General features: G+C 36.7%; 8 protein-coding genes across 14 annotated transcripts; 2 read left to right on the top strand and 6 right to left on the bottom strand.

The window, feature by feature from the left end:
- Window positions 1-4,637: 4,637 nt before the first annotated feature.
- Window positions 4,638-34,280, bottom strand: LOC306884719 (dynactin subunit 1-like; the record flags this gene model as incomplete). Of its 2 annotated transcripts, XM_079440853.1 has the most annotated exons (28): window positions 4,638-4,775; window positions 4,859-4,948; window positions 5,030-5,103; window positions 5,184-5,370; window positions 5,462-5,574; window positions 6,165-6,176; window positions 6,290-6,459; window positions 6,581-6,723; window positions 6,805-6,930; window positions 7,014-7,145; window positions 7,986-8,147; window positions 8,246-8,458; window positions 8,534-8,602; window positions 8,943-9,111; window positions 9,266-9,426; window positions 9,509-9,661; window positions 10,671-10,784; window positions 10,908-11,099; window positions 11,181-11,285; window positions 12,388-12,547; window positions 12,642-12,720; window positions 13,578-13,782; window positions 13,864-14,061; window positions 15,123-15,319; window positions 22,046-22,142; window positions 22,243-22,491; window positions 33,610-33,744; window positions 34,017-34,280. In XM_079440853.1, the coding sequence occupies 27 exons, from the start codon at window positions 33,739-33,741 to the stop codon at window positions 4,638-4,640; spliced, it is 3,840 nt and encodes a 1,279-aa protein (XP_079296979.1). The 2 variants fall into 2 exon arrangements, with proteins under 2 accessions (XP_079296979.1, XP_079296980.1); XM_079440854.1 differs by lacking the exons at window positions 22,046-22,142; window positions 22,243-22,491; window positions 33,610-33,744; window positions 34,017-34,280 and adding exons at window positions 15,411-15,431; window positions 16,836-16,865 and having other exon boundaries at window positions 15,123-15,296.
- On the bottom strand, window positions 30,443-31,311 carry LOC306883816 (N-acetyltransferase family 8 member 3; the record flags this gene model as incomplete). Its single annotated transcript, XM_079439306.1, has 2 exons — window positions 31,291-31,311; window positions 30,443-31,130 (listed from the first exon to the last, which is right to left on the bottom strand). Exon 2 carries the CDS (start codon window positions 31,115-31,117, stop codon window positions 30,443-30,445), a length of 675 nt encoding a protein of 224 aa, XP_079295432.1. The 5' UTR covers window positions 31,118-31,130; window positions 31,291-31,311.
- Window positions 34,281-36,064: 1,784 nt separating the features above from the next.
- On the bottom strand, window positions 36,065-42,234 carry slc39a8 (solute carrier family 39 member 8). The gene is made up of 8 exons (XM_079440036.1): window positions 41,757-42,234; window positions 40,281-40,455; window positions 39,401-39,570; window positions 39,095-39,217; window positions 38,831-39,007; window positions 38,031-38,235; window positions 37,763-37,947; window positions 36,065-36,919 (listed from the first exon to the last, which is right to left on the bottom strand). The coding sequence occupies exons 1-8, from the start codon at window positions 41,904-41,906 to the stop codon at window positions 36,770-36,772; spliced, it is 1,335 nt and encodes a 444-aa protein (XP_079296162.1). The 5' UTR covers window positions 41,907-42,234; the 3' UTR covers window positions 36,065-36,769.
- A 297-nt stretch (window positions 42,235-42,531) lies between these two features.
- manba (mannosidase, beta A, lysosomal) lies at window positions 42,532-49,910 on the bottom strand. Its single transcript, XM_079440009.1, has 17 exons — window positions 49,530-49,910; window positions 49,351-49,445; window positions 49,107-49,212; window positions 48,808-48,981; window positions 48,491-48,614; window positions 48,184-48,353; window positions 47,786-47,890; window positions 47,556-47,707; window positions 47,323-47,440; window positions 47,159-47,245; window positions 46,179-46,346; window positions 45,885-46,103; window positions 45,000-45,164; window positions 44,655-44,799; window positions 44,361-44,506; window positions 43,071-43,331; window positions 42,532-42,879 (listed from the first exon to the last, which is right to left on the bottom strand). Exons 1-17 carry the CDS (start codon window positions 49,746-49,748, stop codon window positions 42,649-42,651), a joined length of 2,685 nt encoding a protein of 894 aa, XP_079296135.1. The 5' UTR covers window positions 49,749-49,910; the 3' UTR covers window positions 42,532-42,648.
- A 682-nt stretch (window positions 49,911-50,592) lies between these two features.
- LOC306884583 (ubiquitin-conjugating enzyme E2 D2-like) lies at window positions 50,593-55,675 on the bottom strand. Of its 2 annotated transcripts, none has more exons than XM_079440565.1 (8): window positions 55,541-55,675; window positions 55,299-55,400; window positions 54,247-54,310; window positions 54,124-54,155; window positions 53,561-53,638; window positions 53,365-53,470; window positions 53,068-53,161; window positions 50,593-51,516 (listed from the first exon to the last, which is right to left on the bottom strand). In XM_079440565.1, the coding sequence occupies exons 2-8, from the start codon at window positions 55,320-55,322 to the stop codon at window positions 51,471-51,473; spliced, it is 444 nt and encodes a 147-aa protein (XP_079296691.1). In that variant the 5' UTR covers window positions 55,323-55,400; window positions 55,541-55,675; the 3' UTR covers window positions 50,593-51,470. The 2 variants fall into 2 exon arrangements, with proteins under 2 accessions (XP_079296691.1, XP_079296690.1); XM_079440564.1 differs by having other exon boundaries at window positions 55,509-55,609.
- Window positions 55,676-56,303: 628 nt separating this feature from the next.
- Window positions 56,304-64,756, bottom strand: LOC306884466 (RING finger protein 145-like). Of its 2 annotated transcripts, none has more exons than XM_079440343.1 (11): window positions 64,571-64,756; window positions 63,864-64,193; window positions 63,667-63,775; window positions 63,474-63,562; window positions 62,189-62,430; window positions 61,932-62,101; window positions 61,714-61,854; window positions 61,455-61,637; window positions 59,557-59,704; window positions 59,123-59,479; window positions 56,304-58,053 (listed from the first exon to the last, which is right to left on the bottom strand). In XM_079440343.1, the coding sequence occupies exons 2-11, from the start codon at window positions 64,030-64,032 to the stop codon at window positions 57,616-57,618; spliced, it is 2,046 nt and encodes a 681-aa protein (XP_079296469.1). In that variant the 5' UTR covers window positions 64,033-64,193; window positions 64,571-64,756; the 3' UTR covers window positions 56,304-57,615. The 2 variants fall into 2 exon arrangements, with proteins under 2 accessions (XP_079296469.1, XP_079296470.1); XM_079440344.1 differs by having other exon boundaries at window positions 56,489-58,053; window positions 64,540-64,749.
- An 8,947-nt stretch (window positions 64,757-73,703) lies between these two features.
- LOC306884562 (suppressor of fused homolog) lies at window positions 73,704-84,771 on the top strand. Of its 4 annotated transcripts, none has more exons than XM_079440523.1 (13): window positions 73,704-74,063; window positions 74,303-74,437; window positions 74,653-74,789; window positions 75,574-75,716; window positions 75,975-76,060; window positions 76,410-76,482; window positions 78,052-78,208; window positions 78,339-78,441; window positions 81,195-81,233; window positions 81,631-81,765; window positions 82,897-83,035; window positions 83,119-83,187; window positions 83,290-84,771. In XM_079440523.1, the coding sequence occupies exons 1-13, from the start codon at window positions 73,912-73,914 to the stop codon at window positions 83,377-83,379; spliced, it is 1,458 nt and encodes a 485-aa protein (XP_079296649.1). In that variant the 5' UTR covers window positions 73,704-73,911; the 3' UTR covers window positions 83,380-84,771. The 4 variants fall into 4 exon arrangements, with proteins under 4 accessions (XP_079296649.1, XP_079296651.1, XP_079296650.1 ...); XM_079440524.1 differs by having other exon boundaries at window positions 73,735-74,063; window positions 78,055-78,208; window positions 83,290-84,292; XM_079440525.1 differs by lacking the exon at window positions 81,195-81,233 and having other exon boundaries at window positions 73,720-74,063; window positions 83,290-84,363.
- A 194-nt stretch (window positions 84,772-84,965) lies between these two features.
- On the top strand, window positions 84,966-103,238 carry LOC306884561 (E3 ubiquitin-protein ligase TRIM8-like). The gene is made up of 6 exons (XM_079440522.1): window positions 84,966-87,356; window positions 96,341-96,436; window positions 99,030-99,263; window positions 99,850-99,881; window positions 99,977-100,092; window positions 101,188-103,238. The coding sequence occupies exons 1-6, from the start codon at window positions 86,763-86,765 to the stop codon at window positions 101,814-101,816; spliced, it is 1,701 nt and encodes a 566-aa protein (XP_079296648.1). The 5' UTR covers window positions 84,966-86,762; the 3' UTR covers window positions 101,817-103,238.
- The last annotated feature ends 1,050 nt before the right edge of the window (window positions 103,239-104,288 follow it).

Raw genomic sequence — 104,288 nt, 5'->3', positions numbered from 1 at the left:
ACTGAAATTTAAGTTATTGAATAATTGAAAATCTTGCTTGAAAGCCGTGGTCACCATTCACTATCATTATGTGGAATAGAGCAGCTTGGCTGTTCTACTAAATATCTTTTGTCTTCCATGGAGCAATTGAAATCATGTGGATTTAAGAAGATATGAGGGTGACTGAATGATGACAAAAATCACTTCTGGTTGAAATCTTTTAAATCTCTAAACAAGTTACAACATGTTAAAGTTCACTACATTACAGTAATTCATATTTTACACATTACAGCTAAAAGGTATACCATACATGTTTATCATATGTAACATATTTCATGTCCCACTTGGTGTCAATTCAAAACCTGTTGGTAAGTGTTATGAATATCAATTAAGTTTTATAATGTATAATGAGTATTATAATGGTATATTTTGATTAAATTTTAGCTGTTTGCTTTGTGTCGAAAACTGATTGCCATCTGTAATCAGTTTTCGGCAGACGATTAATTTTCGGCCCGCCACCGGGTCGAGTGCCATGCGCAGTAGCGGTGACATGTCAAGTGGCATATGCCCGTGGCACGGAAAGATTTTACTCTTGTTGATGAAAGTGAATGGTGACCACAGTTGTCAATTAAGATTTCTAGTCAAGATTTTGAATTATTCATTGACATAAACTTCTGTCCATCCATTCCTCACACAAAGCTATCATGATTTTTCAGGCAAACTCGAGTTTTATGGACTATTTTCATTTTTGACAAGTTTTGTAAAACACAATTAACACAGGAGATTCGCACTCAGTTGATCAATGCACGGATATAAATACAGCTGACATACCTCTATTCATTTGACGATTAATCAGCATCCCTCCACCACCCCTTCTCCACTCAAGAGGTATCACTCTCACCACACTATGGGGGTAGCCTACTTCTGAGCCCGGAGCAGACAGCACGCCAACTACGCATTACTATACTCGCCAAATACTCATTACCTTACTCGTGCTAAATATATCTAAGTGTGAACTCATGAAATGGACATTAGGGGGCTTTCACACTTGTACTTATGGTGCGCACCCGGGTTCATTTGACATCAGAGTTTGGTTAATTTGGATAATGTGAACGCTGTTTTCTAAAATCGGGTGAGCACCCGCGAACCGACCCCGAGTCCTGGGGGTTTACTGGGGTAAACAGCTGCCACTCTGACGACACGAACTTACAGTGGTTCAGACCCCCCTCCCCTCCCCTCTCTGGTTCGGACCAGGCAATCGAACAAAGTGTGAAAGCACTCTGAAAAACAACAATCAAACAAAAATCTTCTCAAAATGTATTTTGTGTTCCACAAAAAAAGAGAAAGTTATACATGTTTGGTGAGGGATGAGTAAACAATGACAGAATTTTGAATTAAGACATTTTTGGGTGAACTATTACAAAGCTGTAACATGCTAACAATTAAAATTAACCTTTATTAGTTCAATTTAAATTTTCTCAGAGCCGAGTTAAGATCCCAGATACTGTTTCCACAGTGTCTGTATTCACAGAGTTGGTTTCCTCCTGTATGTTTTTCCTTGCACAGCAGGGAAAGGCCTTCAAAATGTCACCCATTCCATTTGTAAGGAAGATTGAGAGGAATGGGTCCACCAGTGGGCCAAGATAGAGAAGAAGATCAGATACAAGTCCCAAGTAGTATACATAGGAGCTTAAAGCCAATGCTTTGAGCAGAGTATTTAGGATAAAGGGAAGGTAAAGCATACTGTAATTACACAACATGACCGCCTGCATACCCAGAATCTTGTTTCTGTTAGTCACAGGTGCTGGCCGTCTTGTACACCATAAGGCTCTAAAAGAATCCAAAAAGAAAAACCCCAGGAATGGTAGTGGGAGAAGAAGAGCTATGGAGAATAAGACGACGTATCCTTGGTACGCCAGGAAAAGTATTGCAAATGGAGCTGCCCACACAGCCAATGAAATCATGCTCGACTGCTTGAGTTTCATGCAGAAGGCATTATATTGTGGACAGGTTACCAACAGATATCGCTCCTGAGCAAGACAGACCATAAACACGATGTTGGATATGATCCCAAAGTAGAATATCAGGGAGGATATGTCTGTACTCAGCATACTGGTTTTCTGAGCGCCCTCCACAGATGCCTTCGGCCGCCCGAGGATGTTGAAGATATCGGATGCGAGAAGGCTTATTAGGTAGACGGGGGCAGCCTTGCCATTTTTTGCTTGCATGCCCATGAGGTAGATAGAAAAGCCGATGCCAGGAAGCCCAACAGCAAAAGTGATCCATCTGATGATCTCTTCGATGTGGTCTAGACTGATGGTGCCATTGTTCTGAGGATCCAATACTGTGGTGTTATCCATATGTTGCAGAATCATACTGGTAGTTTCTAGTTCTTGCCCAAATTATGATTAATATATAAAAGCTGATGCATTTGGTTATATGCCATGTCAAGAAGTATATGTTCTTCAGTTCCAGTAAGCAATGCGGAAAGCTATGTGGCTCTTTACTGTGGTAAACAGATCGGTATATTTTAGCTATCACCATTTTTATGGCTCTTCTGCAAACTGTTCCTGTAAGCCCTTTCATTGCTGGTTAGTCAATGCAAATATTTCTTATATATTCACATTAATTTTATCTATGCAGGCTCTTTCTAGAAGCAGTTTGGCCCAATGAGGAGTGTAAAGTTACACATGAAAAATAAATATATTTAAATAAAAATATTGAAATTCAAACAATGCAAAATGTTCTGATATAATTTATTTCATTGACATATAAGATGTCAACACATTCAACAATACTCTAAGCAACAGTATGCATTTTATACAGTTTAATAACAGGTTAATAACTTAGACAATAGTAACAAAGCAAACCATTGCTAATTTAAGACCACTTGAATACTGACAATTTCTTGAAGCAAATATTCAACAGTTAATAAATATTGTTATATGATGTCTTCTCTATTTTTGCCCACAGCAGCATTCACCTGATGTTATCCTGCCCTAGCTTGGCACTAAATCTGATCATTCATTCAAATTTGTATTGTATTTTCTTTACAAAAGCACAATGGCATGGCACATTCAAGCATCACAGTCAAGCACACAGAGCTTTTACATCTTTGACTGTTATTATATTTGAAATGTGAATGAGAGCATATTATCTTTCCTGTCTGATACTTGAGTAACTGTTATGAGTATATGAAGAGGGTTGTGCCAAGGAATCACTGATAAAGTAGCATCTGATCTGTAATAAAGAGAAAAACGTAGCAGTCTTACATTGAATCATTTAACGTGTGCTTGTTCACAGTACATAAATAGAGCCCCAAAATTGGGTTTTTGTTTACCTTTGGCCTCCTGATTTAAAAGGTTCTGTAAACACTGCATGTATAAAATGACAAATCATAGGTTTGAAACACTTGATAATTGAGGTGCATTCACATTAGCAACATTTCAGTGAAATTTTGTAAGCCACAGCTCACACAGAAGTCACTTTCAAACTAAGCAGCTGGCTTTTGTTTAATGCAGCCAATCCACATGGCCAACTTGAATCTGTTACGAAATCTGCATGGGGAATTCTTTCGCTCTCACGCAAAATTTCCAGTCGGGTGGATTCCCAGTAGAAATTATGGGATTTTGCCCTATTGAAATTCGACGAACAACCACAAATGAGAATGCACATTTGACTGGTCAACTAGATTTTTATGTTTTATGAAGATAATGTAAGCAATGCTTGTGCATGCAGGACATGATGCCACAATGCTAGTGTGCTTCAGGTAGTTGCTAGAGCAATGCTATAAGATTTTCAATTGTTCTTAGCATGTTGCGATGCAATTGCTATGTGGTTGCTAGAGTTTTCGGGTGGATGTTTACTGTTTACTGATGTTGACTCGGGTCTCTACCTCCATTTTATTGGCATTTTTCCTGTTTTATCGCCCGTCAGTTGAAAATTTTAAAGGGAAAGGTCCCACAAAATTTAAATTTCTGTCATTAATTACTCACCCTCATGTCAGTCCAAACCTGTAAGACCTTCATTTATCTTTGGAACACAAATTGAGATCATTATTTGAATATTTCCGCTACTTTCCTCTCTACGGAGGGTCAGAAAGCTCTTGGATTTCATCAGAAATTCTGTAATTCGTGTTCTGAAGATGAACAGAGGTCTTACGGGTTTTGGACTGACATGAGGGTAAGTAATGACAGAATTGTCATTTTTGGGTCAACTATCGCTTTAAGTGAAATCACTTAGGAAGCAGCACTAATTAAACACACACACAATTTGAACTGTAATTCTTTTAGCTAAATACTTGTAAACATGGATCAATGGAAATCCAAATCAAGAAGAGAAAGAAAGGGATTAAATGGATACAGATATAAAGCGGCAGGGATCATGCTGCATCATCCATTTCATGCCATGTTAATAAAGTCTAATTGTTAAAAAGTCATCAGCATGTCTCATGTTTGAAATCTGTCGACTTTATGTATCATTTTACAGATTTGGTGTGGTAGATATAATCAAAGCTTTCCAGATGCTTGACTTGATTTATTGTGGGGTTTTTTTTTTTGTTATTGGTTTGTGGCCCTAGATAGATTCTCCATTATATCTGTTGTTTCGATTTCTGTTTTGAAGACTGAATGTGAGTAAGTTTGTTTTTTGGGGCTATTTTAAGTCTGGAGAAGGCGATGAACTCTCTGTAACTGTGTTTTTGAAAGCACCAGACGATGCACTTGTTCCTGCCCTCGGGCGCAAGGCATCATCACACGACCAACTAACACAGCATCTCCTTTCTTCTCCTCTTTTGCCTTAGAACAGAAGAAGAAAGAATGAGGGATTTATTTAGACCCAAAAAATGTGGAAAAATGTGCATTTTGTGTATTTGTCTTACTTTCACAAAGGAAGTGCATGGAAAAGTGGCGAAATCAGACGAGACTTGAGCACCAGGCCTGTGAGTCACTACATGTTCAGCAACCTCGTCCTTCAAAGAAATAGGTTGCTTAAATAAGTGCAGGAGACATTTTAATGATGACTTTATGATTTTGAAGCATTTTTGGTTTACCTTAAGCCTATCGAGTGTATCATTGAGTGACTGCAGTCTTGCTGTTTGCTCTAGGAGCTGCGCACTGGGACTCACTGTTCATGAAAACACAAAGACTATAAAATAATTACTTTATAAAAACAGAAATCAGTTTTTAAGTGCAATTATGACAGACCTGGAGATTTCCCTGTGATGTCCACCACTTTCACATTGGCACTCATCTGAAGGAGAGTATCCAGTAGTTGGTCTGTTTTGCGGTAGAGAGCGCTAGACAACACCTCAGGCCTGCAGCCCGCTCGCCAGCCCAGCTTTGGCACGTTCAGAGGAGGAAGAGATGCCAGCTGAGCACGCATTGTTTCTGCCTGCGGTCCACACAAACACACACAAAAACAAAAGTGAGAATAAATCTTAAGAGCCTGCATTGGGGAAAGCTTGTGAAGCAGTAGCAGAGACCTTTAGTCTGTTGTTCTCGTTCTTCAGCTGCTTTATGCTGAGTCGCTGAGCTTCAATCTGCTGAGTCAGCAGTGGAGAATCTATCACTTGCACTCCTGCAGCCGCACACACGCCTTTAACATACACACAACAAATTACATGTTAACAAATACAGGGACAATTCATGTGCTTTTCTAATATATTTATATATCTAATATATATATATATATATAAACAGTTCAAAAGTTTGTTGTCAGTAATTTCTTTTTAAATAGAAATTAATACTTTTATTTAGCAGTAAAGCCATGTATATAAAAAAATCCAAATGCAATAATTGAGATTACAAATATTACAATAATTTACAAAGTATATATGTAAGTGATAATACACTTCTAGTTGTCTGTACATTATCATACTTATTAGATGGCTACATATTATATTAGATGAGAAGAGTCCAGAAAGAGTTTTGTGGCAGACATGAAAAAGCATGTAAGCTGTGAGGAAGGAAAATACACTGTTGAATACTACTTAAATATATTAAAGAGAGGAATGTCATGATTGACCAATCATAATCAAGTATTCTGTGCAATAAATGACACTATGTTATGGTCATGTATTGCATGGCTCTTGATTGCAGTACATGCAACTTGTGAAAGGGCAATATAAGCAAGAATAACTTTCATGCACACATGCAGCTCACGGAGAGACATGACAACAAATTTACCTTTTTGTTCTTCTAAAAGGAATACAAACAATGGAAGACATATTAGACCATTTAAAATAAAAGACTTAAGAAAGACATTTTAGCTTAGTGTTTAAGTTAAACTGTTTCCCTTATCTGTCTCTTACCAGCACTGATGCCACAAGTCACAATGGAGGCGATGCCAGAGCCTTGACTTCCTCTCAGGCCCTCCATGGTCATCTTTGATTGGCTGTTGATTCTCTGCTTAAGCTCTACTTTCTCTGCCTCTAGTTGGTCTATGTCAGCCTGGAGAGCATCCATGGTCTCTTCAAACTCCCTACAGATTATAATGCCCATATTAAAAGCATTTGTTACAGTATAATGTCCCCATTACTATACTGGGACATTAAGACCCACATTAGGGGTTATGTGCAACAACCCTCTTTGTCATCTCTTACTTTTCCTTCTTTTTCAGGAGCAAAACGGTCTCATCTAGGACAGTCTGGATCTTCTCCACTCGCTCATCCGCATCTTTAGCCGCACTGTCCAGCTTTTTCTCCAATAAACTGAGACGCACATTGGCCTCGCTCAGTTCCTCTCCCTAGAAACAAGTCCATTTTCACATTATTTCAAGCTTTTTTATCTTACGCCTCTTGGCATGTCTGAGTTTGAGCTCTTCTACCTTTATTTTAAGGGATTTCTTAAGCTCTTTGATGACAGTTTCTCTGTCTTCAAGTTTGAGACCGAGTCCTTCAGCATCAGTGATTTCTGCCCTTAGTGCCGCTGCTCGGACTTCCACAGGAGATATCTACAACAGTACATGCATATTGAGACACAAGTGCAAAGATTCATAGCCATAGTGTTAGACAGGCAGATTGAGCTCAGACTTACTCCATTCTGTGGTCTTTCAGAGTCATATTCTCCCTCCTGCATAGCAGTAGCCATCTTGTTCATTGTTGCAATGACCACACTGCATGACTGGCGCAGACACTCCTGGGCGTTTATGCCCTGTGACCCATAGATCTGAAAAAAAACAAAAAACAGATAACATTACATCCCCATTCGTTATTATATTATTTGAATAAAACATTAATTTAAAAATAATATATTTTTTATAAAACTGTTTTTTATACAAAACAGAATGAGAGACAACAATGAGAATTGCTTAAATGTATGTATTATGGTTATGTGTTTAATAATTAAGTACTTAATTAATAACGGTCAAGAAAATAAAGAAAATTTTAATGGTACTTAAGATGTAATATAAATATAATTACCTAAATGTTCACAACTCTGGGGTCAGCATATATATTATCAAATGCAGCAGTAAAGGCATTTATAATGTTGTACATTCTATTCATAAAAAAATCCTAAAAAATAAAACTTAGCAGTTTCCAAAAATATTAAGCAGCACAGTTGTTTCTTGATGTTACTTGAGCAGCAAATCAGCATATTAGAATTATTTCTAAAGGATCATGTGACACTGAAGACTGGAGTAATGATGCTGAAAATTCAGCTTTTGGAAGAACCTTTTTTTGTCTAAATGCTTCCACAAAGAACGTTTAACATCTGAAGAACCTTTCTGTTTCACAAAAGGTTCTTTGTGGTGAAAGAAGGTTCTTCAGATTATGAAAAGGTAAGAAAGAGATGGTTCTTTAAAGAACCTTTGACTGAACGGATCTTTGTGGAACCAAAAATGGTTCTTCTATGGCATCGCTGTGAAGAACCTTTTAATAAGCACCTTTGTTTTTAAGAGTGTAAAAATGCTGTCTTGGTGAACATAAAAGTTTTGTATGTTATTTTTATTTATTTTTTGTGGTGACTCAGACTTGTTTCCACAAGATTAACTGAAATACTGTATACCTGTTCAGCTGCTTTAAAGGCCATGTCTTCCAGTTTTACGGCTGGCAGTCCCTCATGTTCGCTGAGAGGGGCGATGAGCTGAGCGGCTGCCGCTGCCACTTCCTGAAGCACTGCATTCACCCAGGCCAGCTGCCTTCTGCTCTCAGCCAGGGTCTCACACACCTACACACACATAAACCCCAGCAACGGAAGGTTTAGATATCAAAGAAACATAAACAATTGAATGTATACATAATATGAACACGAGGGGTGCACTTCACCTGTGGTCCAAAGCTGAGGGCAGCTGGGATGCCCGGTGCATCTGTGCCTGGCATGCGACGACGGATCTTCTTGCAGAACTGTCTTATGTCACTACAGGAAGTGTCCAGATCCTTCAGCAGCACACAAAATGCTTCCTCGTCCTGCCCTGTCTGTATGAAGGCCCTCAGACGCCCCACCTCTACTGCCATACAGTCCAGAGCGCTCTGGGTAAACTAAACAGACACATGAAGATGTGTTAAATGTATGTGTACCGATCCAGGTTCCTCTCTTTTTGTTGAGTGGCTTACTTTGATGTGGTCTGCTAGCTGCATGGTACAGTCCTCTGGCTGTTCAGTGAGATGAATACTGTAAAGGTGCTACAACAAAGAGAAATGCATGTCAATAAATAGCTCTATTTTCATATTCTGAGGAAACAACCAGTGCTTGAAAGACAAATAGTAGTTCACCACTAGGTAAGTTTAGGTTTCAAGCTTTGGTCTGTAAATGCGGCATCAGAGATGCTTTGCTGCAGTCATGATACCGAGTGAACATCTTTTTTTCTGTCAGATGGGTATGAGAATGTCAGCTTATTAACTTGTGACCAATCACAATGTCACATGTGAATAATATAGCAATAGCAATGACAGTGTCAGTAGTTTTTATTAAGGAGATGCAAGCAATGCAAGTGCTACAAAATGACATATTGCGCTATGATACCTGATAGTATTTAATAGCTTTGGTAAGAGGTTCCACATTGACTGTTTCATCTAGCAGGTCTTTGTATAAGAGGTCTATGAGGAAATCCAGGGATCGCTCATGAACGCTCATCTCAGAGTACAGAGAACCCACACGCTTGTACACGTCCACACTGCACTGACTCAGAGCACTGCACAAGACAGATAAAGAGAGGCACATGCCTTTTGAGGTGCTCAGGAAATATGTCAACAGAAAATAATGCCATTCATTAATATATTTCATGAGGTCTTTAATGCTCTTGAGGATGTTAGAAAGTGTGTAAGTGTAAGTTTAGGCAAACTGACTGTTCATATTTGTGCAGTGTTGCCTGTAGCAGTGTGAGAGAATAGATGAGTCCAGCAGCAAAGCTCAGCTGCTCTCCGACGGCTCCTCTCATTCCAGCCTTCTGAGAGCACGTCTCCGTCAACTCAAACTTCTCCTGAGCCTGCTTACTGATCAGCTCTGCCTGCAGCATACATGCACAAACACATTCAACCAAAACTCACAAAAAGCACATAGATTGCAACATGTATATTCAGAAAGTTCACCTTGCAGATGAGTCGTGGGATGAGCAGTAGAGCCAGGATACAGTCATGGTCTCCTCCGTGTTTCAGGAAGGAGTCAGGCATGAAGGAAATCAGCAGTGACACCTGTCTGTTAGCCTGAGCTACCTCCATTTTACGCAGCTCCATTTCTATGGCCTAGAATTACAAACAGACATACATTATGAGAGACACAAACATCTGCAGTGTTTCCTACATTTTTTATTTTACCAGCAGGGGGCATCTATCCTCTAACAACACAAACAATAACTAGTACTTAATACACATAGGTATAGTGTACAAAAAAGTTTAGGGTAGGAAAGAAGGTTTAATGCTTTCGGTCAAAAAAACTGTAAAAACAGTAAAAAATTTGATACGATTATTTTCTATTGTAATATAATTTACAATGTAATTTATTCCTGTGATGGCAAAGCTGAATTTTAAGCAGCCATTACTCCAGTCTTCAGAAATTATTCAAAATCTAGAATAATTATTCTAATGAAAAAAAAACAACAACATCTATTTAGTAAAACAAATGTTTAATAAATATATTAAGTAGAAATCTTTGTTTTCAAAAAATGTTTTTACTGTCACTTTAACATCAATTTAACACATCTGTGCTATTAATGTGCTATTATTAGTATTAATAAACTATTTAAAAAAATCTTACAAGCCCCAAACTTTTGAACAGTAATATACACTCAACATTTGAAGTGGATCAAAACCTTTCATCAAAGTTATCCTAAAACCTAAAACCAAAATGCATTCAACTTTTTTGACCCACTTCAAATGTTGACTACTGTATTTTATTGCTACTCAGTTAAACAATGTCATATGAATAACAAGTCAGCTGTTAACCTCTGGCTTATTTTGAGTTCAACATAATATCCTGCAGTTCAGTGAAGAAATTAATCATCTGACAATTTAGTTCATAATTCAAAAACCAATGACTCAAATGTTCAGTTCAGACTGTTTAACTGATTCATTAAAAAACTAACAAAAAACAAATCATGAATCTGTTCAAGCAAACTCTTTATTAAAAAAATTACTGGACTAAATAAAAAGAAGCATTTTTTTAATAAAGAGGTTGTTTGAACATTTTATTACCTGGATGTTTTAGTAAGAATAGCAGTGCAGGAAATGCTGAATTAGTGTTCATTGGATTCACCTTGGCGTAAGCTTTTGTTTCTGCAAATTTGATCTTGAAATCGAAGATCTCTGCAGGTTGTTGCTGCTGCTCGGTGCTGGCTTCCTGTTGGCTCATCAGCTCCCTGTTCACCTCCTGCTCCACACACACACACACACACACACACACACACAAACTATGTGATGTACGTGTCCCATTTGATTTGTGAGGTCTGCATTTTAAGCTGTATTAATGTGTTGTGGTTTGTATGTTCAGCACCTGCAGGTGTGCGGTGAGCTCTCTGTATTTCTGAATGGTCTGCTGGTAGTCTGCCACCGTTTCTTGTGCCGCCTCCACCCGCTTCTCCGCCTCCCTGATGCTGGCAGCACTCAGATCCAACTGCTCTCTCAACTCCAGCTCTGTCTCTCTGGCATTCTCCTGCAGCTCATCATTCATCTCATTGATGGCTTCCTACATCAGCACATGCACACAAACCTCAGTATACGGTTACATCATGGCATACACTTCTACACAAACTCTTCAAACACTCACCAGATCTATGACAGTTTCTCGGAGCTCCCGTACTTTCTCCTCCAGGTCCAGATTACGCTCCGTCAACATCTCCACCATCTCCTCCGCGCCGAGAGCAGCATCCACCTAACAAACGAGCACACACATATTAGAGTGATCATCACCACATCTATGACTAGGGGTTCACTGATCTTGACAAAATCACTTTTGCAACTTTAATAAGAAGAAATATATATTTAATTTACACAGTGAAGAATATGCTGTGTTTATATATGTGATTATACAATTCTTATTTATTTTTTGTGATGACACTGGTGACAAGAATGATGAAATTTCAATGGCATCAATTTCAGTTTTGATGATATAAAGACCATATTTAAAGCAAAAATAACAATATTGTGATATATATTGTTACAGTGAAATAAAATTACTCATATCGTGAGACAATTTATCTTACTGCACTGACAAATAGCATCAAAAAGTATACCATGATAATATTCTGTTTTATTAGACATGAAACAATGACAATAATTTTATATTGACATTTTTTAATATAATATAGCCTTGTGGGCAGCGTGTCTATATATAGTGCCGTTGCGCTACGGGCGTCCCGAGTTCAAATCCCGGCTTGAGGACCTTTCCCAAATCCCACCCCCTCTCTCTCTCCCACTTCGCTACACTGTCCTATACTACTAAAAGTCAAAAAATTCCAAAAATAAATCTTTAAAAATTTAAATGTAAAACGTTTCTTTTGAATATTTTTCCTATGAAACTGCAATGGAAAAAACATAGCATTCATTGAAATTTTTTGAAAAGTACCATAGTATTCAGTGCCATAGTATTCCTTATGGTATTGTCATGCTCTTTTGGACATGGCACCATGGTACATAAATATGATATTCACTCAGTACCATGGTTCAATGATATACCATATATTACCACCACTGTACCATGATTTCACCTCAGTACTTTTTTGCAAGGGTACTTAAATTTTACTAGATTGTCCAGCGTTGCAAAAGGACTTTTCTCTTGAAAAATATTATTACATTTATTTTATTTTGTAGATAATAATTGTAATAAAAATATATTATATTGTTATAAATATTATAATATATTATTATTTTAATATGTAACATTATAATATTTATATAAATGAATTATATCTCTTGAACTCACAGAGATATAATAAACTCTCATATCTTTCAGTTTTAATAGTGGCACGACTCACTTGCTCTTTGAGCTCATCAATCGTTTTCTCAGCCATCTTCGTTTCCTCCTGAAGTTTCTCTTTGTGGCATCTCAGCGCATCCAGCTCAAAATTCTTCTTTTCCATTAGTTTCTGTTGCTTTGCATGCTCTTGTTTCTCTGATGCAGACAAGTCACGCATCCTAATGCACAGAGCAGTTGATATTACGATCTTCACAGAGCACAACCAAAATCAAACAACACTGATGTAAACCATGGGACTCATTACACACTCACCTCACCAAAGCCTCCTTCAGTCGAGCATTCTGCTCCTCTAACTGCTTCACATGGTAACTAGACGCTGCTCCATCTGATCCTGCAGACCAGTTTTTATAGGTTAATAAGCACATATTGTGGTCATCAATGAATACTAACAATGGTTAACTAACAAAAACTAATGGTTTTTCCTTCTGGACCATCAGTGAGTGTTTAAACTTTCTGTAATAGTTGCATATGAGTCCCTCAGTTGTCCTCAGTGTGAAAAGATGGATCTCAAAATCATACAGTCATTGTTGGAAAGGGTTCAAATACACAAAAATTCTGGAAAACCAAAGAATTTGTGGGACCTGAAGGATTTTCCTGAAGAACAGCAGGCAGTTTAACTGTTCAGGACAAACAAGGGACTCATGAACAACTATCACTAAACAAAAAAAAACAAAAAACACACAGCTGTGCATCATTCATATAACAACACAGTATTAAGAATCAAGTGTATGTAAACTTTTGAACGGGGTCATTTTTATAAATTGAACTATTATTTTCTCTTGTGGACTACATGTAAACATCTTTTATGTGAAATATCTTATTCAGGTCAGTACTAAATAAACAATAACATGCATTTTGTATGATCCCTCTTATTTTAGTAAAATAATTAATTTTGCAGATTCTGAAAGGTGTATGTAAAGTTTTGACTTCAACTGTATATGTACTGTGAAATTTTGGTAATTTAATATATCAATTCCTCAAGGACTCATTCAATTGATCAAAAGTGGCAGTAAAGACATGTTACAAATCATTTCAAATAAATGCTGTTCTTTTGAACTTCCTGTTCATCAAAGAATCCTGAAAAAATTACACTTGACGACTGGAGACAAGGCTGCTGAATGTTTAGCTTTGCCATCACACCTGTCCCCAGACTTCTAAACCGTAGTGTATGTTTAGGTGTGTTTGTACCCTTTTCCTCTATCTCATGTTTGAGTATCTCCAAATCCATGGTCAGCTCCTCCACTCTCTCTTTTAGAGCGTCAGCCTCCAGTTGCATTGACTCGGCCCGCTCTTCAGCCATTTCCTTATCCAGTGTGGCCATCTCAATGGCATCTGCTGTATCTGCCATCTCTTCCATGTAGTGCTCTTTAGCTTCAAGAGCTTCAAGAGCTTCCTACATAACATGATATCAGCCACTTTCATTATCCACACTCTGACACTTATCATGATATATTCCTGTGCAGTAACTTGATACCTTCCTGGCCTCCTTAAGTTGTTTCTGCAGCTCATTTTGTTGTTCCTGCATCTTACTCTTCCACTCCTGCAGCTGCTCCAGCTGAATCTTGTGCTTCTCAAGCTCCTTCAGCTTTGCCTTGTCTTCTGTCCTCTTCATCTTCAGCGTCTCCAGCTTCTCCTCCAGGTCCTTCACCTGGGCACGCAGTGACTCCTCTTCCTGCAAGAGAATGAATGAATGCATGCAGGTGGAAATTGTTCCACAACTCTGTGACAGCTGTTTTTTTTTTGTTGTTGTTTTTTTTACAATTTTATATAAATAAATTTTCACAATATAAAAATGTAAATGGTTTATGATTATTTTACTCATTGTTTAGATCACGGTTTTAAAAATATTGATCATTTTGAACAACTTAATAATTCACATTTTTATGACTGATTTCAATATTTTTTAGGATTGAATGTCTGGATCAAGTGTAAATAATACAATTTTTGTTAATAAAAATCCACCCCTGGGACATTCACTACTGTTCAAAAGTTTGGGGTCAGTAGGTATGTTTTTCTTTTCTTTTTTTTAATAGAAACTAATACTTTTATTTAGTAAGGATGCATTAAACTGATCAGAAGTTGCAGTAAAGGCATTTATTTAATAAAATGTTTAAAATAAATGTTCTTTTAAACTTTCTATTCAACAAAGAATCCTTCAAAAACTAAATTTAAATCAATATATATATTACAAAGTAATATAACTGTCTTCATTAATAACAAGAAATGTTTCTTAAGGCAGTAAATCAGCATATTAGAATGATTTCCGAAGTATCATGCAATCCGGAGTAATGGCTGCTGAAAATTCAGCTTTGTCATCAAGGGAATAAATTACATTTTAAATAATAAAATGTTTTCAAATAAAAATTAGTGTTTTAAATTGAGATTATACCTCACAATGTAACTTTTTCTGTATTTTTGATCAAATAAATGCAAACTTGGTTAATATAAGAATTATTTCAAAAACATAAAAAATCTTACACAGCCCAAACTTTTGAACAGTACTTTAAATGCACCCAAAGTTTAATTTTTTTTTATTAAAAAATACCCATTTATAATCAGTAAACAGATCAGGCCTTTGGCTGAGTTTTTCATAACATCTGTGACCTTGACAACTAAAAACATCTGTGACCTTGACAACTAAAAATGATGCAAAAGTGAATACTTTGACACATTCTAGTTTAAAAATAAACACAGAACGAAAGTAGTGGTTATATTTGTGTCTGTATGTGTGACCTTGGTGGGTCCCGGGATGGGAGGAGCCCCGGGTGAGGGCAGTGTTCCCACAGGTGAAGGTATAACTGGAGCAGCCAGTGGTGTTTGGGCAGGTGTGCTGGGTTCACTGCTGCTCATCTCTCCAGCAGAAGCTGATCCTGAGCCCACCTTCACCCCCACTCCAGCCCGCGTTTGCTGAAAGACACATGCAGAAATCACTGAAAAACTCTCCAATGAATCACATCAACTACAAGCTTTAATTTAGCAAACACAAGCACACACAAATGTGACCTGCAGGACTGAGCTCACCTTGGGCCTTCTGGTGGTGGTCTGAGGAGAAGAGAAACGTATACAGATATATGACCACCACAGGTCAGTAGACAGATGAAGAATAGAGAATCAAGGAAAAACAAGAGAACACACATATATAGTAAAGATTAGTTATAGTAAAAAGGCACATGCATTAAAAGAGAACTGAAGAATCTGCGTGAGCCTCAATAAACGACTTGCACAATTTTTTTCCATCACATGATGATAAGCTCTGCTTGTGTCTTTAATATCAAAAACGTTCTTTTAGCACATAAAGAATCAAACACTAACCCTCTCTATGGCACTATCTGTCTGCCCGCAAAGCAGAGTGCCTGGCACCAACCGGGTCAAACAAGTACACTCGTTTACATACAGGCATGCACACATACACGCACAGACGGTCAGCACATGTTTGTACTGTTGTAGAGTTCATGTTATTGTTATAAACCTCTTGTATATACATTTTATGGTAAACACAACACTCATAATATAATTTTTTTTTAAACTGTATTAAACACTACTATACAAAAGATTTGGGTCAGTAAGATTTAAAAGAAGTTTTTTTGCTCACTAAGGCTGCATTTACTTTATGATAAATACAGTAAAAACAGCAATATTCTGAAATATTTTTTACAATTGTAAATAACTATTTTCTATTTTAATATATTTGAAAATGTTATTTATTCCTGAGATGCAAAGCTGAATTTTCAGCATCATTACGCCAGTCTTCAGTGTCACATTCTAATACGCTGATTTGCATCTCAAGAATTGTTTATTTTCAATGTTTCAAAACGTGATTTATTTCAGGATTCTTTGCTGAATAGAAAGTTCAAATAAATAGTTTAAATAAATTTTTTTGTAGCTTTTCTGTCACTTTCAGTAAATTCAATGCACTTTTGCTGAATTAAAGTTATAAATAAATAAATAAATTTCTTTCAAAAAAATCTTACTGACCCCATTTTTTAATATAATGTATATACATACAGTGCCCCTAAAAGTCAAACTTATAAATACTTATAATTTTAAACAATATGTCTATTGTTTTATTATTTGAAATCAGAACAAACTTCTTTTTATGAATTATTTTACTTGTAAGGTATGTTTTTGCTTCATTCATTTAACATAAATACCAGATTTTGATATTTTGTATTAAAACATTTTTACGTTAAATACTTTTTGTGGCTACTGTACATTATCAGATCATTTTAGTTATAGTCACCTAATAACAGAACAAAATAATCACTCAGACAACTGAATTAAAACAAATCTTTTAGCAATTGATAAAACACTAACAATAGGAAACATCCTATCACATGTGCAACAATCAAACAGAAAATCATCTCCAAAATCACACAAACACCCTAGTTAGACAATAAACCACTGAGCATTTTGCATGCCACAGAAGTAGTAAACAATCTTTTGTACCTTACGAGTCGTAGGTGCCTGTCTCATCATATTGACGATTGAAGAGGAAACACACAAACAGGTGCACACACACACAAACACACACAGACCAGGTGCAGAAAAAGAGCAGGAAGAAGGATTGAGTCACATTAACAGCAGATCGAGATGAGAGCAGGCCAAGCCCACAGCAAAGCCACAAACACACTCATACAACAGTTGGCAAGTGCTAGCCAGACACACACACACACACACACACACACAGCGACGGTGTGCAGGTCGTCTCTGCTGCAGCTGAAATGACTCTCCTCTCCTGCACTGCAGTGATTAAATCCTTTCTCTTCAACCGGAACTGAACCGAGCCCCTTTCAAAACACTTCTCTGATTATAACACTGTCCTTGAGGCTCTGCTAAACAGTAGTCGCGTCTCTCTGTCTGCATCCATCTCTGCTCTCTCCACTCGTAAGCTCTCAGTGCCTCTCTGCTGTGCCAACGGCTGCCTAGCAAGCACATTACATCACTACACATCCACCCCTCCCTCCAGACGAGAGAGAGAGACAGGCTGGAACAAACGGAAAGAGGGAGAGAGGGAGGGACTGATGGAAGTCTGGCCTGTATCCTAGCAACACTCCATTAGCATCTCTATGGGCTCTCCAGTCAGGAACATGTCTGTGAATGCAGGCAGACCATGTTTTAGCAACTTATAGTTTAAACGTAGACACAACTTTAACACATATAGATATGTACACCCAAAAATGTTGTTACTTAATGTTAGGTACATTACGTACTGGGACCTTGTTGTAAAGTGTTACCCTTAGTTCTTTATAAATCATTTTAAGATCCGAAATGTGTTTCTGTATGTTTTAAATGCATTACTGCGGTTTGTAAGAGCAGGCGCATCGACATTTTGAGGATCCATTACCAAACAGAGTGGGGAGGGATGGAGACAGATTGATATATCACATTACAGCTCTGCAAGAGAGAAAAGTGATGTGTAGTAGAAAACAGAGAGAGGGATGAACAAACGTGAAAAATAATCCTGGACCTTCACTGTTTTCTCTCTGCATTCTATACTAGTCTTCATTTGTCATATATGAACCGCCTGCATTTATCAGGGCTTATTATTTGTGACTTAGTACTGAATAGAACTAACACCTAATATTACATATCTCATATAATCAAGCTTGTTGCAAAGTTTTGAATGTGTTTTACCACAGAAACCTTTTTTTTACTGTTTACATATATATATATATATAAAACCTAAAAATAACATTTAAAAATATATTTAAAAAAATTTGCATTAGATGCTATTCATATTAAACAGATGGGCTACAATGCTATTTATATTTGTATTATATATTATACACTCTCAGAAAAAGAAGAAGAAAAACTTTCACTGCTACAAAAGCTTACCCTGGGCAGTATACCTATTAAGAAGGTACATTTTGGACTTTTTAAAATTTATATACAATTTGTGCACATTTTTGTGTTGTTTTCTTTATAATTTTTGATTCCTACTAGAACTGGACAATAATTCAATATCAATAAACTATATACCGCTATTTAATTAATTTTATCAATAATTGTGACATGATTTTTAAACACATTTCTGATATTTCAATATACATAACCAGTAATCAGGGTCTCCCATACACTGATTTATTTGTTGACTTCGTTGAAAAAACATGAGCATGTTGCGATGAGATTTTTCTTTTTAACTGACATAAAGTAGTGTTCATGAATGCAGCGCTGTTTTGTGTGCAGCCATTACCGGGGAAACCACTGTTTCTGCCGCTACAAAAGCGCCTACTGCTGGCAGAGAATGAATTTGCATTTTGAATAAGCCCATCTCCAGCAACATGTTTTTGTTCACTCTTTTTTCAGTTTTCTGCAGCATATCGATATCGGAATTATGTCGTATTGACTGAGATTAAGAAATATAGCCTGTCGTGATATAAATTTTGTCCATATCGTCCAGTCCTAATTCCTATTTATAGTTTTTCACAGATCCACCATGGTTTAATCCATGGGATAAGATTAAGTAACTTTGGTGGATTATTAAAATTGGCAAAAAGCAGCCTGTAGAAGCTTAACACTTACTGTGACTTTAGCTTTAAGCAATAAAGTAAACATAAACCCCACATTGACCAACTGTTGTTTCTATTACCAAATTCATGCTGAGTTTATTTATGTAGAATCAAGGTTTAAGACAGTTAAACACAGGTCCTCTTCTCCATTAATGTCCATTTATACTTTCAACTTCAGGGCAAAGCACCGAACAATTCATACTGACAGCCTGAACTCCTAAAAAGCACTGACATTTAGAAGAAAACGCTGGGACGCACACACACGGCTTTCAAGTCCAATATTTCAGTGGTGATCTAATGATAAGACCAATAATGCCAAGCCAGGCTGCAGTACAAGGTTTGTCTCAGAGGGAAGGAAACGCTTAGTCTTTCATCAAACAGTCTTATATCATAGTCAAACACAATGCTTATTTACAATATACAAATGTACAGTATTTTGTCTTTCAAATTTACCATAATTTAATAATTTATTGATGTAAAAATAGTGCATAACCTTTCATAATTCTTTCACATTTTACATCATAACATTTAGTTGCTTTCAAAATCCTAAAACTTTCTTTAGGTGTAAACTACATTTTAAATCTTAGATTGTCTATGTGGTCTCTCGCCTTTTTTATAATAATTGTATATCGATATATAATAGTGTGAATATTGGTTCTGAAATGTATATGAGAATAAACAAATATAAATATGTAGTGATTTTGTGTCAATCTTTACCTACAATTTATGAAATAAATGACTATGATGCACGTGGAGCCCTCACATAAAGAAAGAAATGTGCATTAACGCTCTTAAGAATATATTAAATAATGCAAATTAATTAAAATCACACTGACCACAACTCATTTTTTTAAACTATTTTCAAGGATTCTGCAATCTCGGTAACAAAGTCATGATGAATACCTAACCTGAACACACCAAAAGCACTACATACTGTAAAATATAAGTAAAAATATAAATATAAATCAAATCTCTTTCATTCACACGTTCACTAGCTCTGTCTCACACACATAAACACATCATACTCAGCATGCTAATTCATAATATCCATTTAAAAGCAGTCATCAAAATTAATCAAAGAACACTGCCATCCAGCTAGCAAAGCACTAGCACACATGAATAAATGTACATAAAATTAACAGAAACAATATAGAAACACTCCTGATGAACACACACACAAACGGGTAATGTGCTGTTTGTGTGATGCCATGCAGCAGAGCTGTTCAATATTGCCATTGCTATGGAAACAGAGGTTAGAGAAACATGCAGCACCTTTTTGGGTTTGGTTCCTCGCTGCAGAGTCAGACGCAGGAGGAAGAGGTGACAGATTAAAGTTTGATCAGTCAGTGTGTTTGTAATGAGCATGAATGTCTCTCACATACAAACATGCCAAGACTCCCACATAAACAGTACAATAATCTTTTTGCGTTCATGAATGTTTGCATTAGTGAGCGTAGACTTAGTACTCCTTGTGAAAAATAAGTACACTTTAGCATATTTTTAAAAAGAGTACTTATATACTAAAGTGCAAACTGAATGTAATATTTTCAGACCCCTAATAGTACGTTATTTACAATAAATGAAAATGTATTATAATTATAGTAGATGCAACTTAAAAGTGCTTTTTGAGCCATTTAAGTAGGATTTAAGTACAGCTTTGTGTGCAATTATTGCATTATTATTATTACAGTTGAATGTACTGACAAGCACTTATGGTAAACTAAAATATACTTTAATATTGTTTCTACTGAAACTTGTATGACATGTATTAAAATATATTTGCAATTACACATTTGTAATGATGAAGTTGCAATCAATTTAAAATGTATAATCTTTAAAAGTAATATCAAATAACACACTACAGTTGTGCTTAGTGTTTTAGCATGTTAGTCGACACATCAAAATAAGTTTTTCTTTAAAGCATGACAAAAGATTATTGATTATAAAACAATATTGTATTATCTGCAAGTACAGTTTTTAAAAAATATACTTTTAAGATTTGAAGTGCACTACAAGTGCACGCTCAATAAAATCATGCACACTTCTTTTTCACAAGAGACAAGAGAGAAAGACTATGTGTGTTCATGCACTATAGTATGTATTTTTTGGTTGAGAGGATTTACAAAGTGCAAAGACATGCTGGTTAAATTCATGTACGAGGTGAAATTAGAGGGGAATCAGAAACATGGTTCACTTTTACAGACACAGATACAGTATGAGCGATATGGCATAGCCAAAGAGTGTTACTATATCACTCTCTGCTGGAAAGGAGAGGTAATACACAATACTTTTAATGTAAAGTAGCCTCACACATACCCACAGTCCATTCTCAGACTGTCAAATGCATATTACACACAAATATGGGATAAGCTCTAATCTGATTGGCTGGCACTACACTACTTTTCAAAGAGCCAACACATGGTCTCAAGGAAGAAGGGTCCAGACTCCAGTGCATTAAAACTTGTTCCAATGCCCTGCAAATTTAAGTGATAGCAATGAACATTCAAGGATAATAATTGGATACGCCAAAGTTTTCTAGAATACTGACATCATTTTTTTACCATAGAAATTCAAAGTTTCTTTTGAGCCATTCACTAGCAAGTAAACTACATATTCATTAGAAGAAATGAGTATTATGCTTTGGTCTAAATAATAGTACGTATTTATTCAGAAATTCTAATTACACACATTTCTAATAAATTCTCTGCTGTTTTTGGTACAGCCAGTGACAGAACAGACTATTATTGTATGTATCAACAATTTCAGATAAACTCGTCAGATAAACTGGCATTTTAAAAATCAAACTACGGCTGTTGGCTTTTTTAAGATGGGTCAGACCGACCTTTCCTGCCTGAGTGGGTGGTTCTTGGCCAGAATAAGTTGCAAAAGTCTTGCTAAGCGAGACTAAACACCTTTTCAAAAAGGCACTGGGGTTTGTATAGGAGGAAAGTTATGAATATACACACAGTCTCACAGAAACACTGTGCACAAGTACCAATGTAAGAATATATTCGTTATGTTGAAATCCTTTTCCTCACTCACCACTTTGTTTGACTTTGGACCTTCAATTATCTCTGAGAAAATAAAAGATAAAATGAGATCATTACAATTTCATGTGGAAAAATATGGCTGCAAGCAGATATGTGCCAGTAACTGTTTGCCTACCCCGCTTCAGCATTTTGGAGGTGGCAGCTTCAGGTGTGTCCGGAGATGTCGTGTCAGCCCCATCTTCCACTAACTGGATCTGCAAGAGGGTCACAGCAGTTTCTAAGAAGTCAACAAAATAACATTTTCATGTTTTCACCTGTCAGTGTTTATATACACACAAGCACATATGGGAGTACCTGTGATTGGCGTACAAATATCCCATGGTTCTCCTGACAGGTGAAATATCGTTTACCCTGCACAGTCCCATCATTCTTGCCTTTAGGTTCCTCTAGAATGACTCCCACCCATTTTCCAGAGGCAAAGAGGGTGTTTCCAATATATGCCACGGTGCCTCGATGACCTTTACCGATGACCTCAACCAGAGAACCCTTAACAGGCCGCCCACCTCCATCTGAACTCATCCTGCTGCTGCCGCTGCTGGTGGTCTGGGGACAAGAGACAAAAACCCTTAGAAGACAAAAAGAGCTTTTGATTTTATCAAGAAAATGGTAGATTGATGAAATGTTCTTGGCTCAATGTGTAGTGGCCCTAAAATGGAAACGTTAGTCACACATTCAATAGAAGTGCATCAATGTCATTGCATTAGATACAAAATATTGAATCTTGCAGCTTTAATTAGAGAAAGCCAGTACAAGCACACTTTTTAAGAAAAATGTTCAACAAAAGAATCACTAATGATAATTAATGTTTTGCATCGCTCCGCTCGCGTCCGGTGTAGACATGGTGTAATAAAAGCAGTCCACTTGTTTCATTTCAGAATGAACGAATTGGTTGAAGGAATGATTCAAAGCCAAAAGAGTGAATCAACTTGCGTTAAGAGTCACTGAAAAATCCCTACAACTAATACACAGACAGACAGTCGCAAACACAACGCTCAAACAGATAAGTGGAGTGATACAAACAGTCAGTTGTCCCTTCAAACCCCCCCTCCTCGTTACTGTTGCTATGTCCGACAAGCCATGGCACCCATACACCACACATAATTTTCTCAGTGAAACATACATCGCGGAGCAAAGAGGGAACTGACAGACAAGACAGAGCAGGTTACATTTTGGAATGTAACAAAGTCTCAGCTTTCAAATTTTGTGATTTTTTAAGAAATTAAAACAATAAATGCCATTTTGTGGCTCCTTAATGTGTTGTGACAGATCGCTGTACCACCTCAAGCCCGAAAACACACGATTTTCGGCTGTCCTGAAAAAGATTAGTATCTTGAAACAATCGTGGTTATTTCTGTGATCGTGGCTCGTAATCGGTAGTCCTATGTCGTACAGTGAGAGAGGTTCAAGCACGGCCGTTTTCACAGACTTACGACCAAAGACAGCCTATGATAATTTTCTGAGAGTTCACAGTGTGTTTGCTGCTACGACCCACGTTTCCTGACTAGCGACATGGCGCTAAAACTTAAAACTGCTTACCAAGTTTATTAGATCTATGTCACACAGTGTGGTTTGCAGAGATCTTATAGGATTGTTAAAATCGTGCAGTGTGTCTCAGGCTTCAGTTCAAGCGGCACGTGAACCGATAATCTCTTACTCTCCTAGTTATAGCATGAAATAAACATGAATGAACATCAGAAAGTATCTTGTTTCAAACATGGAAAGACGTCAATTCACACCATTTTTTCAAATTCAAGTCCACAGACGTTCATCTACTCTCCTGTGTGGTTTGTTTGTTGGACAAAAATGGCAGATTTGGCATTATGAATGGTCAAATTGCCTGTCAATAACACTCCCTGCGAAAGGTCAACTGTCCCAATGATGTTGCACTGTATCTCAGCACTTTTGCAACGCTGCTCAGTCAGTCAGATTCGGACCAACTGTATAATTTTTCAAATGCAATGACATTAAGACATATTGTGGGATAAAGTTAAAACACTGTGACTAGACAATCTGGGGGAGTTAAAGCCAGTTGCAGGCTCCTCATTAGGTCGCTGAACAAGTCTATCATGCCCTCCAGATTATATGTTTAAGAGGAAAATTGAGGGTTATTTAGGAGCACTCAGACCAGAGCTCAGGGCTGAAAAAGTTTGTGACGCAGCCTTATTCTTTACTGCAGAAGACATCACTGTTACCTGCAGTCACAGTGTGCAAGAACTTACACAAACAGACTCGCACACACCAGCTGATCCTGAGAGACCTGCTCCATTTCACTTCCATTTAGTAATTTAAATTCTCTCTAATCACTCAGAGGCTGGGGTCCAAAATGAGTTTTATTTCTGAAACTACTGTATACTAAAAATAAGTACTGGTCACATAAAGATAACAAGATAAGGCACAATATTTGCAGTGTTATTTAATATTCTTGCTGACTCTAATGTAAACTCTGAATGCTCTGAAGATTTAGGAACATTATTAGGTTACAATGCAACAATAGAAAGAGAACACAAGTGATAGATGTGACCTCTCCTGCAACTCGAAAACAGAGAGCTGTGCTGGCAGCAGCTCACTGAAATGTGACATGTTCATTCATTACACAGATTTAATAGAGTTACTGGCTAATTTTAAAATTAGCTGAAGGATACGTCATGTTCACATGCAGGACACAGGCGTTACTGAAAACTGACTTGTGACTCAGCAGAATTAAGTCACTAACTGTATCAGTAAGGGAGGAAAACTTCTTGACTTCTGTTTTTATACTGAACTATTATACTGAATCTTCTAACCCTCATACAATACCTCACCTTTTTGTCTTTTTATATTATCATTAAGACATATCTGTTATGATTATTAATGTGCTAGCTACTCCCCATGTTCTAAATGTATTCTGGTTTTATTATCCTTGTGGGGATGCATCACTATTCACTAACAGTCCATTTAAACTGGATTTTTATGTTCATAGTAGTGCTGTCTAATGTTTCATACAGGAAAAGGACATAAGATTTATATCTACAGATCTAGCTAGAAAGTTATTACTACATTTAAAAGGGTTTGAAATAAGATTAATGTTGAGCTAAAGGCTTTGATTCAGTTTGTTAATATTAGCATTTTGGCTGTACTCAAGTTAAAAGGGAAAGTCCACCAAAATGAACATTTTGTCATCATTTACTCACTGTCATGTTGTTCCAAATCTGTATGGCTTTTGAATGCAGAACACAAAACAAAATATTTTGAAGAATGTTGGTAGCCAAACAGAATTAGTTCCCATTGACTTCCATTTTTGTCCAAAGAAAGTCGCACAGGTTTGGAAAGACATGAGGGTGAGTAAACGATGAGATCGTTTCCATTTCATGATGGACTACCCTTTGACAGAATCAAATTTAATATGATTTTACAAAACACTTTTAGTCCAAGATAACATGATATGTCATGTTACTGTATGCAGTGCAGATAATCAAATAAAGGGAAAAAGTTAAATTAATTGAATAATGAACACGTATCACATTAATCTGTTGTTTTGTGGGGGGGGTTTTTTGTGTTACTCAGCAACTGTGTCAAAAATTGCATTGCTCCATTACTGGCCTGCAGTAAAACCTGCCTCAAACACACACTGCAATTGATTGTAGGAGTTTGTACACAAGCAAATGCATTTTAGCCAAAAGCTGAGCCTTACAAATACCAGAAGACTGAATGAGCCCATGCATCTGACACATGCTACAACACCTGCACAGCATCATAATCAATTGCACACTAATTATACTTTAATACAAGTAAAAACATGCATGTATTCACATGTACAGTGGCAGACGGAAACAGAAAGTGTGTCTGCCATATGTCACTCACCCTGCTGTAAGTGTATCGTTTCATTTGAGACATGCTGCTCCTGCGTCGCCGTTGACAACGGTTCCTTGCCTTGCTTCAGCAACCAGCAAAGGCTTTTCAACCCCCCAACCCACTGTCTCTCTATCTCTCTGTCTGTCTTTCTTTATCTCCACCTAACTCTCATCACTCAAGCCTTTGTCCATACGATGAGCATCAGAGATGTGCGTTTTGGTCCAGCTCCAGCTGAGGCACAGACTGAACCCCAGAGGGGACACAGGAAGAGACACCAGAGGAGGTCCTACTGGATGTCTGAGCTCAGATGAACCCACTAACATGTGAATTGTCAGAAGGATCCCAGCATTAGATTGAGTTGGAGTGAGATATGTGTAAGTCTGTCTGACTGATCTTTGTTGGTAGGTGAGTGTGTGAGAGAAGAGCAACTGCGCTAATGTCTGCGCTGCCTTCTGCAGGAGAGCAAAAGAGGCAGAACTGGGTCCTAAAGCCCTCCTTCACAGAATAATCAGCAAAAGAATATTAACATGTAAATGTACTGAGTGATTAAAAGAACAAATAGAGAATCATTTCTCCCAGTCTTCTCACATACACATACTGTACAGGCCTAGAGGATGATCAAATTATAATAAACAATGCAGCTCAGTATTTTTATTAACTAAAGCTGAAATAGAAATTAATTAAATCTAAATAAGAAAATCGGGGGGAAAAAAAGACAAAAAAACATTTAAAGATTGACAAAAACGAAAATTCTATAAAAACAAAGTATATAAAAATAACAGCTCATTTAAAATAATAAATACTAAAATAGTACATAATAAATAAATGCAGCTATAGCTAAATAGTAGCCAAAAGCAAATTAAAAAGACCATCAGCCCATAGTTACAAACTTTATAAATGTATTTATTTACATATATTGATTGCCACTTTATATTCTTGATCATTGACCATTTCAGACATGAAATAAATTGTTTTTTTTTACTAAACCACGGAAACAGGTGACTGTGTTTAATTATTTGTTTAAACATTTTGATTACATATATTAAATAATTATTATCAAATTCTATTAAATTATTGCTATATACAGTAGCTCTGAAATACTTAATGGCAAAACTGTGATGGAAAAATGGCAACATATATTCTTGCATAATGACACTACAACAGGCAGATATTTTTACATTATAGAATAATTGAAACTCAAATAAATTATAAACTCAAATATGTATGTCTGTTTATTCATGTGGTAAGTAACAATGTAAAACCCGGGATAACATACTTTATTATTGCAAAATAAACTCCTTCAGGGTGATACAAGTGAGTCCTGATTACACTGTTGGGATTTGTGATAACGCCCAGCTGACAGTTCATTATCTTTTACATATTATTCACTGGATTACTAAAGGCCATGTACGGCTATGATCACTGGCTTTAACAGCTCTTTTAACTGTGGTACCCTGGGCCAGGATGTTGTTGTTGAAAAACAACATTCACACACAAATGTTCACATGCTTAGCATATAAGATGATGTTTAAGGCAGCAGGTCTCTTTAAGACCGGCTCTCTATTCAGCCTCTCTGTTTCTCTCCAGGCCTATTTGAATGTGACGCAGCTTCCAATATAAAGCCGAACACAGAGAGTGAGTTCAGTGAGGAGAAGTGCATGCACACAGCCTCGACAGACTGACAATCAAACACACATACACGCTGACAGTATTAACACTCTTTATAAACAACAACTGCACTGAATCCCCGGGGGCTTATTTCTGTAAGCAAATGCTGATGTTTGCAACACATTCCCTGTTCACTGTTAAACAGTTAGAAAGGACAGGTGCACAGCTGAAAACATTGTGCTCACAAAAACCAGTATGCAACTGTGGGTCAATCTGAGCAGACATTCAGACAATGCACAAATAAATCACACAATGACAGCTGCTCTCCTCTGACCACTCTATAAAACAGTGGCTCTCAGCTGTATCAGTGATACACAGTGTTACAGTCTATCAGGCAAGGAATCAACACGGCTTGTTGGGGGTTTTGGTGGGGAATGATGTTTAAATGCTAGGAAATGCAGAAAATACTATACAGGGACAGAGAGGATTTACAAAACATCAATATGTGACCCTGGACCACAAAACCTGTCTTAAGTTGCATGGGTATATTTGTAGCAATAGCCAAAAATACATTGTATGGGTCAAAATGATAGATTATTCTTTTAGGATATTAAGTAAAAATCATGTTCCATGAAGATATTTTGTAAATTACCTACCATAAATATATCAAAACTTCGTTTTTGATTAGTAATATGCATTGCTAAGGACTTAATTTGGACAACTTTTAAGGGGATTTTCTCAATATTTTGATTTTTTTTGCACCCTCAGATTCCAGATTTTCAAACAGTTGTATCTCGACCAAATATTGTCTGATCCTAACAAACCATACATCAATGGAAAGCTTATTTATTAAACATGATGTATATATTTCAAAAATTGACACTTAAGACTGGTTTTGTGGTCCAGGGTCACATATAAGGAAGAGAACATGCTTCAGTGGGGGGGGGGGGGGGGGGTCAGCTGACACAAGGGAGTGTCCACTCATAAACTACTTTAATTATCAGTGAGACTTTCCATAATACGTTTTACAAGAATGTGTCCTAGTACATAAATGTAATGTTTTCACATGGCTGTACATTGTACTATATATTTTGAACAAAACTGTCCCCAGACTGAATTTAAACTGATAAAACCTGATAAAAAGATTAATGAATAAAACAAAACTATATAACATAAATATAACATACATAACTATAATAAAACTTAACTATAAAATAACTACAATAAAACTTGCTGTTTTAATGTACAACAGTTGTAATAATCCATATATACAAATATTGTAGTTATATATAAATATATATATATGTATGGATTTCAACTGTTGTACAATAAAACAGCAAGTGTATAACACTACAATTATACCTAACTATAATGTAACTATAATACAGTTTTATTATAGTTATGATATAACTTATTATAAATGAGCAATTTATTATAAAACTTGCTGTTTTATTGTAAAACAGTTGTAATCCATAAATGTGTGTGTGTATAAACAATATACAGTAATATATATATATATATATATATATATACACATAGAGTATTGGTGTCAGTCATTAGGATATTAAGATATTAAATAAAATAGTCTGTTTAATGTCTACTCTGAGCATTAATGAATTAAAGAATTCAACTATACTATATTAACTATATAATATAAACTAAATTAATAAATTAAACTTGTATACAAGAGGAATGAAAGCAGTGTGATTGTGCACATTTGCTTATTTCCTGTGCAGTGATCAACTGATGATGCACCTGCCAGCCTCCTCCCCCCACATGAATCAACAAATAAATAAATAAATATTGCAGAATGATACAGTCTTCACTGTAATTTAGGTAAATGCTGTAGTAGTGAATAGTAAAAACAATTAATTGAGGAGGAGCGCATCCACAGCAGCCCATCGATCAGCCACCGCCTATTTATACTACAGCAGCTACACCCCTCAACTGAGAATGATTAGTAAACACACCGAAAAAAACATCGAGGATGTGAGGCCATTGAACGGTTCTTTCATGCTCTTTATTTCAAGCCATGCATTCGAACTTACCGTGATGTTCTGATGCTGAGCGTGTTGTGTGTGTTCCCGGACAATGTGGATGTGACAGCTACTTCCTGAGGAGCGCGACGTCCCACACTCACTGGAAACAAAGGGAGGGGGGTTACCTGGACAAGGGTGGTCTACAAAATAGTGTCTGAAACGCTTTCAAACTATAAAAACCTCGGTGAGAGGTTGCTTGACCAAATTGATGACATATCTAAATAGCGACGGTTTAAAATCCTGAGCAGCCTGCCAAGTAACGTGGTTGTAATTAAAGCTATAGGGCTTCCATTTATTTATTTTATCTTATATTGTCTAAATTAAATGTAAATTAAAATTTAGTCACCCGCATTAAATAAATATTGATTAAAAATTGATAAAAGCATCACAATAATCCACAAGACTGGACTCCATCAATTATATAGCCTAAAAATAAAAATTGCGAGTTTGCATATGAAAGCAATATTATTCATAGTTGTGATGTTTTCAGATATTTTCAGCTAATTTTCACTTTTGGGTGAACTATTAATATTTGTAGTTAGTTTCATCTAAATTATTTTGAGACAAAATAATGGTTTGAAGTGTTGATTAACTTAAATTTCAATGAATTAAAGCGATAGTTCACCTTCAGTTGCTGAGCTTTGACTTTGCATAGTTTTTTTTTTTCTTTACCATAATATGGAGGTCAAGCAGCAACTTAAGGTGAACTATCGCTTTAAAGACAAAACCATTTTTCTTATAAATTGAGTAACAGGGTTAAATGTGTTAGATAATTAATCATACATATATAATCTTATTATATAATAAGATTATATATGTATTATATATACACATATAATCAATTTGCGCCTCTTATGCTTAGAATATACGTTTTTTAAAGCGATATCAAAATACACTATATTATCTATCTTTGTGAAAGAATGATGTTTATTTAATATAAAATTAAACATTTTTGGCTATTTTTATTTCCATGGGGATCTTGACAGATATGAACACACTTTTTATAATCTTTTTTTTTAGCATGACATGACACAACTGTTTCTGTGTGCATATTTAAACACCATGAAATTGATCAGCCTGGCAGGAAGTGATGGCCACACAAACTCCTCCTCCTTTTCAAACCCGATGCTGTCATACAGCTTATGAGCATCAGTTTGGACCATAGAGGTGAAAAGCACCACTCTTTTCACATTCTGTCTGACAACAAATTCCAAAGCAGTTTTACAAAGAGCTTTCGCAAGGCCACGACCCCGAAACTCCTTTTTCACAGAGATCCTTTTTAGTTCCCAAGCACCTGGCTCCTCCACACAGGGCAAAATGCCCACCGTCCCGACAATAGACCCTTTCAGTTCTGCAACCCAAAAGCAGCTCCTGCTTCCAGGCTGCATGTATGAGTTCCTGATGTCCAGCAGATCCTCTCTGAGCCCAAGTTGAATACCCTGCTCAAAAATATACTGCACTGCCATCAGAATAGCCAGCATTACCCCTCCGACACACAAAATACAGGTCAGGATTGAGCCGGAGAGGATATAAGTGAGAAGACAGAATCCACACAGCATAGCCTGAATCCATGGTTGCTTCAAGGCCAGAAGATCCACAGTCCCAACATGCTCTCTGAAACCCCTGGAGTATATTGTTCGCACAGCAGAGTAATCTGCATCCCGATACTCACGGATCTGATACCCCAACATCAAGGCTTTAGGACTGAGATTCAAGTGGGATTGTAAGAAAAGCAGAAGACAAGATATATATTACAATAAAGAAAGTGCCTTTTTAGTCTGAGAACATTTTAGAAAGATAATAGCTCCATGCACCTAAATGCATTAATTGCATTATGTCAAATAGATTGTTTTTTAAAGCTTACCGTAACGTAGTCTTCACCTGCTTGAACTGTTATTCACAGCCCAGACCTATCACACAGAGACATAAAAGTCACCAAACTTGCTTTAATACTGTTATAGGTGGAAAACATCTGTGCACAACGTTGTCCAGAAATGCAATTATTAGTTATTACATAAGATAATTAAATATATGAGCTACATCATTAGATGCTTTTTCAGTTCAGAGGACCGAGTGTGAAACTTCCCATAGGAAATCACATGATCTTCAGACCACCGATGTTGCTCACTGAGCTAATCAAACCTGAACACAAATCAAGTCAGGATGATAAATCTAACTCAGAAAAGCTGTTCTATGCATTAATAATATTTATAATCAAAACATGAAAACAGTTCATTTATAAAAGTTTATTGATTTAGGTTATTACAACAAATTATATTTGGTTTTATCAGAACAAACAACTTTATCCAGATGCTTTGAGTTATTAACATTCAGTCACAGAACAATCACATTTTTCATTCTTTCATAAATTAAATACACAGAATAGAAAAAAGTCAACTACATAGTAAAATTAGAGATGATGATATTGTTATTTCATTAATAAGATTAAACTATTAATATTGATTAGTAATTTTCACATTCTCGCTGCCATTGTGATCAACATCAACGCAACGGAGATGGAAATGTAACATATTCATACTGCAAGCAGTTCCTGCTGAGCACCATCTGACAATTTCAAAGCATTTACATCTCATACCTCTCATCAACCAAATACAAATACTTGACTTACAGGAAATTACTGTTTTTCAGATTTACTGGGTCATAGAAGTAGACAGGCCATAAACAAATAAATAGAAATGATCTTAACCAACATAATCTCAAGGACTAGAGACTCCAAGAACATGTCCCTTCAATGCTTCTGCTTCAGTGGTGAGATGAATATTCTGACAGGACAAGATCTGGACACCTTTTATTCGAGGTTTTTAAATGGATAATTTATCCAAAAATTCATATGCTGTCATCATTTACTCACATCAAGTATTTCCAAATCCATACAACATTGGTTAAGCTCCAAAACCAAATAAAGACATTTCTAATGAAACCAGAGAGGGTACGGTCTCTCAGTTGAAAGTCCAGGAAACCAAAACTTCCAAAAAGGTCATAAAGGCATCAGAAAACTAATCCACATTAATCAATTATTTTCATCTTTTGAAGAGTTTTGATCAATTATATGATTAAGTTTTTTTCACATGTTGTATAAACACATGCATCAAGCACATTGCATATGGTAAACATGAAAGCTTGTTCATCTGTCACACGCTAAAATAAACATCACTGGTACTTGCATTTCACACATTTGAGAACATCCATGTTTACCATATGTGATGTGCTCTATGTATGTGTGTTGATCATTATTTAGATGAAAATAAAAATAAATAAAATAAAATAAATTAAATTTGTTCAACTTTTTGACCTTTTGGATTTTCTAGGTTTTTGATACCTGAACTGTCAATGGAGGGACAGAAACCTCTTAGCTTTCATTAAAAATATCTTCATTTGTGTGCTGACGATAAACAAAAGTGATACAGATTTGGAATGACATGTAATTGATGACTGAATTTTCATTTATGGGTGAACAATCCCAAATCAGATTTTTTTTCCTTATAAAAGAAAAGTTCATTTTTTCCCGTGGTTGATGATTTAAAGAAGATAGATAGATAGTGGTGTGCTTCATTAGTGATCTGAACCAATGTGTAAAAGAAAAAACAAAGCCTTGGCGGTCTTGCTGAAGTGGGAGACCTCAATCTCAGTTGCGATGTTGTTTGAGGATGAGCTGGTACTCTATCAATGTGAAATTAGTCAGCTTGGCAATCGCATCTGGAGCACTGAATTCGCTGACCTTCTGGTAGCCCATGTGCTCATAGAGCTTCTGTGCATCTGTCTGGACCACCGACGTGTGAAGCAGTACTCCTCGAAAACCACGCTCACGAGCGAAGTCAGCCACCGTGCGGCAGAGCGCTTTGGCAATGCCTTGTCCACGGTGAGTCTTTTTAACCGACATCCGCTTCAGTTCCAGGAAGTTCTGGTCTTTCTCGGCAGGCAAACACGCTACTGTACCCACAACACGACCCTGGCTCTCAGCCACCCAGAAGCAGGCGCTAGGTGGATCCAGGTAGGTCTGCTGAATGTGGCTGAGATCTTGCTCAAGGCAGGTCTGGATGTACTTGGTGAACATATAACTCACACTCTGCCTGCCTGCGGCCAAAAGCAGCGTGACTGCTAGTACAGGTAATAGGATGGACATTGAGCTGGTCAGCAAAGCACAAAACACACATCCCAGAAACATCTGCGCTAGGGGCTGTTTGAGTACGTGCATGCAGGATGATGGGATGTGTTCGCTCATCCCAAGAGTAAAAACCTCCTTTACTTCTTCATGATCTTCCTCCCGGTAGCGACGAATCTGCACCTCAGCCATGACCTTCAAATCAAGCATGACATTAGAAATAATGACACTGTAAGCTAAAGACTAGGTTTATCAAATCCTATTAACTTACAGCAGTCTTGTCTTTATTATGTCTCGTAAGTGAACAAAATTCCAGACCTAGATATCGATTTAACGTGCATTTACATGAATAACAGATTTTGCATTTACTCTGCATAACAAAACATTAGATAAACAGTACTATCTCACTTTGCCAGCCTTAGTGTTTGTATCAAAGACACCGAATTATAAGTGGCACAGAAACTCACAGCAAATGTCTCGATTACCCGCACGCCTTGTTCTTGATAAGACTCCCAGATTCCCAGGTTACTGACCTTTACTCGATGACTGCTGGCAGCCAGTGAGGAAATACCGTGTATAAGGCATTTGTGTTCACGGAAGTGTTTCGAGCTTTATTTACAATGGCACTTCCAAGAAATATTAACTGTAACAATATGCATTTACATTTATGCGAATTGAAATAGGCTGTTCCCCTGCATTTTCGTTAAATTTAAAACAAATAATATAGGTTTATCTCACCTGTACTGTAAATGATCCTACTAAAATTAATGCTTTAACATCACTTTGTTCCGATGTTTCTTCTTCTCTTTCAAATGGACAGTTGGAGGGGAAGCACTATCGCCATCCACTGGAGAGGAGGACAAGTACGATGCACTTGGCGGACAAGGGTATGACATTTTTATTTTCTTCTCTTTTCTTTCTTTCTTTTTGATTAAGTATTAAGATATTGGCTTATGTGAAACGTATGAAAACTGTGTTTACAGGGAACTGTGCCATTTTTAAACACTCATTTATAAAAATCACAAGGTTTTGAGTTAAAGTCCAATTTCATTAATATGTGTTTAAGAGTCAGTGTTCAGTCAGTGTGATAGCTATAGCACAATTTAGGCATTATTTGTTTCGTTTTAATATGATCAACAGCTGCTAATAAAATTGATGATCAAAACACGTTCTTAAATTAGTCAGACAGTCACAACAAGGGGTATCATTTAATAAAAATTTAAATTCAGATTTTTATAAACTGGCAGTGTAATGAAAATAAAGAATATGGTCAAACCTCAAATCCTCTCTCTCTCTCTCGCTCTCGCTCTCTCTCTCTCTCTCTCTCTCTCTCTCTCTCTCTCTCTCTCTATATATATATATATATATATATATATATCGACAGTAGCTGAACATATGAACACCAGCGCCATCGACTGGACAGAAACAAATATAGGAGATAGAAGGTGATAATAATACCCTGCTTCTCTAGCAGAAACTAACAATGACTGTCATTATCACCCTTGGACATAAACAGACACAGAGAAAGCAAGGAAATTGTATTTCTAGAGTACATTTACAAAATCCAAATAATAAAAAAATAGGTCTCCAGATTAGATTAAAAAAGATAAAATATTTATTGAAAGCCTCCTATCACCACAGAAATGATTGATTTTCTTAGTCTTACTTCAGCACACATTATAAATGATTCAAACTTTAACTGCTGGCCAGTTTTCCTGCTCTCCCCTTGACTCAGGATCACCACTATTTTCAGTGACGCTGCACTTGAAACCATTTCCAAAGGTGTACTGACACATGATGAGAACAGTTTAATCAGACTATCCCTGCAATGATTTCAGTTCATACAGCAGCACAAATACATTGTCATAAATTGCATCACCACATGTACCATGTTCCGCTGCTACTAGATAACTACAAACAACTTCCTGATTGTCCTGGTTGCCCTTACAACACTTTTCATGTTTGTTACAATTGTGTGTGTTATAAATCTTTAATTGTTTTATGACTCTTATCAGGAGATCAGTGTGTAGAGAAAAACAAAACTGAAGTATCCTGGTATATAATGATGCTATGGGTGTTTGGTGAACTGCACATTGCGATGAATTGTAGGAATACTGAGTGAATTTCAACGTTATATACTGATTCATAATGTACAGTATGTGTTTTTATGCATGTAATGACATTATAAATTAATGATTATTGATTAATGCAAAATTTTAACACTATACTTTGTTATATTGGATTTAAATTAATTACTTATTTAAAAAAAAAAGTTAACACTGCTATTGACAGGAAAATGGGAAATGTCACATTCCTGAAGCAAAATATATTCAATTTAAATATAGAATATAACACTTTAAGTGATATATAGAATAGCATGTATGAAAAAACAAAACCTTATACAGCTCTACAGCAAACGATTATTTAAATATTATCTGCAAAATATATACTTTGTGTAAAAGTTAAAATCTCAACATTTTCTGCCCAATGTTAGAATTTGGGAGGAACAGAATTTAGTTCAATTCATATTTATTTGTATAACTTTTCATAAGTATAATTAAAAAGCAGTTTTACATAAAATAATGGCATATATAGCTAGTGAGCTAAAGGTGACAGTGGGACAAAAGCCATCAAGAAAAAACAAACTAGAGAGATGAATCTTTAAATAAATACTTTTTTTTCCCTCAAACAATGTACAGTTTTGTTTTTTAATTACTTTTTAAAATACATTTTGTATTCTGACTCAATGGAAAGGAATGAAAGGTTTAAATCCTAATGAAACCAGCTGTAGAAAAGACACACAAAAGCACACAGCAATTATCTTCACTTTCATTTCCTTTGGTTAGAGACTGTGTGAACATGATACGGTCTCACTCAAAAGGTGCTTCAGCATTGACATTTGGATGACAAAGCTGCTCAGAGACTCAGTGCTAGGCTGCCATTGCCACTGAGGAATTCCTCCTCACACAGCGCTGTATTGTTGCCTGTTCACATCGGACACTAACACTCACATCAGTACAACAACAAAATCTCATTAAACAATATAATAAAAATCATGTACTCCAGGACCATATGATTGTGTTATGTTTTACCCAATAGCAAATAGAGTACAAGTCTAACATACTGTACAAACAGAAAAACCAACAATGTCTCAAGTTTTTGGGTTCTGGCAATGAAAACAATTGTTCCTTGTTTCTCACGTTCATTCGCCTCTTTCTTTCTACCCCAGATTGATATCTCCAGCAAATAGGGTAATAAGCAAAATTATAGTGAATCCGGTGAGCAGCCCAGCATTTTGGATCAGGAAGAACACAACCCTTCCTCGATAACCTTTGGCATGTGTAGCCACGATACTGTTCATCTCTGGGAACTGGAAAAACAGCAAACATTGGAATTAGAAATTTAAGGAAAGCTTTTACACAACCCAATGGAATACCTGATTCTGATTGGTCAGTCATGACATTTTTGGGAAATTTTTACTGTTGTCCATGACAATGGTAAATTTTTACTTTTTCTAGTATCACAGCTCAGACTTTGCTCATTCTTGTTTCTTACAAACGCAACTGGTGGCTTCTTGCATCTGAGTTAGTAGTGCTTATAGTGAAAATGAGCCAAGTTGTGACAAATTGGGTTCTCCCTCAAATCTTCAACTAGTTGTACTATGTACACACAAACTATAATAATTTAAAATATGTATATAATTGCTTTATAATGCATTAAAAACAATAGGACATAATGAAATTATCTTTGACTTCATTAACATTTAACTGTTAATTATAATAAGAACAACAACAATTATAATAAACACTTAATTTAACACATTATTTTAATTATCGTTGTGATGTGTGTAAACGTGGTAAATTAGCTAAGCTATCAGGCTAATAAGGTATTGATAAGCTAATCGAAACAGATTTTAATGGCTTTTAAAATGTAGTTCAAACATATCAGAACATGTTGCAATTTTGTTGGAATTGTGGTTAGGCATGAAAGAGAGTAAGATCTTTAAACACCAGCTGTTTTGTTTATTGTTGTTGACTTTTATTTTCTTAGTGGAATCTTTAAGGTATAATAAAAGCTATACATTAATTTAAACTGAAATCAATATTTCATGGCCATGTTTTATGCCAAGCTGTAAGTGGGAGGGATAATGTACATTCAGGCAGTCATTATTGCAATTCATTTTAAGATTTACCACAATAAGATGATGTCTTACCATGTCTGCAAGGGAGATATAGAGGAACATTCCACCAGCAATGGCAAAGATAGCATTTGGAGCAAAACTACTGCCCAGCAGGATCCCCAATGCAAGACCGAGATAACAGCACATCGCTGACAGCAAATTAAAACACGCAGCCTGACCAACACTCATGCCCGAGTTCAACAGAATCACAAAATCACCTACAGAGAGACAGAAAGAAATCTGACTGTGTGTAAAAAATGACATGAACTTTTGAGGATAGGTCTCTATGTCTGTTTTTTACCCAGCTCATGAGGGAACTCTTCACAGAAGATGGCAATAGAGGTGCTGAAGCCGGTGATTAGAGACAGTGTGAAGGACGCTCCGATGGCCAGGCCGTCGATGAAGTTATGCACAGCGTCACTGACAGTGATCATCCACGCCACAGTCTTTATATTAGACAGTCTCTCCCCTTTCAGCCAGCGACAAGTTAATAACACACATGCATTCTGCACAAATTTAACAGAAAACAGACATTGTTAAATCTGTCCTATTGTAATAAAAGGAAATAAATTACATACAAATGTTAAATAAATTCCCATTGTGAGATAAAGTCAAAAGATATAGCTAAAGCTGCAATTATGACATACAAAGTCACTATCACAGGAAATATAGTGTCACAATTGTGGTTTTTAAAGTTATATTCTGACGTATATGCTATTATAAGAAGTAACAGACTTGTGTAGTCTAGTACGTTTACAAAAAAAAAAAACAGTAGTGGGACACAATTGCTTTAACTGTGTGGACAGCCTAATAGTTTAAATATTATTAGATGGTGAATGAACATTTCTGAGAGAACTGAAGGAGACAAAGTAAACAAACAGCAGTTGAGCACATAACCACGTGCAAGATCAATAATGCGCTTCTGTAAATCATTCATGCTTTCACTACATCAGGAAATCATGCACATTCCTGGAGGATCTGGTAAATAAACATCTCTGGGGACTAAAAGGGAAATATCAGTGTAGCATTAATGATTGATAATCCTGCATGTTTATTTTTGTCTGGTTATGTATAGAAATGCATATGAATTCTGTGTGTTACCTGTTCAATGGCTGGACTCTCACTCGGGTGGTTGGACTTTTCATTGATAGAGTTCATTTCATGATTGGTGTTGTTTGCGATGATCTCACCACTGATGTTGTTTATGACAACGTCATTGCTAAAGGTGGTGATGGGGACATCAGCTGACTGCAGGGGAGGGAAATGACTGTGTCCCAGCTGCAGTGGAGGTGAACCATAGAGTTAGGCCGGAAAACAGCTCAATCTGTTCTAGTGAATAAGGTCCAAACACTTGCAAGCTCTTACCTCTGTATCTGCTTTCAGTACCATCTTTAAAACTCGTTCAGTGAAGAACAAAATGTAAAATCCACCAAAGATCCCAACTATGTTTAGCACATAGTTATCATCTTTAGGATCTAAGCCAAGGGCCTGTTTCATTTGGCAAAAAAGACAAGAATTAGGACTGCATACATGAAGATTGAGTAATCGACTGTTTTTGGCCAATCTGATAACGTTTTCCCCCCAAGAGCTACATATTTTTCCATCTAAACCTTTGTAAGCCATTTTATCTCTCAAATATCATCTCATAACCTCACTGTAACTCATTCTTACCTCTGGGATAAGTTGCAGTACAGCATTTGAAAACAGTGTCCCAATGGCCAATCCAATGAAATACGTAATGACTTTTGGAAAATATGTTTTTTTAGTCAAAGGCACCAGAAATAACCCCAACAGAGCAGCCAAGTTTATCACGGTCACGGCCAGGAAACCATAACCCCAAACTACAGGAAGGACGAAACAGATTTACACATATTCAGGCATATCATAATTATTTCCATCAATTCAAGAAGTGAGAAAAACTAGTTTCAGTTTATCACAATTCAGTGCAGTTCTACTTCACTGCATCCCAACACAGAAACCTAATGCAGGAAGTGTATTAGGTTTCGGTACTGGGATGCAGTGAAGTAAAATACTATCTCTTGTACAGTCTGTTAGTGAGGACATCATTACCATATGAAATGGGATCAAACAAAGGCTGTTTTTTTCTGAATATGAAATGAGAAACTGATGCTGGACAGTTCAAATACTTCAACAAAATGAGTGAATCAACAATGTGCTGATGGGTCATGGAAAATCCACTTATCAGCTGAAGTGATTGCTCTCTATATAAGAATCGGTGTGTAATGTGTGGAGAGATAATATTTACTTTTAACCATTATGATTCATAAGCAAAAATGGCAAAACCATGATTACACAAAAGTGTGTATTTCTAGGTTGAGTTTCACTACAGTGCACTATAAATACACTGTACACCCAAAATAAATACTAAATCAATCTGTAACTCCCTGATAAAATAAGATAAGGTCTCCAGAGGTTTTATTGTAATCTCTGGCTATTTACTCATTACTCAAAATATATTTTCCTGGCTCCATACAGCACATTTGATTGTCCCTTCTACCAAGGTGAAGGCATTTGTGGTAATCATACTCACCTTTGTGATCAGGTAACAATGAAGAATCATTATGGTTTGAGGGGGAGGTGTAAGGGCAGGCAGGCAGCAGGACCTGATTGAGAATAGCTGGACACATCATCTCCAGATCATTGAGACTGACGGCAGAAGCATTGCTAAGTCCAAAGGCTGACAACAGCTCTGACAATGAAGAACACTTCCAAAAAAAAAAGGAAACATTTGCATTATCAAGTATTAGAATGTGGCACTGATTTTTGAGACATGGGACAAAACATGTCTAATTTTAAATGTCTCCTATTACTGGTAAGCAACACCAGTTAAACAAAATTATTATTGAATATAATGTTTGATATGCAAAATATGGTTTGGTGACAATTCCATATATAGAAATCAGTTGAAACTATATGGAGTTTCAGTTCATTTATTTAATGAGGTTTTCAAACTTTACAGGAACCCCCGGTTTTCATTAAAAAAAAATAATAATAATAAAAAAAACATTTTAACTTTATTTTTAAGAAACCATATAACAGTTAATTATGTAGCCAGAGTTAAACATTACCTATATATTTTCTATTTTCATTATTTTATTTATATATCTATTCTAATTTAAATTTGACCACTTTCAAGTAGTAGTTTCAACTAAATATTTTGAATTTTAAAAATCAGATTTTCGGTTTCCAAACCAATAACAATACATAATGCACAAATACATGGAAATACACATTTTGTTTTGTACATGTATTAAGTAAAGCAAAATGCATCGATGCATTAAACTATGCTGATCGCCAAAGGTAGCCTACAGATCGAAATGGCAAATTCTAAAAAAAATAAAAACAGAAAGAAGGGGTGATTAAAATAAAATAAATAAGTCCTATAATCCTTATGACTCAAGATGTAACTGAAAACAGGTTCCCACATTCTGTCAAATTAAGATATGCTGCTATAAATATTATTTTTTTCCAAACAGGTAGAGGTTAGCCAAGCAGAAAAGAGAGGCCTCGTGCTCTCCATCCACAAAGGCAAAATAACTCCATATTGAAAAGGTCAACTATACTGGGTGGTGATGGCGCAGTGGATAAGACACATGCCTTTGGTGTGAGAGACCCGGGTTCGAATCCACTGTGAGACACCAATGTGTCCCTGAGCAAGACACTTAACCCCTAGTTGCTCCAGAGGCGTGCGACCTCTGACATATATAGCAATTGTAAGTCGCTTTGGATAAAAGCGTCAGCTAAATGAATAAATGTAAATGTAAATGTCATCTATTCGGGCTGAGGCTCTCTAACAAATTCGACCACGCAGCCTCAAAGGATTCATTCTAAATATTTAGGCTATTTTCACTTGTGTTGCTTGTTTGTTCTAATAGATAAAGCGTTGTTTGCCAAAAAAACCCGTAAAATTTCCACTTGCATTTTTATATTGTAATGGGAAAAAATCCAGACAGAAAGAGTGAGAGGAAAGGGTCTGAGTGTCTGAGACGGGGCGCATCTTCATTACCTCGGTGTTCTTCAGCGGATTGGTGTCAGCATCGACCGACGGCGCGCGGCGGCTGGTAATGAGGCGCAGAAAGTTCTCCAGGTTTCCCGTGGACAGCGAACCGCTTTCACCGTAGAAGCGCAAAACATTTTGAATAAAACTTTCCTCCATGGTTATATCCTTCTCGATATGAATAGCTTTACCGAACAACTATCCGAGAACAAGTCTAGACGAATGGAAACCACATGCGCACATTCGAAATAATAACAGAAGCCGCAGATTAATAAATAAAAAACCCAATCTTTTCATTTCCTTTTCAGAAATGATTTGAAATCTCCCGGAGGTGGGAGGAACAGCTATTTGTCCACTTTACTAATCAGTCGCAATCAGTGATGTGGAATACACCGACGCGCCTTCATTCCTCAGCAGAGATCGCGCGAGGAAACTGCTGCTGGACCGAGGGACATGCTGCTGCCCAAACACTGCTATACCAGCCATCACTCCCTGTGTCAATGAAGCCTTTGTTTGCGCTTTTCCAGACATTCTTGCAACGTGTTCAGGTCTGAGGAACTTTCAAGTTATCTCTTTGTAGGGCCATTGAAAAGAACAGAATCCCAATATTTACACATTTCTCAATATTTTTTACCAACATTGCTGACCAACCATGACTTGTGTTTTTCAAAAATAGTCACATTATTAAGTAATAATAAAAATATAAAAAGATTAAATATGTTATTGTAAAAAAAATATTTCAATTGATTCATTATTTGACAACAATGGAGTACAAAAGTAGCCTAATAATTCACAGGGTCGCCCTGGGGACACAGTGCCCCATAATCTTTTATTAATTTGCTTTGTACAGTTGGTTTTAAAGAAGCTGTCAGTCAGACAACTTGACAAGCATATCATAAAATTAATAGACATCCCTGAGAGACGTGATATGAAGATTTGCTGTGATTTCTTCAGCAGTGGTGGATCTCCATGCTCCAAAAATAACTGTGGCCCTTTTGGACAGCATCAGGAAGCCATTGGCATCAAAGTGACCAGGAATACTGTCAACATCCAGCCAAACATACACAGCAGGAAAGGAGCAGTGCAGAGTCACAAAAAAGTTCTGCACAATTCCAGTGTCCTTTATAGTAAACTGCAATAAACAAATAAAATAAACCTGTCAGTCAGTTGAGGGATTCGATTTATTAAGGACAAGCTCTTTGCGTTCAGTAACATCTCTGTTTGTAAAGAAACACATTTTAGGGATGTAGTAGGCCTCAACGAGTGAATTATCTAAGGTGCGTGGGTGTGTTTGTAACTGGTGTGAGAATGTATGGTTCTTACAGTGATGTTGGGTTTCTGCAAACCCTCTGCATATCGTGGAGAGCTGAGGAAGATGTGATTGTGAGGGCTGATCATTTGACCATCCGGACTACTGAGATGAAAAGCAACTATGCATGAGTGCCGTGTGCAGTTCCCACATTGCGTCAGCAGAGCAGATATAGAGTGCTGAAACACAAGGGTGCTTCCTCCTGCTTTTATTGTAGTCACATTGGACTCTAAAGAACACACAGCGTTAAAGCTGCTCCAGCTGTGTAATTTCACCTGCGAACATGAGTATAATATGACAACTTCTGGTCAAAATTCATAAATAAACTAATGCAAGTAAACAGAAAATGAAAATGTTTACGCTATAGCACCAGAAAGTCTTGTGGTACTAGAAGAGGTCTGTCCAAAACAAAGAATGAGGAACTAGAATGAGGTCTAGTTTAGAGATATAGTATGAATGTTTTATTAAACTAGTAGTTTGCCCAGAAATTGAAATTTATGAAAATTGAAATTGAAAATTTACTCACTCTCAGACCATTCAAGATGTAGATTAGTTTGTTTTGGAGATTTGGAGAAATTTAGCATTACTTGGTCACCAGTGGATCCTCTGCAGTCCAAACAGCTGATGAAAACATCAATTAACATCTTGTGAAGCAAAAAGCTGCGTTTGCAATAAAATCCATCAAGGTGTTTTGACTTTTAAGTATTGCTTCTGGCCACAATACAAGTCCATAATAAAACTTCCTCCAGTGAAAAGTCTATCCACTGTTCCCCTCTCACATCAAAATCCACCAACATATTTGTTTAGAACTGTTTTTGTCTGTTTTTAATTGTAAGCAGTGCTTAAATTGCGCATATTTCTCTTGTAATTCAGACATGGCATAGAGGAACTGTATTTGAAGTTAAAACATCCTAATCATGGATTTTTTTTATTACAAACAAGCAAAGCAGCTTTTCACTTCACAAGACATTAATTGATGGACTGGAGTTTTGTGGAGTATTGTGATATTTTCATCAGCTTTTTGAACCCATTCACTGCACATGAAATCCACTGGTGAGCAAATGATGTAATGCTAAATTTCTCCAAATCTGATGAAGAAACAAACTCATCTAAATCTTGGATGGACTGAGGGGGAGTACATTTTCCAAAAATTTGGAACAACTATTTATTTAATTTACTCTCTTAAAACATTGATTTGCATTACTAAATTAAAATGTCATACAATTTGAACATTTTTGAACAGTCTCTGATCATGATATAATCAATAAAACAACAGTCAATGTTACAAAAAACCCCAATCTTACCTTAGCTTTGACCGTGTGCTTCTCAGAGTGGTTGTCAGAGACAGCATAGATCAGCAGGTCTCCCTTATCCTCAATGCCCGCTGAGAGTATAGGAGCATAAAAATCTGTAGCCCAGTAGTTTAGCATTTTCCATTTACCACCAAACTCTGAATGTACAAGAGATTTTCCAGTCAACAAGCATACTTTGGCTTTGCATGTTCACGTGCACATAAATGACTAATTACTTTCAGAAAGAAAGAATGCTTTCTTCTATATGGTGATGAAGAGTGGTAGTCATGTACATGATTCATTTACCTACAGAGGACCAGGAGGGCCCCTGCCAAATGTCATTAAGCTGCCAGTAAAGAGTGCCCATCGTATGACCTTTGCCCTCAACAATGTCACTGCGGCTGCGGCGGTAGAATTCTGTTTGGATCTTCACACACTGTGCCTGCATCACCTGTTCAAACCAAAGCATGTCATCCAAAAGTGTGGAGTTGGTAAGATTGGATGCAATTATTTGATCAAAAATAGTCAAAACAGTAATATTGTGAAATATTATTACTATTTAAAATAGCTTTACATCTATTTTAATATATTTTAAAATTGAATTTCTTTCTGTGATGTTACAGCTTAAAGGTAATATGTGTGCGTGTTCACCTGAGTGATGTAAATAGTGTCTCTGTATCTCTGCACCAGGTCTGTGTTGTTAGGCAGAATGTAATGTAGTTCTGCTTGCTTTAGCATCTGCTGATTTCCATCTTCATGATGCTGACGATGAGCTGAGAAATTGCTGCTGAAATCCCAGTCTGAAGACACTGAAACCTGGTTGAAGTTGAAAAACAAGAGTGTTTTATGGTGTTACATTCCCCTTTAAATAAGAACCATTCTTAAATGTACTAAATGTGCACTTGTAGTGTACTTCAAATCTATATTATATTTATATAAAAAAATGTGCTTGCGGATAGTCAAATATTAATGAAATAAAAGACCATTGTGTGTACTTAAAGGGATAGTAAACAATCGGTCTGTGCAAGAAACTGAACAGTATTTATATCATTTTTTTTTTACCTCTGATCCACCACAATGTCCAACTGTCCTCAGCGCGTTCACAACAGCCGACGTGTGATGCGTCAACGTGCTCTGGCATAGTAGACGCATGTGTGGAAGCGATCTGTCACGCGTATACGTCACTCATTGTTTAGATCGCTTCCGTGCATAAGCTTAGGACAGTTGGACATTGCAGTGGATCTGAAGTAAAAAAGAATTATATAAATACTGCTCAGTTTCTTGCACAGACTGACTGTTTTGTGTCTTAAGATCTTAAAGTATCGTCACGGGCCGCAGGGTTTAATTTGGTTTTGTCTGTGTATGTTTTTTTTGACTCTCAAAGCCGTAGGTCCCATTGACTGCCATTATATGACTGACAGACTGCAACGGTTTGAGTACAGTTTCATTGGGATCAGAACATAAACTGGTACTAGGTGTTCTACACTGCGACTGTTAACCCTCCAAAAGCAGACAGATTTGTATTAAGTCTAGTACCTTACTAAGTGTGGACAATGAAGGCCAGGACTGAAAGCCATACTCAGAAGCAAAGCGAGTGCGAGGGAAAGCAGTCCAGTCCCAGCAATCCTTGTAATAGCTGTAGAAGTGGGTGTCTCCATAGTGGGGGTCATAGGGGTCCTCAGCCACCCAGCCTTCCTTCTCAGACTCAACCCCATTGGTTGGGCTGGATACCAGAAAAGGACGGGTGCTGTCCTCCTGAATTAAAGCACAGCATCCTTTGGTATGGCTTAAGATGGTACTTTAATGTTATTGTGTGTATCTCAGTCTCACCTGCAGTACGATGTCTCTGATGTTCTCAACATACAGATTGACATAGTCCTTCACGTACAGTGGTCGCGCAGGAACAGATATGTTGAACCAGTCAGTTGCTATGGCAGCTTCATTCTCATTGTTCCCACTCCAGATGACCACAGAGGGGTGAGATTTCAACCGTCGGACCTGAAAAAAAATGTCCATATAATTGTAACTAATAACCGGTGGGTCAATGATGCTCATTTTCTTTCTCCTGGATGTGTCATTTATTCAAAAGATACATTAAAAATGCAATTCACACATACGATGGCTTGAATACACCTTCTAATTTTTGAATTAAAATTCATTTTGAATTATTTTGGGGGGCATAAATGTTGCTTTCTATTAAAACCACTTCTCTTAATAACAGTTAAAAAACATTCGAGTTATTCGTGTTATTAGTATTAATTATATTATCATCGTAATTAATTTTTTTGATTAGCTTTTATTTTGTTTTCTTATGGAGTTTTGTCATTTCTATTAGTTTTTTTATTTCTCTATTACTTGTTATTATGGACTTATTTTTTGTTGCCAAGCAACATTTCTAATTATCTTAATTGATTTATTTTTTAATATAATATATTTATACATAATATAATATTTTGTATACAATATATGTTTCCATTTTATTTCAATTAACAACAATTTTTAATAGTGATAATACATGATATTTGTACTAAAATACTGTAATAAAGTATCTTCTTTTGTTTTTAACAAAAAATAAACTCATACTGGTTTGGAATGACACGAGTGTGAGTAAATGATGACAATTTTCATTTTTTGGTGAACTATTGTTTTAAAATAATGATTAAGGAATGTACACTCACTGTATCCAAGATATATGGAAAAAACATGTGTGTTCTATTAAAATATACAAACAATATGTAAACAATATTAACCTTTTTATATGTCATTTATTTGAGTTGAACATGACATATGAGAGTACAATGCATGCAAACCTGCTGAGTGACCTCTTCCCTCACGGTCTGTATAAAATCCTTTTCTGTAGGGTACAATGCACAGGCAAACATGAAGTCCTGCCAAATCTGACATAAGAGCAAACAATTAATCAAATCCGTTATCAAGCATGTCATAGATGGAGGATGTCATATAATAAGCTTACCATGATTCCATACATATCACACAGGCTGTAGAAGATGTCTTGCTCATACACTCCACCACCCCACACTCTTAAAGCATTCATATTGGCCTTCTGTGCAGACCGGAGCAGGATTGTGATCCTGTAATGCAATGCAGAAACACAACAAGATGACTAAAGTTTCAAAGTGATTTCACATTAAGCCGAATTCAGTCTGGCCATTGAACTAGGCTGTTTTAGGCTGTAAATCTACTCACATGTCAGTGGTCACCTGATCCTGAAAGGCATGAACAGGAATCCAGTTTGACCCCTTCAGGAAAACTGGTTTCCCATTGATCCGGAAGTAGAAGCTGAGGCCAGGGGAGGAGGGTATAGGCTCCTGGACCAACTCCACTGTGCGGAAAGCAACCTGAAACAGAAAACCACAACACAAGAGTGAAATGATGCAGATTGAGAAAAAAATTAAATAAACAGAGAGAGACATTACCAGTCGGTCTGCATTAAATGTCTCTCCACCCTCCAAGTTGACATCTATAGTCAGGCAATATAGAAACTGCTCTCCATGTCCAAACGGCCACCACAAACTGACAGTCTTAAAGTGAACACATTAGTTGTCACATAAAAAATATTTTCATTATTTGAAATAAAATAAACATTAAATGAAATAAAATATTTTTATAACAAAATTATTAAAACTATAATAAAAATTTAAATGAAAACAGAAAATATAAAAAAAAACAAATTTGAAATATTAATTAAAAACTATAATAGTATGCCTAATCTCAATGATACTAAAATAACAGTGATACATGTGATATTTCCTCTGAAATGTATGTTAAAATGACATGGGGTGGTCATAAAGAAACAAACTAGACCTGATCTCACCTGATTGAGCTGTAAGACAAAGGACTTTTTACTCTGCCCAGGTGTAAGAGACAGCTGAAATTCTGCCTCTGACTGCAGTAATGGTATGGACAGATGGACAAGACCCTTAGATGCAACAAAAACGTCAAAGAACAATTCCACTTCAACATTCCAGCTTGAATGTTCAGAGTCTGGATACAGAGAAAGACAGAAAAAACATGGACAAGAATACAGAAGAAAGAGGGTTTTGCATATTACGTTGATTTGTTTTGCTATTATATTGATGTCTAAAACCCCTTCTCCTTCATATGCAAATGTGTGTGTGTACCATATTTTGGATTTGTGGTATAACTGAGAACCCTTGAAGTGTTGAAGACTTCCAGGCGAACTCCCTTCCAGATACCCAGAGTGGGGAAAGATGGTCCCCAGTCCCAGCTAAATGAGCTTTGAGCCTGAAAACACCAAGTGACCAAAAACTCAATTAGGAAACCAAGAAAAATAAAGTTTCTTGTATATTATTTCATTAATTAATTACATATTGGATACACAATTATTTAACCCCAGTTTTCAACAACAACAAAAAAAGAGGTATCGCCATATACTCTAATAAACTTTTTGGGTTTGCGAGTGTGACATTGTTTGTACCTTTCTGATAAAGTTAACATGACACTCTCCTTTCTGTACAGGAGGAGGGCAGTCAGGTGGTACCCTGTATTCAGTGTGGGCATGACTCCTCTGAGACGCATATGTCACAGCTGACATAATCCACACCTGGAGAACATTCTCTTCATCCTTCAGTAATCCAGTGACTTCAAAATCCTCAAAAAAAATGAAGTACAAATATTCAAGGACTACTGTTGTTGTTATTATTATTATGCTAGAGTCTGTAAACATACATATAAAGCACAATTCAATAAAACTGTACGAAACAGTTATTCATTTACATATCTGCGGAACATGTTGTCTGTCTTTCCGATGTTGACTCCATTGAGAGAAATTGTAGAGACTGTGTCCACTCCTTCAAACACTAGGACGGCTTTCCCTTTTCCTCTGCAAAGAGTACATTGTATTCATTCTGTGGCACGGTCTAAATATCACTATTGTTATCATAGCATAAATCATATCCTTGTCATTCTAGCTCTAGATCAGAGGGTAGGTTTAGTTGGACTTTGAGGGTTGCTGACTCACCTAACATGAGTAGGTACTGAGAAGGATGTAGTGTAAGTCCAGTTGTCAAGTGAAATCCATCTGTAGGCCAGGTCGTTAAACCTATAATATGGATCCTGTGACACAGAATAAAGGTTTGAGGAACAAAAATTTCACAGTGTTTGGACTGTTAATACTGACTTCAGAAAATGTGTTTATACCGAAATAAATCCCTGACGCTGCAGAGCCGTATGAACACAGCCTGGCACCTCTGCACTGAGAGAAACAGATGAGTTTGAGTTCATCAGCTGCCATTTCCCGTTCAGAGAGATAACATCAACTCCAAGACTGGGACTCTTCCCTTCAGACGCGAGTGCGCGGTCAAGAAAAGGGACCTCTAACAGGTAAAAGCACGCAAAAGACCATACCACACGATTCATGTTTACTGATCATGGCAGACTTGATACTACCAAAGTCATTTCTGTATTATATAGTTGAATCACGGGACGTGAAGCCATAAACACACACCGCCCTGAAGTTTTCTGCTGCACTTCCCGGTTGAAATCAAAAGCACAAGGGATCAGCTGCTCTCTCACGTGGAAGCAAAAACATCCGGTGGCGTTTAAGATAAAGGTATGGTTGTCAAAAATAATTTATATTATTTGTATTTGAATATAATGATAGAATTTTGACAATGTTTGAAAATTAAATGCAATTAAATATTGTAGCGAAAACAATTCGAGAAATAGCTATTTCTAGAAATGAAATTATGAGGGCTTTTATTATGCCTGCACTGCTACCTTATGTGGTGGGATATTGATCTGTCCTCGTGACTAGAATCTTTTGAATTAACTCATTAAAACATTAATTAACTGATTTGTTAAGTTATTTTATATAAGTGGCTTTTTGTGTATCTGAACGCAGGAAGGCATTCACGCGCTTTAAAAGGATATAGTTCACCCCAAATTTGGTCATTATTTTTAGTCATCCTCATGTCGTTTCAAACATGCATGTCTTTCTTTTGTTGAACATATAAGTTATTTTGAAGAATGCTGGTAATCAAACAGTTGATGGTCGCCATTTATATCCATAGTATTTCTTTCCCTACTATGTTAGTCAATGGGGACCAACAGCTGTTTGGTTCTTCAAAATTCCTCAAAAACTTCAATATCTTCTTTAACATAAGAAACTCATATAGTTTAGGGATGACATGAGGGTAAGTAAATGATGACAACATTTTCATTTTCGGGTGAACTAATTTTTTAAAACAAGAAATGCAGGAATGAGAAAATGAGAACACTTTTAATTAGAAAACATTTTATGTCTTAATTATCACTTCATCATTACAGAAATCTTAACTGTTTTGTGTGTTACAATACCATTTTTTTCCAAGATAAATATTAATTTGCCCTGACCAAACCTTATTGAGCACACTAATAATTAGATGATTAATTCCAAATGATTCATGGTCTTAAATGGTCATTTCAAGTGAAAAACCATAACCAGTTTCCATATTCAATACATCAAAAAGTCTAATCTATGTTTATTTGAATACAGACAGTTAAATTCAAATAGAAAAACACAAACACATAGAATGAGTTACACATCTTTATTGAAAGGAAAAAGTAGCGGGATTTTAAATAAGATATTTAAGCCAATCGATTAAGTTGTTTCTCAGTGTCACGGCTGTGAAAATTTTGGGCCAAGAGCTGATCAAAATGTTGCAAATCTTTACAATCAAACAGTATATAGGAATCAGTCCCAATCTCCCACTGATGTACAACATCTGACCTTTTCTCCTGCGTTTGCATGCATTCCAGGAGTAAGGCCCCAAAAAAGCAGAACAACCTAAAGACATTCTCTCTCCGAGCAGCTCAGAGGGAACACACTCTGGTCAAACAGGCATGACGTGTTGTGGAGTGAGAGGAGTTGATTGGTAAAGATCAAAGACAGGCAGAGCTGAGAGTGGGAGGAACATCCGTCAGACTGGCGTGGTCCATTTCAAGACTTTGTAGTGTGGAAAGGCCAGGAGCAGGCCTGCATTCCTGTTTGAGCCGAAAACTGGGATTGTGCCTCCATAAGAGACAGATGGAGAAATATGGTCTTGCAACAGTGTCCAAAACATGAGAGAACAAACAGTGTATAAATGTGTCCAGCCAACATCACATGGCATATTTCTGAGTCCATTCCCGCGCTATTCTGTTGTATCTGCAAAGAGGACAGAAAAACAATAGACATTTGAAATCAAGTGACCCTTCGTGCAGCTCAGTTTCGAACCTTTCTGATGATTCCAGTTACTGTGTAATTTCTCCTTTATTAATAATGTACTTCAGTTTATGAAGTTCATAAACATTTTTACTTGATTTAAGGCAAGACACCCCAGATGAATAGGAAAACAACGAATACACATCACCATAGTTGATTGATTAAGAATTGCAAAAAAAAAAAAAAACCTGTATTACAGGTTTTCTGAAATTTTACTAAATATGCACTTATTTTTTAACTAAATATGCACTTATTTTTTAACTAAATACGCACTTATTTACACACATTTCCTGAACAGAAATCTAAACATTGGATAAAACCAGGTAAATCAGAAAATACTGTTAGCAGCCAGAAAAAAAGAAAGAAAAATAACTACTGTATAAAATCAGGGGAATAGTATATGACAAAACCCCTCTTTAGAATCCCTGAATAGGAATAAAACTGCCTTTTCGACAAATCTACAGATGCAAATAAAGTACGATAAAATAAACACTTAAAAGTGTAGGTTTCTTTCCACTAGTCTAAACACATTATGAAAAGCCAAATAACTCAAAATCTTAAAGGAAAAATGTTTTGCCTGTAGTATCTTGCCTTAATGTAGGCTATAATATATTTTTCTACTAGCATCCTTCTCATGCAGTGCTACAACTAGCTCACACAAACCAAAAATACTCAAACAATACAAACATTTTTCACTTACTTAAAAAAAAAAATATATCATGCTGCTGTAAGACTTTATGGCTGGCCATGCTTACTGCGAGGTTTAATGCAGGACTAAATAAACCCCATCAAATCACAAGACACTGCTGCATTTGAGAAAGATAAAAGCATATCTGACTATTCACTTGAAAAGGTTCTGTGCTTTTTCTCAGTCGTTTCAGAAGAGACATGACAGCATGTATTAGTGATGCACACCTGCTGTGGCCACACGCTCATGCTGCACCACACCGGAAGCAACAGTTTGCCGTGCTTCACTCTCTCTACAGTACCTCTAATGTTCACAATGCAGAGTTGACTTTCACCTACAGCATGGCATATTTCTCTGTCCATTCCTTTGCCATTCTATTATACCTGATAGAGCATGACATAAGGTGTCCTTATTTATTACATATTTTATTTTTTACAACAGATATTTATATCTGTGATGAACTGCTGCAATTTTGTGCTGACTGCATTCAAATAAGCTTTTTGGATCAGGCTTACAATGTAAATGTAACTGGCTTCTCTAGCAAAAAAAAATAAATAATTATATATATATATATATATATATATATATAATGATTTTATGGTCTTGCAAAAATTGTATAAGAGATTTTAAAAATTGTAGTAAGTTCAGCTGAAACATAAGTAGAAGATAACACAATACAATAAAGAAAAATATTTTAAAATAATGTTAAAAATAGCAAACAATGTATAATTTAAAGATAACATCTGTACCAGATGTTGCGCACGCGTGTAAGAGAATATAATAATTGTGCTTCAGTCTGTACTTACTTCTCTGTGTCTGTTTTATAGATTCGGGCAATCTCTGGCACAAGAGGGTCATCTGGATTGGGGTCACATAAGAGTGAGCAGATGGACAGGAGAACTACAGAGATGTAGACACATACACCACGTCATTGACATATAACACAGGGAATTCAATTATACAAAATATCATGTTGCTTGTCCAATCAAATTAGTGGACTGGAGCTAGCTTATGTATTTATTATAGGCCTAATGTGTTTCCAGTGTTAGGACTAATTGTTTCTAACCATTTTCTAATTAAGAAACACCTATTATAGAGTGTACCTTTAGAAATGGTAAGTGCAGGAGACCACTGGGACCTGAGGATATCCAGACAGATGCTGCCATTACTGTTTATGTTGGGATGGTAGATTCTTGTAGTAAATGCAACCTAACATAAGGAACACAAATGTTATACACACCTACAGTTAAACAGGTGTTTGTTTGGTTTTTATTTTTGTGTTGTTTTTGAAGTTCTTACCTTTGGTGGTTTAAAGGGGTAATCTGTTGGGAAGTGTATGGTTAGGAAAAAAACACCACCCTGATATGGACTTTCATTCTGTTTTTTAATAAAAAAAAAAGGGAAAAATATTGTTAGTACATTTACACTACTGTTTGGGGTCAGTTTTTCATTTTAAAAAGTGATAGTAAAGACATTAATAATGTTAGAAAATGTTTCCATTTCAAATAAATGCTGTTTTCTAAACATTTTATTCATCAGAGAATCCTTAAAAAATGGTTTCCACAAAAAAATATTAAGCAGCATATCTGTTTTCAACACTAATAATAAGAATGATTGACATATAAAAATGATTTTTGAAGGATGAAGTAATGGCTGCTGAAAAGTCAGCTTCACCATCACAGGAATAAATTACATTTAAAATATTTTAAAACACAAAACAGTTGTTTTAAATAGTAATAATTTCAAAATATTGCTGTTTTTGATCAAATAATTTGCTAGCATAAAACACTTTTCCCAAAAAACACAGTTTGTACATTTTATGTCAGCACTATACTTCTGCAGAAGTGTTTTATTGTACTCACCGGCCCCATGATTGTTGCCTGCCAGTGGAACACTGCAGGAGAGATTGCATGTACAGCATCACTTTACAGTAAATACATCCAGCTGTAAACACCACACAATACATGTAAAGTCTGTGATCTCACCATCATCCCCCACTGGACCTGCTGAACACTGTGCAGGAGGATCACGTGCCAAATCATTCAATTCCTACAGGGAAGAGTCAGAATGAGTTTCGTGAAACACAAGCATGCAGAACTACTGAAAAGACACAGAATCTCCATAACGAAGGGTCAATAATGAAGCTTTGGTCTTTGATCACTATGGTGACAGCAAGATGAAACCAGCAGATTGAATGTGTAGCAGCACAGTGTATTTATAGTTCCAGAGGGGTCATGAGGGAACACAACCAGAAGCCCAAAGGCATGTCCGTCTGCGCTCCCTACTTTAGGAGCACTACGTTTATTTTTATTTCAACATGTCTGTTGAGTGGGAAGGACTGGGGGTATTTCATGACAGGGGGGTAGAAAACTGCCATCAATCTAGAGCCATTGCACAACTACAGACAGGCAGGAGCTTCACAACACACTGACAAGTTTACTTCATAATATGGATACAAAACTATTTAGGACCCCAAATTGAAACTTGCAGTCCCTAAAGGTCACCTAAAAGAGGAAAAGTACAAAGGGACCTCGACGTCAAAACGTTTAAGAATTATCACATTTATAAAAATAATTAACTAAAAGACTATTTTAGTTTTTGTTTCATTTCATTTCTTAAGACGAACTATGGTAAGAATTTACTGCCCACACGACGAAGCAAAGTGCCAATACTACAGTAATCATTTTAATCATTATAATGAATTAAATATCGATGTGAGATTTATCATTTATAATCTAAACATTTTTGACATCGTAAATAATTATTAGCTGCCAAGACCATTATTCACACTGGATGACAATGGCACGTTAAAATTGTATACACAGACTTATGGAAAATAATAATAATAATATAAAAAACGACAGGTTTGATGTCCTTATTAATAAACACACAAAAAAACGTTCGTCGCTTATATCAGGAATAAGCATACATTAGCAATACGCCCGACACGCTGATAGATGACTAAAATATTTAACGATACACTGGTTTATAATATGTCTGGCTGATGTATTTATACTCGATATAATTTCCCACTTACCTTATGGATTCGTTTAAGCGCCATCTTCCCACTGGGTGTAGTGGCTCCTGAATAACTAGCTCTTTCTCAATATGAAAGCTAACCTGAGAGCTAGCCAGCTGCCTAGATAAAAAGTAACATTAAAAATGTCAGAATGTCAAAAAAATCTTACATTCAACGTCTAAAAAAATGATATGGCAATCAAACGCGTGAATACAGCCAGGCCCTGACCCTGTCGGTGCCTGTAATGCTGATGTGTGTACACTTCTCTTTCAGTTTGTCTGCGCTGACAAGATGTCCGTGCGCTTGTTGTTTAGCCGCGTCTTCTTCTCGCGCGGATTAAAGCGCAATCATGAGACGAGCGCCACCGTGAGCGCTGGATGACAGCACTAATAACTAAAAATGCAAAAATATGAACGAATTAAGAAAATTATAACTTACAAATTGCCAAGAAGGAGAATTATAAAGGGATTGTCCAGAAGCATTTTACGTACCTCCTTGGAAATGAAATGTTGTTTTTTTGAGCTACAGGTAAATGAGATGAAAAGCAAAGATAATGGTCATGGTACAGAGAAACCTAGACAATGGCAAATTTGAACAGCAAAAGGGGAAATTTGTGAAATGGAAGTGACTTCACCATTAGGCCTTGAATACAAAATAGTTCAAATACAACTCTGTCTGAACTATGGTACAAAGATGGTATCAAATTCCTTTGGATATGTGATGTATATCGTGGCAGGCCTGCGGTCTTGACGACTAAAATCTTGAATAACTGGTTTAAGGAAGGATTAAGGTTAATGATTAAAAATATTTAAATTTTTACACCAACAAAATATTTTAGCTTAGCGATAACTAGAAAAATGTGTATTCATTATAAAAATATACATGGAGTTTTACTATTTTATGGATTCTTGGATTAAGCTATTAATGTGATTTTACTCATTTATTATGATTTTATAAAATTAAGCAATTTATTAATCCAGGACTGGAGGGAGTGAATTAAAATACCTTTTTAATTCTTGTTTTGTCCTAAATGAAATCATTTTAATTCATTTTGAGCCCCTCTGGTTGAGAAACAGTCATCTATGAGATTTCTTTTGTATTCAATGATAACCATATTCGTGGTATTTAAAAACTAATTCAAGGTACAAAGAATAGCATAGTATTACAATGGTGCATATACACAAAAAATGGGACTCTGGACCACAAAACCAGTCGTAAGTCGCATGGTATATTTGTAGCAACTGCCAACAATACATTGTCAAAATTATAGATTTTCTTTTATGCCAAAAATCATTATAGGATATTAAGTAATGATAATAAGATATTTTGTAAATTTCCTACCGAAAATATATCAAAACTTAATTATTGATAACATTGCTAAGGACTTAATTTGGACAACTTTAAAGGGTATTTTCTCAATATTTAGATTTTTTTTTTGCACCCTCAGACCCATGTTGTTTTAATCATCATACAACATTATGGCAATAGAAGAAACAGTGAACTAGGCACATAACTGTCTCCAAATCACACAGATTAAATGAAACCAAGCAAGAGAGTGATTGTATCGTTATTCTCTGCTCTTTTAAACATAGCCTCAACTGGAATCTCCCCAATAACAATGATCTGATCTTTGTTTCATGCACAGCTCACAACTTCATTGACTGTCTTTTATTCACTCATTCTGGCAGAAGTCATCCACAATCCATAATGTATTCGAGAGAATAATGACCATGACTCCTTCATTACAACTACATAATGCCAGTTCAAATAAAAGCACACAATGGAGCAATACAGAAAAGTCAGAGGCACAGATATCAACAGATCTGCATCACGAATGAATGAATTAAATTCACACATGTACCATAACCTGTATCTGAAATAACTCAACAGAAAAGTCAGAATTAGTAACTGCCAACAGGAATTTGATTGTAATACAAACAAACATCTATTCTTTTATGTAATACAAACATCTATTCTTTCTTGTCTTCATTAGAACTAGACAATCATCATTGAATCATCCAACTCTTTATCTTAACAAATGTCAAGAAGAGATTCTTCGAAATGAATATCATTTGGTAACTACGATCTAATGCTGTGGAGGTGCTATGGTTGGCTTAGTCCTAGCACAAAATCGGCAGGACGTCTTCTGAGTAAATGATGCACCTGCAGTCTTTTGCAGCATTTCTGTCTCTGTTATTTGTAACACTCTATTTTTATGGCTTCCTTTCAGTGCGTCCCACTTTCTCTGCGCTTTGCTCTGTTTTCTGCCACTGTCAGTCTGTCTTGTTGCCATGGCGGTTTCTCTGATTCACACTTCTCTGGATGAGCTTACGTTTCAGTCCGCTTCCCTAAGCTCCTGAGAAGCCACTTCTGGGTCCTCATGCGATGAGCAGCTGGGTACAGGATTTGCCACACCTTGGGAATCACCATTTGCTCCGTAGTGCAAGTGTTGGAGACTCTCCTTGCTACAATTCCTCTTGGAGTTTGAGTATTTCCTTTCAGACTCAACACAATTCGTCTCTGCAGAGCAAACATGTTCTCCCTGTGATCCCTGCTCTTCCTCCTGATGGGTCTCAGGAGAAGGCTGTTGCTCTGATGGAGGTGGGTTTTGGTGGGTCGGTGGAGCTTCGCCTGCTGCAGCCGTCGGATTAGCCGAGGAGGGTTTGATGGAGGCATGGCACATGGGGCACGTCTCTTGCACATAAAGCCACTTTCTCAGACAGTTGCCATGGAAGAAATGACCACAGTATGTGATCACTGCTGATGTCATATCCTGCAGGTTACAAAAAATTTTACTTTTATCAGCATCATTGTCATGCAAAGTTTAATTCGATTACTTCTGTAATCGATTCAGTCCTATACCATATCATTTACACTACTGGTCAAATGTTAGGAAGAATAATTCAGATTTTTGTTTTTGAAAAAAAAGTCCCTTTTGCTGCATTTACATCCTCAAAAATAGTTAAAACAGTAGTATTATGAAACTGTTTTTTACTTGAATATATTTTAAAATGTAATATATTCCTGTGATAGCAAAAGCTACATTTTCAGCATCATTACTCCAGTCTTCAATGTCACATGATCTTTCAGAAATCTTTCTGAAATGCTGATTTGGTGCTCAATTATTATTGATAATTAATTATGGTAACACTTCATTTTAAGGATTCTCAATTCTCACTATTATCGAGTTGCTAATTAGCATGCATATTACTAGTATATTATAATATAACAACATAATATTCTTATTTTTATCAGTGCTAAAAATAGTTTGTCCTGCTTAATGTTTTGTGGAAGCCATGCTACTTTTTCATGATTCTTAGATGAATATAACATTAAAATGACAGCATTTATTTGAAATAGAAATCTTTTGTAACATTATAAATACCTTTACTGTCAATTTGATCAATTTAATGTGCCCTTGATAAATAAAAGTGTTTAGCTCAAAGTGTATTCCCCGGCATGTTTTTTAAGCAGCAAATGATCATATTAGAATGATTTCTGAAGGATGCTGTGACACTGAAGACTGGAGTAATGGCTGCTGAAAAGTCATCACAGGAATACATTACATTTTAAAATATATTCAAACAGAAAACATTTATTTAAAATTGTAATATTTCACATTGTTACTGTTTTTACTGTATTTTTGATCAAATAAATGCAGTCTTGGTGAGCATAAGAGACTGCTTTCAAAAACCAACTTTTGAATGGTAGTGTATACACCCTTTTAAATATGAAAACATTCTCACAAATTCCACTAGCACATTTGAAGATGTTGCAAGTCGAGGACAAATCTTGATTCTACCCTAACTATGAGATGCAGAACACCTGCACTTTGTTCTGACCTGGAAGCAGATGGCACAGACATCATTGTGGTCCTGCAGCTGCTCTGCACTGGCCCGTGGAAGTACGTTGATTTTGCGAGCAGCTTCTTGTCTAAGCAAGAAGCTTTTCCAGCCAGCCTGGGCACGTAGCCACACATTGCAGTAGGAGTGGATGATAATGACCGACGCTCCCATCCAGCTCCACTCTCCCCACAGTGACTCCCACGCCCCGTACGCCACAACACACACAGCCACCGCAAACTCCAGCACCCGACACACACCATTCACATAATAAATAATCTCATCCAATCCGGGCAGGGCAGCACCGCGCCAGACCTCCACCATGAACAGGCTGTAGATCAGCAGAGTGCATGTCACCTATAAAAGGGAGCACAGCATGCTGTGATCTCATAGAAAACTAAATTAAACAAATGAGTTCATAAAACAGAGCGTACCTGCAGAGATGTGAGCATACAGCTAGAAACCAAGATCAGCAGCCAGAAATCCATGTTGAAAAACTGAGAGATCTTGTATGCCATGAATCCCGGAAAAAGCAGCAGAAAGCCACACATAGATAAACCACGCAAATGCTTCCACACACTCCTGTGGAGACAGAAAGAAAAATTTGGGTTTGCTCAAGCATAAAAAACCCCCCACAATGTTCAACTCTCAGATTAAACATGCTAACGTCCAAAATAACTAGGTAGGTAACTAAACCATTGTCCACGTTTAAAATAAATAATAAGAGTTTTCATTGTTATGCTGATGATACTCAACTATATATCTCAACAAGACCAGATGAAACTTCTAAACTAAGATAATAGATTGTGTTAAAAATGTAAAAGATTGGATGACCAATAATTTCCTGATGCAGAAAAGTGCATCTTCAATAACCAACCTACAGATAGTCCAAAATGCAGCGGTAAAAGTCCTTACCAGGTCAAGAAAATATGATCATATTACCCCAGTTTTACAGTCTCTGCACTGGCTACCTATTAATTTCAGTATCAGTTACAAAATATTATTACTTGCCTATAAGGCCCTAAATGGTTTAGCACCTGCGTACCTAACTTGTCTTCTACCACGCTACAATCCAACCTGCTCCCTAAGGTCGCAAAACTCTGGACTTTTGGTAGTACCTAGGATAGCAAAGTCCACTAAAGGAGGTAGAGCTTTTTCACATTTGGCTCCCAAACTCTGGAATAGCCTTCCTGATAACGTTCGGGGTTCAGACACACTCTCTCTGTTTAAATCTAGATTAAAGACACATCTCTTTAGCCAAGCATTCACATAATGCATTTTATAATCTTGTACTGCAGTTATATCTGATCAAATGTACATTATTATTATTCTTAAGCTTGGGTTGAACAAATCATTTTTGCTTAGATGGAACAGCAGCTAATTAACATCTCATGGTATCTAGGAATTACAGAAGCTTCAGTCTGGATCCAACCCTTAAATGATCTGAGATGACCGAACACATGAGAAAAGATAATGCCAACCCCTCAGATGACCTCAGAGGATGCCAACGCTCAGACAACATATAGAATTACCAAATTTTGCTATATTACGATAAGTTAAATATGTTAAGGTTCTGCAATATATAAATATATTGTGGAAACTTAATTTCCTGTAAAGCTGCTTTGCAACGATTTGTATCGTAAAAAGCGATATACAAATAAACTTGAATTGAATAATTAAAAGAAATTGCGTGTGTGTGTATATATATATATATATATATATATATATATATATATATATATATATATATATATATATATATATAATATAATTATGTTTAATAATAATTATGTTGCAAAAGATTAAATAAATAGTGTACTTTTTTCTTTTTCTAGTCGTCAAAAAAATTTTGCACCCTTTTTTGGAAATTGATCAAACTTCTGGTGTTCAGCTTTGCCACCACAGGAACATATTATATTTTAAATATATATGAGAAGATGATTATTAGAATAGAAAATAGTTATTTTAATTTCTCAATATTTCACAAATCAGAATATTACTGCTTTTACTGTATTTTTGCTCAAACAAATGCAGCCTTAGTGAGCGCAAGAGGCTCAAAAATAATTCAAAAATAAAATATATTTTTTCGGAATTTGGTACACTGGTAAATTAAGTCATAGCAAAATAAGTCTAGCATCAGCGCAAAAACAGCTGTTTCAACAAAAGCAGTTGTTGTAACAAAACAATGACAGCCAACAGAACAAACATATTTCACATACACATTTCCAATAGCACAACATTTTTTGGATGCATCACTAGGTATATACTCTTTCATACCTCCACTCCGTCATTAATATTGTCATTTGTTCAGGTTGTAAATGGAATCGCATACCTGTTTCTACTAGCTCCGAGCCCCAACACAACAGGCTCTGTGATCTCACTCATGCTTTGTAGAGTAGATGTGAGAACGATGAAGAGGATGATAAAAAGCAGAAAGCAGCGCTGTAGAGCTGCCATGTCCAACAACCCAGTCTGCAGGGCCAACAGCAGCAGAGTCACTCCCTCTGTCACACCCCTACAATATATAAAAACATGAACGTTTGAACTGAACAAACACATGAACACAGTAAACATACATCGTCCTCTCTTACCTGTGCATGACATTATGGTTCTGGAGAGCATTGAATCCTCCAAGATAGAACTTACAGAGACTCAGAAGTCCCAGAGCCATATAAGACACCACAAACGTTAAGCCAAGCAGGGAGTATGGGCTAGCACAGCATTCAGACACACTAAAAAACACACGCATATTAGATTCAATTCTCATTTGATATGGACATTCATTGAGATTGAATATCCTGCCGTTTACCTGGTGAGGAGGTAGAGTAGCAGACCCTGTTGGACAGCAGTGATAGTGCCATAATTGGTAACAAGTTGCACTCCGAACAGCACAAACCAGAAAACACTAAACAATACAGGCACAGCAAAGCCATCCCAGAGGGACACTCCAACTGCCATCAGCCTGTACAACTCAGTCACCTACAGAAACAACAGAGATTAAGAAAAGAAGAACTGAGGCGATGTGTGTGAGAGATGCAAGTGCATCAGTATGTGTTTGTGTTTTACCTCTATTGCCATTATCTCTCTGTAAGCGGCTCTGGCCAGTCTGTATGGCACAAAGAGGTTGGCGAGAAGGAAAATGGCCACCTCGGCCCCTGTGATCATCATGGACACAGAAGAGAGCGTGAGGAGCCAGTCCAGAGGGACAGACACCACACGCGCCAGAAGAGGGAGCAAGTGCGCTGAGAACAGCCACACGCGTTGAGTCCGCATGAGGAACGCACACAGCGTACTGACTATTATCTGACCTGCAAGTAATCACACACACACACACACATTGTAAAAGAGAGTCATAATCAGTACTGATATGCACAAATATGTCAAAGGTGATTGTGCCATTGCACAAACCATTCAAAACATTGCATGACAGAACACGCACATTTTCTCACACCCTCTCTGAAGGGCTTCACCTCTTAAGACCCAAGAAAAAAAGTTTTAGGAAAAAATACATTGTTTAGAGCATTAAAAATAATGTAAAAAATAAAGAAATTAAAAATGATATTTCATTTATAACTTATGCTATGTCCTCGGTAGAGGACATCGGGACTCAATTTCTTTAAAAAAATAAAAAGACATGAATGAACATGCATGGGCAAAAACAACAGATTTTTAAAATCACCAATACCAATTTATATATATATTTCTTTTACCAAACTTTGTATAAAGATGATTCTCAACTATGTTATAACAGAATGATTCCACATACCTTTTTCTTTCTTATCTCATTATATACAATGTATCTATAAACTAAATCTAATTTGCATATTAATGTGTTTTTGGGGGAACATGTAATGAAAAAAGAAGTGTAAAATTGGGAGTAATAATTGACAAGATTTTCATAATAATATAGAATATTTCATATAATATTGAAATATAATTTATTTCCCTATTCATTTGTTATGTCTCCCAAAATGCGTAATAAACATGCTTTTAGTCCCGGTGTCTTCATATGAGGACATATATGAAATCAACATCCTGTTTCGTAACAGAAAGTCATATTTTGATTTGAAACCCCATAACATTTTCCTGAGATGTTGATTTATGACACACAATTTGAAAATTAGACAGATTTAAGTGATAATTGTAAAATATTATCATATTTCCATAAGAATGTCACAAAATTAATTTCAGACATTTTTGAAGACCAAGGAGAGGGAGTGGTCATGGTGAAACATCCAATCATTTGCTATCTCTGAAAATATGTTTGCAATATGTTTGCCAAAACCTTAATAGCTTTAAGGTCTAAGTACTTTATGGCATTACTATCAGGGTTGTGATACTTGTAACTTACTGGTGAGTGCAGTCACGAAACGGTTCAGTGCCGGAGAGTCCAGAAAGAGTGCACCATATCCATACTGAGCTTCATCCCTTACATAATCTCTGTTAACACAACAAAACCCTTTGAAAAACTTACCAACAAACTGATAAATTTATTCACATATTTAAAAAATGTGCAGTGACCCAATTCACATTATTATTTTCACCTGACAATCTGATGACCCATGTAAAGAAGCAGGGCGCAGAGAACATGCAGGTAGAGCTGGATAATATGCCCAAGCGGTAACAGCAGCACCACGGTGCTCACTATGTGACCTGCAGAACACACCAACAACAATCACACATATGGCATATTTAGCCAACTCTACAATATAATGACTCATGATGATCACATAATATTTACCCAAATAATATATGTTCCAGATGACATATTTGTACTTGAAGAGCATGTCTTCTGTCCTCGCTTTGAGATGATCCGTGAAGCTGTCAATGTCACATTTATACAGCATGTCCAACACCAAGATGCTGGGCACCCTGAGGACAACATTAGCTACCTCCTCTAGTCGTGGCATCTTAACACGGACACAATAACCACCTGTACCACGTAGGAAGGCTGTCACATTATGACATTTGTCATAATATCATGCTCCTGTATTCTGCATCTGCTTGGTGGTCCTCTTGAAAACGAAAGGACATTGTTTGGTGTGGCTATTCATTAGATCCAATCTGAAAACTGTGGGAAGAGAAACAATGACAGATCTTTGTTTTTCAAAACATCAAGACGCGTTTCTGATGGCTCGCAAGATACAACAGTCCTTCCGGCTTGTTTTCTGTCATTTATCCAAAAGGCTTAATGCTTGATTCTGCAACTAAGACATCTTAAACCAGTCTTAGATGGTCTCCCGGCCTGCTCGGACTGGTTTTAAATGGGTTTTGGGAACTTTGACAGGCTGGGAGACCATCTACTGAAGACCAGCGTAGCAGGCTGAAAGACCACCATAAACCACCTAAGACAAGTAAACTATCTTAATATAGAGAGTCATTTAATCGTGATTTAAAGATGGAAAAATAACACGGACTTTCGTTTTTTTAAACTCGGTTGCACCCCACCTCCAGTCTGTGTGTTTGTAGCATCATGGCAGCTCGCGGGTTATTCGCCTCAAAACAAAAGCACCTCAGCAAAATTCATCCTCGAAAAATACACAGTTCCCACACCTGTCACGACCGCACACTGTTTAGAAACTACCGCAACTGCAAACACACTCCCTGTCCTCCCCGTCTTCTTCTGTAGTGTTTTTGAATGACGGGTCGCAAACTAAAATAGCGCACTACCGCCTCCTACTGTTAGCAGTCCAGAGATTTCCCTCAGATATGAAGCTCTTCAGCTTCGTCAGCCTCCACTTTGAGAGCATACGTCGGATTAGAAAAACTATAGTATATAAAATCCACGATTATATAGAATCTTCACTCTCCATATGTCATATTCTAATATGTTTAGGAACTTGTGGTGTTTCTTTCTGTTCTTTTAATTAAATTATATTGTTATTATTTTATTTTATAAAGACTATTTAGTGTTAATTGTTGCTGTCCCTAGATCCATCTAACTGTCAAATAAATAAATAAATAATCCTTTGAAAACCTCCTCATTATTGACTCACTATAGCTCAACCATTCAGACCATCAACTCACTCTCAACAGGTTTCAAATTGTTACTGGTTTCCTAATCATATCTTTTTTTCTATTTTCAGTTTTTTTTTAACAGAACATGTACCCTAAGTGTGACCCGCTCGGATGAGAATACTCCTCTCCTCTTCTCCACTGTACAGAGATGTTGAATTTATGATCTGTATTGCTATAGTTTTATGCATAAACATGCCCAGTCACAAAAAGCTAAAGCTATACCATGACTTTATATCACTGTTTCCTTTTAACATTTTGAAGTTCTCACATACCGTCCATTTTGGCCTTCATATGCTTAAATGCTTTTACTTAAAAAAATGAAAGAGACACACTGTGACTCATTTGTGTATTTCTTTATTTGTGTGCACCATTTAAAGAGGAAAACTGCCACTTAATTTCAAAATACACATAATGATGGACGGAAATGCATCATAGAGGATTGTAACGATATTTTAGTGGAACTAGGCCATCATTGCATCTATTCTGAGTTTGTATTTTATGTTTTATTTCTTTATGCATTCATTCAGGTTCAGTGTCAATTGTAATTAATTCATGTATTCAGACAATAACTTTTGTTATAGCACTGTCATTTTCATTACTGTCAAGTAATATAAAAACTAATATTTATGAAAAACCATACTTAAAAAAGGTTCTTTAAGATTCTATAGTACATATGGCTCTTTTTGGAACGTAAAGGGTTCTGTTTAGCACACAAAAAGTCTGCTATTGCTACAAGCTCAAAAACTCTAATCTGGTACTGTTTAGAACTTCTTTTTTGTCACATTTTACTCAATTTCTTCCCTTATGGTCTAAACATTAATTTATCCACCTTATCCAATTTATTTATTTTTTTTAGTTATTGAATTAATCGCTGATCTATGTGATAAATAAATATCAACTTCGTAACTATAGCTACTAGCATTAGCATTAGCATTCCCTTCCCTTCACATCAAACACAAAACACAAAAAACAACTACACCTCTGCATTTCCTTAGCGTAACATACTGTATAAATTTACATAAGCCTATTGGGAATTTTCAACACCATATGCTTATTTGTTTCTGACTGTATATGGCAGAACTGGAATCTGCTCCTACAATTTTCTGCCGTAACCTTTCATTCCACTCTACGGCCTGCTGTGAAGGAATCTTCTAAGGAAACTAGTTTTAGTCAGACTTCCAAGACACCGTAGCGTCATGGTCTAGAATGGATTCATGTGAGCTTTAGTCATAACCAAGCAGACATTGAATAAAAAATTATAAAATGAATTCATTTGTTTTCAATCGCTCCTCTACGTCATTTTTTCATCTATTAATTATACATCTTTTAATTTACATAAGTTTTGTAAAGTCATCTAAACATTTCCAGTGTTCCCATATTGTTCAATTTCAACAGTGTTCTTTTGAAATTAAGATCCTGACAAGAATGAAGTACACTGACATTAAGACAAGAATAAGAAAAAAAATAAAAAATAATAATCATTAAATTATTAACAATTAAAATAAAATATCACCTAAATGAAGTAAACTGATATATTTAACATCAAATCTAGCTAAGAATAGCATTATAGCAACTCATGAAAGGATTTTAAAAGAGAATCGTTTATACGAGTTCTTCTATGACCTGACAGCTGTAAGTTTAAAAAAGATAGCAATAAAGAAGTTCTGCCACCGCATTAACCTTACTGACTTTGCATAAGCAGTTTACAGGAAATAAAGGCAAAGTCCACTTCTGCTAATTTCAGCAATCATCTCTTTCTTCTTAGTCATGCATCTGAACTGTGACATGGCTTTTGGGAAGGCATCATCACGCCAGAGACTGTACATAGAGGAGGAAAATACATCGAACACTGACCTCAGATAGCCCTCACCTAAGGAGAACACACACATTGAGCGTTTGAGAATGGTAACTATTAAAATACGTTGCAGGTTAAAAGCAGTGGGTGCTGTAAAGGTCTGAGTCTTTGTGAGCAAGGGGGAGAGGAAATGGGCTCAGTGACCTTTGCAGCCAATTTCCCCTGTGTTCAAACAGCAGCATGAAAGCCAGGTCTGTTTCTGAAGTCTGTGCAAAATGTCAATTGCAACTTATCCCACCAGCAGAAGGATTTGCTCTGAAAGTAGATTCCCTTATTGTAGCCGTCAGCTTTTAAGTCATTGCACATGGATGTTTTGACCCTATCCTCACTCCTTCTTAGTATGTGTCCTTTTTTTGGAACAACCTAAAAATTATTTAGAGATTTCAAAATGACTTTATAAATAAGGTGGTTTTGTTCCATCTTCCATCCTGGCATATTTTTTTTTTTTAGAAAAAACAAATTGTTCATATTGTGGGGTTATGTACACTGGGAAAAAAAGTGCTTTGTGAGTTAGCATCTAAATGATCTGATTTTGTTCATCAAAGATAGCACATTAATATAATAAGTTAACAAATCAAAATTTAAGAGTTGGATCAGGTAGAACTAGCTCCTAAAAAGAATAATTCATCCCAAAATAATTCCGTCATCATTTACTCACCCTCGTGTCATTCCAAAACTGTATGACTACTTTCAAAATATCTTCTAGACTTTTTTTGACTATATAATTAATATCAGTGGTTCCACACTGGACCCCATGTATGAACAAATAACACGGGGAGATTTAAAAAAAAGCTCTTCTCTTGTGTTCCACATATGGAAGTAAGTTTGTAACAACATGAGGGTGAGTAAATGATCACAGAATGTTTGTTTTTGGATGAACTAACCATTTAAGGTAACAACTGCAAGTTACCATATGCCAAAAGTTCTCATTTCACTATAAATAAACTATTTCTTCCATCACAACATTAGAAACTGATCTGATGTTTCCTTTACATACAAAATGAAAATAATGAAAAACAACCATCATATCCACACAAGCAGGCAGCTTAAATACTGAGCCGTCAATGAAACTATGTTTTTCAGTAAGGAGGGTGTGAAATGTTCAATGACTTCATTTTACAGTAAGCGATAGATGGAAGTAGTGTGGGGAGTGGAACAACTGTATTCATGGTTTTAACACCACACCTCATTATGATGCAATATACATGTATCAGTCAGCAGAAAATTCCAATTGACCACTTTTTAACTATTTTTGTCAGAGACATCAGCACATGTAAACATGACATTGCTAATGTAGGTTCCACATGTGCCATTTCCATTTCCTTTATGGAAACACGGCAGCATTGTTACTGCCTGTCTCTGCTAAGTCACTGCTCTTGTCATGAAACTGCTCTTTTGCAATAAGGGGAATTCCTGGTTCCCTCTCTGACAAGCCTTTTTTTTTCTTTCAGTCTCCCTTTTTCCCTTTTTTGTTTTATGGGAATTGAGGGCTGAACCAGTGAGATGTTTTTCCTCAGAAGCGCTTTGTATTGATTCATTATGAGGGGGCGGGAGACTCCCTCCCACTTCTTCCTTTTTACTGGGAAGTGATTGCAGGCTGACGGTACTTAGATCATGAGGGAGTGAGTGAGTGAGTGAAAGAGGGAGATAAAAACAGAAAGAGAGAGAGAAAGAGCGAAAGAGAGAGATATTTAAGCTGAGAGAAAACAGAAGTCATATATTCAGAGGTCACAAGAACACCGCTCATCTCTGGCTTTACATGTGAGTTACTGGAGACTCTAATGGCAAATAAAGATTGTGGATTTTAAAGCAATGGCTTGATCCATGATTGTCATAAACGCACAGGAACGAAAGATATGAAGTTGATTCTGACAAGCTGGGATAAGCGTGCCTCTCTCCTTATCAGATAAGTATTGGATGTTCAGTATGACATGTGTTTTGGGAGAAAAATAAACGTTTGATCTTGCAAAGATGTGTGGTGGGTAAAAAATAATATCTTACTGTATGTATAAAATATCATTACTGTGTTTTCATGAGATTTCTAATGTCTGAACTGTGAGCTTATACAAATGTAGTTTTTATATCAATTCAAAATGTGTTGTTCATCAGAGCATTGTAAAAAAAAAAAAAAAAGCTGTTTCTGGGATTTCAGAGGGGGTTTCCAACTGTGCACCCATCAGGGCAGTTTGACTGGTTCAGTGCCGATTATTGGGAAGAGACAGTTTCCTGAATGTCCTCAGGTGTGGCAGGTTCTCAGTTAAGGACATGAAGTTCAATGCTTTTTCGCTGCTGTTAAGTAATGATCAAACATTAAACAAATATGTGATGGAGATAACACTGAGACAAAAACGTGAGGTGAATTACGTCACTAACCCTGTGGCCTTCGCAGAGATACACCTATGAATTTATTAGCTGTGCTACTCTTGTTCTTGTTTATTAGCTTGTGCTTCTCAGTCTTGAACTCTGTAACGGCCAAATTAACGGCTTCTTGGTTGTTCATGTAATTTTTGTAAGCTTCAAGAAGTTTTCAGCTTTGGGCTAATGAATGCACACAGTTTTAGTCAAAGCATATAACAATTTTAAAACACACCACGGACAACAGCATATCTGTATCATTACCAAATGAGTTTTTTTTATTTTTTATTTTTTTTATTCATGTTAAGTAAATACTGACAAAGTTTGTCTTGAGCACTTAAGCCCTGAGAACTGAATTCCATAGATGGTGTTCATAAAGAGTTCATCTATGGGCTCAGTTCTTCTGGCATTTTGTTCAATGTCTTCTAAACTAATTTACAAAAAAGACATCAAATAATTTAAAATGTACATTCTATTCTATTGAATGTCATTTATTTATTTAATTTTTTTAATTGAATGAAATTGAATTTTGAAATATATAAAATTATTTATAATTATTAAAATTCTATTAATAAAATTATATTTGTGTGTTTATATACAATACGTTACATGTACAAGTTATACAAGTTACTTCATGTTATGTTACAGTGCCTTAGTCAGTGGTTAATTTTTTCCTTTTGAGATATTTTATGATATGTATGTTTTATGTGTTCTCCAATAAATATTCAGATTTTTTTCAAAAAAATTACCATCTTTGTCTGTTTTTAATTTATTCATATATATATATTATGTTTCAGTGCATATTATGTCAATTATGCACACTCTCATTTATCAGACACTGTGGGTGTGCTTATCAAATGACCAAAGTCTGTCCACTTCCGTGTCGTTTTTCAAGGGGCACTAATAAGTAACAGGTCAGATGTTTAGCAGTGCCTTTTAGAGGGTGTATGATGTGGATTCATCTTACTTGTATGTCTGTGGGTTGGATATAAATGTATTGCCAGACATCATGGCCAGATTTTTCAGTAAAGCCAGTGGTGAGCTGACGTTATGCAAATGATGCACTGACTCCCACGCTATAACCGCAGGCATGTCTTATCTCTTATTCCCAGCAAATGACTCAGGATCGATTCCTTGGAAATCTGGAGTAATGGACCCCCTCACAAGACAACTGTTCTGGTTCTGTAATGATCTGGTCAACACTCATTCAATGCAGAGATTATAAGAATGGTAGTGGTCATCTGAATACAGTTTGGGGTGTCTATACATCTGTGATCTTTTTATGCATTACGATCACTCAGATACTGGTATTTAGTGTAGTAGTCTCATTTCACCATTGTTTTGCTGAAGTCTTACTTGCTTTTGCAAATGTATGTATATTTTGATTGCAGTAGTTTTCAAAATTCATAAGTTGAAGCTATTCATTAGTGTTAGTTGAAGATTAAATGAATGAATATTTGTCCCAGCAGACAATAACAAATATATTGTTTGTAAAATGTTTCTTTTCACATATCCAAAAGAAATACATTATTTTAAATCAGTATTAAAGGACACTTTAAAGATGTGAATATAATTACTGTGTGTAAAATAAGATTGTGATTTACTTTGAAACAATTTTAACTCAGAAATTGCTAGTAGATTTCATAAATGATTACAAAGAATTGCAAAGTAACACAAAAGTAGTAGTAGAAAAACTAACATAGTCATTTCTTCAGAAGTCTTTGTTTTATTTACCACTTTAAAAATCATTTTTCTAATGTGTAAAAAATAATAATTGTAGTGTCAAATGAAATTGTGGGTAAACAAAAACTACCAAAACTGTCAGAATGTGATGCATGCATTTACATACAAATAATGTTACATTATATATAATACCATTGATATGAAATGAGATTTTTGTAATGGAGTGGCTTTTGTAAATCTCATCCTATATTACAGTCTAAAAAGATTTTTCTCAATTCTAAATAAAACACTATTCAAGTACATTTTATGAAAATACTATTTCAGTTTTTCTACTTTAAAATTTCACATTTAATTCAACGTGTTACTTGCCGTTTCTTTTTAATCGTGTTTTATAGCAATTTCTGAGTTTTACTAGCACTTTCCAAGTGAAAAATGTTTCTGCACCAATTGTTTTTAGTGTACATCATATTTTAATTTCCCAAACTCATTCTTGTTTACACACTAGATTTGTCTTGTATAATCACTCTTTTTTTAAATTTTTTTTTTTTATCTCAACTGACAGTAGATAGCACTAAACAGAAACATTACAGCAATACAGTCACATTATTTTTCGCCTTTTTATTCTCTTTTATTTCACTCACAATATGCCCCTCTGGAAGACTTGTCTCCTTTCGCAGCACCTTCTTTTCCACTGTTGTTCACCCACATGAGGGTTCCCTCAAACTAAAAACTCCCCGTTCTGATAGCTGATCCTCACAGATTACCTGCTGGGGTTAGTGCCATACACCCGCCTCAGATCCTCTTTCACAAATTCTGGAAGCTCTCAGTTCACGCCGAGCACTCTCTGGAGTTTCCCCCCAGCGCAGTTCCCCTCTGAACCCTTCCGGCCATGCTTCACTGGGCATCTCATGGTGACTGAATCCTGGGGCTTGTTTTGGAGCAACATTTGGCAGAGGAAGCACACTTGATTGATGGTACCAAATAGGACTAAAAGAAACTTTTTGGTTTGGTCCATAGAAATGGTACTGTAGTACTCTACATGCTCAGCTGTGTCTTGATAGCTCTGGATGCTCTGTGTGTAAAGGGTCACTGGTCCCAAGCTGAGCAATTCAGGGTATTGTCTGAATAAAAGAACACAATTTTAAAACAAAATACACACAGAAAAACATAATTGGAGTATTAGTAAGAACCCAGTGTGATCATGTAATTTAGGAAGACAAAATTACAACAACAAAAATGTACAGAAACAACAAATAAATAAACTGTGTAATGTACATACAGTTCTACTGACAATACTGAAAAAATAGAAGCATTATGTGTAAATTTAAGCAACTCTGTACTTAATTGTACAGGCGATTTTTCTAGTTATTGCAGCAGCCATGAACTGAGGCATATTTGTCATATAATTAAGAATTTAATTGAAAGTGAAACAATGAAAACCAAGTGATTGCCTGCTGCATCTCTTGCAGCAGTTTTGGTATCCAAGCACCACGTAACATCAACATGTAGCCTACGCATCTTATCAGTCATAACTGCCATAAACAGGCCTGGTATACTGAGCAGAAATAATCTGTTCTGACAAGCTGTATCATAGCTGATTTTCTGGAGAAATTGTAAATTTTTTTCTAATATAATTTTGGGGATAAGCATATTCTTAGACAAAATATACTTAGTAAAACTCTGGCAAAACACTATACCAGATGGATGCTGCCAAGACAACTATATGTAGTGTCAACATAAGGATACATTGTTAACAGAATTAAAGAAATGCTTTTAACATCAGAAATGACTAATAAACCACATGAGGTTGACCTCTCTGACTGCTGTAGGTGTTTCATTTGTGGAAGTGAATCATTACATCACTTTCCAGAACTTCTGATTTATGATCTTATCTTTGAATAAACCAAGGGCAAGATATAAATCTAAAAACAAGAATGAGATATAATATGTTAATTATGATGTCTTCATCTTTTATTATCATCTTACATTATTGTATAACACAAGGTCCAGGCGCATGTGCAGTTAATAGTCTGTCTAGCAGGTGGCACTAAACCTTATGTACTTTGGAAAGTACAGTTAGTAGATTCACAAATTTTGGCTTTAGTAATAATAACAGTACAACGCTAAAATGAAATAGATTTTTGAAACAAATAGATAAATTACTAACATTTCTGGCATGTGAAAAATACATTTTAAGTGTCATATTAGCAGTAAATGACTGAAAAAGTAAAAAAAAAAAAAAAAAAAAAAAGATCTAAAAAGTATTAATGAAAATATATATTTTTCTGGGAAGAAACAGTGTTAAAAAAACAAATAAAAAAGAGGTACATTTAAAAAAATTAATAATATATTCATTTAATCATGTATGCGTGGTGGGCAAAAGCAACAAATTATTGTGTCTATGAAAGTGATTGGAATGTTAACAGAAGCTATTGAAATGTAATGAAATGGAAGACATAATACATTAGAAATGGCCAATTTCATCTCTAATTTAAAAAAGAAAGAAAGAAAGAAAGAAAGAAAAGCAGTTGTTTATGTGAATGGCATATTGGACACTGAGCCCCACCTCCTCATGGATCAACAGCTAACAAATTCATTGATCACATTGCATTCGTCCAATCGCATCGCGGCTCTTTCTAACAGCTGTTCTGATTGGGTGGATCAAGTGTCAATCAAAGGGTTAGCCACGTCCCCTTTTCTGGACATCAAACCACAGACGTAACTGTAACAGGGGCTAAACATAGGGGGCGGAAGTGTTACAAGTCGTTTTTACAATATCAGTGGTTTAATCGCCTATTTAATCGTAAGTTTTAAAGAATACCTTTTTTTTTCCTGCTTCTCGACAACTTTTTTCCCTGTTTGGTGCGGCCGTGTGGGGATGGATGAGATGCGGCCTAGCAGCGGAGCAGCAGCGCACCTCGGCCTCGCCTCGATCTTTCCCCCGGGATTGCAGGCCATTTATGGGGAATGCAGGCGTCTGTATCCCGATCAGGCGAACCCGCTGCAAGTCACAGCCATTGTGAAGTATTGGTGAGACGTCTGAAGCATTCCTGTTTTATGTTGTTGCTTGATATGCACACATAAAAACAAGTTCAGTAAAACAAAGAAATATTTCAGGACTAGTTTGTACTATTAAAACACTGAGTGGTGATCAAAGATAAAATCAAATTTCAGTCAGCAGAAGCATTATTAACAGGCAAATAACAAACTTTCAAGTGTACATTTCCATCTCAGTGACTCACTTTTTCTTCCCATAATCCTCTTTTCAGGTTAGGGGGTCCAGATCCACTGGACTACATTAGTATGTACAGAAGCTTGGGATGTCCTGGACAAGATGTACCCGAACACTGGCACTATGTCAGCCTGGGTCTAAGTGACTTGTATGGGGACAACAGAGTTCATGAGTAAGAATGGCAGATTGAGATGAAAGTTTCATTACATGACAATGTTGTTACAGCAATACCCGGCTAGTTTAGTTCAACTTATTTTCTTATTTACATGATGTGTTCACTTGCATGAAGTTTCAGCAGTTGAATGAATTTGATGTTTAGTTTTATGTTAAGAGTTGTGTTGGCACTTGGCAGGGATTGAATTTCAGCTGTATTCTGCTTCTTTATAGATTCACAGGTCATGAGGGTCCAAGTGGTTTTGGTTTTGAGCTCACATTTCGCCTGAAGAGAGAAGCAGGAGAGACGGCACCCCCTACCTGGCCAGCTGAGCTCATGCAGGGCTTGGCTCGTTACGTGTTTCAATCAGGTACTGTACCTGCACCCACTCTTTAGGGCTTGGAGTTTTATAATTCCCGGAAGCTTTCCTTCTGTAATTTCAAAATAATGCAGCAGCTCTTGTTTTCAGCTTTAACAGATTTAAAGTCATTTAATATATGGTGTAAATTGTAAAAATGTAGTTTTTCATTATCATTATTTCTCAGCCTGATGGTATGAACCATTTAATGCTTTTAAGCTACACTTTTACTGTCTAACAGTTGTAATACTCAAGCTTGAGTGGGACATGCAAATGTAAAATAAAGCCTTGAAATAAAGTTTGGCTTTGTATAACTGTAATACTATAAGATAATCAAGTTGAAAGAAGTAAAGTGGTGTCTCAGGATAAAGAGAAACTGCCAAAAAGACCTTTTTCCCCATATTTTTGCACTTCAGATCAAACCTAAAATCCAGATTTTGTTTTTGCCTGCCAGTTTAATAAAATAAGACCCCCGCATATCCAACTGAGTGATATGAGATGCAGCATGTGGAATCACACATCTAAATATGTGCAGACTGTATTTAGCAGAATGTGTCTTTCTGCTTTATTTTAGTAGCTTTTTTATTTGAAGTACAAACTTTTCTTAGTGTTTTAGTTAGAAAATTGCAGATTTGTCCCAGAGCAGGTATCTATGTCTATACTCCATTGCATGTACTGTATGCAATATATTAGAGTTGTCAAATTAAAATTATACTTCATTTCAATATGAAATATTTAAATATTACTCTTTTGAAAGTATACAGACCTCTCAGACATGTAATTTGCTCTGCAACAGAAAACACATTCTGTAGTGGCGATCACATTTCGTGGCACAGTCCGTTGGACAACAGCGAGTCTAGAATCCAGCATATGCTACTCACGGAGGACCCTCAGATGCAGCCGGTGCAGACCCCCTTTGGTCTCGTCAGCTTCCTTCAGGTCAGGCATAACAAGCTAGCAGTTTCAAAAAAGTTGTTGACTTGTAGGCTAATATAAAATCTCATTTATTTTGTTTTCTTATTTGTTTCTTTAGCCGTTGAGACCGGTTTCAGACATGTTTATATAGCTATTTAGGTTCAGCTGAGCCCCACCGTATATTTGAAATGACCTTAAGACATTACATTTATTAACCTTGTCCTTCTATGCATGTTTCTCCTTGTGATTGGTTTAAATGAAGTTTTTCCTTCTGCTCATCAGATTGTGGGTGTTTGCACAGAGGAGCTGCAGGCAGCGCAGCAGTGGAACGGCCAAGGCATTCTGGACCTGCTGAGAGGAGTGCACATGTGAGTAATCCCACAGCCAGCCATGAGACAGGCCAAGGACATGCTCGTGCTCAATTGGTGGGAAAACTGCGTTAAAGAAACTGCAGGACTGATTTAACCAGCTGAGAAACTAAATTAATGCCCTTGATATATTATTTTGTCTCTGTGGCATTTATGGAGGGCTGAAGTTGTAAGTTTGTGTTAAATTAACTGTAAGCAAATGTAAGAATATGTCTGTCATGTACTTGAATGATGTTTCTTTTCCACTAAGTGGGTCAGGAGCTTTCATTTGCATTGAGATGCTTTGTGCTGTTCTTGCTTTTCATTAATTCTGAATTGGGTCTTGCTTCGTCTGCTGTTTTGTTTGCAGTGCTGGGGGTCCATGGTTAATCACTGACATGAGAAGAGGGGAAACTATATTTGACATTGATCCACACTTGCAAGTAAGGCTTTCTGAAGTTTGCATGTTGTTGAAAGGAACATATCATCCACATGAAAATGCTCGTATTATTTACCCTGATATTGTTGCTAAATGGCTTTTTTGTGTGAAAAAATGAATTTTGAAAAATGTACGTTCATCTTTACCATATGACAACTGTTCATGGTTATTTGCTCAAATTCTTCCTTTTAAGATGATTTTAAATTATATTTCGGTCTGCTCTTCACACAAATGTAACTTTAATATTTAAGTAAATGATCAGTATTGATTGATATTGTATATACGTCGGTCAGTATTGAATATTACGCTACTATGAGGTTGGTAAAATTTTTTTATTGTTTTGGAAAGAAATGCTCACCCAGGCTGTGTTTACTTTATGATAAATACAGTAAAATAACAGTATATTTTACATGTAAACCGTATATTTATTCCAAAGCTGAATTTTCTGCATCCTTACTCCAGTCTTCAGTGTCACGCAATCCTTCAGAAATTATTCTAAATATGCTGATTTGGTGCTCAAGAGACATTCTTGAAAGTTTTGATTTTAGACAGACGTTTCCAAGTTATTTTGGAACATTAATTTTATAACACTGTTAAATGTAATCTTTAGCAGATCTCAAAATCTCAAGAGCTGATAAAATGTAAAAACTGTAACTTGAATGCAATGTAAATCGCTTTGAATAAAAGCGTCTGCTAAATGCAGAAATGTAAATGTCAAAATGAATGTCCATTATCAAACTGTACATGACATAATGTAGTGATGCCTAAGTCTACTTTTTTGTTTTATGTTACTGTATTTGGTGTTTTATTTATTTGGAGAAAATAGTTTAGAATTTTAATATCAGTCATTGGCTATATGTGACCCTGGACCACAAAACCAGTTTTAAGTCACTGGGGTGTATTTGTAGCAATAGCCAAAAATACATAGTATGGGTAAAAATGATAAATTTTTCTTTTATGCCAAAAATCATTTGGGAATTAAGTAAAGATCATGTTCCATGAAGATATTTTGTAAATTTCCTACTGTAAATGTATCAAAACTTAATTTTTGATTAGTAATATGCATTACTAAGAACTTAATTTGGACAACTTGGTGATTTTCTCAATATTTAGATTTTTTTGATTCCAGCTTTTCAAATAGTTGTATCTTGGCCAAATATTATCCTATCCTAACAAAACCAAACATCAATTGAAAGCTTATTTATTCAGCTTTCAGGTGATGTATACATCTCGATTTTGAAAAATTGACACTTTTGTCAAATTGAGACTGGTTTTGTGGTATTCATGTCCTATGAATATTTATCCCCCGCTCTATTTTTTTTTTTTTTTTAACACGTCTCTCAAGTAATGAATGATAATCATTCCTGGCGATTAAGGTCATCTGTTATAGCTCACACTGTGATGCTTCAGGAGTGATGGGAAAAGATGGAGTGTAATTAAGTCTGGCTGTTAAACTCAACACCTCCAACTGCTGTTAGTCCTCTGCCCCCTCTCTCTCTGCGCTGAGACGGACACATGTCCAGCCATGCTGATCTCCTGCTGATTAGTGCGTGTGTTGATTGCTCGTCCCAAGCAGGAACGAGTGGATAAGGGCATAGAGACGGACGGCTCTAACCTGAGCGGGGTCAGTGCCAAGTGCGCCTGGGATGACTTGAGCCGACCTCCCGAGGATGAGGACGACAGCAGGAGCATTTGCATTGGGTCACAGCCACGTAGGCTGTCCGACAAAGGTGAGGGGTGCTAAGGACAAGCACAGCCCGCTTTAAAAACAAGACACCAAACTCCATATGCTTCAGAGATTTTGTAATTGGCTCAAATTACTGTGACGTTGTCATGAATATTTGTGTATTGTTCATACAGACACTGAACAGATTAGAGAAGCCCTGAGGAAAGGACTGGAGATTAACAGCAAGTCTGTCCTGCCTCCCATCAGCAGTCAGAGGCACAGTCACGACCGGCCACAGTAAGTCCTACCCTTTCATGACAATCAGAGCTTCTGGACTGCGTGATTATTCTGGTCAAGCGGAAGTATGGTTTACCCAGTGTTGTGACCTTAATTCTGGAAGTAGCAGGTTGAAGAGTTTGTTTCAGGACGCCAAACTGCTTTGGTTTTCTATGCCACCTGTTCGGGACAGGATGGCATCATTATGGTGTATGGCTAGGAGACAAAAGATGTTTAGTGCCAGGGCCTCGGCACTATAATTGTATATACATAGTGTGAAAAGTGTTTCACCAGGTGGAGATTTTGCTATATTGCTTATAGCACACAGGGCTGCACAATTAATCATATAAGTGATTGAGATTATGATTATGGGTGCTGTGAATCATGAAAAGTGTTGTGGGTCTACTGCCATTGCGATTTTATTTTATTTTTTTGCCATTGCTGGATTGATAGTACTGATTTTGAACCGATCTTCATTTTGAACCGATATCGATATTTCAATTTCAAAATCGATCTATCAGTCTGTGCTGTTTTCAGTTGATGTTTGCATTAAACAATATATGTAATGTTCAACTCCCATCCACTAACTTGTCATCTCTTCAGCTTTAGTACTAGTTATATCATGGCATAAGCATGAATTAATATTAGAATGCATGTTGAAAGAAAACATACTGAAATGTTTCAGTTCCGGAAAGATGCCTATAAAACAGCTTGTAAACGATGTAATGTTACATTTACCTCAGGAAAGCCGTTTAATCACAGCTTGATAATTTAGCTAGAAAACTTAAGTTTTGTTTACTTTATCTAAAAATAAACAGCAATTGAATTTAATAGTTTGGCCTTTTAATTTTAACCTTTAATATTAGGGCAATAATACCAACTGGTTGTATAGTTTAGTTGAGAGACTTTTTCCTTGCAAAAACATCGATATTATGTACTTTACCTGATATATCCGTTCCAAATGAATCCATATCGAATTGAATTGAGATCAGAATCAAATCAGTTTGTGAAATCAGTGTCAGTATCCACCCCTATAAATGAGTCTATAAGCCTGTTAATATTATCGCTGGAAACCCATTAGGACTGTTTTCAGCATTCATAGATTTCACTTGGTGACACACAAAAATTAATACTTGGACATCCAATGTATACTGCAAGAAAGCAATGTGATAAAACTCTGCAAAATTAACTGATCATGAATGATATATATGTGATGAAGTACTGTTATATAAGGCCGCCCACCTCTATTTGGTGCACAGTTAAAAAATGGCTTTAAAACAGGCCTGCAATTTTTAACGGAGTTAGGAATGAATTTCGTTAACTTTGGTTGGTTCAACTCCAACCGCTATATATATCAAAATCACTATTAGTTTGACAGCGACTCAGAAGCCTGTCCAATATGTGGATAATTACCTGCAGGTATTTTTCAGACACAGCCTGTCCCTTCAGTCTTAGTCCTCATGAGTGCTGACTCTTGCCAGCTGGCCTGCTATTGTACAGCAATGTTACTAGCTCATGAAATTAGCTTCAAGTGCCAATAGTCTGCCAGTACAAATGTGCTTTTCAATTGGGTACTGTATTAGGCTATACTGTCCTTAGACCCATGATTATTTGTGCTGTTAGAAATTGCCTGTAATCTTTGTTACTAGACCTGTGATGGTAGCAGTTAGCTGGGGTGAACGTTTTAAGCACTCCATCCTCATCTCATTAAACGCTGTGCAATCCAGATCATCTCAGTGCATGGTTTGTCTGGGTTAATCTCACTATCCTGTTGTCTGCACCCCCTTGTTTTGCTCACGGCCCCCTGCTACTTGTAGCCCAGCCAGAGATTCAGACATGCATCCTGGAGCTCAGCCTGACTGCCTGCTGAAATTGGTTGTGTTGCCTGTTCCAAATAATCATGATGAATGAGAAACATGATGCTGAAGTGATGTACAATGACAGTTTTCTAATAAAGATCTTCACTTCTGTACATACTTTCTTTATGGAGAGGAAAAGGATTTCAGGCTTCTGCACTGACTGAGAATCATAAAGAATTTAACAGTTCTGGTTCAGATTCCTTTTAATAATTCCAGTGTCATTAACAATTCTTTTAGTACTTGTGATCAAGTCGTTGTGTTGAATTTCAAGTCTGTCATGATGAAAGTAATGACTTGCAATTTCAATAAGTAAGTGATTAATTTACTTACCCCCTCCGATTGATTCAAACATATTTTGTCTTACTAAAAAGAACCAGCTCGTAAGATTAATTAGTTGGGAAATTTGACTATTATGGTCGGCAATGTATGTTTCGTACAATAGATTCAGCAGCCGTGCAAGTTAAAGAACCATTAACAGAACCAGACATGATGACAATGAGTTGAATCCTGTATGCAATTTTATTTATTTACTTATTTATTTGCTCCTATTCTTTAATAAAGCAGTCAAGTTATCATTATGCACACTTAACTGACAAACTTTCAAGACTTAAGTGTGTCATGAATTTATTTGTCAGTTGTTGATCAGTTGCTTGACCTGTGTTTGCCACACTTGCTCCACTGATGCATCTGACCAACATTTTATGCCTAAAAGGCCTTAAAGTAGCAACCGAATGACCAGAATTACAGATATGAAGATCCATTTAAAGGAGCTATTCCAGTCTCTTACAAGGGGGAAAGTTTACTTTTTTCTTAGTGGCTTTTGGAAAGAATAAAATTGATTTGCCGTTTGGCAGTAGTGGTAAATGCATTCATTCACTTCGCTGTGGTACAAATCTGCCCCTAATTTCTCCATAGACAATCAGTTGGACATTTCCAGACCCAGCAGATATCAAGGTAAGAGCCAACTACGAGTGAAACTGAAACTATTTCTCCAACAAATGGGCTACGGAGACTATTCTTCTTTATTCCACTTTGAAAATGGGTTTTCAGTGCAGTGTCTGCAAGTTACTTTTTGTTACAACGAAATGGAAACACAAAACTCTGCACTATTTCTTACTTAAAAAATATTTAGACACTTAAGCTACAAATGTATGAATATCATTGCACATCAATATTTGGAACATTTCTGGTATTTAAACTTTAGTGGAGCAGGTTCATAGTTAATGTGATGAACACGGTTACAACGAGGTTATCTAATGCAATGACTTCTATATAGTTCAAATGTGGCACTTGGACACCCTCATGCTGTTTTTTTCCCTTATTTATCTTTTCCCATCTTTTATTATCCCAGGAGCCGTAAGGACAGTCTAGAGAGCGAGAGCTCGGCTGCTATTGTCCCTCATGAGCTGGTGCGAACACGACAACTGGAAAGCGTGCATCTGAAGTTCAACCAGGAGTCTGGGACTCTTCTCCCACTGTGCCTCAGGTAGGGCAGAACTCTGTTGGGAGTGTACTTGCGTACTTAAAGGTTGTTTGCCATACATTTTCTTGAAATCCCCCAGGGTCGAAATAAACTTTTCTGTTAATTCCACCCCCCCCCCCCCCCCCCCCCCTAAAGGAACACTGCACTTTTTTTGAAAATAGGCTCATTTTACAACTCTCCTAGAGTTAAACAGTTGAGTTTTACCATTTTTGAATACATTCAGCCGATCTCCGGGTCTGACGGTAGCACTTTTAGCTTAGCTTAGCATAGATCATTGAATCGGATTAGACCATTTGTATCAGGGTGCAGCAGGCGCAATAATATTACGCAGCGCCTGAAAGTAGTCCCCAACTATATCATAACGTTACCTAGCTGGGGACTACTTTCAGGCGCTGCGTAATATCATTGCACCTGCTGCTCCCATGGTACGGCAACAAAGTTCCTTGATTATTACGCCTGAATGAGAGTATAGTTCCTAGCCATATCGGCCTAGAAAATCTCAACTTTTCATTTTCCGTCAGTCTTAGTACACTATGTAACTACAGAAGAGTCAAGTTCTAAATAGGAAAATTATCAAAACTCTTTGGTCATTTTTGAGCGAGATGCTAATGGTCTAATCCGATTCAATGATCTTTAAGGTAAGCAAAATGTGCTACCGCCAGACCTGGAGATCAGCTGAATAGATTCAAAAATGGTAAAATTAATCTGTTTAACTCTAGGGGAGTTGTAAAATGAGCTTATTTTCAAAAAAGGTGGAGTGTTTCTTTAATTTCCAACCCTGAAATCCTTTTTGTTGAGGCATGAGCTTTGACTATGGCCAGGGATTTTGATTGTGGGATTGTGCACCGTGTTCATATTACAAACAAATTGAGCTCACTGAAATGCTAACAGCTCTGATATTGCTGGCACTGAAAGAGTGGGATATGAGTTTTATGTAATCTCCTTGTTTGGACAGAAACAGAGACAAGGCTCACAGAGAAGCATTTGTTTAAAGTCCAAGTAAGAGCAGGGGGAAAGTGAACATCAGGTTACTTATAGCTTTAGCCTTTGATATTTCCCACTTGCGTTAACAACACTTATCAATGTCTGCATAAATGATTAATTCAGTTTTTTCTTTTTAATCTTTTCTTGTAGAGGTCGTCTGCTTCATGGCCGACATTTCACATATAAAAGCATTAATGGAGACACAGCAATCACCTTCGTATCCACTGGGGTAGAAGGGGCCTTTGCCACAGAAGAGCATCCATATGCTGCGCATGGACCATGGTTACAGGTAACAGACATGCATTATTACAACCCAAAAAATGTTCAGTGTCATTCCATGTGTGTGACTTTGTTCTGATCCCCTCACTTTAGATACTGCTTACCGAGGAGTTTGTAGAGAAGATGCTAGCTGACGTTCAGGATTTGAGCACCCGTGAAGTGGTAAGATTTAGACCTCACATTAAGATATTTCACTGGTTTTGTAAGCTTTTAAAACTGGTTTTGTTTTTAACATGCTATATATCTCTTTACCATCTCACCCAGTCTAAGCTGCCGAAGCAGTACAGCTGGCCCGATAAGAAGCTAAAGATCTCTGTCCTGCCAGACACAGTGTTTGACAGCCCACTGCAATAAGACTGGGAGCACACTGACCCTGATTACAAACCCATATCTACAGAAAGGAGCTCAACTCTTTTGCCAGGCTCATGTGCCTACAGACAGCTGAAGGAAACAGACATTCAGACACTTCCCCTTTTCCCACAGAGCATCGGAGATGATTGCACATGACACATTTTTTTACATGTACAACATTTTGTATTTTCCGTTATACCACTTGTCTTTGCATTGGTCTACCTATTCACTCTTAAGGAAAAATTTGTGTTTTTCTGGTCTGTTTCAAAAAACACATATTTCTTGTTGAACATTTAGCAGCATGAGACAATGTGCAAGCACTGGTGCCTTTATTCACCTTTGAATGGACTGAAGTTACATTTTAAAAGAAAATGTGCTTTTCTAAATCCTGCTTGTAATGTGAAGGTTTTACTCATTTGCATATATAAAATAGAGCTGTGCCTATTTAAGGTTGATGATATTTCATAAGGTCTTCATTTAGTTGCCAAACATTAGGTGGTTAGTCAGTTCACGTTCACAATACCAAAGCCTGTACAGAATGGATGTTTTCTAAACCTCATGTCAAATGTAAAGTTGAGAAGCAGGAAATAGTTCCCTGATCTTTCTTTTGTTTATTTTTGTTAACTATTTTACTTGTATTGAACTTCATTTCATTTGACTTTATGATTGCATTCCAAGCCTCTTTATAGGGAAGCAAACTAACAGGTTCCTGGACGGCAATCTATTTTCTAGAATGTGCATTTGTTATTTTTGGGATGTGTGCTCAATAATATAGGTCAAAGTTTAAAAAAGAACCTCTATTAGTGCTTTTGAAAAGATTAATTTAATTAGTGTGCTGGCATTTTTTATATTCTGGAGAATCACTACACTGCCTGTGGTTTTGTTACCCTTAAGTGCATTAAAGTTATTTACATTAACAAAATGCCATGTTTTACTTTTGCACATAATCCTTCTTTCACATTAAATGATATAGTATTTTCTGATGACAACCAGGCACTAAAATTCCTTGTAGAGAACCAGCAAGTGTGCCTCTGACTGAATTTTAAACTCTGTATTTTGATGTTGTCTCTTTAAGATCCCAATGTAAATGCCCTCTTTGCATGTGGAATGAGTAACGGCATTCTGGTGGGCTGGTGAGATAATGGCTGGTACATTCAAACACAGCTGTTCAGTTCTGAAACCCAAAGACAATTTGCCTTATGGGTTCCGGTTCCAATATTTACATGACTATTTTATTTGATTGTAAATTGAGTAAAATGAGGTCATGGCCTGCTATAAAACGTTAAGAGACTCTTACTACTGTAAATTACATGCACCAACTCCTCAAACTAATTCTGAACCAGCTGTGCTTTTAAAAAGGCAAGTTGCTAAATAAATATTTTTGGTTTTTCCTCTAAATAAATGTAGTTTAATGTTCCTGTACTTAAACACTTCTTAAGCCATCGCTTTTGGGAAAAAAATTGCTTATTTACTGGAGAGAAGCAGAATTTAAACATTTGACTAGAGGTGTGTCCCTTTAAGTCAAACCCCGCCCCTGTTTAATAACCCCTCCCACTTGTATGTATGAAGTCCGCGCCGATCACGTGATCAGGTAAGGGGGAGTATGTGAACTGTATCCTGAGTTGCAGTCCTGTGCCTGCATTCCTCTCATCTAGGATTAGCTTGAAAGGGAAAAAAATCATAAATAATAACAGACGCAGATTGGAATACGGCGCTGAAGCATCTGTTTTCAATCAGGACTCCGTTTTAAAGGACGTGATATCCCTGGATGACCGCAGAACTGGATCTGTTTGCTTTACGTGAGCCGTCTATATAAAGGGCATACAAATGAGAGGAAAAGTAAATAGATACGTCGTTTTTAATTCGCGTTAAACAGGAAAACAAGATGGCTGATGAGCGATAACAAGGGCCAAACGATATCGTCTCCTTTAAGAGCAACAAAGGCTTTAATACATGAATATTTTAGGCGAGTTAGCTTCGTCAAAATAAAATACAAAGACATTAGGCTGTAAAAATGAACACAATCCGTCTCTGGTAAACATCAGGCGAAACATGGACAGGGATCAGGTTGTGGGTTATTCTATAATGTTTAACCAACACAGATAGCGAGAAAATAGCTCTGATCACGATAAAATCGCAGGTCTTTGTGGTTTAATGCTACGAGAGCACGTTGGCATCCATGTATACGCGTCAGCTGTATCTTCATTGAAAGTCGTGTCACTATAATAGATAAAATAGTCTTTCTAGGCTGCCTCTCTTATAGTTGTAGGGGACAGAAATCCTATCGATATAGTGTTACACGAGCAGCACAGAGCTTCAGGTCTACTTCATTATATTTCCAGCAGGGCAAGTGTCATGTGTCCTGGGCACAAATCAAATGCGTGATCGACTGCTTCAGTAAAGGATTATACAGCTGCGTGCGAAAGCAACTTGTGGCGTCACCCTTTTCCTGTTTTAAACGACGATACGACATTTACATTTGGATTTAACTTCTCTTATTTTGACCGACACTGGATGTTAAGACAATGTCGTAGCCTTTAATTAGTAGTTCAAGTTATGTTTCAGCGGATACAGGCAGGCATCTGTCACCGAGACGTTTAACGCGTGCTCCGTCAGTCTCTGGGGTTTGATTCGGGTGCAGTAATTAGAAATAAACTCATTATTGGTTTGACCGATGCTTTTTAAACACATTCAAGCTTCTGCGCGTTTATCGACTCGTTTTGACCGATAAATGGCATCATTTACGGGGTCTCTGAAGAATAGTGTATAATAACGGTATTTACAGGTAAAGTAAAAATTTTTTATATATTGTTTGGATGTTTTTTAGTCATTCATTCAATCAGACAAAGCCAAAAACAAAGACGAAAATATGTGTGCCACTATTTGGATCACATAAAACTTTGCATAAATTAAATGATTATTATTACTGTTGTAATAAACAGTTCATTACTGCGTATTATCATCGGATCTAAAGTTCGTAAAACGAACACAATGGTTAAAATTATTTTTCATAACATTTTAAATTAGTTAAGTCATTTTCTGACATGTTTCGCTCGCCCTAAAATATTACCATAATTAGTTAGTGTTCTTTTTATGATTATCATTTGTCGATAGATGTTCAAAGTTTCTCTCGTCAGAGTCCTTCTTTCACGCCCGGCTGTGGTATTTGATTGCTGACTAACTTTGCCAGGAGCAGAAACGCTCCCTTTGGCATGTTTGGGTTTGATCAGCAGCTGTTTCTCTGGGGCTTCTGTGCTCGTATGGTCTTTATCGACTGAACTAACACCTGGATCTAAATGAAAGAGTCACGAGAATGAGCGAAACCTTGTTGGGACGGTGCTAGAACTTGATGTTTGCCTTCCGCGAGCGGATCAACTCAAAACTGGATGTCTGATCAACTGGTTGAGATGGCTGAGAACTGGCGGAACTGCTTCGAGGAGGAACTCATTTGTCCCATTTGTTTGCATGTGTTCGTGGAGCCTGTGCAGCTGCCGTGCAAACACAACTTCTGCCGGGACTGCATCTGCGAGGCCTGGGCCAAAGACACGGCCAACGTGCGCTGCCCTGAGTGCAACCACGCGTACAATCAGAAACCCAACCTGGAGAAAAACATCAAACTGACTAACATTGTAGAGAAGTTCAACGCGCTGAACGTCGAGAAAGCTCCGGCCGTACTGCATTGCATTCTGTGTAGGCGAGGGCCTCCTCTGCAAGCGCAGAAAGTGTGTCTTCGTTGCAATGCACCGTGTTGCCAGTCGCACATCCAGACGCATCTCCAGCAGCCCTGTCCCGCTCCTGGACACCTCCTGGTGGGGACCGAGGAGGTGCGGGCCTGGAGCTGCCTGCACCATGATGAGTACAGACTCTATCACTGCGATGCGGAACAGGTGGCGGTCTGCCAGTACTGCTGTTTCTCCAGATGTGCGCCCAACCACGGCCACGCGGTGTGCGACGTGGAAGTGCGACGCAATGACATCAGGGTGAGTGCTTGACCTTCTCTGTAGGGGTGTAAGGAGACTCCTCCTGCACACATACTGTGGATTAAGTTAACCTATAACTCGTGTCAGGGTTTACAGCCCTGGTAAATGCGTGACCCCCCCCCCCCCTATGGAAGTGGTCTATTACCATAATAAACTTTGCTAATATAGAATAATTAATTTAAATACACTGTTCTCGAAATTTCTTTTGAGGGAGTCAAACTAATTTGACATATTGCCACTATAGCATAATTTTTGGTCAGAAGTGCATCAACACTGCTGACAGATTTACCTGTTGTAGATCATCCATGTTATGTGCATGAATAGACACTGACATTGTCAAAACGCATAATCAGAGAAGTACTAAATAAATGTAACTGTTTGGACCAATGCCATAAATTAATTTTTTGGTGTTTCAGCCAAATATTTTTGGTTTCCGAAATTGCATTATTTAAACAAAATGTCAGAAAGTTTCTGAAAGCTGGTTTGAAGGACTATTCTTTTAATATAATTATATTGTAGGAAATGTGTATTTATTTAATAACGTTTCATTGTCCGTATTTATTATCCATTTATTCTGTAGCAATAAATAGTAGTAAGAGAAAGATCTACTAATTTCTTTAGTAGAAACTAATATATTCACTCTAGTACTGTGAGAAATTTTGGCTTAATAAGGAGCAAAATTTAGCCTAATTATCACAAAAACTGCAATTAGACAATCAAAGTACTGAGGACTTGAAAAGACTGAACTTTGAATCCCTAATCAGTTTCATAATTTTTCCATCATGAGCAGACTTATTGGATATGGATGGGGTGAGGAGTGAACTCCCTTTCAAAGGCTGAAGCAGTCACTTCCTCTTGAAACATTAGTAGTGCTGGAACACGAGTTTTATGCTACCATTCCTGGTTACTTCTGTCATATCCTGAGTCACTCTGCCCTGTCAGCTGAATGTTAACGCCGGTATAATGAGACTGTCAACACTCCTCAGAGCGAGAAACATCAGGACTTCTGCTTTATTAAGTTAACAGTGACTAATAGCCTCAAAGTGAGTTAGAACAAGTGTAAAAAACTAGCTTTAGTGCCATTTGTATTATTCAGTAGCCCTATTGTTCAGGGCAAGTAAAATGGTTATATCTGTTCCTTACGTTTATCAACTTCGAATGAAAACTTTATTATTCAAGTACTTTGTTGTCTAAAATCAAATTTTAAAGGTAAAGTAAGAATAAAAAGTAAATCTATGCTAAGAAGATTTTTTTTTGGGCTCCAAAGAGGTTTATTCTCAGAGGGCTTGATTTGAAATGTTCACTGCAAATGCCACCTACACATCTTTTCTTCTTTCCTGTGAGACTGATTGCCAAATAGCAGAAAGAAATAATGAGCTTGTCCATAAAACAGGCTTTACAGAGTAGCACTTCACAGAGGAATACTTATCTTGTTTGCTTTATAGATGAGACTATTTGCATAGACTTATCATGTTCAAAATGTTTTTATATCTCAACATCAAGCTCTTGAATACTGAAAAATTGAATGTCTGGTAATCATATACTAGCAAATACATACAGTGGGGTCAAAAAGTCCACTTAAATTGATGTAAATGGAGAAATGTTTCAGATTTCTAGGTAGGTAAATGTGTGACACTGATCATGTGACTCTGTTCAGATGGTCAGATGTTCTTCTTTCATTGAAGCTCTTTGGATCATCTTAAATCCTGCTGGACAACATGATCATCAGGTTTCACGAAAACTTAATGTAGCTCGAGTGTGGCTGTCATTAAAGCAAAAGATAGATACAAAGACGATTAGAAATTCATGTTCAATTTTTACTCAAATTTTCATGTTGAAAACATCATTTGTATAGGGAAAGAAAGAATGTTTCTATTTTTATTTCCTGCATTTATTTGTCTTGATCCCCAAAGCTACTTATTAAAGCTAATTTTACCTATCAATTAAACTGTGATGAATACTCCAATGAGAAAATTAGCTGGGGCATTCTGCAGTGTAAGAGTGAAAAAACACGCTGTTCCTTCAGCTGCCTCCCAGAATAATGAACTGTTGTGAGGTGAGCTGCTGCTGGACTTGGCAGAGACGACTTCTGGATGCGTGGAGGAATGCTTTTTAGATGGCCAATGTGTCATGGCTCCTAAAGCAGCCAAGTGTCTGTAAAAGGAGGGGGAAAGAGAGGGAGGAAATGGACACAAGGCTTGCTCTACCCACAGCTGCTGTTGAAAGACACACACATCCCTCTGTTCTTTCTTTCGCAAGTGCATAAATTTAGAGAGTGTGACTCAAGTGGTCCCACAGTAAAACTGCCTGGCCTTCTTTGCTCCCTCGCCTCTTGTTCAGGAATAGGATGTGGGTTCCAGGCAGACACAGGAAGGGAGTGACCTCAGTTCCCTCTCTGCTCCGTTCCCAATAATCCGCCTCCTGTTCACAGGATGACATCATGGGAGATCCGATGGAGGATCACCCCGCTATCTCTTTTCCTCCTTTTTTCTTTTTTCCCCCTTTTTTATGACAGGAGTCTGCTTGAAACCTGTTTACTCTTTTGAATGGTCCAATGACATTCACACTCCATAATATAACTCCTGTATTTCAAATATAGGACACAAGCAGTGGGGAATTATGTGTGGATGCCTGGCTCAGCCCACATTTGACCATTTTCTGCAAATTAGTCATGCTCTCAGTTGGACCGGATCATTCGGAATGTAATTGTCCTCCAGATTTTGCTCTAGAAAGACTTGAAAATTGATTGTGGTGTCACTGAATAATTTGAGAGGCCATTCTTATCACACCGCTGCACGCAGGCAAGCCCGGGCAGCGTTATATGACTCTCACAGTCGGCCTTGAGAAACGTTCAGTACAGTCGGATGACTTCAGATGTTTGGAATCACAGTCATATTATTGTGAAAGTGGTGAATACCATTCACTCTTTTCCCCCGTGACATGTAAGTTCTGCATAGGATCACGTAAACATGTAATCATGTAATCAAACAGGGAGAAAACTGTTCTGGAATGAACTGCAAAAGCAAATCTTGAGTGAAACGAGTCTAGTAGGAAAATAAGGAGGATGTGGACTAGTAAGCTAGCTTGCCTTATCAGCTAGACATGTTGCCGGCAATGTCTTTTGTGATGGCGATTCATCTGGACAAATCTGCTGCTGCTGCAGATGAATGTACGATGTGATTATGTGGAAGCAGTTCGTACTGTAATATGGTGCTTTGCTTCATCATGCTGGGTGCCATGCCATTTCCCATTGGCATCATGCCTCTGCCAAGATAAACAGACCTCTTTAGTGTTTTTCATGATATTAGATAAACTGTTCAGATTTAACAAACAGGTTGAAACAGATGTCTGCTTTTGCAGCAAGGTAACTTCTATCCACCTTTCATGTTTTATTTCTTACTATTGAAAATTTATATAAATTTATAACAAAAGTAAGATGTGTATCTTTAACTACATCAGTGGTCACCAATCCATCGATCGCGATTGACTGGTAAATCTTCATCACTCACCCAGTAACGTTAGCTCCCGAAAATAACAGAAAAATAAATACAAAAATACATTAAATTTCTCCAGTTTTTGTACTTATTTTTTCAGTTAATCTTGCGAGCTACTTGGAACAGTGATAAAGAAATACCGCACATCATGCCTGAGTCTGTAAATAGGAAGTTAACTGAGGCCAGAGACGCTGATGTACTGAAGCCCATTGTTCACTATGAGCAAAATATAGGAAGAAATGTGTAAATGTAATATATAAATTATTACTAAAGGACCCTTTTTTTGCTTTAAATCTTGAAATTATACAATCGAATTCAACTGCTCATGCAACATGCGTGTAGCGTCTTTGTTAGGATCGTGATTAACATGTCCCTAATTTCAAATGGCTACAGATAGTTACAAGTTTGCATGTTATAGAGCAAATACACAATAACTACATTTGCTTAAAAAGAAAAAAGCAACCAGTATCAGAATCAAAAAGAAAAAAAAGGAATTGACCATGAAATGAAGGCCTCAAATCTGGGCTTTTTTCTTTTTCTATCAATTCTTCAATAGGTAGATTTAGTCTTTCATAAAGGCCAAGGTCAGAGATCTTGGGCTTAAAAAGGTTAGTGACCACTGAACTACATATTGTTGTATTTTGAGACAGACTAGCTGGATAGTAAAAATTTGCCATTCAGTAAGCAAATCAGATGTTGATTCAGTAACCACTCTTTCTAATTAAGTGATTTCTTTCAGTGAAGGATTTGTCAGGCCATTGTTAAACTGCTAGTTTGTGATTGTGTGATTCTTTTAAAATGATTAATTCAAATGAATTAGAATGTATTATGTGGTAGTGGTGGTGAAACTGAGTACAGAAAATGCTTATAGAGCAAATAGGGGATATCTAAAGGTTAGCTTGTTGAATAGATAGAGATGCTTTATATATAAAGTAATCAATTTCAAGATGAATGATCAAGTGGAAGATACAGTTCTGTCAGCAATGCCAAATGAGTTTTCCATAGATTTAGTAATATATAGTTTTAATCTATCCTTAATTACATAGCATCTCCACTAAGGTCATTTAGGCTTTATACAGTAAAGCCCCATTGTTGAACATTATTGTACTACACAACAATAGTTATATTTCACTTTTAGGAGATCAATCTAAATGTGATATCAGATGTTTTATTTTCTATTAATTATTTCTATTTCTAGTAGCCTAGTTCAATTTCAGTTTTTGCAACTTTTTTATGGAACATGTTTTTAAAAAGTGGCTAAATTTAAATAAATTGGTTAATACATTCTAAAAAATGCTGGGTTAAATACAACCCAGCACTGGGTAAAATATGGACAAACCCAGCGATTGGGTTGTTTTGACCCAGCGGTTGGGTTACTGCCCAGAAGGTTGGGTTAAACATTTTACCCAACTGTTTGTGAACATCCCAGTCGTAGGGTTTGTCCATATTTTACCCAGCGCTGGGTTGTATTTAACCCAGCATTTTTTTAGAGTGTAATTGTTTTTCTACAACTAATTGAATATCAGTTCACCAGAGTATATCAACATTTTTGTTGTTTACAGTCAGTGAGATCAAGACCTTTGAAGTGGGACAGGCCATAATCACCATTTAAGAGGGGATGTACATATTAAATGTGCTCATTATTTAGGTACTTTTCATGATAGGTTAGTTTTATGTTAGATAATGGTTTATGAAACATATCTAATAGTTCTCACCACAAATACTCTTTCTTATAGCACAGAAAGGTCACTGTATTCATGGAAAGTGCCAGTCTGTATGTAGGATGTGTCTATAGTGACCTTTCCTTGAATGGATCTGTACTCTCATCTGTTTTATGAAATCATGCACCATTCATTTAAAAAAATATTTTATCTGTGATTATGAATGAATACTGTGAAGCACACGTGAAGTTTTGTCCATTTATAAGTGAATTGCAGGTTATCAATATGCATTCAGAGCACTGCGCAGTTCGCACATTTCACATATAGCTGCCAGGATGTCTGACCTTTTGTCTTTGCTCTGAATGTACGTAGGTTGTTTTGAGTCATTTACAAACTGCAGAAATAAATCAACTCAATCCAGCATTTAGCTGTGAAATTCACGCATGCCCCTCACACTACCCCACAAAACCAGATTATTCTGGTCTCAGTCTGAGCTCCTATCTTCTTCACCTTTAAAGCTTAAAAAAGCCATTAACAAGCCTATCATCAGGCGTTGCATCACCGCAATTAAATGGCTCACATTTATCTTAGAAAAAGTTAATTGTCTGTAGACGTCTGTAGGTTCTTTAGATGCTACCTTCCGTGCTTCCAATCAAAAGAGATTGACAGATCGTATCTGCACATCTGCGTGTTTTGAAACGAGAAGCGCTTGTACAGATGTATAGTACATGGATACATTCATCTGTACGCCAACAATTGTAACAAATTAAAAACCTTAAATAAAAAGTCCTCTTTTGAATGCTGTTAAGCTAAATGGCACCAGGAGTGCAGTCATTTTCTGTAACTTCCTGCTGGTATGTTGCGTGATGCTTTGGCCATTGTTGAGCTGAAGATGTACAGTTTCCTGTACTCGTAACCGTGTGTAATCAGCGACTCAGTCTGATACCACCGTTGACATGGTGCACTCACAATGGTACACTCATCTGTTAAAAACCATTGATCTGTTCCACACCGTAGTGAGCTGTTCAGACAGTTGCCTTTAATAACAGCACGCTAACTGAAATGGAACGCTCTACACGGGCAGCAGCTTTGCTCACCACACAAACAGATCTCCTCACACAAAGCTCAGGAGAGATCAAATTTCAGTTGTCTTTCAATTTGGCATTAACATGCTGCTAAGTGAAAGTACATAACATTTTTATCAGTACTTTTTGGTAATAAATAAATTAAGTAGATCTGTAATCAAATCTACTGTTTCTACAAAATTCCAACTTTGCAAGGACAGTCTGGCGCTTCTGACTCTCAGCCTGTAAGTATGTTTTCTTATTTAAAGAATTTGCTACTGACGATTCAAACGCAAGTTTTGAGCAGTGTAGAGTAGTGCTTGTTGTTTGTTGTTTCTCCGATCACAAATGCAGACATGGTAATGTTTAAAAAGATAGTATAAGTTATTATCAGTAATCAGTAATTATGTCCCCACTGGATGCAACAAATGCCTCGTTTATAATGGGTTTTATTGTTTTAGTGTCGTCGCGCTGGGACAAGGCATCACAATATGGTAAAGGGCATAACATTTCCATCTCACGCTTGAGGCATTCGGCCAATCAAAACACACTGGATAGCTGGCCAATCAGAGTACGCCTTACTTCTCTGAACGATGAGCTTTGTAAAAATCAGCGCGTTTCAGAAAGTCGGGGCATAGAGGAGCAACAATAATGTACAGTATGTGGAAAATAATGTTTTTTTAACCTTAACCCGCACAAACACATTGCATTTTGCACTTTTTAGCAACGTCATATGACCCCTTTAATTAATAGTTCAGCCCTATTTATTTATATTTAATTTTTATGATTTAATTCATTATTAGCTTTTCATTAGCTAGGTTTCCATCCAAACATGAAGCAAAAATGTTTTTTATCGTTTCCATCACTCGTTTCTGATGCAATACTACAAAATAGGCATAAAAAGGGGTGATGGAAATATAGCTAGTTACAGTCATAAACCCCTAAGGGGAACAATATTTGGTATATCAATATATAGTGATACAGCAAGTTCTCTGGTGAATCTTGCTTCATAATTGTGGTTAATGTGGTATTTCATTGTAAATGTTTCATTTTAACAGATTTAAAAAGGAAAAAAAAGTTGAAATGATACTGCCTTGTGAGCTCGGAGCTCATGTCTGTTTCTCTATGGAGAAAATTAATGTGATTTTTACTTCCGCACTGTTGCGCTCTATCAGTGTCCATGGTGACCAGTGATCGCTGTTAACAGTTGACTGTAGAGATGCTGTTTGTTTGCCTGGCACCCATGCAGGGGTTTGCAGGAGCCCGGGTTGCTGTAGGCCTCAAGAATGTGTCTCCTCTCATGTGACCTATAGATCCTGCAGCGGTCCCGTGCACATCTCTCTGTGCTGGGATAACATGACAATCTGTCACTGACACTGAAAGAAACAGTGTCCCGTGCAAACAAAGGGAGAGATAGCGAGCAAAATGAGAGGCTGAGGCGGCCTTGCCCCCTCATGCTCTGCTGCAAATTTCCACACTTATTAATGCACACACTCGTGCATGCACAATGTGCGTTATTGTTGTCATGACAGCTGCATTCTCCCTTTGCAGTCGGCCTATTGCATGTTGCATGGACGTTTATGTGATTAAATGACTAAATTGGCTTGTTATTCAGCATCCTGGGGACTTTGGTGTGGTGAGGTGCAGTGTTCTTCTTGTGGGCATGTGAGACCGAGAATAAAGGGGATTATAAAAGCTTCAGCACACTGTCAGGCTTTGATTTGGCTGGGGGATGGGGGAGCTTTGGGGTTAGTGGCTTCCTCTGAATCCAATTTAAAACCTGTCCAGACACCTAATAGCAGGCAGAATCACAAAGCAAACGTGCGTGTGTGATTCTGATGAATTAGTCTCATTGCCGACATGTTTTGTTTTCTTCATTTGCTTTAATACGATTTTTTTGGATGTCATAGAGAGGGCCTGTGAGATGTTTGGGTTTGGATTAGATGGGTAATGTATTGCTTTTGTTAGCTTGGGTGGTTTTAATTTAAAATAGAAAATATTTCTAAAAATAGTTCATAGTTCAGTTGTTGCGGTGCATTATAGGAAATTTATGTTTTAACGTCATTTTTTTTCTCTAATTTCATATTTTAATCATTATCTTTCAATCAAGATTATGTTAAACAGTGACCTCCCACTTTATGTATTTATTTTCTGTTGGTATTTCACAGAATTCATAAATAATTTCACATAATTTCTAAATACAATAAAAAGCATTTAACAAGTGCAAAGATCAGAGATTCCCAAAGCTTTTTGTCAGCTGAACCCCTTTGACAAAGCAAAATATTATCTTGCTGTACCTCTTGAGATTTTAGCTTAATATTTTAATGATTCAACAATACAGTCACATGTTCAGAGTTCTCTAATAGTCATATGACAAGCAGGGAAACAAATAAAATATTTAATGTCTTTAGTAAGCATTTTATTGTGATTGTGTATCATTTCAAAATATTTATTTACAGTAAAGAGCTGCAAGATTTGGTCCCAAAAATGGTTGATTTTCGTATTGTGATTTAAACTGCCAAAGATAAATGTTTTCCTCATTTGCTTTAATATGATTTATATACAGTATATAGGGGGGTGGGGGGGTAGATGTTTGGAGTAGATGGAGAGTGCATTGCTTTTTTTAGACTGAGTTTGACTTCAAATGAAAAATAGTTCATAGTTCAGGTGATCCTTGATCCTGAAGTCATTCTGTTTTGTTGAGCTTGACAGATCATGAATTTGTGGAAAAAGCTTTGATTTGTGTTGTTTTTCCCTCCCTTCAGCATATGCTAATGAAGCAGCAGGATCGCATTGACGATCGAGTGAAAGACATCGAGGAGCAGCTGTATAAGCTGGAGTCTGACAAACTACTGGTGGAGGTAAGGAGATGTTGATGGGAGCATGCACACACACGCTTCTGTCTTCCTGTCTATCTGTCTGCATGTCTCTCCCTCACACTCTACTGCAGCTAATGAATATGTAAGAGGCTGTTTTTGGTATGACATTGGCAGCGTCTGTGCTTAAGCCTTATGTAGACCTTTTCTTCCTGTCTGCAGTTATATTTTTTTCTGTTTAAGGAAAAAGAATTAAACAAGTATGTTGTACTACAAAACAATACTGTCGAGGAGAGGTCTGGTCTAAGTCTCCATGTTTTGGATTTGAATCTCTATTAGCTTTAACAACAGCTGCTGGTTTTCCAGAGATCCACATAAAAAATATGAAAATAACAATTAATATTAAAGAGAAGTTAAAAAACAGGAATAAGTAAGAAAATAAAAAATTTAATCTAGGAAGCAACCGGATCATAAACACAACCTGCGAACAGCAAAACAACAGAAGTGCAAGATCACATAACAGAGCTAAGCTGTGCTGACACATGTGGAATGTTCTTATATTAAACAAAATTATCAGAAACAAAATCTGAACTTTATATGACCGACTCATCTCGACTGACATAATGACCTGCACGTTTTGACATAAATATGAAAGTGTTGTTAATATTAACTAAAACGAAAACGGTAACACTTTACAATAAGGTTCATTTGTTAACATGAAGTAAGAATTAACAGTACTTCCACAGCATTTATTAATCTTAGTAATGTTAATTTCAGCATTTACTAATGCATTATTAAAATCTCAAGTTGTTTGTTAATATTAGTTAATGCACTAAGAACTAACTATGAACGACTGTCATTTTTATTAACTGATGTTACCAAAGATAAATAAATAGTGTAATAAATTGATTGTTCATTGTTTGTTCATGTTAGTTAATACATTAACTAATGTTAAGAAATGACTGTAAAGTGTTACCACGAAAACATTAAAAAATGCGATATAAATATTAATGAAATACCCAAACTTAAAAAATGCAGTCTTTGTAAGTAACTGAGTGAGTTGACGTTGAAGTAGTAAAATGACTAAAACCTAAATAAAAAAAGCTAAATTTAATGAGTTTTTTTAAAACGTAGTGTCTATTTATACTAACTCCGCCCACTAATGTGTGATTGGGTTAGTCAACACTAAAAAATGACACTTGTTCAGCATCAGTTTCAGTGGCGTTGATGGTAAAGCGCTTGCTTTTTGACACGATCGACACGAGTTCGAGCCCGCCTTTTGCCAAACTTTTTTCCCTTTTCAAATCTCATATTGCATCAGAAAGGCATTTATTTTCAATAAAAATTAAGGAAATAATCAGAAAGTTTAAAATAAAAGTATCAGATAGGGTTAGGGTAGGTGTAGGGAGGGGTTTATTGTCCCAATAAGGTGGCATCCATTTAATAATTTGAATTAAAACTATAATTTACACTCAATACGTTATTATTGCGTACTGTTTTATAATGTACTACAATACTGAGGTGCAGATAATTGCCACTATTTCCAATAACTTGTATTGTTCCGCTGGTACTTGTGACTAGTGACAATAAAGGGCTACTACTACTACTACTACTACTACTATAAGTAGTATAAATAGTAGAAAACCTTGCTATTTTCGCTAAAAAAAATGCTATTTACACTTAGTGCAAATAGCCGCTGCCTTTTTTAAATGAGCAAGAGCATAAAACAAAATTACTAAAACCTCAACTGAAATTAAAATGAAAACTGAAAATATAAAAACAAAAGCTAATTCAAAAATATTAATTAATACTTTAAGAGTATATATTAAATATATATACAGAATAATCTATTGAAATAGGCACAGGAAAATAGTTAAATCAAATTTCTAACAAGTAATCAAATAATCACATTTCTAATTTCTAGACAAATATCTAAGTAAAATGCAGTTTAATGATCAGTAAGGTGAAAAGTTTACCTTTATACAAGCTTTTCTAAAATAAAAAGGTGGTGTGTGGTTCCAGATGTTCTTGTGAAAGTATATTAAGATTCTAAAATATAATTTAGTGCAGATACCCATCTTTTGTGCATCTCACAGACTAATAAACCTTCAAAGCTGTCTTCAGTCCGCTGCGCTACAAACACCATTGTTGTTTTCCACCTTTTTTATTTATTCAGATATAAAATAATTTGAAGGAAGATTTTGCTTCTAAAGCTTTAGATATTTAGGAATTCAGTTTGGATTATTAATCTCTTTATTGATCTTTGTCTCTGTGATAATATTAAATAAATGTGGATAGCACATTTTGGGAGAATTGTAATGGAAAGTCCTTTTTAAATCTCAGTCTTTTGATTTCATACTTCGGTAAAGTCTGAGACATTGTTGTGATCTTTTTTGAAACTAGAAAGCGAAACTAGAATACTGAGTAAACATCTGAGAAGCAGAAAAATTAAACAGATTTAACTAAATTTAACCAAACTTTTCATTTACTTTCCATTTAAAATGACAGAAACGTCTAATAGATATCTTTAGTGTTGTATTCAGTTTCTATTCCTAGAGCTATTTCTTTAAGTGTTCACAATGAGAGAGACACTCAGAAATTCAGTATGCACCCTTGTGTGTGTGTGTGTGTTGTGCAGGATAAGGTACGGCAGCTGAAGGAGGAGGTGTGTGTGCAGTATCACAAAATGCACCAGCTCTTAGAAGATGACCTGGGGAGAACTCTAGAGGTGCTGGATAAAGCACACTCCAAATACTGCCAGGAGAACTCGACCCAAACCCTCCAGCTCAATGAACGCCGTCAGGAGGCCAAGAAACTGCTCAGCTCTGTCCAAGTTGTGTTTGACAAGGCAGAGGATATTAACATTATGAAGGTGAGGTCGATTCTCATATTCACCCTTCACAGATGCCTTCATCTGCTCATCCTTCACTGTCTGTGATATCCCACAATCCTGTGTGTGCGGTTTGGAAGCTGCTGGGGGAAAATGCTGTCTGATGAAGTGTTTGAAAGAAAATTAATTCATAAATGTCATTTTTGATTAATGTAAACAACACTTGAAATCATAATTCTTTTGTTTTCCACATACGATTCCATGTCTAGCAAGAAAAAAGCCATATAGTTGTTAAATACCGCCTGTTTTTGATTATTAAACATGATGTCTTGGAAGTGTGTCTGACTGACTGCACTGCTCTGGGATTCAGACGCAGTGAATATTTCCTTGAACACACCCCCGTCTAACTTATGCTATAAATCCCCTTGCACTCATCCACATTCTCTCATAAACACACAGTGTGAATGTGCCCATACCTGTGAGAAATGTTTCCCTGTCTGTGTGTGGTTGTTATCAGCAAATCTGCACTTCCAGATTTTTCCGTGTTTACAGACAAAGAGGCAGTTAAGCAGCAGCTTGTAGACTGCAGGGAGATTAATATTCTGCTCTGTTTTGTTTTGCTTTGTAGAACACAAAACCAGTAAAAATACTCATGGACAGGTATGTCGTTTATTATCCAAAGTGTGGTAATGTATAGAAATTGAAAACTAAATCACATTTGGAATATGTAGTAATCTGGTCATGTCTTTTTACAGATCACAGTCATGCACGGGCAATGTTCTGCCTCCTTACAAAGTGGGTCATCTTAATTCCAAAATATTCCTGTCTGAAGTCTCAAAAAAGGAAAAGAACTTGAGAAAAATACTGGAAGGTAAGTGAAAAATTTAGTGGGTCACACCTCTTTTCTAATTGGATCACTGATTCTAGGATAAAACAATGGTAAATGAAAATAAAATTCCACTAACTATGTAATCATGAGTAGTTATGATGGTATGTATTTTGGCACAAATTTATGTCAATTGATAGAAGCAAGCCAAATTAGACCGGTACCAATGTAGAATTTTTTGCACCTTTCACCTCCTTTATGATGAGCATGTTTTAAAGATTATTAATTAAAATTAATTTAGATATTTTTGGGGGCATAAAATACAAAATGTTAGGATGATGCAGCACAATCAACACTGAGAAATGTGCAAGAATAAAAACGGATCAATAGTCTTAAATATCAGATAAATTTACCTTTTTATGACAAAGCAAAGTTCAGGTTGTCATTCTGTGCAACTCCCTAGAAACTTACATATAATTTTTATAATGCATGATATGTGTAAAAAATACTTTGGTAACACTTTTACAATAAGGTCCCATTAGTTAACATTATTTAATGCATTAACTAACATTAACAACGAGTAATACATTTGTTACAGTATGTGTATTAATTGTTAACGTTAACTTCATTGATAGTTCATGTTAGCTCCGATCCATTAAATAGTATTAAGACACAATTTTTGTTTTTAATGATATATTAGTCAATGTTGAAATTAACCTGAACTAAGCTTAATGAATGCTTCATTGTTTTAGAAGTATTTTCTTTCACATGACATTTGTATTTTGTCAACCCCATATGAAACCAACATTAATACAAAAAGCACACTAACATGAACTAGATTTTAAATGATTTTTCAGTTTCTTCATCTCTTATTCATCATTGACCATGGAAAACCCTCATCCTCAAAAAAACAATAAAAACATGCAAGAAACAATCAATTCTGTGTTTTAAACTTTTGTATAATAAACAATTTTTAGTTGTCAGTTTGTTTGGTTGTACATGACTTGAGGTCCCAAATTATAATCTAGGTCCTTAAGCACAGCCATTTGAGATCACTGACTTTGCTTGTAAAAATATTTCTGTTCAACATATTGTTTTTTCCATAAATCAAACTCTTTGTCCTCATCCCCTTGTTTCCAGCACCATTCAGTACTCCCGCGCACTTCCTCCAGAGCGTGTCTGTCCACCCCTCCAGTGTGAATACCTCCGGGGGTGAGAAACGCAAACACTCCATGGCCTTCCCTGAAAGCAGCACCAGCCTGCTGGAGTCCTCGTCAGGCCCCATGAGCAAACAGCAGTTCCTGGGTCAAGGTTCCAACTCCACAGACGGGCCGACTTCGCAGCCACCCATGGCTCCCTGTAGCTCCACCCAGCACATTGTAGGCCTCAGCAGTAGCAGCGGTGCCCAGTCTGTCCATCATTCCAGCTCCATTTTTACTCCCGCCGACTACCCCAACCCCAGCTCGTCCCAGCAGGCCATGCTGCCACAGTACGGTGGCCGTAAGATTCTCATGTGCACGATGGACAACTGCTACTGCTCTAGTGTCCCATCCATATCGAACCACCGCGGCCATCCTCCCTACCCGCGCTCGGGATCTTTCCCTTGGACACAGGACTACACCCACCCCCTACCCTCCACACCCTCAATGTCCCAGCCTCTTCAGGGGCTCTCCATGCACGACTGGATCGACGCCTCACAGAGCCATAGGCACCCTGATTTCTATGGACTCTACGGGCAATCTTCCACTAAACCATACGTCACCAGTTAACTTCCACTGCAACCCTGGTTTATTTCCAATAACTCGCCCAATTCCTTAAGGTTTGGTCACATTTGCTAAATTTAAGTGAAATTTTGCATGCAAAAACAGGTTCATTGTCAATAGCATAGAGATGTATAAAGTTTGCTTCAAACCAAGTGAATTTGAGTGACCAACTTGAAAATGAGCAAAACGTGTGTGGGGAATTTTTTTTGCCCTCGTGCGAAATACTCAATTGCATGGATTCCTATCGGAATGACTGGATTTTGCCTGCAAAATTTTGCCAAACAACAGCAAATGTGACCACACCTTTAGACCTTTTTTGCCTGCCTGCCTTTCGAAATCAGGCTGGTTAACATCACAATCTAAAGGACAGCACTTTTTAGCATGTAATGCAAGCCTCTTGGCTTCAAAACACAGATCTCTTCCAACTTAAGCATTAAAACCTTTTCTGTCCCTGCATAAACATGATAAGGGAATCTTTCTTTGAGAAATGTGGAGGCGGCACCCAGCTGAGTTTTTAAAATTACAAACAGATTTTGGATAATTGCAGAGAGTTCTGACCCGGAGCAGATAAAGATCGCTTGTAAACGAAGTCAGTTTTAACTCCTTTCACCTCCCCTCTTCCTGCCTTTAGGGCAGCTGGAATCTGGTTGGTTTTTATGACGTGGTAAAGATTCCTTTTAACATTTGTTATTAAACTTCTACAGTTTTATTAATAGTAGATGGGAAATATTGTTATGTAAAATAAAGAGGGATAGAGTGCATTTATTATTTTTCATATTTCATCACCTCTACCGAGCTTAAGTTTCTGCTGAACCGCTCCACAGGTAGCCATGTGACTGGGAACTCTGATTATGGTTTGACATGTTACTTACATTCCTTAGAGGCCAGAAGAGCGTATTTGTCTGTTATGTTTACAATTATGCATTAATATTTTTTCATTTTAAGTTTCAGTAGGTTGGAAAAGATCAGTACAAAAATTCAATGCAGATTCACTGGAGGCTTCAAAGGTTTTCCACCAAGCATGTCATGAGCTAGTACTTCTGGATTCTGCTTCCTGTCAGATAATGTTACTTCCTGCATTCAAGCACATGTGAAGCATGTTCAGGATGATTGGTGCCTACACACACCTCAGTCTTATAATGGTATAGATATACTTCCTGTTTTAGTCGGTGACAGTGAAGCCCGATGGGGTCTGTGGTCACCGTGAAACACTTATTGTCATGAATATGCTGAAAAACTTCCTGTTTGTGATTGTAGGCATGCAGGAAAGCCTTTCTGTGCATTCAGAACTCCAAGAGACTCAACTGAGTGAGACTAGAGGACAGTTGGTGAATTTTTTCACATCTTTTATACAAGAAAACTGAATGGACTGCATACATTTGGAGATCAAAATAAATGTGCTTCAAAAAAGTATTAAATGCTGGTTTAAACAAAAGTGTATGCAATCTCATTTGTAACTGTGTAGTAGATTCTTTTGGTGGAAGTTATGACTCTAAACTACACAGCTTCTCAACAAGGAGGCCTCAGCAAACTTCTAGTCATGACTTAAAATAAGACAAACAAGCAGTAAAATAAGTTAAAACGACTAAAATTCATTTTTCTTGGAAGAACCAGGGTTACCACTGTCTTGAAAAACCTGGATATACGAAGGAGTTTGTTGTTTTTTACACCTGGAAAGGTCATGCAAATTATTAAAACGTTACAAGTCCATGGGCATTTTTGTACATTTTATAAATATACATTTTTCTAGTTATTCCAAACTCTGAAATCTGTTATCAAATAGAAATTGTGAGTAAAAATATATTTATTAAACCTAATCCTTATCCAGTAAATCACAAACAACTGGAAAAGTCTTGGGGCACTTGAATACTGTAATGGAGTCAAAAAGCTGGTCATTTGCAGAAAAAAAAATCCTGAGACATTAGCATGTGCTTCATAATATTTCCGTGCATGAATGAGAATGAAATTCTAATTTAAATCATGAAATTCTGTGTGAGAACATAAAACATCTACCTGTCCATGGCAAACTAAATACGATTATTAGGCATAAATAATTGTCACGGTTGTTAAAAAGAAACATCAAGTACTTGTGTGTGATTACAGGGATTACATATTGTTAGATCTCTGCTGTTGCAGATCTAAAGAAATTCCATAAATCAAGCATGACTGTGTACGTCTTTGGCTTGGATCATTTGCTTAGACCTTGTTGTTGATTATCAAAACAGGTTTGGAGGTTATATTTGAAGTGAGGTTAATCATTCGTAAGGCAGTTAATCATTTGTTTACGAGATAGCAATGGCATTACAAGCAAGTCTGAAGCGCAACCCCGGTGAAATATGTAGCTTCTTAAAAAAAAAAGGCCAGACTCTTTTAAATAATTTAAATATAGCAGGCTAATGATTTATGCCAGACTTTCCAGCTCTTCCTCTTGGGTCAATGGGAGCATCAGTCACATTTTTCCATTAAAGCATGGTGGGA

Source organism: Barbus barbus (assembly GCF_936440315.1).
Source record: "Barbus barbus genome assembly, chromosome: 18".
NCBI classification, from domain to species: domain Eukaryota; kingdom Metazoa; phylum Chordata; class Actinopteri; order Cypriniformes; family Cyprinidae; genus Barbus; species Barbus barbus.
The sequence above is the reverse complement of the archived record's forward strand: the minus strand, read 5'-3'. Positions and strand labels throughout refer to the sequence as shown.

Coding starts and splice junctions, on each gene's coding strand:
- slc39a8 (XM_079440036.1), bottom strand. CDS start 41,906: ATGGAGGAAAGTTTTATTCAAAATGTTTTGCGCTTCTACGGTGAAAGC. Junction 40,456..41,756: donor ATCCGCTGAAGAACACCGAG/GTAATGAAGATG, acceptor TTTTTTTGGAAG/TGTTCTTCATTGTCAGAGCT. Junction 39,571..40,280: donor ATTGTTACCTGATCACAAAG/GTGAGTATGATT, acceptor TCCTTCCTGTAG/TTTGGGGTTATGGTTTCCTG.
- manba (XM_079440009.1), bottom strand. CDS start 49,748: ATGAATCGTGTGGTATGGTCTTTTGCGTGCTTTTACCTGTTAGAGGTC. Junction 49,446..49,529: donor AGCGTCAGGGATTTATTTCG/GTATAAACACAT, acceptor TCTGTGTCACAG/GATCCATATTATAGGTTTAA. Junction 48,615..48,807: donor ATGTTAACTTTATCAGAAAG/GTACAAACAATG, acceptor TGGTGTTTTCAG/GCTCAAAGCTCATTTAGCTG.
- LOC306884583 (XM_079440565.1), bottom strand. CDS start 55,322: ATGGCGCTTAAACGAATCCATAAG. Junction 54,156..54,246: donor AGGTCCAGTGGGGGATGATG/GTGAGATCACAG, acceptor TCTCTCCTGCAG/TGTTCCACTGGCAGGCAACA. Junction 51,517..53,067: donor TATAAAACAGACACAGAGAA/GTAAGTACAGAC, acceptor TCCTCTTTGCAG/ATACAACAGAATAGCGCGGG.
- LOC306884466 (XM_079440343.1), bottom strand. CDS start 64,032: ATGCCACGACTAGAGGAGGTAGCTAATGTTGTCCTCAGGGTGCCCAGC. Junction 62,431..63,473: donor TTTCGTGACTGCACTCACCA/GTAAGTTACAAG, acceptor GATTACTTGCAG/GTCAGATAATAGTCAGTACG. Junction 61,855..61,931: donor CTACTCTACCTCCTCACCAG/GTAAACGGCAGG, acceptor TGTGTTTTTTAG/TGTGTCTGAATGCTGTGCTA.
- LOC306884562 (XM_079440523.1), top strand. CDS start 73,912: ATGGATGAGATGCGGCCTAGCAGCGGAGCAGCAGCGCACCTCGGCCTC. Junction 74,790..75,573: donor TCGTTACGTGTTTCAATCAG/GTACTGTACCTG, acceptor GCTCTGCAACAG/AAAACACATTCTGTAGTGGC. Junction 81,234..81,630: donor CAGACCCAGCAGATATCAAG/GTAAGAGCCAAC, acceptor TTATTATCCCAG/GAGCCGTAAGGACAGTCTAG.
- LOC306884561 (XM_079440522.1), top strand. CDS start 86,763: ATGTCTGATCAACTGGTTGAGATGGCTGAGAACTGGCGGAACTGCTTC. Junction 87,357..96,340: donor TGCGACGCAATGACATCAGG/GTGAGTGCTTGA, acceptor CCCTCCCTTCAG/CATATGCTAATGAAGCAGCA. Junction 99,264..99,849: donor AGGATATTAACATTATGAAG/GTGAGGTCGATT, acceptor TTTGCTTTGTAG/AACACAAAACCAGTAAAAAT.